The 144,179-nt window shown below is 41.8% G+C and overlaps 2 protein-coding genes across 5 annotated transcripts; both read left to right on the top strand.

Annotated features, from left to right (window-relative positions):
- The first annotated feature begins 30,866 nt into the window (after window positions 1-30,866).
- GPAT3 (glycerol-3-phosphate acyltransferase 3) lies at window positions 30,867-106,016 on the top strand. 4 transcript variants are annotated; one of them, XM_033214200.1, is made up of 13 exons: window positions 30,867-31,093; window positions 31,390-31,649; window positions 39,752-39,818; window positions 81,879-82,149; window positions 87,790-87,864; window positions 88,729-88,818; window positions 90,759-90,852; window positions 95,682-95,797; window positions 97,327-97,382; window positions 97,903-97,988; window positions 98,539-98,667; window positions 99,123-99,202; window positions 104,745-105,301. In XM_033214200.1, the coding sequence occupies exons 2-13, from the start codon at window positions 31,509-31,511 to the stop codon at window positions 104,842-104,844; spliced, it is 1,305 nt and encodes a 434-aa protein (XP_033070091.1). In that variant the 5' UTR covers window positions 30,867-31,093; window positions 31,390-31,508; the 3' UTR covers window positions 104,845-105,301. The 4 variants fall into 4 exon arrangements, with proteins under 4 accessions (XP_033070091.1, XP_033070092.1, XP_033070093.1 ...); XM_033214201.1 differs by lacking the exon at window positions 30,867-31,093 and adding an exon at window positions 31,112-31,241; XM_033214202.1 differs by lacking the exons at window positions 30,867-31,093; window positions 98,539-98,667 and having other exon boundaries at window positions 104,745-106,016.
- A 3,839-nt stretch (window positions 106,017-109,855) lies between these two features.
- On the top strand, window positions 109,856-110,439 carry LOC117084893 (40S ribosomal protein S6-like). Its single transcript, XM_033213315.1, has one exon. It carries the CDS (start codon window positions 109,909-109,911, stop codon window positions 110,437-110,439), a length of 531 nt encoding a protein of 176 aa, XP_033069206.1. The 5' UTR covers window positions 109,856-109,908.
- The last annotated feature ends 33,740 nt before the right edge of the window (window positions 110,440-144,179 follow it).

Here is a 144,179-nt window from a genome sequence, read left to right as displayed (position 1 = left end):
GAAGTCTACTTGCCAATCTTGCCCGGGTACCTGGCCCTGGGCTTGGTGGGTAGGAAAAGACCGTGGCAGGAGGGAGCCCTGGGGTGACACTGAGTGGCAGATAGAGCAGGACTGGGTAATTTCTTGAACACGGATGGAAAGGTGAGGACAAGTGAGAATAGGGCAGAGAAGTTGCAGGAGAGGTTTGTAATCAACATGGAAAGAGTTGTGGAGGCTTTGGAGGTGAGGAAGGCTTTGGAAGTGAGGAAGAATGAAGCACTGTTCCTTGACATACCATGGCCCTTGCTTTTTGAAGGTTTTGGGCTCAGAAGTCCTCGTTTCTTCTGAGGAGTAAAGAGGAGAGAACAAGGATAGGGACAGAGCGTGGCCGGGTTTAGACGGGAGCTGGTTAGCATGGTGATGTGGGGAGTTTCAATGAATAGAGCATACAGTTGGAGGAGCCGTGGGGCAGGGAATAGACTTAGTACACTGTGGTGAGCTAGCATGTCTTTGATGTTATGGGTTGAATAAACTGTTAGGATGGCGTGGACAGATGGTTTTAGGCTTTCAAGACTGAGGACAACAGCTGCCACCAATGCTTGGAGACCAGCAGGCCATCTGAGAACCATGGCTTTAAGCTGTTTCGAGAGGTGGCAACAACCTGGAGGGTGGGTCCCTTAGACTGGGTGAGAACATCTAGTGCAACTCCATGCTGTTCGTCAGTACAGAGGGAGAAAGGTTTGGTGAGGTCTGGGAGAGTGAGGACGGGGCTGAGATGAGAGCCTTTTGGAGTAGACAGAAAGGTTGGGTAATAGGCTGTGCAGGGTTTGAAGGCTCATGGAGAGGGCCTTTAGTGGTTTGGCATAACAGTTTGGCAAGTAGAGCGAAGGAGGGAACCCAGAGCTTAAAATATCCTGCTAGTCCCAGAAAAGAGAGAATTTCTTAGTTTGTGGAGGCGGGAGGGACTGGAGGAGGGATATGCGGTCAGTTGTTAGCCCTCGGGTTAGCGGGGTAAGGACTAGGCCTAGATAGGTGAATGAGGGGGTGCATATTTGTGCTTTCTTAGGGGAGACCTGATACCCCTGTTCTGCGAAGAAGTTTAAAAGAGTATGGGTGTTGCAGTCTCTTTGAGAGGGGTGACACAGGAGTAGATCATTAACACATTGAAGGAGAGTGGATGGTTTCAGGGATAAGGTACAGATGTCACAAGCAAGGGCCTGTCTGAAAAGGTGGGGGCTGTCGCTGAAACCCTGAGGTAGTACGCACCAGGTGAGCTGACGTGAAATGTGGGTGTCGGGGTTTTCCCACGTAAAGGCAAAGAGGTTTTGGGAATCAGAGTGTAAAGGAATTGTGGGGGAAAAAAGCATCCTTTAGGTTTAGGACAGAAGAATGGGCGGTATTAGAGGGAATTGTGGAAAGTGAAGTATATGGGTTAGGGGCTACTGGACATACTGGGAGTACATCTTGGTTAATGAGCCTGAGGTCCTGGACTAAGTGATTAAGTTCCATCTGACTTTTTAACAGGTAGAACTGGTGTGTTAAAAGGGGGGTTTGCTGGGTGGAGTAGATGACCGGCGAGGTGGCGAGAAATGACAGGCTTTAGGTCTATGAGAGCTGCTTGGGGATAGGATACTGCTTCTGTGATAGGAACTGGGTGGGTTGTTTAAGGGTAATGTGGATGGGGGCGTGGTGTTCCGTGACTGAGGGTGTGGAAGTATCCCAAAAAGCAGGGTTAACTATGGATAGGGGATAAGAACAGGTTGCATGTTTTAAGGTGGAAGGTTGGAGGAGTAGAAGAAAGTTAGACACCCCGGAGGGGTCTGGGTTGATGTGTTGGGTACAATGGGGAACGTGGAAATGGAGAGTAGTGTGAAGTTTTGAAAGGATATCTCTGCCTAGGAGCAGAGTTGGGCATGAGGGCAGGACTAAGAAAGAGTGAGTGAAGGAAAAGGTGTTCAGGGAGCAGAAAAATGAAGCAGGGGACTCGGGGTTTGGAGACTTCTCCATCAATTCCCACAACAGAGACTTGGGAGGACTGGGTGGGTCCTGAAAAATTAGGTAAAGCAGAGTAGGTTGCCCGGTATTAATTAAAAAAACATACTGGCCGGGCCGGGCACGGTGGCTCAAGCCTGTAATCCCAGCACTTTGGGAGGCCGAGACGGGCGGATCACGAGGTCAGGAGATCGAGACCATCCTGGCTAACACGGTGAAACCCCGTCTCTACTAAAAAGACAAAAAATTAGCCGGGCGAGGTGGCGGGCGCCTGTAGTCCCAGCTACTCGGGAGGCTGAGACAGGAGAATGGCGTAAACCCAGGAGGCTGAGCTTGCAGTGAGCCGAGATCGCGCCACTGCACTCCAGCCTGGGTGACAGAGCAAGACTCCGTCTCAAAAACAAACAAACAAACAAAAAAAACAAAAAAAAACATACTGGCCTACCTGCCACCATCAGAGTTACCCTTGGCTTGGATAAAGCGATGGTAGTTGTCGGGGCGTCTGTTCCAGGGCACCGTCAGTCTTCAGCAGCAAGGCCGATGAGATCCGGGTAGGAGGTTCTGGCTGGCTCAGGAAGGGATGGGGGTGGTCCTCGCGGGAGCTGCTCACAGTCCAACTTCCAGTGGGGTCCTCTGCAGAGGGGGCACGGCTTGGTGGTCTTATTTGGATTTGGGCATTGTCTGGTCAAGTGGCCTTCATTGCCACACTTGAAACAGGTGCCAGGTGGAGGTGGATTGCTAGGAGGCTTCTGTGTGGAGCTGTGGCCCCGTGGGCCTGCACGGTCTCTAATGGCAGAGGCAAGCATTTGGAACTCTGCCTGTTTTTGCCTTTTACTTTCCTCATCACAATTGTTAAAGACTTTGAAGGCTAAATTAAGAAGGTCTTATTGTGGGGTTTGAGGGCCGTCGTCAAGCTTCTGAAGCTTGCACCAAATATCGGGGTGGATTGGGAGATGAGCTGAAGGTTTAAAATACTGGTTCCTTCTGGGTTGGTTGGGTCTAGGTTGGTATATTTTCTCATGGCTTCAGTTAAATGAGAGAGAAAAAGGGCTGGGTTTTCGTCAGGACCTTGGGTGATTTCTGAAAGTTTTTCATAGCTTACCATTTTACGGGCACCCTTTTTGAGTCCTGCAAGGAGACACAATCATGTGGTATTGATGGCAGCATCCAGAGGCCCCCGTCTTGATAATCCCAGTGGGGGTCCTGGTTGGGGACCGCTTTTGCGCCAGTAGGCTGGGCAGGAGCTTGGTGATGAATTGTATCAGCATGGGCCTGAGCTAGGGTCCAGATATGGTCCCAGTCTTCTGGAGTGAGGGTGGAAGAGAGGATAATGTAGAGGTCATGCCAGGTTAGTTCATAAGACTAGTTAAGGTACTGAAACTCCCGAATATAAGAGGTAAGGTCTTCTGAAAATGAACCCAGTCTTTTGTTAATTTGAGAGAGATCAGTGAGGGAGAAGGGAACACGAACTCTAACAATGCCTTCAGTTCCTGCTACTTCCTGAAGGGGGCACTCTAGCACAGGCGCTGAAGTAAGAATGGTGCATGGACCAAAGATGGCGCCTGAGCGAGTATGGGCAGGAGCAAAGGAAGAACCTGGAAGTGGTTCCGGCTGAGGGTTTGAAGGGGGAAGGGGAATTAACAGGCAGTGGAGGATAGACAGGGGTGTAAGGTGGCGGAATGGGTTTACAAGCCCCAGGAGAGGGTGGTGGGGGAAGAGAATGGGTACAGGCAATACTAGAATTGTCCTTATGGACGTGATAGTGTAGGAAAAGAAGTGGATACAGCTGACTGGGAAGATGGGTGGGAAGATGGCAGCTGGGAGGATGGAGGCTGGGAAAATTGAGGCTGGGAGGATGGCGGCTGAGAAGATAATAAGGAGGCTTGGGGGGTTAAAGAAGATGGTTGAGAGGAAGAGTTAGGGGCTGGGAGAGGTGGACAGCAGTCAGCGGGATTGAACAAGGGAAAAAGAGGTAGGGTCGGGAGGAGAAAGGCGATCAGGGCAGCAAGAATGGAGGAGAAGGCTTTGAACAGGTAAGCAATAATTGCAGAGGTCGGGCTGTGATCTGAATGCAAAAAGGCCTGGACATAAGGAATTTCTCCCCATTTCTCCAGGCACTGGCAATAATTGTTTAAGTCAGTTAAAACTGTAAACTTGAATGTTCCATGTGGGCCATTTGGACCCACCATTTAATTCATATTGTGGCCAGACTGAATTGCAAAAAAGACAAGGCGCTTAGGGCGGATATCTTGACTGAGGCTTAAGGTTTGCTGGCGGTGGGGGAGGGGGGGTTTTTGTTTTGTTTTGTTTTGTTTCTAATGAGGCAGCCTAGAGGGTTGTTTTTTGGAACCTAGGACCGGGAGTTTCCCATAACCGAGGGTAGGCTCGGGAGAACAGGGAAAAGTAGACCATCGTGGACTGCCAGTGGGAGACAATAAAAGCAGCAATCGTCACCGCTGCCTTTTTCGTTCTGGAACAGGATCAAATGGCTTAGAGGTGTCCCCCTAAGACCAAATGATCAGCGAGTGCCTGGCACACGCCCAGAGCCTTCTTGGACCAACACTGGATTTTCGGATCGGAGAACCCAAGAGAAGCCATGCAGACTTTCCCCTGTAAACCAAACTGGGCTCCCAGGGAAACTTACCAGTAGGCGAGATCAGTGATGGATGTGCATGCACAGAGAGGCGACTGGAGGCTGAGGAGCTTCCTTTGTCTGGCTACTGTGGCCTGCTTTCTGAGGTGGAGGGGTAGGTCCACGAGGGACGGCAGACTTGAGCCCCTCCCGGGTTTGGGCACCAGATGTAAGGTCATTGTATCGGTTTGAACCCTGAGAGCGTGCCTACAGACAATATGAGGCCGTGTGGAGCAACATGCTGTTTTAGTGAGCACCTGGGTACAGGCAGGCTCAGGCCTAAAATGGCGTTAGCTGGCCAGTTTCAATCTTAAGCACATTGTTGACAAATAGACCGCTTTCCAATTTAGGACAGCACTACTTTCAGCTCTCTACCATATGACCTCTTACTGCAAATAAGGCTTCTGCAGTGATGATCAAAACTTGGGGAAAGGGTTGCCTGAGCTGAAAGAGAAAACTATTAATGTATTTTGGAGTCTCATTTTGAGTCCACTGTGAACCGTTTCTTTGTTGTGGGAAATCATGTGAATGGACCCTTTAATTGCACAAACTTAGAGGAAGCACTTATCCTTCATTTTCAGGAGGAAACTGAAAGAAAAGATTGGAGATGTTTTAGACATAAGTCGGGGGCAGTGCCATCTAAATAATTGTGTATAGTTAAATGATTATTGTGCCCTGGGACTCATTTACTTCTGTGTTGAAAGATGTTTCTTGACTTTATTTACACCTGGTGAGTGTGGTACAGCAAAGGAGACCTTCCCTTGGGAAGATAGGTATGAGCTTACTCAAGAATTGCTTTAGTCTGGACAACATAGTAAGACCGTGTCTCTGCAAATTATTTTTATTTTATTTTATTTTATTTTATTTTTGAGACAGAGTCTCACTCTGTCGCCCAGGCTGCAGTGCAGTGGCGCCATCTCTGCTCACTACACCCTCCTCCTCCCAGGTTCAAGCAATTCTCCTGCCTCAGCCTCCCACGTAGCTGAGATTACAGGTGCCTGCCACCACACCTGGCTAATTTTTGTAGTTTTTAGTAGAGATGAGGTTTCACCATGTTGGCCAGGCTGGTCACAAACTCCTGACCTCAAGTGATCTGCCTGCCTTGGCCTCTGAAAGTGCTGGGATTACAAGCATGAGCCACCATACCCAGCCTATTTTTGTATGTTTAGTAGAGACGGAGTTTCATCATGTTGGCCATCATTGGCCACGGTGTTTTCGAACTCCTGACCTTGGGTGATCTGCCCACATCAGCCTCCCAAAGTGTTGAGATTACAGGAGTGAGCCACCATGCCCAGCTTACAAATTATTTTAAAAATAGCCAGGCATAGTGGCACACACCTGTAGTCCCAGCTATTCAGGAGGCTGAGGCAGGAGGATTGCTTGAGCCCAGGAGGTTGAGGCTGCAGTGAGCCATGATCTTGCTACTGCACTCCAGCCTGTGTGACACAGCGAGACCCAGTTGGAAAAAAAAAAAAAGAATTGCTTGCTGAAGATCAGCGATTTTGTCCTAGAGTCTTTACCCTCGACCAGGAGAGCAGTAAGGAGGGATGAGACTGGGCTTGGCATAACCCAACCTATGCTGGATTGTTGATAACTTACACATGACTATAAGACTGAGTAAATCACAATACACTGATGCTTGCTTTAGAAATGACAGCTCTAACAGCAGAGTGAAAAAGAGTTTGAAAGACGCAGAAATGGATTCGTTCTAGATTACTTTGTATTTATAGGCCTTTCTTCACCAGGCACGGGATCATTTTATTCATTAAACTCCTAAGATTCATCATCACATCTGGGATATATATAATATATTATGCCGTCCACATTTGCCTACGGAATAAATGGACTTTTTCATTAGCAGATTACTAATAAAGTCTTTATATAAAATATGGAGTAAGATATCCCCAGATTGCCAGAATTTGAAAATAAGAATATTCCTTGAGAATGAGAATAATGTATATATTTATTTATTTATTGCCTATCATTTCCCCCCTCAATTACTTATTCTGAATCAAGGGGATGAATGAAACTATGCATAATGTCATTTGTAGCAATAAATCCCATCACAAAAAACTGGTAAATGTGGTCCTGAAGAGATCTGAGGAACACCCATGAAGCTGACTTGAGTAGATTTCCCAGATAAATGACTGAAAATATGACTAATATGAAAGGAATTGGTGATCTCACTGGGTATTGTAATCTGTTTAAGGAAGGAAGACAGGGAGTCCAGGTGAATCAGGAACAAAGGGAGACACCAGAGAGCCCCACCTGGACTGTGTGCAGGTCACCTGGCCAGCAGAGGCACTGCATGTTGGTCACTCATCCTTTAGCCACACAACAGTGGCCTCATTTCAGGCTTTTCCTGGCCAGGATAAAAAAGCCCTCAACAGTATACTGCTCTCTCACTCTCATTTCTTCTGATGATAAGTTTGGACTTCCATCCCTCTGACACAGTGAAGGAGGAGGCATTATATTTCAAAGATGTTCTAGTTACTAGAAAAATACATACAGCACTGTACATGGCATTCTGATTTATAAAGTCTCCTGTGAATTTGATTATTATGAACTGGCCACAAGATTTTTGATGAAATCATGGGTTTGATCTTAAAATTAAGAACCATGGCCGGGCGTGGTGGCTCATGCCTGTAATCCCAGCATTTTGGGAGGCCGAGGCGGGCAGCTCACCTGAGGTCAGGAGTTTGAGACCAACCTGACCAACATGGTGAAACCTGGTCTCTACTAAAAATACAAAAATTAGCCGGGCATGGTGGCAGGTACCTGTAATCCCAGCTACTCAGGAGGCTGAAGCAGCAGAATTGCTTGAACCCGGGAGGCAGAGGTTGCAGTGAGCCGAGATTGCTCCATTGTACTCCAGCCTGGGCGAGAAGAGGAAAATTCTGTCTGAAAAAAAAAAAAAGCAAAAAAGCCACTTCATGTATATCAAAGGGAGATAATCACACTTAAGTAGTGTTGTGCCCCTGTTTTTGATGTTCTGTCTCACTATAGCAACACAGGACTCCTACAGAAGGAACCTGTCTCATCAGGATAGCTCATTACTAGGCAATCTTGCAGGATCTCTACAAGAGATGTATACATTTGCATGGCCTTGGCTGTAGGAATGCTGGGGAGACTGGGTCACAGTATTATCCAGGTCTCTTGGTATTATCTAGGTAGGAGAGGAGCTAGTAAGAAACTGCCACAGCTGGGCACGGTGGCTCACGCATGTAATCCCAGCACTTTGGGAGGCTGAGGCGGGTGGATCACAAGGTCAAAAGATTGAGACCATCCTGGCCAACATGGTGAAACCCTGTTTCTACTAAAAATACAAAAATTAGCTGGGTGTGGTGGCACGAACCTGTAATCCCTGCTACTTGGGAGGCTGAGGCAGGAGAATCACTTGAACCCCGGAGGCAGAGGTTACAGTGAGCCGAGATCACACCACTGCACTCCAGACTGGCAACAGAGCGAGACTGTGTCTCAAAAATAAATAAATAAATAAAAATAAAAAATAAAGAAACTGCCTAGGCTCATGGCTCATGTCTAAAATCCCAGCACTTGGGGAGGCTGAGGCAGGAGGATCACCTGAGGCCGGGAGTTTGAGACCAGCCTGGGCAACATGATGAAACCCTGTCCCTACTGAAAATACAAAATTAGCTGGGCATGGTGGTGCGCACTTGTAGTCCTAGCTACTCAGGTGGCTGAGGCCTGAGAATGACTTGAACCCAGGAGGCGGAGGTTGCAATGAGCCAAGACTGCATCACTGCACTCCAGCCTGGGCAAAAGAGTAAGACTCTGCCTAAAATTAAAAAGAAAAGAAAAGAAAAAAAAAAGGAACTGCCCCTCAGTAGCACTTTTATAAAGTGTGTTAGTGTTCTCCAGAGAGCAGAACCAATACAATATAGACAGAGGGAATTTATTCGAGGACATGGTTCACGTGATTATGGAGGCTGAGAAGTCCCACAACAGGCAGTTGCAAGGAGATCCTGGGATGCTGGTAGTGTGGCTCAGTCCACGTCTGACAGCCTCAGAACCAGGAAAGCTGATGTGTAATTCTCAGTTTGAGGTCAAAGACCTGAACACATGCAGGGTTGCTGGTCTAAGTCTGAAGTTGCAAGGTCAGAGAGTCCGGAGTTCTTATTTCCAAGGGCAGGAGGAGAAAAGTGTCCTTGCTTCAGGAGGAGAAAAAGAAAATCCTGCTTCTCTTCTTTTTTGTGCTATGTGGGCCCCCAGCCAAATGCTCATATTGAGGGTGGATCTTTCCCACTCAGTCCACCAACTCACACGCCCATTCCCTCACAGACATGCCTGGAAGTAATGCTTTACCAATTATCTATTTCTTAATTCAGTCAAGTTGACATCTAAAATTAATCATCAGAAGTCAATCCCCAGCCAGCCACAGTGGCTTACGCCTGTAATCCCAGCACTTTGGGAGGTCGAGGTGGGTGGATTGCTTGAGGTCAGGAGTTCAAGACCAGCCTGGCCAAAATGGTGAAAACCCATCTCTACTAAAAACACAAAATTCTCATGGTGTGGTGGCACATGCCTGTAATCCCAGCTACTCAGAAGACTGAGGCAGGAGAATTGCTTGAACCCTGGAGGCAGAGGTTGCAGTGAGCCGAGATTATGCCATTGCACTCCAGGCTGGGTGACACAGAGAGACTCTGTCTCAAAAAATAAAAAACAAAAAAGTCCACCCCTTGTCAGCTTGGCACCCACATGTATCTCCTTAAAACATACTTAATTTCCAAGTAAAGACAATAACAAGGTAAATAATTCTGATTAACATGATAAAACTGTATTGTATACAATGAAAAGTGCGTTAATCTCTTCCCTAGAAAAGGGAATAAAGTCCCTGGGTGATGTTTACTCTTTTCCTGGTATCCTATAACTTAAATACTATGATGTAAAATTAGCAATACTTAAATACTGACTCAAAGTCAATATATTTTATAAGACGAATAAGGAACAAAAACAGGTCATATGCTTAATATGTGTATATACACAAAAACATATATATATTTTAAGTTTATTTATTTTTTATTTTGAGATAGGATCTCACTTTCTTGCCCAGGCTGCAGTGCAGTGGCAAAATCACAGCTCACTGCAGTCTCGATCTCCCGGGCTTAATCAGTCCTCCCACCTCAGCCTCCTGAGTAGCTGGGATTACCCACATACACCACCACACCCAGCTAATTTTTAAATAATTTGTAGAGATAAAGTCTCACTATGTTGCCCAGGTTAGTCTTGAACTCCTGGACTCAAGCCATCCTCCTGCCTCGGCCTCCTAAAGTGCTGGGATTACAGGCATAAGCCACAATGCCTACAAATATATTTTTAACAAAATAGTGAGGAAATAATCATGACAATTATAGTCCTCAGTTCTATAAGTGGTAATGTGGTTATAGTTGGTATTTATAACCACCTTCTTCCAGTACACATTCTGTATTCCTTTTGTCTTCAACAAGCACCTCACTTGGTTGTGGTTCTTTACCTGGCAGGGTGACCCAAACCTTTATTTCTGAAGGGTCTTGGCCAGTCATAATCCTGCCTGGATTGGGTTGTTGTAATTTCCCACTGACCTTAATCACAGGGCATGGTAATACTAGTAGATGCCCTAAGGGATCTCTAATATTCCAGACACATGCTTCCTTACCACCATTGTAGAATAATAGTCCAATTTTTCTTTAGTAATCTGGATCAGTCATCCCAGTCAACACTGTAACTCCCTTGTTAGCCTATTGACTCAGAAGCACGAAGAAACCAAAGTGACTGGGTGGCAGTCTTAACTTTCAGTTCAGTGAAGTCATTGTTGTGAATCTTGGTAGCAACATTCCTCCCTCTGGAACTGAAACCTCTAGGCCAACAGAGCACAAAGTTGCACAAACAGGAAGCAAGGATTTTGCTAGTTGGTCACTAGGGGTGATGGTGACTGGTGTCACTCCCGTATGCCCCTGGATTCCTGGACTCATAAATCCTGGCAATGGGATTAATAGTACCATATATTGAATGCTGATTCAGAGCACTTACAGCCTTCTGGAGAATCTTGCTCCAGACTTTCAAAGTATTGTCACCTAGCTGGCACCGTGACTGACTTCAAAAGGCCATTCCATCATTCTGTCAAGCCATATGCTTCAGGATGTTGGGGAAGATGGTAAGACCAGTGAATTCCATGAACATGAGCCCGTTGATGCGCTTCTTTGGCTGTGGAGTGAGTTCCTTGGTCAGAAGCATTGCTGTGTGGAATACTATGATGGTGGATAAGGAATTCTGTATTTTTGTTTTTGTTTTTGAGATGGAGTTTCACTCTTGTCACCCAGGCTGGAGTGCAGTAGTGCAATCTTGGCTCACTGCAACCTCTGCTACCTGGGTTCAAGCAATTCTCCTGCTTCAGCCTCCCAAGTCGCTGGGATTACAGGTGCACACCACCACTCTTGGCTAATTTTTGTATTTTTAGTAGAGATGAGTTTCATCATGTTGGCCAGGCTGGTCTCAAACTCTTAACCTCAAGTGATCTGCCCACCTTGGCCTCCGGTGTGAGCCACTGTGCCTGGCCTGATAATGCATTCTGTAAGTACATGGATAGTAGTTTTGGCAGAAGCACTGTGCGCAGAGAAGGCACATGCATATCCAGAGTGTCTATTCCAGTAAAGATAAAATGCTGCCCCTTCCATGATGGAAGTGTTCCAGGTAACTGGTTGACTACCCTGGGAAATGATGCCATATCAGGGGCTCAGTGCTGGTCTCTGCTGCTGGCATATTGGACACTCAGCAGTGGCTGTAGCCAGGTCCATCTTAGTGGGTGAAAGTCCATGATGCTGAGCCCAATCCATATTGTTCATCCCTTCCACCATGGCCACTTTGTTCGTGAGCCCATTGGCCATTGACAGGGGTGACTGGGGTAAGAAGCCAGTTGGTATCCACAGAACAGGTCATCCTACCCACTTGATTACCAAAGTTTTCCTGTGCTGAAGTGACCCTTTGGTGAGCATTCACATGGAACACAAATATCTTCACGTCTTTTGCCCATTCAGAGAGGTCTAGCCAGTAACTCCTTCCCAAACTGCTTTGTCACCAGTTCTCTAATCGTGTTCCTTTCATGTCCCTGACCATCCAGCCAAACCACTGGCTATAGCCCATGAATTGGTATACAATTGCACATCTAGAAACATCCTCACAGATACATTCAGATGTAATGCTTTATCAGTTCTGTAGGTATTCTTTAATCCAGTCAACTTGACACCTATCATCACAAAAAGGCAGATCAACAGGAAAATTTAAGAGGCTGAGACTTCAGTCCATAGTAAGAAAAGAGGTATTTTCCTTGATTCATTCAACACATTTAGGTAAGTTAATCACCTGCTTTTTAAGGTCTTTTATAATAATCTCATAAACTGGGCTTTTCCTGGTTTCAAAAAACACTTCCTCTAGCTTCAAGTTATCAGATTCAGAACGATATCACCATTCTCCCAGGATGCTCAAACAAGAGAATTCTCAGATCCCAGAGACATTGTTTATATACTCTAACTTAATAAATATCAGGCTAGGCACAGTGGCTCATGCATGTGATTAATCTCAGTGCTTTGGGAGGCAGAGATGGGAGGATCACTTAAGCCCAGGGGTTCAAGGCTGCGGTGAGTTATGATCACACCATTCACTCAACAGAGTGAGACACTGTCTCTAAAATTGTTTTTTTTTTTTTTTTTTTTTAAGATGATCTTCACTCTTTTGCCCAGGATGGAGTGCAGTGGGCAATCTTGGCTCACTGCAACCTCTGCCTCCCAAGTTCAGGCGATTGTCCTGCCTCAGTCTTCCGAGCAGCTGAGATTACAGGCATGCGCCACCATGCCCGGCTAATTTTTGTATTTTTATTAGAGACGGGGTTTTACCATGTTGGCCAGGCTATAAAATATTGGATTTAAAGAATAGGTGTCAGCCATGTTGTAAGTGCAAATTTTGCAATATACAACTCTAAATAGTTACTCATGAGGCATGTGCTAATTGTAGGTCATCCTATTAATGAAAGCCCAAACAAAAATTTTTCACAGGTGGTTTACAGGCCTTTGAGAGTGTGTCTGTGCCCCTCACAAGTTCCAGGGACCCCATTTTGAGAACCAATGAGAATTCTTTTCATAGGATTATTTACTCATGCATTGCATTTATATTGATATCTTGCCTCAAATGTTGTCAGTCTTCTACGGAAAACAGTATCTGATAGATTTAAATGTAAGTAAAACAAAAAAGTTTTTGTTAAAATAACAATAAGAATAGTGGAAATAAGTGAAGCCTAGGAATCATGCTAGGAAATTAGGGTCCTTGACACCATTATCTGTTTCAAACTCCGGTTTGATGGGAAGTGTTTTTCCTTCAGAACTCTAGGAAGAAGATACCAGGAGGGGGTAAATAAGAGTAACAGTGGCCAGGCGTGGTGGCTCACACCTGTAATCCTAGCACTTTGGGAAGCCAAGGCAGGTGGATCATGAGGCCAGGAGTTCAAGACCAGCCTGGCCAACATGGTGAAACCCTGTCTCTACTAAAAATACAAAAATTAGCTGAGTGTGGTGGCACGTGCCTGTAATCCCAGCTACTTGGGAGGTTAAGGCAGAACTGCTTGAACCAGGGAGGCGGAGGCTGCAGTGAACTGAGATCGAGCCACTGCACTCTAGCCTGGGCAATAGAGCAAGACTCTGTCTCAGAAAAAAAAAAAAAAAAGAAGAATGGTTGAGGGATTATGAATAATAGAAATGTGTAGTAACAGCCATCACCGTAGTTGAAGAGATTTTATTTTTAACAGAGGCCAGGGTACACTGAAGCTACTAATTAGTCAGCCAATTATTTTCGTTTTAATTGTTGCCATCAACTAGTTGCTCTCTGCTCAAAGTGCAGAAATAAACTTTAGCACTATATATTATAGGGTGGTGACAGCAGTCCATTAATTAAAGACAACTCTCTTGATTTGAACAGATTTTTAGCTTATGAACTTGTAGAATAAAAGAGTTCAAGACTAATTCTGGGAAAAATTTGACTGTTTATCAATCTACTTATTTTTATCCTGTTTTAGTAAAGGGAGGGTATGCCTCTTAATAACATTTAAAATATCAACTTCTAGTTTGGGCCACCTGTCTAAATAGTTAATTCACAGCTGCATTTTGTTTTTTTAAAATCTAATTTTTAAGTTTTTGGGCCAGGCATGGTGGCTCACGCCTGTAATCCCAGCACTTTGGGAGTACTGCTTGAGTTCAGGAGTTGAGATCAGTGTGGGCAACATAGTGAAACCCCATCTCTACAAAAACTTTTAAAAAATTAGCCAGGTATGGTGGCACGTGCCTGTAGTCCCAGCTACTTGGGAGGCTGATATGGGAGGATTGCTTGAGCCTGGGAGGTTGAGGCTGCCATGAGCCGTAATCGCACCACTGCACTCCAACCTGGGCAATGGGGCGAGACCTTGTCTTAAAAAAAAAAAAAAAAAAAAAAAAGTAAAAGATTTAACCCTGAACTGTTAATACTTTAAGGACCGAAGGCAGAAAAGTCAATCTCTATGACTTTTCTAATCGCGAATGTCTCTTGGTGGTGTGTGATTATACCATTAGAGATTTATAAATCATGCTTGATGTCACCAAATCATCAGGACATGATGTATATACCTATGTGTATGTGTGCACGTGTGTGTAGATGTGGTTACAAAACTCTCTCTAAAGAGGTGAGGGCCTTACTCAGGTAGGGTCAGAAGGCTAGATATTGTATCAGCATCTAGACAAAATGTTGTTATCATCCAGAAAATTCTAATATAAAGCTGAATTTTAAAAGCCTGTTAAAGGTTTTCATGGTTATTATAATAATAATAATTCTAAAATCAGATAAATATTCTGGGTAGATATTACTGGGGATAATGTAGCTAAAACTTTCTGAGGAATAAGCCCCTCCCTGAGTGAGTGTTTTTTTTTGGGGGGGGAAACTTTTAACAACATTTTTATCATCTTTCCGTTTTATTCTCCTTCATCACCTTTCTTCACTGCCCAGAGGTGTCAAAGTCTACAGTGGAATTTTTGGTCCTAGTATTATCCTGGCAACACAGGGGACTTGGCCCTCAAATTCATTCTATAATCTTTCTTTAAAAGAAAGAAGAAAATAAAAGGAAGAAAGGAAAGAAAAGGAAAAAACTTCTACATGAGAATCAGCTACTGGGGCTCAGAACATGATACCCCAAAGTAAGGGCATGCTGAGTAATGGTTTTTTGTTGTTGTTTTGAGACAGAGTCTCGCTCTGTTGCCCCAACTGGAGTACAATGGCATGATCTTGGCTCACTGCCACCTCCGCCTCGTGGGTTCAAATGATTCTCCTGCCTCGACCTCCCAAAGAGCTGGGATTACAGGTGCCCACCACTATGCCCAGATAATTTTTGTATTTCTAGTAGAGACAGGGTTTCACCATGTTGGCCAGGCTGGTCTCAAACTCCTGACCTCGCGTGATCCAACCACTTCGGCCTCCCAAATTGCTGGGATTACAGACACGAACCACTGCGCCTGGCCAGTGTGCTGAGTAATGGTTTCGTTTTTGTCTTTCTGTCTTTTTCTTTCTTTCCCTCCCTCCCTCCCTCCATCCCTTTCTTTCTTTTTCTTTTTCTCTCTCTCTTTCTCTTCTCTCCCACACATACAACCCTCCCTCCCTTCCTTCCTCCCTCCCTCCCTCCCTCCCTTCCTTCCTTCCTTCCTTCCTCTCTCTCTCTCCCTTCCTTCCCTTCTTCCTTTCTTCCTTCCTTTCTCTCTTTCTCTCTCTTTCTCTCTTTCTTTCTTTCTTTCCTTCTCACTCTATTGCCCAGGTTGGAGTGCAGTGGCATGCTCCCAGCTCATTGCAACCTCTACATCTTGGGTTCAAGCGATTCTCCTGCCTCAACCTCCTGAAGACTGGGATTACAGTTGCCCACCACCATGCCCAGATTTTTTTTTATTTTTAGTAGATACGGGGTTTCACCATGTTGGCCAGGCTGGTCTCAAACTCCTGACCTCAGATGATCCACACACTTTGGACTCCCAAACTGCTGGGATTACAGATGAACCACTGTGCCTGGCCAGCATGCTGAGTAATGGTTTTTTAAAAATGCTTAATCCTTCCTTAAAATCAATCCTCCCTTCCTTCCTCCCTTCCTTCCCTCCTTCCTTCCTTCCTTCCTTCCTTCCTTCCTTCCTTCCTGCCTCCCTCCCTCCCTCCCTCTCTCCCTCCCTCCCTTTTTTCTCTCTCTTTCCTCTATCACACACACACCTCCCTCTCTCCCTCTTCCTCCTCCTCCCTCCCTCCCTCCTTCCTCCCTCCCTCCCTCCTTCCCTCCCTCCCTCCCTCTCTTTTCTCTCTCTCTTTCTTTCTTTCTTTCTTTCTTTCTTTCTTTCTTTCTTTCTTTCTTTCTTTCTTTCTCTTTTTTTTTTTCTTTGACTGAGTCTTGCTCTATTGCCCAGGCTGGAGTGCAGTGGCATGCTTCTGGCTCATTGCAACCTCTGTCTCCCAGGTTCAAGCAATTATCGTGCCTCAGCCTCCCGAGTAGCTGGGACTACAGGTGCTCTCCACCACACCCAGTTAATTTTTGTATTTTTAGTAGAGATGGGGTTTCACCATGTTGGCCAGGTTGGTCTCAAACTCCTAGTCTCAAGTGATCCACCTGCTTCGGCCTTCCAAAGTGCTGGAAAGTGCTGGGATTATAGGCATGAGCCACCTCGCCTGGCCCTCTTTCTTTTTTAGAGATAGGGTCTCTATCTGTTGCCCAGGCTGGAATGTGGTGGTGCAATAATGGCTGACTGCAGCCTTGAACTCTTGGGCCCAAGGGATCCTCCCATCCCAGACATCTGAGTAGCTGGCACTATAGGCATGCGCTACCAAGCCCAGCTACTTTTTAAATTTTTGTAGAGATGGGGTCTCACTAGTCCCAGGCTAGTCCGGAACTCCTGGCCTCAAGCAGTCCTTCCACCTTGGCCTCCTAAAGTGTTGAGATTACAGGCGTGAGCCACTGTACCTGGCTTTGGCATTTTGAGTACATTGAACTAAAGGATATTGGAAGGCCTCAGAAGCAAGGACTTTTTTTTTTTTTTTTTTTTTTTTTGAGATGGAGTTTTGCTCTCGTCGCCCATGCTAGAGTGCAGTGGCGCAATCTCCGCTCACTGCAACCTCTGCTTCCTGGGTTCAGGTGATTCTCCAGCCTCAGTCTCTCGAGTAGCTGGGATTACAGGGGCCTGCCACCACACTCGGCTAATTTTTGTGTTTTTAGTAGAGACAGGCTTTCTCCATGTTGGGCTCATCTTGAACTCCCAACCTCAAGTGATCAGCCTGCCTTGGCCTCCCAAAGTGCTGGGATTACAGGTGTGAGCCACCATGCCCAGCCAGAAGCAAAGTCTTTCTAACTTTCCCCAATTCTCCTGTCTCCCCACCCTGCCTGTCTTTCTGCCCTGAAGCAATTCCTCTTTTCCAAGGTGGGTCATAGACACTAGAACCTCTCTGCCCCAAAGTAAGCCGTAAAACTAGAACATTCACTCTCTATTCCTTTGCCTTTCTCCCTTGAACACCCTTATTCCAGAGGGATTCTGTGAGAGGCGTTTGAACCAGAGCAACTCCATCTTGAATAGGGGCTAGGTAAAATGAGGCTGAGACTTACTGGACTGCATTCCCAGATGGTTAGGCATTCTAAGTCACGGGATGAGATAGGAGGTCAGCACAAGGTCGTGAAGACCTTGCTGATAAAACAGGTTGCAGTAAAGAAGCCAGCTAAAACATACCAAAACCAGGATGGCAACAATAGTGAGCTCTGGTCGTCCTCACTGCTACACTCCCACCAGAATCGCGACAATTTACAAATGACATGGCAACGTCAGGAAGTTACCCTATATGGTCTGAAAAGGGGAGGCATGAATAATCCACCCCTTGTTTAGCATATCATCAAGAAATAACCATAAAAATGGGCAACCAGAAGCTCTCAGGGTTGCTCTGTCTATGGAGTAGCCATTTTTTATTCCTTTACTTTCCTAATAACTTGCTTTCACTTTACGGACTCATCCTGAATTCTTTCTTGCGTGAGATCCAGGAACCCTCTCTTAGGGTCTGGATCTGGACCCCTTTTCTGTAACAGTCCTGCCTTACCTGGGAGGAAAGAATGCTCCACAGAGAGAGGCCAAGAAGAATCTGAATGTACAGGCTTTGCTGGGTGTCTGCCCCCAGTCTATTACCATTAGGCCATAGCCTTTTGTCCAGTCACAGTTCCACACACCTGTCCATTCTTCATCAAAGTGAAGTATAAAAATAGACAGTTTTTCTTGGGGCTTGGGGTCTTCATTTCTGAAAACTCCTATGTCACGTTAAACTTTGATTAAATAAATTTGTCATTCTTTTCTCTTGTTAACTTGTCTTTTGTTATAGGGCTGTTGGCTGTGACCTTGGTGATGACTGAGGAAAGGTATCACACCTTTCCTTAGGAACACTGAAAATCTAAAGCTTTGTAGTGATGAGGGTATTAGAAGTCCCAGGGGAGGCCGGGCACGGTGGCTCAAGCCTGTAATCCCAGCACTTTGGGAGGCCGAGACGGGCGGATCACGAGGTCAGCAGATCGAGACCATCCTGGCTAACACGGTGAAACCCCGTCTCTACTAAAAAATACAAAAAGCTAGCCAGGTGAGGTGGCGGGCGCCTGTAGTCCCAGCTGCTCGGGAGTCTGAGGCAGGAGAATGGCGTGAACCCGGGAGGCGGAGCTTGCAGTGAGCTGAGATCCGGCCACTGCACTCCAGCCTGGGTGACAGAGCGAGACTCTGTCTCAAAAAAAAAAAAAAAAAAAAAAAAGAAGTCCCAGGGGAAGAGGTTCTGATTAACTGGCACTAACTGAAGTTTATCAAATGTTAAATTCAAATGCCTACTGAAAGAGGCTGGACAGGTGATGAAAAGGAGAAAGTAAGCTGGGGTTAAGACACATTTTGATAAGTACTTAGGTACAAAGTACATTTCCTCTTCCTCTTCCTCTTCTTCTTTTGAGACAGCGTCTCACTCTATCACCCAGGTTGGAGTGCAGTGCTGTGATCTCAGCTCACTGCAACCTCTGCCTCCCGGGTTCAAGCAATTCTCTTGCCTCAGCCTCCTTAGTAGCTGGGGTTACAGGTGCCTGCCACCATGTCTGGCTGATTTTTCTATTTTTAATAGACACGGGGTTTCATCGTGTTGTCCAGGCTGGTCTTGAACTCCTAGCCTCAGGTGATCCACCCACCTTGGTCTCCCAAAGTGCTGGGATTACAAGTGTGAGCCACTGCTTGATATAAGAGATATATCAATGCCAGGGTGGTGACAAAAGACCATGGGAGAGATGGAGAGAGGACACACTGAAGAAATTACGTTCTGCAGACATGTGAGCTCAGGGTTGCCTGTGTTGGGGCTCAGGACTCACCACCCCAAAATATGACTATAGGAGACCAGACTATGACACCTCAAAATATACTTCTTTGGCATATTTCCAGCTGGTTATTCTAAGGAACTGCAGACACAGGAGTAGCTCTGAAAAGCTCTTGTTTTATAAAAGAAATTTATATCTGTGAACGAAATCTATATTAGTAAAAGTATCTGTATCAGGGAGCTCTGAAAAAAATTTTGTTTTATAAAAGAAATTTAGATCTAGAAAGGAAGTCTACATTAGTAAAAGTATCTGTATCAGGAAGCTCTGAAAAACTCTTGTTTTATAAAAGAAATTTAGATCTATAAAGGAAATCTACATTAGTAAAAGTATCTATCAGGAAGAGGGCTATTTCAGATTACTTTTATTACCTGAGAGACTTCTTCTGCATAACAAGATAGCTTTTGGCCGAATGTGTTCGCTCATGCTTGTAATCACAGCATTTTGGAAGGCTGAGGCAGGCGGATCACCTGATGTCAGGAGTTCGAGACTAGCCTGGCCAACACAGTGAAACTCCTTCTCTACTAAAAATACAAAAATTAGCCAGGCGTGGTGGCATATGCCTATAGTCCCAGTTACTTGGAAGGCTGAAGGGGGAGGATTGCTTGAACCCAGAAGGCAGAGGTTGCAGTGAGCCGAGATCGTGCCACTGCACTCCAGCCTGGGCGACAAAGCAAGACTCTGTCTCAATAAAAACAAAACCAAAACCAAACAAACAAACAAACAAAACCCCCCAAAACAAGACAGCTTTTATCTACCATGCATTTCCTCCCCTCACCTTCTCATAACTTGTCTTTACCATACCCCAGAAGCTCCAAGCCCGTATTCCTTTCAGTAGCTCAGAGTGTTATAAAAGCTTCAATCACCTAGCCCCTTTTCAAGTTCCATGTTTTGTGGGACTCTTGTACATATACATGTAATTCAGTATGTTTTTTCTCATGTTAATCTGCTTTATGTCAATTTAATTTATAGCCCAGCCAAAAGAGATAAAAGAGAAACGAGAAGGGTAGAGGGAAGTCATATTTTCCCTCTCCAACACCTGATTTTAGAATAATATAGGCATTTTAATTTTAGTGTCAATATTTTAATATGTGGGCAATCAATTCAAATTTTTAAAATTTATTTATTTACTTTTTTGAGACAAAGTCTCACTCTGTCGCCTAAGCTGGAGGGCAGTGGTATGATCTCAGCTTGCTGCAGCCTCTGCCTTCTGGGTTCAAGTAATTCTCCTGCCTCAGCCTCCCAAGTAGTTGGCATTACAGGCACCTGCCACCACGCCTGGCTAATTTTTGTATTTTTAGTAGAGATGGGGTTTCACCATGTTGGCCAGTCTGGTCTCGAACTCCTGACCTCAAGTGATCCACCCTCCTTGGCTTCCCAAAGTGCTGGGATTATAGGCATGAGCCACTGAGCCTGGCCATTTATTTATTGAAACAGCCCAGGCTGGGGTGCGGTGACATGATCATGACTTACTGTGTAATCACCTGACAGGTTCTTGCTGTGGGCTGCACAGACAAAATCAATTCACTGAGACCATGACATTGTAGTGAGGAACGAGTTTAATTGACATAAGGCTGGCCACACCACATAGGGAGATGGAGTTATTACTGAAATCAATCTTCCTGACAATTCAGAGGCTAGGGTCTTTCAGGGATAGTTTGGTGCACAGTGGGCTAGGAGAATGGGTGCTGCTGATTGGTTGGAGATGCAATCATGGGGCTGTGGACAATGGTCCTTGTGCACTCAGTCTGCTTCTGGGTAGGGGGCCACAGGACCAGTTGAACCAAGAGTTGAGGGTCTGGGTGGAGCCATGTAGTTGTCAGAAATGCAAAAGTCTAAAGAGATGTCCCAAAAGGCCAGTCTTAGGTTCTAAAATAGTGAACTGGAGTAGTTGCAAGTCTTGTGACCTCAAGAATAATGGCTGGTAGTTGTTTAAGCCTACATTTTAGCAGAATTCAGGCCCCAGTCATCCTTCTAACCTGGTGGACTTTCTTTAGTTTTAGAAAGGCAGTTTAGTTTTGGGAAGGGTTACTATCATTTAAACTATAAACTAAATTTCTCCCAAAGTTAGCTTGGCCTGCACCCAGGAATGAGCAAGGATAGCTTGGAGGTTAGAAGCAAGATGGAGTCAACTATGTCAGATTTCTCTTACTGTCGTCATTTTGCAATGGCAATTTTTCAACTGCACCCTCTATCTCCCAGCCTCAAGCAATCCTCTCACCCCAGCCTCCTGAGCAGCGGGGACTACAGGTATATAACACTTGGCCTGGCTAATGTTTAAAATTTAGTTTTTGTAGAGATGGGGTCTCACTGTGGTGCCCGGGCTGTTCCAAACTCCTGGGCTCAAGCAATCTTCCCACCTCAGCCTCTCAAAGTGCTGGGATTGCAGGTGGGAAACACTGTGCCTAGCCAATTCAAAGTTTTTAGAGAACATTTTATGAGACCTTTGTAAAGGGCATCTGGCCTGTGGCTCTCTGGCTTGTGACTGCTGATTTACATACAACCAGTATATAAATGAGCTGGGAAGAGGAGAGCCTGGGCTTTCTCTTCAGAGGTTTCTCTCCCCCTGTGTACACACTCCTTCAAGCTTCATACTTGCCCCTATGAGACCTCCCGTTCAATTCAGCAAGTGTGTAGTGACAACATCATTGTTTGCCCTGGGATGGAAATTCTCATTTCTAGCTCTCACTACTACTTTGAAGACTTGATATAGTAGATTCAGGTATCAGATACTATGACAGCGGTTCCAATAAGACTAGATTAAGGCTCAGCACTTTGGGAGGCCATGGTGGGCGGATCACCTGAGGTCAGGAGTTCAAGACCAGCCTGGCCAACATGGTGAAACCCCATCTCTACTAAAAATATAAAAAATTAGCTGGGCGTGGTGGCAGGTGCCTGTAATCCCAGCTACTCTGGAGGCTGAGGCAGGAGAATCACTTGAACATGGGAGGCGGAAGTTGCAGTGAGCCGAGATTGCACCATTGTACTCCAGCCTGGGCAACAAGAGCAAAACTCCGTCTCAAAAAAAAAAAAAAAAAAGAAAAAAAAGAGACTAGATTAGAATCATCTGTGGCAGGGTCACATCCTAGTATTCAGTTAAGTTTAGCCATGGCCAGGTGTGGTGGCTCGTGCCTGTAATCCTAGCACTTTGGGAGGGTGAGGCAGACGGATCACCTGAGGTCAGGAGCTCTAGACCAGCCTGGCCAACATGGTGAAACCCAGTCTCTACTAAAAATACAAAAATTAGCCAGGTGTGATGGCGCATGCCTGTAATCCCCGGCTACGTGGGAGGCTGAGGCAGAGAGTCGCTTGAACCCTCAAGGCGGAGGTTGCAGTGAGCTGAGACGGTGCCGCTGCACTCAAGCCTGGGCAACAGAGCGAGTTTCTCTTTAAATAAATAAACAAATAAAGTTTCGTCTAAAGCTACCTCCTTACATATTTTAAGTTTGGCCTAAAGGTTTATCTGTACCTAGCAAACTGGATGTGTAACTGGATGTGTAAACAGACTATAACCTACTCTTGTAGCAAGAGCAAGAAGCCAACTCTCAGACAGTCAGAGCAGCCATACTTCAACCATTCACAGGTGGCCAACTATTTAAGCAGGAGAAACACTGAGCTGTAACCAATCCAGATCTTTCTGTACCTCACTTCCATTTTTTGTGTGCCACTCTTTTTTCTGTCTAGAAATCTCTGACCAGGCAGTAGTGCCAGAGTTGCTCTGAATCTGTTTCTGGTTTTGGAAAGTGGACTATCTGATTCGTGAATCATTCTTTGCTCAATTAAACTCTGTTTAATTTGTCTAAAGTTTTTAACAGTAGATCCAAGGATTAGGCTCTAAGCCCACCCATAAAGAAAAAGTTAGATGTATCAATATCATCCTTGAAAAGTTCCCTGGAAATTCTCCATTATGGCGACCATTTCAGACCACCTCTCACCGTGTTAGTTTTCCTTCTGAAACTGCCTTTGCAAAAATTATGACAGTAAAAAGAAATCTGTCATAGAAAAATTATGACAGTGAAAGAAATCTGACCTAACTGATTCCATCTTGCCTTTAACCTCCAAGCTACCCGTGACCATTCCTGGGTGTAGGCCAAGCTAACTACGGGAGGAATTTAGCTTATCATTTAACTTTGAAACAAGGGAAATAGCTGTGGTAACAAAGGTTCAAATGATTCTCCTGCCTCATCCTCCTGAGTAGCTGGAATTACAGGTGCCTGCCACCATGCCCAGCTAACTTTTGTATTTTTAGTAGAGATGGGTTTCACCATGTTGGCCAGGCTGCTCTCAAACTCCTGATCTCAGGTGATCTGCCCACCTTGGCCTTCCAAAGTGCAGGGATTACAGAACTCTTTATTGCAATTCTCTTGTCTTAATAAATGAGCTTTATTTGGGCAGTGGGGAAGAATCTGTTGGGCAGTTACACTTCCATTATTGGAATCGATTCATTGCTTCTTGGGCTGAGCACAGATGAAGTACTTACGTGGATTTTAGGGCTGAGTAGTTTGAAAATATAAACTATAGCTTTAAACACGAGGATTGCGCTCCATAGAGAAAATGTTCACATTTTGAGAGATCCTCCCCCAGGAACTGAGACCTCTAGAAGGAAAAGCACATTTATATTCCCCATTTCAAAAAGCTCTCTGAGTGGAATGACCACGATTTTAATTTTTGTTCTTTACGTTATTTTAGTCATATAGTTTAATTCACATACGTTAAATGGGGCATGGGGTATTAGGCAATTCCACTGTAAATAATGTACCTCCAAGCACTATTATTTTTTGTTGGATACTTACTTTCATGTAATCCAGCATTTTTCCAAGTGTAGCCCAGCTATTCCTGGAAGTCTTCGCCACCTTTCAGGGGGACTGGGCACTGTGGCTCATCCCTGTAATCCCAACACTTTGGGAAGCTGAGGCAGCAGGATTGCTTGAGCTTGGAAGTTCAAGACCAGCCTGGAAATAAAGAGACTCCATTTGTACAGAAAAAATAAAAATTTAGCTGGGCATGGTGGTGTGCATCTGTAGTCCAGTTACCCTAGAGGCTGAAGTGGGAGGATAGCTTGAAACCGGTAGGTTAAGGCTGTAGTGAGCTGTGGTCATGCTACTGTGCTCCAGCCTGGGTGACAAAGTGAGACCCTGTCTGGAAAAAAAAAAAACAAAAAAACCTTTCAGAGGGTCCATGAAGTCAAAACTATCTTTTTTATAATACTGAGATGTTATTTTCCTTTTTTACCCTCATTCTCTCATACATGTGATTTATTATCTTTTTGATGTCGCAACCTGGCCAGGATATAGTCTCCAGTTATTAAGGGGCTATAGTCCTCTAGTTACAATCTAGGTGTTACTGTGAAGTTATTTTATTGATGTGATTAAAGTTGAGTTTAAGTAAAAAGGAGATTATCTTAGATAATCTGGGTGGGTGGATTCAATCAGTCCAAAAGCCTTAAAAGTTGAGCTGAGGTTTCTTTGATGAAATTCCAACTGGACTTTTAGCTTCTTATGCCTTAGAATTTCAGTCAGCTCCATCTGATAGCCTTTCCTGTGAATTTCAGACTTGCCTTGCCTGTCCCCACAATTGCATAAGTGATTCTTTACAGTAAATCTCTTAATACATAATTCCTTCTGTTCTGATTAAGATTTTGACTGATAGAGGCCAGGCGTGGTGGCTCACGCCTGTAATCCCAGCACTTTGAGGGGCCAAGGCAGGTGGATCACTTGAGGTCAGGAGTTTGAGACCAGCTTAGCTGACATGGTGAAACCTCGTCTCTACTAAAAATACAAAAAGTAGCCGGGTGTGGTGGCATGCGCCTGTAATCCTAACTACTCAGGAGGTTGAGGCATGAGAATCATTTCAATCCGGGAGGTAGAGGTTGCAGTGAGTGGACATCATGCCACTGCACACCAGCCTGGGTGACAAAGTGAGATTCCATCTTGGAAAAAAAAAAAAAAAAGATTTTGAAGGATAGAAATTTTGGACAGAATCGTCAGAATGAGTTTTTGGAGTTGGTTTTCTAATCTGATTAAATTTGAAGGCACCGATGCCTCTATTTTCAGAGGTAAAGAGGGCACTGGTAGTCCATGTTATGATATGGTAAGAGATACGCAAGGCATGGCCCCTGGATACTTCTGATAAAATATCTACAGGAGGCAAGGTTCTGGGTGGCGAAGTATTTACTTTGAGTCAAACTACGGAGTATAATGAGATGGGCTGATTGTTCCTAACTTCACTGAGTAGTAGGAAAACAAAAGGATGAGCTCAAGCCTTCAAATTCTCAGGTCATGGCCGGGCGCGGTGGCTCAAGCCTGTAATCCCAGCACTTTGGGAGGCCGAGACGGGTGGATCACAAGGTCAGGAGATCGAGACCATCCTGGCTAATACGGTGAAACCCCGTCTCTACTAAAGAATACAAAAAACTAGCCGGGCGACGAGGCGGGCGCCTGTAGTCCCAGCTACTTGGGAGGCGGAGGCAGGAGAATGGCGTGAACCCGGGAGGCGGAGCTTGCAGTGAGCTGAGATCCGGCCACTGCACTCCAGCCTGGGCGAGAGAGCCAGACTCCGTCTCAAAAAAAAAAAAAAAAAAAAAAAAAAAAAAAAAAATTCTCAGGTCATACTCCACATAAAAAACCTGAAAGCTTCTATGTCTGCCCTGAAATAAACCCTCATCTCCTGTAGCCACAGGGCAAAGATTTCTGAAAACCAACCCCCGAGTCTCCCTCTGCCAACGGCTGAATTAAACACAAAAGTGAGTCCTTGATTGAGAAGGAACATGATCCTGCAATTTGGTATGGGAACAAGGCAGATCTTGATGAAGCTGAGGCTACAGAATCCCTAAGTTCTGATGCATCTCCTTTGCCAGTTGGAGGGGCTTTCCACCACTGCCTGAAGAAGTTAGCCCTCCTATGCCTGAAGAATGTGTCATGGCCTCCCCTGAGGCACTTGCGTTGCTCATTCTCCTCCGGACCTGCCTCCATCACTCCTGTCTGGTTCTAGACTAGAACTAGACTCCAGTCCTAGCACGTCACGAAAGGTGAGGTATACTATACTCCAAAGTATGTCCTAGGAGAAGGTATACTGTACTCCAAAATAACTGCTTTTTTTTTTTTTTTGGAGAGTTTCTCGCTCTGTCGCCCAGGCTGGAGTTCTGTGGTGTGATCTTGGCTCATTGCAACCTCTGCCTTCTGGGTTTAAGAGATTCTCTGCCTCAGCCTCCCAAGTAGCTGGGACAACAGGCATGTGCCACCACGCCCAGCTAATTTTTGTATTTTTAGTAGAGACAGTGTTTCACCTGTTGGTCAGGCTGGTCTCAAACTCCTGACCTCAGGTGATCCACCCGCCTTAGCCTCCCAAAGTGCTGGGATTACAGGGGCAAGCCACTGTACCCAGCCAAAGAACTGCATATTTTTTGCAACGTATGCTGAAAGAAACCTGGAGAATATGTGTGGGAATGACGTGAAGGAAGTGGGAGCATGTTATCCTGGTTCACAAGTAAAACTAGGAGCTTATGTAGGGCAGGTGATCAATGGAGTTTTATCTCAGGTCCATCTTATATTGGGCCCAATGAGTCTTTGAACCCATCCTGTGGTTACTTCCCCAGTCCTGGAATGCAAAATTGGGACAGACATGCTCAGCAACTGGTAGAATCTCCATGGTGGATCCCTGACCTGTGAAGTGAGGGATGTGGATAAGAACAGGAGACAGGTGTGTGTGTATGGGCATTGGGGGAAGCACTGAGATGTGACCAAAGACCCAGAGAAGAAGAAACCCTGCATAAACCAGAAGGCGGGAAAGATTATTTTTTGGCATGTGATGAAATCTGGGTTGGACACAGACTGTGGAATGCTTCCAGATCTAACCTAAAATGTTCAATATTTCATCTTTAACTTCTGGCTATTAGGGAGCATTAAAGTAACTAAATATGGTCTGAGAAGGACTCTGTACTTCTATATTTGAGTTCTCGTGGATGAACTGCAACCTAACTTAATAGGCAGACAAGATTGAAAAATCTAACTTAAGAGTATGTGCCTGGCCGATGCAGTGGCTCATGCCTGTAATCCCAGCACTTTGGGAGGCTGAGGCAGGCAGATCACCTGAGGTCAGGAGTTTGAGACCAGCCTGACCAACATGGTGAAACCCCGTCTCTATCAAAAATACAAAACTTAGCTGGATGTGGTGGCGCCTGCCTGTAATCCCAGCTACCTGGGAGACTGAGGCAGGAGAATCATTGGAACCTGGGAGATGGAGGCTACAGTGAGCCAAGATCATACCACTGCACTCCACCCTGGGCAACAGAGCAAGACACTGTCTCTAAATTCTAACCTAAATTCTGTTCACATTGGCCACAATTTCTGTCAAAGCAGAGGCTTGAAGAAGACTTGAATAACACAATGAGTTAACAGGTAAGGGCAGCTGTTTGGAATCAATTATTTTTGCTTTGATATCCAGACACTTAGCTGGACCTCAATGGTTTTTTTTTTTTCTTTTTAGACAGGGTATTGTTCTGTTGCCCAGGCTGGAGTGCAGTGGGGTACATGTTGTTAGGACCTCCTGAGCTGTCATGAAAAAAAAAAAAAAAAAAAATATATATATATATACACACACACACACACACACAGCCTATAATCCTAGCACTTTGGGAGGCCGAGGCAGGCACTCTCCCCGCTATGGATGTGACCTACGGATATGACCTTATTTGGAAAAATGGTCTTTGCAGACTAATGCAAGAAAAAGATGGAGGGTTTTTGCCCTTGCACCAGGCTGCCTGCTGATCTCTGCATAGAGCTTTGCATATATACAGTATGCTGTATATATGTTTTCTATATAAGTGTGTGTATATAATATATATACACATGTGTGTATATATATGTGTATATATAATGTATATATAATACACCTGTATGTGTGTGCATATATATGTATATACACACCTGTATATACATATACATACACACCTGAATATACATATATGTAGATATCAGCTGTATATATATATATATAATATATACACACACGCAGGTGTGTAAGTGTACCTATACACAGGTGTGTATATATATTCATAGTTACGGGTGTTAGGACTTGGACATATCTTTTGGGTAGGCGTGTATATATATACATGCCTAGATTAATAGGTAAAAAATAGGAGTATGGATAACTTCATTATTGAGCATTGACTATTAGCTACCATTTAATACGTACCCTTCATTTAATACATAGCCAATAACAACCTCTCCAGGTAGATGTTATTATCCTCATTTTACAGAGATGGTAATTATAATGGGTTGAATTGCAGCCTCCCCAAAAGATATGTCCAAGTCCTAACACCCCTAACTATGGATATGATCTTATTTGGAAAAAGGGTCTTTGCAGATTAGGTTTAATTCAGGGAAGAATCTCAAGATTAGATCATCCTGGATGAGGGTGGGCCCTAAATCCAGAATAATGTGTCTTTGTAAAAGAAAAGAAGGGAAGAAGAGACACAGGAAGGCCATGTGAAGACTGAGGTAGAGATGAGTGTGCTGCCACAAACCAAAGAATGCTGGGATCCACCAGAACCTGGAAGATTCTCCTCTACAGTTTTGGAGGGAATGTGGCCTTACAGACCAACACTTTGATTTCACACTTCTGGTCTCCAGAACTGAGAGAATCAATTTCTGTTGTGTTAAGTCCTTAAATTTGTGGTGATTTGTTAAGGCATCCCTAGGAAACAAATACAGTAAGTACAGGGGGTCCTGACTTCAGGGACGGAGTAGGTAGGTTCCTACCTAGGTTTAAGTCTCAAGGAATGGAGGAGGGAGGAGAGGTGAGGTGAGTGAAAGAGAGACAAGGAGAGCGGCAAGTTGGGACCACCCTTCCCTGACTTGAGACAGGGTCAGGATCACCCTACATTTCTTCTCTTCCCTCACCCTCCTCCAGCACTGCAAAGATGAGCCTTTGTTACCCTGGGGAGCCTGTGTTGGCTCTCCTGCGTTTTAGGCAAGAAAAAGATGGAGAGTTTTTGCCCTTGCACCAGGCTGCCTGCTGATCTCTGCATAAAGCTTTGTCATTTACCATGCAGTTTCATGCTCTCAATAACTTTCAACCCTGAAAAAGAACCCATCTTACTGATGAGAAAGGTGAAGCACAGAAGCACTTGCTCAAATTTACATGTGACAAGCTGGTGTCAATCGAAGACTCCAAATTCCATTTTATTACCATTGCACCATACAGCTGTGGAAGAATAATTCTTCCATAACAGTTAAAACAAAACCAAAACCATTTTGTGGAGTTTGTTCATGAGCACCAAAAATCATTGGAGAGTGTGTGCACTCAGCACACGCAACGTTGTGTGTATTATCTCCCTTGTGGGGTAAACTTTGGTACAAGGATTTAGCCTTCCTTAGTCATCTTGGCTTGAGGAATAAAAGGAGAATAAGAGTTTTGCCTGAACATATGGTGTTAAATATGCCAATATAATCTTTGGAGTTTTGCACTAAATATGTATAGTTTTTGGAAGCAAGGACTTTGCGCAGCTTTCGGTAGTTGTGTTTTCCGTGTTTTTCTAAACTAGCCAACCCATACAGAGGTTTAATTTTGAGAAATCAAGCTCCTAACACGTCTTCATTCATAATCTGTTTTTTTTTGTTTGTTTCGTTTTCGTTTTTTGAGACGGAGTCTCGCTCTGTCTCCCAGGCTGGAGTGCAGTGGCACGATTTCGGCTCACTGCAACCTCCGCCTCCCGGGTTCAAGTGATTCTCCTGCTTCAGACTCTTGAGTAGCTGGGACTACAGGCGTGCGACACCACGCGGGGCTAATTTTTTTTGTATTTTTAGTAGAGATGGGGGTTTCGCCATGTTGGCCAGGCTGGTCTTGAACTCCTGACCTCAGGTGATCTGCCCGCCTCACCTCCCAGAGTGCTGGGATTACAGGCGTGATCCACCGCGCCCGGTCCATAACCTGGTTTTAATCATCAAGTTATAATTTTTTCCATTCTTAGTGCGGGAGGGGGCTTGTGACAGCTACCTGGCAGTAAGTACATAAGGCAGATATCTACATTATGTACAGAGGGGCTTCTCACTTTCTTGGTTCCCCACTTCCTCCACACCCTGGGCAGGGACCATTTTCTCTGCAATATTTGCTATCAACGCTGTTTCAATTCAATTTGCTGGCCCTCCCAGTTTTTCCAGCTTGAAACAACACCTGAAAAGTACCTGTAAGATATTTTGGTCGAATTCAGCGGCAATCTGGAAAATCCCTTCTCAAAATCCCTTCTGCTCATTCTTAAAAATAGTTCAGGTCTCTAAGAGAACTGCAATGTAGTAAATAACATACAGGGTTTTTGCCCTTCGTTGCTCTGATAAGGGCTAGCGCGGTAGAAGCGCGGAGCCTGAACACCCAGGAGACACGTGTCAGCTTGGTGAATGAAGGCTTGCGCCGGCCTGGCATTTCTGCTACCTCTAAGCGCGGAGAATATTGGCTGAAAGGTAGGGGAAGGTGTGGTTGGAATCTTCCCCCAGGAAAGGAGTGACAGATAGGTTTCTGTGCTAGGGAGATGGCGGCTCAATGGGTTAGGCGACGCGTCGAGAGAGCTTCCTACTCTCGGGATAAGCAAGATTGGGCCCCACAGCTGTAGGCCATGCGGGGAAGGAGGTGTGGGAGCCTGAAGCGGCGTACACGGCTGCCTGGTGCGCTCTGCATTTTCCTGTCCTTGGAAGCCCTTCCCAAGAGTTCGTTTTACACCCACACAAACAAGACTTAAAGCGTCCCAGAAACGTCAGCAGTTCATTCTGCGGGTGAAGAAAATATTAACATTTTTCAGATGAAAACTCTCCTCCTGAAAGGACCTTTGCTGAGGAGCTGGGGGAGGCGGGGCGCGGGGAAGAACTGAGACCGCCCAGGAGGCTGCGGCGCTCCTGGGCTAAGTCCTGCCAGGGAGCTCCCCCGTTGGGTGACGGAGGAGGTGGGACGAGCGCAGCGCGCAGAAATAGGGCTCCGGACGCCCGAGCGCAGCCAGCCTCCAGCACAGCCTGCGGCCCGGTGCGAGCTCCGCCGGCGACCAGTGTGCCAAAGTGCGGTGCTCCCGCAGGGAACCTGGCTCGGGGAGGGCCTCTGTGAGTCATCTGCTGAGTTGTCGCAATCACCACCCAGAGGAAATCAGGCACCGGGCGGGGCGCGTTCCCGGCTGCGCTCGCGCGCTCTGCCGCGCGGCGGTGTCCCCCAGCTTACCCGCAGCTCCGACCACTGCCTCGCGCTACCCAGGTCTGCGCACGCCACGGTGACTTCAGCCCAGACCTGGGCCGCCTGGGGAGAAGGAGTTAACTGAAAGGGGCGAGGAGGAGCCCGGGGAGGAAGGAAGGATATTGCCGTAATTCTGAAAGTTTTTTTCCTTCCTCTCTTCCCCTCGCAGAGGTGAGTGCCGGGCTCGGCGCTCTGCTCCTGGAGCTCCCGCGGGACTGCCTGGGGACAGGGACTGTTGTGGCGCTCGGCCCTCCACTGCGGACCTCTCCTGAGTGGGTGCGCCGAGTCATGGAGGGCGCAGAGCTGGCCGGGAAGATCCTTTCCACCTGGCTGACGCTGGTTCTCGGCTTCATCCTTCTGCCTTCGGTCTTCGGAGTGTCTCTGGGCATCTCCGAGATCTACATGAAGATCCTGGTGAAAACTTTAGAGGTGAGTGCCTGGAGGGATGCAGCCAGCCCCACGCCGCTGCGGGCTCAGAACCCTGGGGTCCAGCTCTCAAGGTCAGTGGTCGGGGGTCAGGGGTGTGTGTGCGCGCGTGTGCATGCGTGCGTACATTTCTGTTCCTTGCCCGCGACAGTGCGAAAGTCAGCATCTTGGCTTCTTTCGCGGACCTGGAGGGATCTGGGCTGAAACCGCTGGACCACTCTGTTGTTCCTCTGGTCGAAAGCAAAAAATCACTCCATTCCCTGAGCATCGTTATTATTTTACTGATTATAATAACAATGCGACCAACTTTTTGTATCAGAGGATTTGCTTATATCCAGTATGCAGTGCAGTTTCCGCTTCACCCGCTTGTTTTTACAGCCCCAGGTTTCAGAGGTCCTTTTGTGTACTCAGGCATCCTGTTCAGAAAGGCATCATGTTCTTCTTTATGCCCAAGATAAGAGACAAATTGCTGGATGGCAGAAAGAAATCGTATTTTATTTTAGTGGAGTCATGGAAATTTTATCTAACTAACAGCACTTGAAATGCCATTGAAAAGGTATATATTCTTTGACCTCAGGTCTCCCTACCCTTCTGTTTCCAAATTCTGCAAAGAAAAATGTTAGATGGAAGTGGGCCTGGAAGAGAACAACTGCAGCTTACTCTTAGGGTTTTATTAAGTGTCAAAAGGCTAGGTAGGGTAGGGAGGGCAAGTGCTATCCCCCTTTTACAGAGAGGGAAACTGAGAGTCAGAGATCAGTAGTTTGTTTGAATTAACTGTTAGAAGCAGGAGTCTTTTTTTAAAAAAAATTGTATGTATATAATTTATATCTACTTGTTTCAAATATATATATATTTATATGTTGTATATACTTTTTTTTTACATAAGAGACAGCGTCTTGCTATCTTGGCCAGGCTGGTCTTGATCTCCTGGCCTCAAGCAATCTTCCTGCCTTTGCCTCCCAAAGTGCTGGGATTACAGGTGTGAGCCCCACACCTGGCCAGAAACAGGAGTCTTAACTGAGAAGAGTCCCTACAGCCTAGTGGTTAGGAGTAGAGATCCTGGATACAGGTTTGCTTAGGTTTGGTACCAAAATTGTAGCTCTGTTTCTCAAAATGTGACCTTAAGGAGGTCATCTACTCTTGTGCCTCATTTTCTTTATCTATAAAATAGGAATAACAATAACTCCTATTTCCACAGGGTTGTTCAAATAAGTTAAAATGTATCAAGCACCTTAGAAGGCTGCCTGCATCTACTATATGAATGTTTGTTGCTATTAAAAGAATAATATGATTACTGAGATTCTAGCATTCCACAGTGCCTTCTTATAAGTTTGGTTCCCATTTTTGTGACCTTATTTTCTGTCTGCCCTCAGGACGTGGCTTTATCTGCTCTTCTTGCTCAGCTAATTGGGTGGCTCCCAGGTATACATCTCTAACCCACTGGACACTGTCTTGTACCTGCTAGCCTCCTGTATTGCCCTATACTCTTGTTTGTGGCTATTTCTTTGCCTAGTCTTTGAAGTTGTATGTGATTCTTCATTCTCAGTTCTCATGCTTTTAAAGTTCTGTTGTTTCTACTTGAGAGCTATTTCTCGGTTTTGAACTCTTATTGACTTTACATTCTGAGCTTGGTCACATTATGCTGTGAATTTCTTTTTTTTTTTTTTTTTTTTTTGAGGCGGAGTCTTGCTCTGTCGCCCAGGCTGGAGTGCAGTGGCCAGATCTCAGCTCACTGCAAGCTCCGCCTCCCGGGTTCCCGCCATTCTCCTGCCTCAGCCTCCCAAGCAACCGGGACTACAGGCGCTCGCCACTCGCCCGGCTAGTTTTTTGTATCTTTAGTAGAGACGGGGTTTCACTGTGTTCGCCAGGATGGTCTCGATCTTATGCTGTGAATTTCTTAGCTGCCTCCTACTGTTAGACCTTCTTCAGAATCCTCTCCCATAGCAGAGGATCCTCTTCAGCTGGTGTTCCGCCTTTCTCTGAACTCTGAAATGATTGAACCGTTCTCCCATACAGCAATGTCTTTTGGAATTTATACCCTGTTTAAGAATGGTTTAAGGTAAATCACACCCACTGGCTTCCAGGGGCTCACTCCTGTTTTTCTTTAGTGACTCAAGGTACAGCTAAGGGCGGAGGCCAGCTAGTTGCTGTCAACCTGGCAAATTATTGCACCTGATAGAATGATCTCCAGTCCAGGATCTGACTTTCAGTTTGACAGGGCCACAGATTTTAATTTTTGTCCTTCTGCGCAACTCCAGAGCTGAACTCCTTGTCAATCAGTCAAGAATGCCAGTTTTCTAATTCTGGTGGGAGAAACTAGATAGCTTGGAAACTAGGTAGGTGACACATAAGGAACCCACCCTGTCTGCTGAGACTAAGTTATTAGGTCAAAGAGATGCTTCATGTATGTGGAATTTGAATACAGATTCATTGTGAGAGCCAGCTCTGATTTGTTGGCTGTGACTGCCTGGAATTCCTATGGGAGCATCTGAGCTCATCAGGAAGGAGAACTGTGATCCCATAGTGATTTCTGCTTTAGGTGCAGGAGAACAGTAACCCAGGATCTTCTATCCTTCAACTAGAACAGTGTTAGATGTTTCAAAGACATTTCTGTTAGACTGGGGTTAATATGGTGGACTGCTTTTCTCAACTATAGGAATAATTCCTTAAGGGATTATGTTGGTGTTTAGCATGAGAAAATCTTCAGTGCTGGACAAATACACTGCCTTTCTGTAGATTGCATTCAAGACCCAGCCCTTGTATCACTCCTTGGTAAATTCTTAATTGATTTAGTTGTTTCTTTCTTTACATTTCATTCCCAAGAATATTCTTTGGGCTCTGATCATAATTGGATGTTTCTCAAGTTTCTTTGCTTATAATTTATGTACCATTTAAAAAGATCATTTAGTTTTGTTTATTATATGTTTACTTTGACAAGTTTTACTGTCAATGGGTATCTTTCTCATGACCATAAACTCAAATTCTAGAAGTTGAAATGTGTGTAGGGTACCTTCTAAATTGCTGATTTTGGTAATTGTTACTTGTTAACTCACTGAGCTTTATGCTCTTCTCTGACCCCTTCTTAACCCACTGATTCAAGTAATAATCATTTATTGAGCACCTACTTCTACTTTCTTCTGCATTGCTGGGTATCTCTAGATGTATGCATAAGTCACTGATATGACAAGATACTTGAGGATAAGCCTTGAATACTTAGAATAAGTTTAGTGATTCTCCAAGCCAGTGATTTTCAAGGGATATATGATAATTTGTTGGATATGTATGCTAATATTACAGCTTTATATTCGAGAAAATTGTTTTAGGAATACAAATTATGAAAAGTAAAACTTGGCCAGGTGTGGTGGCTCACGTCTGTAATCCCAGCACTTTGGGAAGCCGAGGCGGGCGGATCACTTGAGATCAGGAATTTGAGACCAGCCTGGCCAACATGGTGAAACCCCATCTCTACTAAAAATACAAAAATTAGCCAAGCATGGTGGTGTGCACCTGTAATCCCAGCTGCTCAGGAGGCTGAGGCAGGAGAATCACTTGAATCTGGGAGGCACAGACTATAGTGAGCCACGATTGTGCCACTGCACTCCAACCTGGGTGACAGAGCAACACTCCATCTTAAAAAAAAAAAAAAATCAGACTTAAAGCCACTTCTCTTGGTGAATTTTGGACGGCTACCTTTTTCCCTCCCAGAGGATTTGGAAATTAGGTGGAAAGATAACTTCATTGATAAGTATCTTTCAACTTTCCTGGGGAGGCAGAAAGTGTGGGTTGTTCGAAGCCACTTTTGTACTTTAGGACCGTTTTGCTGACAGAGCTGCCTCTTTTGTGATGCCTTAAGGCAGATATGTTCTGATAGACCCCTGTAAGAGATTCAGAACGTCTGGAAGAGATATTCTGTCTTTGTATTTGGGTTGATCTGATTGGCTAGAGAAGCTGGCATGGTACAAGAGAAATAACTATTTATGGGGAGAAGCACTGGACAGTCTGGAAAAAACTGGCCATTTCAGAGGCCTAAAATGTGGAATATAGGGAGGAGGAGGCTACTTTGTGGCCTGTTGTGTGGTAGGCAGGAGCTACATTATCTCCTTTAGCCTTTACAGCCACCCTTGGTATTGCCCCTGTTTTATTTTTATTTTGTTTATTTTTGTGAGACAGAGCCTTGCTCTGTCACCCAGGCTGGATGGAGTGCAGCGGGCTCACTGCAACCTCCCCCTCCCGGATTCAAGCGATTCTCCTGCCTCAGCCTCCTAAGTGGTTGGGATTACAGGCGTGAACCAGCATGCCCGGCTAATTTTTGTGTTTTCAGTAGAGAGAGGGTTTCACTATGTTGGCCAGGCTGGTCTCCAACTCTTGTCCTCGAGTGATCTGCCCGCCTTGGCCTCCCAAAGTGCTGGGATTACAGGCATGAGCCACCCCACCTGGCCTTGTCCCTGTTTTAGAGATGATGAAATGGATGCCCCAAGACGTTAAAATCTCTTGTCTGAGATGATTACAGCCAGGAAGTGGCAGAACTGCAATTCAAATGTATATCTATCTAGCTGCAAGGCACAGGCATGTTTTTACTTTCACTGGAGGGTCATCCTACAGAGGAAAAGGGTTTTCTAGTACAGATTCCCTTAGGCACTAAATGTCTGCTTCTTCAACCTTAACATTTGCATATCTTTTTTTTTTTTTTTTTTTTTTTTTTTAGGTAGGTTCTCCCTGTCACCCAGCCTGGAGTGCAGTGGCATGATCACAGCTCACTGTAGCCTCGACCTCCTCAAGCAGTCCTCCTGAGTGGTTGGGACTATAGACGTGTACCACCATGCCCAAGTAATTTAAAAAATTTTTTTTTTTTTTGGAGAGACAAATTTTCACCCTGATGCCCAGATTGGTTTGAACTCCTGGACTCAAGCGATTTTCCTGCCTTGGTCTCCCAAAGTATTGTGATTATAGGCATGAACCACAGTGTCTGGCCTAAAATGTGCTTATCTTAACACAGTAATTGTGTTATGCAGGGTAGACCTTTAGAGCTATCATTTCAGGAGACGGAATGCATTCTGAAACTTGTCTGGTGCCAGAACATGGAGTGCTTTTGAGCAGATCATGCTTTTTGAGGAATGTCACTGTATTAGTTTGCTAGAGCTGCCATAACAAAGTACCACAGACTGGTGGCCTAAACAACAGAAATTTATTTTCTCAGTTTTGGAAGCTAGAGGTTCAAGATCGAGGTGTCAACAGGTTTAGCCTCATTCTGAGGCCTCTCTCCTAGGCTTGCATGTGACTGCCTTCTAGCAAGAAGGTGTGGTATCCTCACATGGCCCTTTCTCTCTGTGCTCACATCCTTGTGTCTATTTGTGTGTCCAAGTTTTCTCCTCTTACAAGAACATCAGTCAGATTGGATCAGGGCCCACCCTGAGGGCTTCCTTTTAACGTAGTCACCCTTTGAAGACCCTATCTGTAAATATAAGTCACATTCTGAGGTACTGGGGGTTAGAGCTTCAACATATGAATTTTAGAGGGACATAATTCAGCCCATTAACAGGCACAGAATACCAGCATTTTCCATCATATGAGCCTGGAATAATAGTTCTAGTCTAAGGTAACTACTGTTTGTATAAAATATAAAATCACTTGCCCACAATGAAGAAAAATGAGTCTGAAATGAACAATGATTGACTGTTTACAACATTTTATTTTAGTTATATCTTTGGTTTACTTACAAATGATAATAGGCCCTGAAGCTTTAAGTAAAAAACTATGGAAATAGTTACTTCAGTTGAGAAAAGCTGAGTGGTATTAGTCCAGAGTTTGAGAACTCGTGCACTAAATCCGCAAAAGATAACAGGATGCAATCAGATTAAGACTGAGTCTTATGATTTAGTCACTTGTCACTGGAAGCCGGGAAGACTGGCCTCTATTTATAGGCTGTTTTCTAAGTGCAAATGGCATGTTCTTGTTTGGCTCTGTGGGTTGTTTTGAAGGGGTCCTGACGTAGTCAGATATCATGCGTTACTCCCTGATCTTGATGTACGTTTTAGGTTATTTATTCTCTATCAGTTACGTTCTTATTTGAAAAAATTTTTAACCTCTCTAGTCAACAGACTCTTTTGAGCCTAGCAATAACTGAGGTTTTTGACTTGGCCTATTAATAAATCTGTCTCTGGGCTGGGTGCAGTTGCTCACACCTGTAATCCCAGCACTTTGGGAGGCTGAGGCATTTGGATCACCTGAGGTCAGGAGTTTGAGACCACACTGGCCAACTTAGTGAAACCCCATCTTTACTGAAAATACAAAAATTAGCTGGGCTTGGTGGTGGGTGCCTGTAGTCCCAGCTACTTGGGAGGCCGAGGTAGGAGAATCGCTTGAACCCGGGAGGCGGAGATTGCAGTGAACCGAGATCATGCCATTGGACTCCAGCCTGGGCAACAAGAGCGAAACTCCTTCTCAAAAAATAAAATAAAATAAAATACGATATAAAATGGTAGCTCACGCCTGTAATCCCAGCACTTTGGGAGGCTGAGGCCAGTAGATTGCTTGAGCTCAGGAGTTCAAGTACAGTCTGGTTGACAAGGTGAAACCTGGTTTTTACAAAAAATCTAAAAATTAGCTGGGAGTGGTGATGTGGGCCTGTGGTTCCAGCTACTCAGGAGGCTGAGGTGGGAAGATTGCTTGACTCCAGGAGGTCAAGGCTACAGCAAGCCCCTGTCTCAAAAAAAAAAAAAAAAAAATTGTCTCTGCCCCTTCAAGGGTGCTTATGTTCAATTTTAATTATTACAATACTTTTTAGTGTAAGAGCCCTGGGGATTCTCTAGAATGAGAGACTTGAAAAGTTCACTAGCAGTTTTTGAACTATGATGTTAATAGTGAATAATTTGGGAAGTGTGTAACATATGTATAAAGAAAAAAATAAAAAAAATCACATCCGGGTACATTTTTTTATATTCCTAGGTACCTTCAAAACAACACGAGAGTTGTTTTCCAGTTCTTAAATTCTGTAGATCTTCATAATTATAACATTTTCCTATGCATCTTCATAAGTAACCATGTGGACAGATGATTTTCTGTAGTTAATGATTTCTTTTTCTTTTTTTTTTTTGAGAGAGTCTCACTCTTGCCTAGGCTGGAGTGCAGGGGCCTGATCTCTGCTCACTGCAGCCTCTTCCTCCCTGGTTCAAGCAATTCTGCTTCAGCCTCCAGAGTAGCTAGGATTACAGGCATGCGTCACCATGCCTGGCTAATTTTTGTATTTTTAGTAGAGATGGGGTTTCGCCATGTTGGCCAGGGTAGTCTTGAACTCCTGACCTCAAATGATCCACCCTCCTCGGCTTCCCAAAGTGCTGAGATTACAGGCGTGAGCCAATCGTGCCTTAGTTAATGATTTCATCGAGTCCTTTCCAGCTTTCCAAGTCTGTGCTGCCTCTTTCTGCAAGCTTACTGAATGTCCAATTTGTTGTGAAAATAATTGTTATACTTTATGCCCTACGTTTTAGGCCCTTATATGTGTCATCTTGTTTAATGTGACAGCAACCCTATGGGACAGGATCTATTATCCTTTGGGAGGCTGAGGCATTTGGATCACCTGAGGTCAGGAGTTTGAGACCACACTGGCCAACTTAGTGAAACCCCATCTTTACTGAAAATACAAAAATTAGCTGGGCTTGGTGGTGGGTGCCTGTAGTCCCAGCTACTTGGGAGGCCGAGGTAGGAGAATCGCTTGAACCCGGGAGGCGTTCAATGAGGAAACAGAGGCCTATAGGGAGTAAATAATTTTAAACCCAGACATTCTTGATGCCGTGACCTGTACTCATGCCCCCCATGCTTCACAGCCTTGTCAATGAGTAATTTATCAGGACACCCACGCATGTGAGGTGGTTGCGAAAGGGTAAATATTGTCCTTTCCACATTTTATTAGGGCACTATCAGTAACTGATATAAAAGTATCCTTGGGACTTGAAATACTGCTACATCAGAGATTCACTGGGGTTATCTCTTTAGTTCAGATACTGTCAGAGCTTGATGTGTAATTTCACTTCTGTATCATAATGGTTGAAGTATTTTATGTTGTGTCTGTGGGACAGTTTAAATTAGTATTTCTTGTTTTTGAACAGTGGGCCACAATACGAATTGAAAAAGGAACCCCAAAGGAGTCGATTCTTAAAAACTCTGCTTCTGTTGGTAAGTTTTCCTTTTCATTATGATTGTTACCATATTCAAATTGCGTAGATGTAAACCTACCCAATTTGAACTTGAAATATGCAGACAGCAGTATGTTCTATACGCTTTGGATCTTTCATAATTCTGTCAGTGTAAAATAGCAGCTGCCTGAGTTTTCATGGACTTTTTATTGTAAAGGTGGTAATATGTGTTAGCTCATCTATGTGTTCTTATAGGTATTGTTTTCCTTTCTAAGGGCATGTATTTGAAGATGGCTGTCCATGGTTTTAAAGATGTAGTCAATGGCCAAAAGAAAAAAGAAAAAGAAAAAGAAAAAGGCTAATGGGATTTCCTGCGAGTTAAAACCTATTATTGAGGTTTCATTAACCAACTTGTGATTCTCAAAGTATGTTCCTCAAAATACTCTTTTCTGCTGAAGGCTGATTGGTAATACATGAAATAAAAAATAATTTTCTTGTGAAATAAGCTTAGGAATCATCACATACTATACTTTCCTTTTGGAGAGTACTATTGCATACTAATAAAGGCTCAGAAAAGTCCTGCAATAAAGAAACATGCTTGACCAGGTGCAGTGGCTCACGCCTGTAATCCCAGCACTGTAGGAGGCTGAGGTGGGCAGAGTGCTTGGGCTCAGGAGTTCAAGACCAGCCTGGGCACATGGTGAAACCCCGTCTCAACAAAATATACAAAAATTAGCTGAGCGTGGTGGTGCGCACCTGTAGTCCCAGCTACTAGGAGTGGGGCTGAGGTGGGAGGATTGCTTGAACCGTGGAAGTTGAGGCTGTAGTGAGCCGTGATCACACCACTGCACTCTGGCCTGGGCAATACAGGGAGACCTCATTTGGAAAAAAAAAAAAAACTATCAAATACTTTATTGGAAGGAATTTATCTTCTGGAAGCTTTTCTAAAAGGAATTGTAGAAATTGTATTCTATAACGAGTTTTGGAAATAACAAAATATTTGACTGAAAACATTGGAGTATTTTTGTATAATCGGATTATGATTTTCAAATGATTGAAGCAACTAATAGAGCTTCATTGTGTATACTTAAACACCAAAATATTATCACCAATAACATTTTTTCCAAGTCTGGATATTTCTGGCTATATTTTATCCTTTTTTTATTGACAGATACCTTCTCTGAGATATAGCAGATCTATAATTTTAAAAAATTATTCTGACTTCATTTAAAAATGTATGTCCTTATGATTTAAGGAAAGAACAAACTTTCTTGCTGGTTTTCTGTTGTGCTTGGTGAGACTGACCTGTTGATCTTGAGTGAAAATCAGTGAGCCTTGGCCGGGCGCGATGGCTCACGCCTGTAATCCCAGCACTTTGGGAGGCTGAGGCGGGCGGATCACAAGGTCAGGAGATCGAGACCATGGTCAAACCTCATCTCTACTAAAAATACAAAAAAAAAAATTAGCCGGGCGCGGTGGCGGGCGCCTGTAGTCCCAGCTACTCAGGAGGCTGAGGCAGGAGAATGGCATGATCCTGGGAGGCGGAGCTTGCAGTGAGCGGAGATTGTGCCACTGCACTCCAGCCTGGGGGACAGAGCGAGACTCTGTCTCAAAAAAAAAAAGAAAATGAGTGAGCCTTAATAGATTGAGGTGATTGCGGTACATGTTTTGGGCCATGAATTTTAATTTAATTTAATTTTCTTATTTACATCAAATTAATTAAATTTTCTGCTTTTGAGACAAAGTCTCACCCTGTCCCCGAGGCTGGAGTGCGGTGGCGAGATCTTGGCTCACTGTTCAAGCTATTTTCCTGCCTCAGCCTCCTGAGTAGCTGGGACTACAGGCGTGCGCCACCATGCCTGGCTAATTTTTGTATTTTTAGTAGAGATAGGGTTTTACCATGTTGGCCAGGCTGGTCTCAAACTCCTGACCTCAAGCGATCCTCCCACCTCGGCCTCTCAAAGTGCTGGGATTACAGGGCATCAGCCATTGCACCCAGCCAGGCCATGAGTTTTAAAGGACACAAAGTATTTCAATTTGGCAGGTGATGGGATTAAAAAATCAGTAGATGAGAGGGTCCAGTAGCATGGATTTAGTTTTTAGTTTTTTTTTTTTTTTTTGCCTATGCAGAAATGAGAACTTTTTGAATATTTACACTTATTGGATTACTATTTTTATTACAATCTTTGTCAAACATCTGCTTTTTCTGTTTTCGATCTTTGTCTTTTCCATGGTATCTCCAGGAAAGAATGGAAGTGAACAGGAGGAGAAAATAGAAATCATAATATTTTAGAGTAATGCTGATGCCCGCAAAATTTGTCGTATTTCATTCAGAGTGTCTACCCTTCCTTGTAGCCTGTGAAATTGGAAATTGACTCTCATAGTTATTGAACAACTGCAACATGTAGGGTTGACAAAGGATCCAAAGTTGATTAAGACATGGTCCCTGTGGGGAGATAGGCATTTCACCGACCACTGTGATAAATACTGAAATAGGTGCATAAACAAAGGACAGTGTGAGATCTAATTTCGGCTCTGATATGTACTGCTTTCGTCTCTGCTAATCCCACAACTGTGCATGGTATGCAACTCTGCTCCCCTCCTGACTTCGTGCTTGGGTATCCAGGGGTACTTAGTACCAGGGGTATTAAGTAAGGGATGTGTGCCCTGTTGATACATACTAGTGTTTGGAGTCATCTGAGAAGTAGTGTCACAATCCTAGACAGACTGATAGAGGGTGATGATGAAACATTGAGTACTTGTGTGCTTGGCTGGCGCAGTTTTTGGCCTTGAGAGCACCACGTCTCTGTATCAAAGTTTAGGCAAGGGTCACAGGCAGGCCAAGGACCCCAGGAGTGTGGGTACAATTTTGAGATGTGTCTGAATGCTATAGTCCTGAAAATAGATTTTGAGGAGCTGAGAGGGAGAGTTATGCTTATTTTCTGCACTGAAAAACTTCCCTCTGCTGCTCTTTCATTTAGTGGAACACACTTTTTTTTTTTTTGAAATGCATTTCAAGTCTCCCTTCCCAGTTAGATCCTTTTGCATTGTATTTCTTCTGTGCTTTTATTGAATAAACGAATTGAAAGGTGAGCCTAGGCAAATTATTAACTGTGGTTAAATAATTCTCTTCTGTCTTTGGTCATATTCTGCTGTGTCTTTTATTTAAAAGCTATTTAATTTGTTGAGCTGCAGATATGATTATGGGTAAATCTTGTTAAGAAGTTCTGTTATTGCACTTTCACCTTCCTCTTCTTCTTCTTCCTTTTTTTTTTTTGAGATGGGGTCTAGCTGTATTGTGCCAAATTCCTGGCCTCAAGCAGTCCTCCTGCCTCAGCCTCCCAAAGTGCTGGGATTACAGCCATGAGCCATAGTGCCAGGCCATACCTTACTCTTCTAAGCTTAAGGACTTTTCCTCATTGTTAACACAAAGAAAAGGGTAAATCTTTTTCCCCACTTCAAGTAACTCTTTTATTCTGAGCATTAAACTTCAGTAGAGAATATAGTTACCCTTCTACCCTAGTTTTGTCCCCTGAAAGCAGAAGTACTAGAGCCACAGCGTAGAAGGCTAGGACAAGAAAATACAAGAATAATGGCTTGTTTGCTCCTTTGTATCAGCTGTGCTTTTGTTGCTCCAGCCACAGGACAAATGCATCTCCTCGGACCCTGGGACTTGGTCTGACTGAGATCTTAGCAACTTTTATTTTAGTCTGTTTTAAATATACAAAGGATCGTTTGACTTTTAAGAGGCACTGGCCTTACTCTTTGGGCATCTGATTTTCAGGGATTATGATGCTGTTAGGTTTGAGTTTGAATTTGGTTCATAGCTTTGATAGTAATTGTGATTAATATTAGTAATTATGTAATTTTAGTGACTCAAGATGAATTCTACTCTAATTGCATTATGACACTAGGACATTTTGAATGATTACCATGAAAAGTCACCAAGCATGAATAAAGGCCTGCATTTACTGGGAGTGAGTCATAAACGCCACAAATACATAGAGGTGGTAGCTTGTCCTTTGGCATTGTTCCCTTAGAGGGTGATGCTGGTGTGATTCAGCATTGTTGGCCACAAAGTGCACACAATCACTGCAAGTCCTACACCATCCCCTGCTCCAGCAGCACTGCACACGAAGACTGTGGTCGCATGGCCTGCTGTTGATTTAGCCCCTGTGCTGAATTTCTCTCTGCATTGTATCTCATGCCCCCAAGTCTCTTTTGCCCACCTAAACACTCAAAAAGGAGAAGATACTAAGGTGAAACTTCTGTTGTTATACCTCTTCAGAGAGAATTCAGGTTGCCTAACATGGCCCTCTAATTTTACTTTGAGAATTTTTTTCTGTGAGGCAATTGACTTAACTACTTGAAATCCTGTATACATTGGTTATATGAACATTAATAAAATCTTATACATTCATAGAAAAATATGGGATCATATTTTGTGACAGAAGTTTGAGAAATATGAAGTCAGGTGGGGTCATGCATGCCTATAGTCCCAGACACTTGGGAGGCTGAAGGGGGAGGATCTGGAGTGCGAGGGTAGCCAGGGCAAAATGGTGAGACCTATCTAAAAAAAAAAAAAGAAAAAGAAAGAAATTTGAGGAATATTTTTATACACTTATTTTGTTTTGGGCAGGCCGTTTTTGATAGTCTAAATTAGCTAACTTAATTAATGGTGTACACTCTGTGAATACAAACCAGTATGTGTTGCCCTCAAGAATATGAAGTATAATGCATCTAATGGGGTTATCTTATTGATAAAATACAGGAAGTTGTCATATATATATATATATGAAACATGTATTAGTATGTGAAATATATAAACTTGTCATATATATATGAAACATGTATTAGTATGTGAAATATATATTATTAATACATAATATATATTATTATTATTATTATTTTATTTTATTTTTTTTTTTTGAGGCGGAGTCTCGCTCTGTCTCCCGGACTGGAGTGCAGTGGCCGGATCTCAGCTCACTGCAAGCTCCGCCTCCCGGGTTTACGCCATTCTCCTGCCTCAGCCTCCCGAGTAGCTGGGACTACAGGCGCCCGCCACCTCGCCCAGCTAGTTTTTGTATTTTTAGTAGAGACGGGGTTTCACCGTGTTAGCCAGGATGGTCTCGATCTCCTGACCTCGTGATCCACCCGTCTCGGCCTCCCAAAGTGCTGGGATTACAGGCTTGAGCCACCGCGCCCGGCCTATTATTATTATTTTTAAGACAGTGTCTCACTCTATCGCCCAGGCTGGAGAGCAGTGGTGCAATCTTGGCTCACTGCATGCAACCTCTGCCTCCCAGGTTCCAGCAATTCTCCTGCCTCAGCCTCCTGAGTAGCTGGAATTACGGGGGTGCGCCACCACACCTGGCTAATTTTTGTATATATTTATTATTATTATTATTATTATTATTATTATTTTTGAGATGGAGCCTGGCTCTGTTGCCCAGGCTGGAGTGCAATGGTATGATTTCGGCTCACTGCAACCTCTGCCTCCCGGGTTTGAGAGATTCCCCCACCTCAGTCTCCTAAGTATCTGGGATTACAGGCATGCACCACCATACCTGGCTAATTTTTACATTTTTAGTAGAGATGAGGTTTCACCATGTTGGCCAAGATGGTTTCAATCTCCTGATTTCATGATCCGCCCACCTAGGCCTCCCAAAGTGCTGGCATTACAGGCGTGAGCCACTGCGCCCTGAATTGTTAAACTCATTTTGGGGGGTTAAATTTATATTGTAAACATAAAAAATAGAAAACCCCAACCAAATAAAACATTAGTAATCATTCAGCTAATGTTTATTCTGACAAATAGAACTAGTTATATATGAATGGAAGATAGGTACCTTCTTGAGGTGTGATTTGATGGTTATCTGCTCCAGAACAGCTCCATTCAGCCTGACCAGTGCCTGGAATTTAAACTTAAACCTATGGAACAAAGGAGTTTTTAATAAAAATACATTACCTCTTAGAGCTGGTTTTCTCAACCTCAACACTACTGATACTTTGGATTGGGTAATTATTTGTTGTGGGGAACAGTCCTGTACAATGTGAGATGTTCAGCAGTATCTCTGGCCTCTACCCAGTAGATGACAGACAGTAGCACACTCCCGTTTGTGACAACCAAAATGTGTGCAGACATTGCCAGGGCACTTCTCTCTCCTTCCCTCACCCCACCCTGCTCATTTGTGAATCACTGCTCCTAGAGAAGAATGCATTAGTGTATTGGTACCCACTATCATTAGCATGATTTTAGTTTTCTAATAAGTAGGCCCTTGAAGGAGCAGAATTTGATTTCTACAGTTTTTGGTGGTTGATTTGGGGAAGAATGGAACGACAAAGTAAGACTTAGGTGGGGTTGGTTAGATGAGCAGCAGGGTTAGCAGATGGTAGAAGAGGAGGCAGGTTCCTTAAGGAAAGATAGAAGCAGACAAAGAAATCTTCCTTCAGACTTTGCCTCATAGTCTTTTTTTTTTTTTTTTTTTGAGATGGAGTCTCGCTCTGTTGCCCAGGCTGGAGTGTAGTGGCCGGATCTCAGCTCACTGCAAGCTCTGCCTCCCGGGTTTATGCCATTCTCCTGCCTCAGCCTCCCAAGTAAGCTGGGACTACAGGCGCCTGCCACCTCGCCCGGCTAGTTTTTTGTATTTTTTAGTAGAGACGGGGTTTCACCATGTTAGCCAGGATGGTCTCGATCTCCTGACCTCGTGATCCGCCCGTCTCGGCCTCCCAAAGTGCTGGGATTACAGGCTTGAGCCACCGCGCCCGGCCCTGCCTCATAATCTGATGAGAACATACTCATCTATTTTGGAGGGAGCTTTACTTTAAAGTGGATTAGAGACTGGCATATAACTGTGCTTTATGGACTGAATGTTTATGTCCCCCCTACCTAAATTGATATGTTGATATCCTAACACCCAAAGCGATGGTATTAGGAGGTGGGGCCTTTGGGAGGTAATTAAGTCATGAAGGTAGAACCATAATGAGTGGGATTCATGCCCTTATAAATAGGGGCCCCAGGGAATTGTCTAGCGCCTTCCACCATGTGAGGACACAGTGAGAAGATAGCCATCTGGAAATCGGAAAGAGAGCCCTCACCAGAACCTGACCCCACTGGCCCCCTGATCTTAGACTTCCAGGCTCCAGACCTGTGGGAAAATAAATTTCTGTTTTTTGTAAGCTACCCAGGCTATGGTACTTTGTTATAGCAGCCTGAAGTGACTAAGGCAGTGCTCTAAACCTCTGAAACTAAATGACTTAGCATTTAACTTTGACCACTGATGAATGAGCAGGATGAAGTGGTTCTGGCAGGAAATGAGAAGGTAAAAGGTCAGATCAGAGCTATGGTCTTGTAACTGCATTGCGAAGTGATGGGTGTGAAGAGAGGGAAATAAGCCTTGAATCACAGAAAGGAAGGCTCCCATCTAAGGAAACTAGCTAGGACATTCATAAAATGTCTTGAATTATTTTTTAGATTGTTTTTCTTTTCGAATAGTGGTAACAACATGGATAATATTCCTGTGCCTTACCTCTATTTTGAGTGAAATTAGTTTTAAAATTTTCTGTCTCTAGCACTAACTGCTGAAGTTCTGGTTGGTGATTTAGCTGCATTAGTCCAAAACCCCTCAGCAGCTTGGAAGAGAGTACCTGCATCTCAGAGTTGTGGAGGTTTGAAAAGGTTGAGTGAGAACTGAGATTCAAAGATTATTTGAGGCCCGGCGCAGTGGCTCACACCTGTAATCCCAGCACTTTGGGAGGCCAAGGCAGGTCGATTGCTTGAGCCCAGGGGTTCAAGACCAGCCTGGGCATCATGGTGAAACCCCGTCTCTACAAAAACTACGAAAAATAGTCAGGCATGGTGACTCAGGACTCTGAGGTGAGAAGGTCTCTTGAACCCGAGAGGTCAAGGGTGCAGAGAGCTGAGATCGCACCACTGCACTCCAGCCTGGGCGACAGAGTGAGAGCCTGTGTCAAAATGAATAGAATAGAATAGAATAGAATAGAATAGAATAATCGAATAGAATAATAGAATAGAATAGAATATTTGAGAGTGAGAAGATAATAGGGTCAGACAATAGTCACTTATGGTCAACTCAAAAATACATAGCCTTTTATTTATTTATTTAGGGAGACAGAGTCTCCCTCTGTTGCCTAGGCTAGAGTGCAGTAGTAAGGACCACTATTTACTGTAACCTTGACCTCCCAGACTCAAGCTGTCCTCCCACCTCATCCTCCTAAATAGCTGGGAGACCACAGGTATGCACTACCAAGCCTGGCTAATTTTTTCCTTTTTGCAGAGGCGGGGTCTCATCTTGTTGTCCAGCCTGGTTTGTAACTCCTGGGCTCAGGCTCTCACCTTGGCCTCCCAAAGTGCTCGGATTAAAGGCTGCCTGCCTTATTTATTTAGGGAAGTTCTCTTCACTGTTGATAGGGGCAGACCTCTTAGCCAGTATCTACCGCACTGAAAATCCAGCTTGTCATTTTAGAAGTATTTCCCAAACCAGGCTCCCCACCCTCTGTATATCTCCTGGTCTCTTTATCTCCCAGAGAAAAACCCCAATTAAAACTCCAAAGCTTCTTTATTTTGTTTTTTTCTTTTAGGCAAGAACCTGTCAATAATAGTAATCATAGTCACCACCATTTGTTAAACATTGGCCCCGCTCTTCCAAATTATTTATTATACATGAGGGGGTCTTGTTAATCATCATTTTACTTGCTCTACATTGCATGACTGGTCAAAGGCAGCTTGAAAAAAATCCCAGTTTGTCTGTTCTACTCAAAAGCCCCTGTTACCACTTCCTGCTACTCTCTTACTATGCCTTCCTTACTAGCTCCTATGGGCCATACTTTCTGATTCTCCTTTTGATGTTTAAGGTGACTCTTCTACACATGGAATGGAAGCTCCCTCTTCTTTTCTTTTCTTTCTTTTTTTTTTTTTTTTGAGATGGAGTCTTGCTCTGTCACCTAGGCTGGAGTGCCGTAGCGTAATCTCGGATCACTGTAACCTCTGCCTCCCGAGTTCAAGTGATTCCCCTGCCTCAGCCTCCTGAGTAGCCAGGACTATAGGCGCACGCCACCATGCCTGGCTAATTTTTGTATTTTTAGTAGAGACTGGGTTATGCCATGTGGCCAAGCTGGTCTTGAACTCCTTATCTCAGGTGATCCACCTGCCTTAGCCTCCCAAAGTGCTGATATTACAGGTGTGAGCCACCATGCCTGGCCTCCTCTTCTGAGAATTGGCTTTGTCACTGTGATATAATAAGAAATACGTGTTGGACTTCTGCTCCCTCTCCCTTTCCTGCCACATAGGTCCTAAAACCTTTGGCATCTCTGCAGTGATAAGTGATAGTATCTTTGTATATGCTGTTGAGATGACTAGTGGCTGGGAGCACCTGGATAGCCTCAGGATGGCTAGTGGCTGATTGCCAGGGGGGCCAAATTTGTGATTAGAGGGTTGGAACTTTCATCTCCCCTCCATATTGCTCCCCAAAGGGCAATGATTTAATTGATCATGCTGATGTCCTGAAGCCTCCATAAAAACTCAGAAAGACAGGGTTTAGAGAACTTCCAGATTGTTGAACACATCCAGGTGCCTGGTGGGAGGTGCACCCCAGCTTCATGGGAACAGAGGCTTCTGTGCTGGGACCCTTCTGAAGCTTGTCGTCTGTGCAGTCTTCATCTGGCTGTTCATTTGCATGCTTTAAAATATCCTTTGTAATAAATCAGCACTAGTAAATAAAGTGTTTCCCTGAGTTCTGTGAGCCATTCTAGCAAATGACTGAATCTGAAGAAGGGGCTATGGGAACCCTCAATTTATAGCTGGTAGATCAGAAGTACCAAAGGCTTGAACTTGCAATTGACACCTGAAGTGGAAGTGGTCTTGTAGAACTGAGCCCTTCATTTGTGGGATTTGACTCTAACTCCAGGTAGATAGTGTCAACATTTAATTGATTTATGGGACATCTAGCTGGTGTTGAAAAATTGTTTGGTGTGGGAGAAAAACCCACACATCTGGGGTGACAGGAGTGTTCTGTGTTGTGGTGAGAGTATAGTAGAAGAAAAGTCAGTTTGTTTTTTTCTTATTATGTAGTCACTTACCAGGAAGCTCGTAACAGTTTGTCCTCGTCATCAATGACATTTTTGAAGAAACAAATCGATTAAGAATGTTTAGCATTACAATCAAAGATACTATACATACATGCCAAACCACAAGGCTGACATTTTAAGTGAACTGATGGTTCATTTGACAGTGGAGTTTTATGAATGCTTCTGTGTTGTGGGATTTCTTGTTTAATCAAATTAGCTGTGTCCAAATCAACAGAGTTAATGTGGGCTGCCAGCCAAGATGTGGGTCAACTGTGTGTTGAGTAGGTTGTTAAAATGTTAGTCATTAAAATGGAACTCTGTTGAGACCATTCTGGCCAACATGGTGAAACCCTGTCTTGACTAAAATACAAAAAAATAGCCGGATATGGTGGTGCGCAGCTGTAATCCCAGCTACTTGGGAGGTTTAGGCATGAGAATCGCTCCAACCCAGGAGGCGGAGGTTGCAGTGAGTCGAGATTGCACCACTGCACTCCAGGCTGGGTGATACAGTGAGACTTAGTCTCAAGAAAAAAAAAGAAAAAGAAAAAGAAAAAAAAAAAAAAAAGAGGAACTCTGCCTGTTGTTCTCAACACTGTTTTTTTTTTTTTTTTCAGTGCTAACTGACAACTGATTAGTGTCCACAGCTCCACCCCCAGCCCCATTTATGCATCAAAATTCACAGTTAATTATGTGGCTAATACTTATATTTTGGGGTTAAAATTTTCCTATTTTATAATCAGCATTGATTATTTTGTAAGTTTTTGGAGAACTACTGGAATATGTAATGATGAAAAAAGAAATAGATTTTCTCATCTACCTTTCTCAAAAAAAAAAAAAAGTAAATTTATTGCTTCTAGCTTGGTTTTTTTCTTAGTCCACTCAGGCTGCTATAACAAAATACCATAGAGTGGGTGGCTTATAAATAACAAACATTGATTTTTCACAGTTCCGGAGGCTGGAATGCCCAAGATCAAGGCCCAGCTTCCTATTTGTACAGGTTTGTACAGAGCTGTCCTTTTGCTGTAACCTCACATGATGGGGGGAGTAAGGGATCTTTTTAGGACCTTTCTTTTTTTTTTTTGAGACTATTCTCACTCTGTCGCCCAGGCTGGAGTGCAGTGGCTCAATCTTGGCTCACTGCAAGCTCCGCCTCTCAGTTTCATGCCATTCTCCTGCCTCAGCTCCCAAGTAGGTGGGGACTACAGGCACCCGCCACCACACCAGGCTAATTTTTTGTATTTTTAGTAGACATGGGGTTTCATCGTGTTAGCCAGGATGGTCTCGATCTCCTGACCTTGTGATGCACCCACCTTGGCCTTCCAAAGTGCTGGGATTTCAGGCGTGAGCCAACACGCCTGGCCTAGGACCTTTCTTATAAGGGCAATAGTCCCATTTACGAAGCTCCACCCTCATAATCTAATTACCTCTCAGAGGTCCCACCTCCAAATACTCTGACATTGGAGATTAGGTCTCAACACATTAGTCTTAGCAGATGCAAACATTTAGTCTATGGCGGTACTTTTAACTTGATTTTAATAACTGAGAGATGCTAGCAGAAAATAACTCAGTTATAAAAAAAGGGGAGGGGTACAGATTGTTCTATTACAAATATACAAACCATGTAGAAATGGGAGCATTGAAGTTACCTTTATTTTAGTAAAACTTTTGATTCTATTGTAATCCCAAATAACAGGGTTAGCAAATCCATTCTGCCTGTTCCCTTGCCATCATCCTGGCAGACATCACTAGTTGATGAAATCTGACTCTAACTCAGGGATATCCAGTCTTTTGGCTTCCCTGGGCCACATTGGAAGAAGCAGTATTGTCTTGGGCCACACATAAAATACACTAACACTAACAATAGCTGGTGAGCTTAAAAAAATTGCAAAAAAATTTCATAATGTTTTAAGGAAGTTTATAAATTTGTGTCGGGCCACATTCAAAGTGGCCTGACACAAATTTATATGCAGCCCACAGGCCATGGGTTGGACAAGATGCCCTAAACTGTGATATGGCCTCAGAACTCTTTCATGCAACCCAGCAGAGAGCTACTCATGTCTCACTGTTTTGGAGCTGGCCTTTGCACCACCTCTCATCTGGAGGGTAGACAGGGGTTCTCACGCTGTGTACCAGAGAGGGTCACTAACTGAGAGTTGGGGAACCTGTTGAGTAACTGGGTTTTGGCATGCATTTGATTTTATTGTTTGAGGTAGTATTGATGAATTTGACATAATGTAAAAGGCAATGTAGTTGATTGGAGACTCTTAAGAGTTTTAAACAATGTAGGAAACCAGATTTTAAAGTCATCTTGCCTGGGTGTGGTGGCTCATGCCTGAGATACCAGCACTTTGGGAGGCCGAGGCGGGTGGATCACCTGAGGTCAGGAGTTCAAGACCAGCCTGGCCCACGTGGTGAAATCGCATCTCTACTAAAAATTTAAAAAATTAGCTGGGCATGGTGGTGCATTCCTGTAATCCCAGCTACTAGGGAGACTGAGGCAGGAGAATCACTTGAACTGAGGAGGCGGAGGTTGCAGTGAGCCAATATCATACCACTGCACTCCAGCCTAGGCGACAGAGCAATACTCTGTCTCAAAAAAAAAAAAAGTCATCTTGATAGTTTTGATGAATGAGCTATCAGAGAGCGGAGCTACTTTCAAGATTGTTTACCCATAGATGATGCTCTAAAATGGGATTAAAAAAACTGGGCTGGGTTATGTGATAAAGGCGTGCCACATAATGACAGAGGCAGAGGTTTAGACAACCAGACAGTGAAAAACAAGGCAAAACATAGAACCTAAAAAGATGCTGCAATGCATAACAGAACCAGCACGTTCAACTACACAGCCATGACTGAACCACTCACCCTGGTTTCTGCATGCAGTGTGAAAGGAGATCATTTTGGATGGGGGACACTGGAAAATGTTTTTTGGTGGATATGTTGGTGTTGAAGTGGCCATGTGGAGATGGATTGGGATTAAATAAAGTGAGAAGACTGTCTAAACTGGAGGGATGAGGGAATAGCTTAATTAGCAATGGGAGTGTATTTAGTTTAAAGAAGGGACAAAACATAGAAATAAAGTTGTAGGTAGGCAAGATTGGGTTCTGGAGGCCCTAAAAACAAAGCAGTTTGGCTTTGATGTAAAAGCATAGATAAACCCAGGTTTACTGTTCATATTAAGGGTGGTAAAGAGGAAATTCTGAAGCCTAAAAAATGGTTAAGAGATCTGTGAATCTGTTAAATGAGATCTGTGAAGGCTGATTACTGAATTTAGAGAAAAACCAAGGGATGACTCATATTAAGTTGGTTAACTAAGATGGAAAGAGGAAGCAAACCCACGGTTTCTCAAATTCTTAAGAGGTGGAACAAAATGATTGGCTTAAATGGAAATAAAAGAATTATATTGTATATAAGAAAAAACTTCTTATTAGCAAAAAATGATTAGAAAACTGGACCAGATTAGCAGGTAGATTATATGAGATCTTTTACAAGTAGGATACATAGTTTAGAATTTTGGGAGAGGTATAAGTTATATAACAAAGCTCTTCATTTTCTTAACAGTGCCTTGTCATCTTGGTTGTAAAAACCTCTCTATAAAAATTTTAAATGTCTGTTTATTTTTAAATCCTTCTTTAGGCAGTGTTTGTAATTGTGGGACTATCTCATATGGATTACTTAGTATATAGCAGATAAAGCAGGATTTTTTTTTTTTTTTTGGGAATGGAGTCTTGCTCTGTCACCCAGGCTAGAGTGCAGTGGCCCAGTCTCTGTTCACTGCAACCTCCGCCTGCCGGGTTCACTTGATTCTCCTGCCTCAGCCTCCCAAGTGGCTGGAATTACAGGCGCATGCTGCCATGCCCGGCTAATTTTAGTAGAGATGGGGTTTCACTGTGTTGCCGAGGCTGGTCTCGAACTCCTGAGCTCAGGCAATCCACTCGCCTCGGCCTCCCAAAGTGCTGGGATTACAAGTGTGAGCCACTGCGCCCGGAGAAAGCAGGAAAGTTCTTCATCAGTTCTTTTAATCTGCCAGCGAGTATCAACAATCCTTCCATTCTCCTTTGCCTTTTCTTCTTTCTCTAAAAAGTTTTGGTAATGGAATTTCCCATTTTTCTCTGTCCTCTCACTGAAGCTCCTGGGACCCATGCATTCTCATATGAACAAAAAGGTGAGGGGGGCAGGTGGCAAGGCATGCTTTGTACACAGAAGGCTGGGGAGATGGAAGTAGATAACAGTGCTTCTGTTCATTGAGAGCAGGCTTTTGGGCTCAGAGAAAGGAAACAGCCAATTGGACTTGTGATTAGACAGAATCCTTTCTTTGGGTTGCAGTAAGAAAAAGCCAGTGATGTCTGGATGCCCAGGGAGCAGGCAAAACCTTTAGGCAGGAGCTTTGGTCTTTGCGAGGCAGCCTCAGAATAGTATAGTGGAAGCTCCACCGTGGACCCCCTTCACTGACTTTTCTAGACCGGGTGCCTGGTGTTCCTGCTCTCTTCCTCAAAGCTCTGTGTTTTTCTCCCCCCAAAGACTGGGCTGGTGAAAGAAGAGCTTTGATTGCCTGCAGGCCCATGAAGTTTCCAGAAGGTCCCTCAGGGAGCAAACCAGTAGACCTTTACATCTTCTGTAATTTCTGAGGAACAGCTGGTGAACAAGAGCAAGAGGAAAGTGTGGTGTGGCCTGTTTTTCACCAGTTTAAGCCTCAGTATTTCTCCCCGGGGTGGGTGGGCCTGGCCTCTGAGCTTCTCTGGTGTGGTGCCCAGGCAGCCCATACCTGCTCATTTCTTCTTTATTTTTGTTTAATTTTTTTTTTTTTAATTTAAGTGACATCACAGTCATACGTACCTGCTCATTTCACCTGAGAAATAGGAGTGGACCCTGAAGCATGAGGATGCAGAGGATACTGAGGACAGATTTTTGTGGGTGGGATACTTTGGCCCCTTTACCTTTAAGTATATGGGGAAAAGCACTCTATGCAGAGGACTGCAACTTGGAGGAATACTGGTGATACAGTTTGGATGTGTCCCCGCCCAAATCTCATGTTGAAATATAATCCCTGGTGTTGGAGGTGGAGCCTGAAGGGAGGTGATTAGATCACAGGAGTGGGTTCTTATGAATGGTTCAGCACCATCCCCGTAGTACTGTCCTCATGACAGTGAATGAGTTCTCGCAAGATGTAGTTATTTGAGTGTGTGGTACCTCCCCTCCTTCTCTCTCTTGCTCCTGCTCTGGCCATGTGATGTGCCTGTCCCCTCTTTTGCCTTCTGCCATGATTGTAAGTTTCCCGAGGCCTCCCCAGAAGCAGATGCTGCCATGCTTCCTGTACAACCTGCAGACCCGTGAGCCAATTAAACCTCTTTTCTTATAAATTACCCAACCTCAGGTATTTCTTTATAACAATGTGAGAACAGACTAATACAACTGGCATCAGGCCTTTATAAGAAGTTAATGTATTTTGGAGACAGTGTATACACATAGCAAATGACACCCTTCTTCAAGTTATTAGAGAAAACAGCACAGTGAGGGGTGATTTCTAGTATCCTTTTGCAACCAGCAGTATTCTGTTGGTTTAAGTGGAGAGAAACTGATAATGAATTCCAGAGGCTATCATTTTAATATAACAAAACAGAATTTTTTGAAAAAAGGAGATTAATGCCAGAAAGAGATTACAGGCTTTGGCTATGTGTAATTAGTAACATGCATGGTAGAATATGTAAAGTACTTAAAGTCTTTGCAAGGTGTAAGTGCATGTTCCTTTTTTTTTCAAGATTGGTAAGCTTTTTATTTGTTAATTTGATATCTGTCAGTGTATCATTCATATCCCTTCTTCTTCTTGCCTCTGCAATGACGTTGGCACAAATGTGCTAAAATAAAATAACATCCTCGTTTTCACTGACTCATTGTCCAAATCAGTGAGTTTACTTGCCAGTGTGTAGGCTGACCCACATGACCTCCCACAAATGATATCAAGTGTATGATGTGAGCAGGGATTGCAAAATTAGAGCATGTGCTGGTATTCAGCATCTGATGTTCCACTGGCGTCCTGCACAAGAAGTATAAGCCCAACAGTGCTAATCAATAAAGAAGCATGTGTATCAGGGTTTGTGTGAAGGAGAGTAAAAAACAGGCATTTTGTAATTGAGAAAGATAACGTAACTAATGTCCTTTTTCTTCCCTTTTTGGGTTAAAAAAAAAGAGAGAGCATTGCCTTGCCCTTCCATCCTTATCTCCATAGGACAAGGCATCTATCATGTTCTTTAATACAAGCCTGATTTAATTTTAGAAATTTGGAAATATTTCCTAAGTTTGATATAAATTGGTCATTTTTTGGTCTTTGCTTATAATCATTTAAGACAACCCCTTATGTAATGAATGGAGTCATGAGCTCAAGGAAAATAAGAAACAAGACAATAGAGTTCTACTGATGTGAAAACTGAGAATGATTTCAGGGAAAGGGGCATCTGGTAGAAGAAATTGTAAGCAAAGGCAGGAGGTTAGGAGAGCCTAGGAGATATTAGACACCCAATAACTGATTTCTAGTTATTTCTAGTTATTACTCCTGTCCCCTCAGGGCACATTCTCTTTCTCAGGGATGTTCCTTGCTGAGAAAAAGAATTCAGTGATATTTCTCCTATTTGCTTTTCAAAGAGGAGAAATATGGCTCTGTTCCAGCCAGCTCACCGGCAGCTGGAAGTCTTATCTCTGATGTTCCCTGAACATTACTGTTATTCTCTTCTTTTTTCAAGATGCCCAGATTTCGTATTGTTCAAGCACACACACTCTACAAACAATTTGTGCAGTTTACACAATCACAGGGTCCTGAGGCGACATTCATCCTCCTCAGCTTACAAAGAAGATGACGGGATTAAGAGATTAAAGACAGGCATAGGAAATCCCAAGGGGATTGGGGAAGTGATAAGTGTCCATGAAATCTTCACAATTTATGTTCAGAAATTGCAGTAAATACAGGCATAAGAAATTATAAAAGTATTAATCTGGGAAACTAATAAATGTCCATGACATCTTCACAATTTTTGTTCTTCTGCCGTGGCTTCAGCCGGTCCCTCTGTTTGGGGTCCCTGACCTCCTGCAACACTAGTTATGTGGAAGGCACCATAATCCAGTTTTACTTTGTTTGATCTTTACAATTCTGAGGACATGCTGAGCCATCAGACTGATGTTATTCTGGGAGGGCTAGTGCTAGTGGACAAACACACAAAGGATATATGTATGCAAGTTATTGTGTAAACACTTTAAATTTGGGTTTCACTCATTTTGAAAACGTTTTAATTTTTTGCGTAAGTAATAAACTCACATTGGTCAGAAATTGTAGCAATTTAAAAACATATGCTTTAATAAATGTAGCTTCCACTCCTATTACTGACTACCTCTATCCCAAGTTAGTTTCTTATGTATCTTTCTATTGTTTCTTTATTCTATTACATCACAAACATGTTATTCTAATGCAAGTATTTATTCTTTTCTTTTCTTTTCTTTTTTTGAGATGGAGTCTCACTCTGTCTCCAGGCTGGAATGCAATGGCACAATCTCAGCTAACTGCAGCCTCCGCCTCCCAGGTCCAAGCGATTCTCCTGCTTTAGCCTCCTGAATAGTTTGGATTATAGGTGTGCACCACCACAGCCAACTAATTTTTGTGTTTTTAGTAGAGACGGGGTTTTACCATGTTGGCCAGGCTGGTCTCGAACTCCTGACCTCAGGTGATCCACCCGCCTTGGCCTCCCAAAGTATTGAGATTACAGGCATGAGCCACTGTGCCCAGCCAAGTATTTATTATTTTCTTGACTTGCTAACACCAAACATGATGTCCTATAAACAATATTCTGAGCCTTGTGTTCTTCACTTATTATATACCCCATAAACCTTTCTATATTATTACTTAGAAAGTTTCTTCTTTTTTAAGAGTTGTAAGAAATTTCATTATATGAATGCAAATAGTTCAGTTTACCAGTAGTCCCCAACCTTTGCTGCTTAAAAAATGATGCTGAAATAAATATATCTGTAACATGAATTCTTAGCAATAGGATTGCTCTGTCAGAGAACATGCGTGATTTGGATTGATAGTGTCAAACTGCCCTCCATAATGACCTCTATTATGGAGGCTAGTGGGGCTATGAGTTCCCGCTAGGAGTGTATGCAAGTGCCTGTCTCCCCACAGCTTCACCAATGTTGTAAATGTATGTCTAACTTTTGGATTTGTGCCAATCCAATAGACAAGAAATGGAAACGCAGTTGGGTTCTGATTAGCATTTCTCTGATAAAGAGTGTGTGTTTGAACATGTTTTCATGTTTAAGGGTCAGTTGCATTAATTTTTCTGGGAACTATCTACTCCTGTTTTTTGACCTTTGTTCTATCAGGCTGTTCTGTTTCTTTGTTTTCTAGGACCTTTTCATATATTAAAATGATTAGTGGTGGGTGTGGTAGTTCAGGCCCATAATCCTAGCAGTTTTGGAGGCTAAGGTGGGAGGATAGTTAGAGCCTAGGAGTTCAAGACCAGCCTGGACAACATAGCAAGACCTTGTCTCTACAAAGACTCAAAAAATTAGCCAGATGTGGTGCTGCATACCTGCAGTCCCAGCTCCTTGGCAGGCTGAGGTGGGAGGATCACATGAGCTTAGGTGGTCGTGGCTACAGTGAGCTGCGATCATACCACTGAACTCTAGCCTGGGCAACAGAGCAAGACTCTGTCACAAAAAAAGAAAAAAAAAGGATTAGCTTTTGTCTGTAGTGAGAGACAAATATTTGTTTCAGTTTGCAATTTGTATTTTTACCTCTGCTTATCATACTTCTTACTGTGCAGATATTTTTTATTTTTATATAGTCTAATGTATCAATATTTTCTTTTTCTAACTTCTGGATTTTGAGCTTTTAGTAGAAAGATTTTTTTTTCCTCTGCTAAGTTTTAAGGGAATTCTCCAAAGTTTTCTTTGATTACTTTCATGGTTTTATTTTTATGTTAAAATCTTTGATTCATTTATTCTTGTGTGTTTTTCCAGATGTCTATCTAGTTGTCTCAACACTCTGTAAAAAAATCCTTTAACCAACTGATTTGAGATGCATCTTCAATAATTTCCAGAATTCCATTATACATTTTATTTATTTATTCATTTATTTATTTATTTTTGAGATGGACTCTTGCTGTGTTGCTCAGGCTGGAGCACAGTGGCGCAATCTCAGCTCACTGCAAACTCCGCCTCCCGGGTTCAAGTGATTCTCCTGCCTCAGCCTCCCAAGTAGCTGGTGTTGGGGTCCCTGTGTTTCCTAAACAAAGGAATGAACACACAAGACAACACAAGACAAGACAAACATGGCGGCCGCCCTGAATGGCGCGCTCTGCTTTATTTTATACAGTTATTTGTGGAATGTTGCCAAGTCACAAGACACATTGTTGTTTTTCTGACCTTTCACTGACTTTCTGGATTTTCAAGATGTTTACACATAAACAAGCCACCAAGGTCTGCCGTTTGCAGCTGGCTCCTTTGTCCTCCCTGCAAACAGGGAAGGAACACCCTGCTTCGTTTGCAAGAGCAGGACTTATCAGGAACGTCTGGTTTGCGAGCACATAGTCCTCTACATTTCCCCTTTCTTTATTTACAAGTTTGAATTTCTTTCAAAACCATCATTACATGTTGGGCTCGCTGGGATTCAGTGTTTGCCCTTTCACACCGTCTCCAGCAGACTGTGAAAATGACAAAAGCAAGAACAACAATCAATACATTGCTAGAAATAGAGGTCAGCAAAGTTTTTACAGGGCTCATAGGGTTCAGAGACGTCAAACTTTGTGCAATATCAGTCATCAAATCTGCACCAGTCAGCAATGGTAACTGATTGCGAAATGTTTCAGAAATGTTCTGTGTTAATTCTTGTATTTCTAGGGAAAGATTATTATGACCAATTAGAAGTCTCTTTATCTCAGTCCAATTATGTACAGTGCTGTTAAAAGGAACAGGAGTAATACAAAATTGGGTAGTGTTCCAACAACATTTTAACAAAGCTCGGGTATTTAACACTGTTAGCTGATCTTCCAACCAAGAAACCACTTGCTCCAGATTATCCACTCGTTCAGTCAAATGAGCATCTATGTCTCGCTGTTGCTGCCACAACAAATGTGATTGTTCATGCCATTGTTGCACAAATTCATACTCTGGTGTAGAGCTAATCCAGCAACAGCGGCAGTGGAAGCAATTGCTACAAGTCGTATCACCGCGGTCGCAACGATTCCAACCATCCTCCGACTGTGGTGGACAAGATCTTGCATAACCTTGTAAATTGGAGTAACCCCAGTAGATTCACTCCAAGTACGTGTAAGTTTACAGGTAGCCAGGTTTCTTTTCTGGCTCTTAGTATATATAAATCGGAATGAGACTCATTCCAATTATTATTCCACCAAGTAGTATTTATTTATACAACTTAAGAATGTACAATTGTTTGTACAGTTAACTACCCCTGTATTATTATCCCATTTAAAAATTCCTGTCAACAACAAGTAAGGCTTTCTTACACATGCAATAACATATCTAGAACATAAGGACATGTTTCCCGTGAAAGTGAACATTGGTTTACCAGCAGCTAGCAACTTCCAAATATGACTTTGTATTTGTGAAGTATTAGCCAAATGTGGCATAGGGGGTGATGGACCACCATCATGCCAAATAATAGTTTCGTTGCCATCCGCAGCAATGCTGTGATTACCTTTATGCCAACGTAGGTTGACATGACTAAATTTAGTTTGAAAATCTCCATGTACACTCCAATCTGTGATAAGATAATTATGACTTTTTCCTTTTGCTTCTTTTTTTTTTTTTTTTTTTGAGACGGAGTCTTGCGCTGTCACCCAGGTTGGAGTGCTGTGGCCGGATCTCAGCTCACTGCAAGCTCCACCTCCCAGGTTCTCGCCATTCTCCTGCCTCAGCCTCCCGGGTAGCTGGGATTACAGGCGCCACCACCTCGCCCGGCTAGTTTTTTTGTAGTTTTTAGTAGAGACGGGGTTTCACCGTGTTAGCCAGGATGGTCTCGATCTCCTGACCTCGTGATCCGCCCGTCTCGGCCTCCCAAAGTGCTGGGATTACAGGCTTGAGCCACCGCGCCCGGCCCTCCTTTTGCTTCTAATAATAATCACGGCCCACTACCTCTACACCTAGTCCACTCTAATTGGGAAACACCTCTGGACACATCAGGGATAGGGCATAAAGATAATGTAGTTGGTAGAGTTTCATTAAGTACTGCAGTATGATTATACTTAAAACTTTGAGCCACAATAATCATAGTAAAGGCAGAGATATGACTATGGTTATAGCAAACAAACCAAGCCTCATGAGAAAGATGCAGACAATGTGGACTACTCCCAAGACATATGGGTAACCCTTCAACCCCAAATTGATATGAACCATTTACTGTGCCAGTGTCTAATTCAGGATCCTGGTTTAAAAAAGGCGATGGCATCCAAGCAGTATCATTAGTAAATACTGAGACTTCTCTGTCTCCCCAGGCCACACCTTGATATAAGGGTGGAAAAGGAATATAAGCCCAGTATGTAAATTCTCCAGCCGTTACCTGACAATTTACTACAGCCAGCACAGCCAGGAATAAAGTCAGTGGGGTTTTGGGCTGCCCAGCTTGTTGAACAACCCCTTCAGCTTCCTGAGTAAGCTTTTTCAGTTGACCTCATGTCGGGGGCTCCGCACGTCGAGTTCCGAAGGTAATGTTCTCTGAGCACTCAGATTCAGCTCCTGAAATTTCTTGGGGAACTCTTTGGATTGGCTTCTCTTCGCCATGGCACTGTTTCAACCGTCGAGATGGAAACCACTCGTCTCCGGCACCTGTACAGACAAGAGCATAGCCTCGGCCCCATTGTAAAACTTTTCCTTTTAAATATTTCCCTTGTAATGGAGGATAATACACCCACAGATTACTGTTTTGCGGCTTTTCTAAAGGCTGTTGAAAATGTTTCACCGCTGCAGACTGCTGTAATTGGCGCCAATGGTTGAGAAAATTTAAAGTAAAAAGGGCTTTCAGAATTTGATGTTTGGGGGAATCTCGCCCATCTCCCCCTTTTTGTTTTAAAAGTTGTAATTTTAGGGTAGCATTGGCTCTTTTAATAATTGCTTGACCTTAACTGTTAAATGGAATACCAGTGGAATTGATGAATATGGTATAAAGAGAGGAAGGCAGCCAATTTGTGAGAGCAATAAGTAGGGGCATTATCAGTTTTTAATTTAGCAGGGACTCCCATAACTGCAAAGCAAGTAAGTAAATGAGTCATAACAGAGTCAGCCTTTTCAGAGGGTAATGGCGTAGCCCACTGGAAATGTGACCACGTATCAGTAGTATGATGAGCATATTTTAAACCACCAAAGGAAGGAACATAAGTTGCATCCATTTGCCAAATGTGATTTTGTTGAATGCCTCGAGGATTAATACCTGGACTTAAAAAAGGTGCAATAATAGGAGCACAAGATGGGCAGGCTCTGGCAATAGCTCGGGCTTGACGGCGTGTTATAGAAAATCGCCGTTGTAATCCTAAACTGTTAGTATGATGTAGTTGCTGCTCATCCTGAGCCTGTTGGAAGTAAGAGTTACAAATAATAAAGAAAATAATTTTTGTAAAGGAGTTTGAGGAAATAATGGTAAAGAAGTCTGAGAAATATATTTAGTTACATATACAGCATATTGGGTATCACTAACTATGTTACAAGGGGTTTGAGGCCAGTCTTGTAGAACCATAAGAATGGCAAAAAGTTCTCCTTGTTGTACTGATTCAAATGGATAGTGAGAAATTTTTGAATTGTCTGAAGTCCAGTATCCAGCCTTTCCGTTGCTTGAAGCATCAGTAAAAAAGGTGAGACCTTTAACTGGAGTGTAAGAGATAGGATTATATGGCAGTAAAGCGGAAAAGCAAATAATTTATTACTAGGATAATGCTGAGAAAAAGAACCAGTATACTCAGCGCAAGCCACTTGCCAACCTTCATGAGTTTTCAATAGAGGTGAATTTTTTTAATGGCTTTATTAGCCAAAAACAGCCACTCTAGAATATTATTATCTTGGTGTAAAACGGCTGTTGGCAAATGGGGAGTATGAAAAAGACACAACGAAAGTGGAAGATTGGGTGCAATATAATCAAGGTGAGCTTTACTAATTCTATTTTCTACAAATGACTATATATATATATTTTTGCTACGGGGATCATTGACAAGAACTATTTAAATCTGAATCTCTTTCTAAGGTAGCAAATAGATGTCGCAATTTGTAAGTAGGGATGCCTAAGATGGGGCGAAGCCAATTTATATCTCCTAACAGTTTTTGAAAATCATTAAGGGTTAAAAGTTGATCTCTTTGAATTTAAACTTTTTGTGGCCGAATATGCTTTTTTGCTAAAAGGTATCCCAAATATTGAATGGGAAATTGAGTCTGTATTTTCTCAGAAGAAATATGTAAATTATATTGAGTTAATTGTTGTTATAAGACCTGAAAAACTTGACCTTGTAGGACTTCGTCAGGAGTTGCTAATAGAATATCATCCATATAATGGTATATTAACACAGTAGGGAATTGACATCTAACAGGATGTAAGGCTCTATGAACAAACTTTTGACATAAGGTAGGACTATTAAGCATACCTTGAGGAAGAACTTTCTATTGATATCTTTGAATAGGCTGTCCATTATTATATTCGGGAACAGTAAAGGCAAATTTTTCACAATCTTGGGGTTGTAACGGGATAGTAAAAAAACAATCTTTAAGATCTATAACCATTAATTTCCAATGTTGTGGGATAAGAGTTGGATTAGGAAGCCCAGGCTGTAAAGTCCTCATAGGTTGAATACAAGCATTTACAGCTCTAAGATCAGTTAATAAGTGCCATTTTCCTTTTTTTTTTTTTTTTTTTTTGACAAGACAAACACAGGGGAATTCCATGCAGAAGTACTTGGTTCAATATGCCCCTCGGCCAATTGTTCCTTAACTAAATTCTTTAAAGCCTTAAGTTTTTCTTTATATAATGGCCACTGTTCCACCCAAACAGAAGTTGTAGTTTTCCACTTCAATTGTAAAGTTTGAGGCTTGTGGACAGTGGCTAAGAGTTTAAAGGATTGTAGCCCATTTTGAACATCATATTTTTGGCAGCTGAAGAAATATGAGGAATGCTTAAAAAGGCACCAAATTATTGTCAAAGATGACGGCCCCAAAAGTGAATATTAATGAGAACAATATAAAAGAACACTTTTCCTTGTTGTCCTTCAGGTCCTACACAGCTCAGGGGCTCGACACTTTGGTAGACTATAGAAGCAGTATCTAGGCCGGATAGAGTAACCGATACTTGTTTCTTTTTCTAATGATCAGGCCATTGAGCCAAGCATATAATAGATACATCCGCGCCTGTGTCGACTAATCCCTCAAAAAGTATCCCATTAATTTGCAATGAACATAAAGGTTTTTGATCAGAAACTAAAGTTTCCCAGAAAGCAGTTTTCCCAGTACTACCAAAACCTCCTTGACGAGACACATACTCAAGGTCATTCCTTGATGTTGTAAGCCACTGGGTACTGGGGTAGGCCAGCATTGTAGTTGTTGGGGCCCCAAGCCTGCGGGCCCCGGCTCCCATTTCCCGAGAGGGGTGACAATACATTCCCACTTTTATCAGTTTTTGAGCGGCATTCATTGGTCCAATGTCGACCCTTGCCACATCGTTTACACATATCAGATGGTAACCTTTTTTCTTTTAGAGCAGAAGAGCCTAATTTTTTCCGGCATTCCTTTTTAAAATGACCGGGTTTCCCACATTGATAGCATATACCTTGTTTAGAATTGCCTTTTAAAGCCTTAGAAAGTGCCCCAGCAAACAATTGAGCATTGTAAATAGCTCCTCCAACACCTGCACAAGCCTGAATGTATTCATCTAAATCAGCTCCACTAGCTTTGAGAGGACGCAGCAATTTTTGGCACTCGGGATTAGCACTCTCAAAAGCCAGAGTATCCAAAAGAATTTTAGCAGCAAGGCCTGAACCTACAGTCTTTAATACAGCATCTTGAAGATGGGCTACAAAATCTGGATACGGCTCAGTGGCTCCTTGTAGGATCTTTACAAAAGATAAAGAAGTTTTACCCGCTATTTCAACCTTAGTCCACGCTTTTATAAACAAGGCTTTAATCTGAGTGAGAGCAATATCATCTAGGCCTGCCTGAGCATTAAGAGTGGCATATTGTTCTGAACCCGTAAGCTGCTCTTCAGTAGGTCCTGGGGGATTTTGGGTAGCATTTTTTCTAGCTTGTACTCTTGCTTCCTCCCACCACCAACTTTTTAATTGAAGCCATTACAATCAAGGACAGCCTGTCCCAACGTTTCCCAGTCAATAGGAATCATCATATGTTCTGAAGAGAAGGAACCGAGAAGGCCAAGAACAAACGGTGACTGAGGTCCATAATTAGAAATTGCAGCTTTCATTTCTTTCAAAAATTTAAATCGTAGGGCTGTAAAAGTCACATTCTGGCCACTGTTTGGGAACTGAGCATTGGGGCCGAAAGCAGCCCATGTTATTGGGAATAGATCTAATTCCTCAAGATAGGTGGAGGCAAAGGGAAATCTTTTTAACAGGGAAGGCTCGTGGCGGAGAGATAGGAGAAGCAGGAGCAGTGGCACCTAGCAATTTTAACAACTGTTGTAACATCTCTAAAATACGCTGCAAATCAGAATTTCCTTCAGATGAAGGAGGCATTAGCTCCTCTTCCAATTCCTTGTCCTCAGCAACCGGGGTGTAAATATGTTTCTCTCTAGGATCATTCCTCTCTAAAGCTTCAGATGCCTCACCTCCTGTGGCAGTATTGCCACGCTCTGAGTCAGTTTCAAATAACTCTAATGCCTGAGTAATTGAACTACACAAAGTCCACAAAGTCAGAGGCACCATTTGCCATCGCTGATGAGCTCCACGCAGGACTTTAAGCACTTGTAACCATTCCTTTCGATTTAATTGCACTTTGGTTTGATATTGAAACCAATAACAATGTTGTCCAACATGGGCAAACAATTGCTTCAAAGTCTTATGTTCCTTAACTAACTTCCACTCCTATAGACATCAACAGTCCCTGGAGTAACCGCAAATATTCAGAGGCCAGAGAGGTGGAATTCCCCATAATTTTCCCGTGGGTCCCCCTTCTTATTTATTTACCTGCCCGTGGTCTCCCCGTGCCTGCCTGGGGTGTTCCCCCTCCAGTTCCTTGCTCTCGTGGAGCCACGGATCCGCCAGATGTTGGGGTCCGCGTGTTTCCTAAACAAAGGAATGAACACACAAGACAACACAAGACAAGACAAACATGGTGGCCACCCCGAATGGTGCGCTCTGCTTTATTTTATACAGTCGTTTGTGGAATGTTGCCAAGTCACAAGACACACTGTTGTTTTTCTGACCTTTCCCTGACTTTCTGGATTTTCAAGATGTTTACACATAAACAAGCCCCCAGGGTCTGCCGTTTGCAGCTGGCTCCTTTATCCTCCCTGCAAACAGGGAAGGAACACCCTGCTTCGTTTGCAAGAGCAGGACTTATCGGGAACATCTCGTTTGTGAGCACGTAGTCCTCTACAGCTGGGATTACAGGTGCCCACCACTATGCCTGGCTAATTTTTGTATTTTTAGTAGAGACAAGGTTTCACCATGTTGACCAGGCTGGTCTCGAACTCCTGACCTCATATGATCCTCCTGTCTCGGCCTACCAAATTGCTGGGATTACAGGTGTGAGCCACCATGCCCGGCCTCCAGTTTATACATTTGGATTTGTTTCTGAGCCATTTTATTTCATTTGTGTACTTGTCTTCTCATGCACTGTTATCATATTATCTTAATTATTGATTTTTTTTTTTTTTTTTTTTTTGAGACAGAATCTCGCTCAGTCGCCCAGGGTGGAGTGCAGTGGTGCACTCTCTGCTCACCACAACCTCCGCCTCTAGGGCTCAAGCGATTCTCCTGCCTCAGCCTCCCTAGTAGCCAGGATTACAGGCACCTGCCATCCTGCCTGGCTAATTTTTGGGTTGGGGAAACCAGCCCCACACCACTCGATGTGTACCCTGAGTCCAGCAGAGACAAAGGAATTAGAAAGAGACAGAATAAGAGTTTAAAAGTCGGGTCCGGGGGACAGGAGCATTGGAGGCTTGCTCACAGCCCCAAGCTCTTCGTCTCCACCCAATTTATTGGTTTACAAGCTCTTTGTTCTTAAGGCAAATGGGAGGGGTAGGAAGGAATGAAGAAAAGGATTCATCAGTGGAGGAGAACTCTGTGAATTTCCTTGAGCAAAGGCATGCGTCTAAAGTACTTAAGATCTTTAACTTATCGGGACTGATGTCAGTAGGAGTGGGTTTCAGGAGAAACCAAGATGATTATACTCCACTGCTTAAAGGGGGTGTTATTTCCCTGAGCAACCTGTGGAATGCTGGAGCTGTTATGCTCTCGGGGCATAAAGACATGAAGGCAATTAGGAGACTTTTCTCCTCAGAGGCCGCCCATGGCTCCCCATGGCTGTCTCACACAGGGAAGACCAACTCATCTGGCATCCAAGAAACTCTCTTTCTCACATTTTCGTATTTTTGTAGAGACGGGATTTCACCATGTTGGCCAGGCTGGTCTCGAACTCCTGATCTCAGGTGACCCACCTGCCTCGGCCTCACAAAATGATGGTATTATAGGCATGAGCCACCAAGCCCAGCCAATAGTTGTTTTAGTGTCTGGTAGGAATAGTTGTTCTTATTGCTTTTCCTATTTATTCTTTTTTTTAAAAAAATTAATTTTTTTGTTATTATTATTATTATTATTAATAGAGACAGGGTTTCACCAGGTTGGCCAGGCTGATCTGGAAGTCCTGACCTGAAGTGATCCACCCGCCTCAGCCTCCCAAAGTGCTGGGATTACGGATGTGAGCCACCATGCCCGACCTCCTATTTATTCTTGTTCTCTTATTTTTCCATATGATCTTGAGATTCAGCTTTCTGTGATACAAGGAAATACAACAACCCATTTTTATTGGAGTTGTATTAAATTTGTAAATTTATTGAGGAAGGTTTGACATTACCTATGTTGGGTTTTACTTTCTGAGGACATTATATCTTTCCATTCGTTTAGGTTTTCTTTTTATTCCCCCCATTTGTTAGGTTTCCTTTTGTATCCTTAAGAGATGTTTTAAAATTTTCCTCAGATAGGTGTTGCACATTTCCTCTTAGTTTTATATTTTAGTTGCTATTATAAATAGGGTGTGTTCTTCCATTATATTTTCTAAATAATTGTTGTTCATGCATAAGACTTACTACCTTACTTTCGTAGGGTAGAAGAATATAAAATTAAGAATTCTCATACTGTATATGGTTTTTCAGGAATTTCCTTTTGTTCAGATATGTAATTATTTTATCTTCAGATATTGATAGGCTTGCCATTTCTTATTCAATTTTGGTTTGCGTTTTGTTTCTTTCCCAGTTCGTACTTCGTTTTTTTTCTCTTGTCTGGTTGTGCTGGCTGATACTCCCTGCAGTGCTGAACAGTAGTGGTGCTAGTTGGCATTCCTGTGTGGATGGTCTTCAGTGCCTTTAGGGTCTTCCCAAGAAGGATCATGTCAGCTTTGATCTGTTTTTCCATCTCATGTTAAATAGTTGTTGATTCTTGTTTTGTTACTTTAAATTAAGAATGAATGTTGAATTTTTCATGCTTTTAAAGCGTGTCTGATGGTGAAGATAGATTCTCCCCCTTAGACCCATGGTAATGAATTTTATTAATAACTTAAAACATGTTTGAATTAACTTTGCATTTATGGAATAAACATTACCTGGTCATAATATAATGCTGGAAGTTGTCTGCCAAAATTGAAGTTAGGATTTTTACAGTTGATTCTTATACTTGTGATTAGTGTATTACTTACCTATCTTCCTTCATTTCTCCCTCCCTTGTCAGTTTAAATGTGTGGTAGAATTCCTTAAAAAAAGGTCTGGGCCAGGAGTGGTGGCTTACCTGTAATCCTAGCACTTTGGGAGGCTGAGGCTGGTGGATCATTGAGCTCGGGAGTTCAAGACCAGCCTAGGCAACATGGCAAAATACTGTCTCTATTTTAAAAAAACAACAATAAAAAAAGCCTGGGTCTGGTGCTTATTGGTTGGTTAGGGGTGCATATATAAGTATTTTTTTGCTCCCTGCAACGTTATTTTATCTGTGCAAATGGTTATTTTTAGCATGTTCATCTCTTGGTGTCAGTAAAGCTTTTGAACAATTCTGTTTTTTAATAGAAAGTTGCTTATTTGCCCAGATTTTTATTAAAGTTATTTGCATAAGACTTTGTGTAGAATTCTTTCTTATGATTTTTATGATTTTCTGTTTTTGCTTTGCACATTTTTATTTTGTATTATATGTGGGCTTTCTCTCCTGCCCTTATTTTATTTTTCTTAATTGGGGTAAGTAGTGGGGTATACAGGTGCTTAAAGTAAACTTTACCCTTTTTCACATAAAAAAAAAAATTGATTGTAACTTGTAACTTTAAATGTGCCAACCCAGGCCACGTTACTAGGGGGAGCGTGAGGAGTTTCATAACTTGAATGCTTTTTTTCAAAATAGGCAGTCGTGATTGAGTCATCATGATTGAGTAGTGCTTAGGAAAACCAAGAGAGATGCATTTATTTTGAGCACATTTCATGTATATTAAAGGTCATCATAGTTGTGATGACTTCTTCCGCTTTTCATTTTATGGACCTATTGTATGGTGTATCATAATTTATTTCTTCTAAGGCAGGGTTGTTGCTACCAGGAAACCTGTGAAACTTTTATGTAGTGAATTTTTTTCATTTTTCATTTGTATTCACTTTTTTTTTTTTGAAATGGAGTTTCACTCTTGTTGCCCAGGGTGGAGTGCAATGGCATGGTCTTGGCTCACCACAACCTCCACCTCCTTGGTTCAGGTGATTCTCCTGCCTCAGCCTCCCAAGTAGCTGGGATTACAGGAACCCGCCACCACACCTGGCTAATTTTTTGTGTTTTTAGTAGAGATGGGAGGTTTTGCTATGTTCGCCAGGATGGTGTTGAACTCCTGACAGGTGATCCACCGGCCTCAGCCTCCAAAGTGTTGGGATTCCAGGCATGAGCCACCACACCCTGCCTGTCTTCACATTTTCCATTTGTCATCCTCTTCAATTTCCCCACTTCCAATAATTGAGAAACTTAAAACCTTAAAATAACAACAAAAATGCCTAACAAGGAGCAACCCCTCTTACTAGTACATTGCTAATGTAACCATTAAATAGATAAAATACTATTCGTAATAAGTGAAATTAAGTGGAAAGATGTAATGTGTTTCTGTGACCTCCCAGTGTTCTAATACTTATTGGTAATAAGTTGGTTCTCTCATCTTAAGTATTTCTCCTAAATCAGCTTCATTTGTAAGGTGAATTATAACATAGATCTGTTGTTTGTGTCAATAAAATGATAATGTTATTCAGAGGCAGGGGCAAGTCCAGGTCTTGTGGGGGCTTAAAGCTTATGCAATTTGGAGGCCTTCTTTAATGAGGAATCCAAAGTGACCCAGGCAAAAGTAAGTACAGGACCTTGGAAGGGGCCTATGCAAATTTGGACCCTGAATTTAACCTCATTGCCTTCATGGTTAATCTGTCTTTTGCTCAAAGACCTTGAACTCAAACCTGGAGTGATGACTGAGGATATAGCAGGGCTGCTTGGCTCTTCGAAACAAAAAAGAGAGACCATTTTCTACAAACCTTGCCTGGCTGACAGTCCAGGTTATTAAAGATGTAAAAATGGTAGAACGTGTGAGAATATATGTAACAACAATAACACCAACAACAAATCAAGGGTGATTATCCTTTCTAAACCTTGACTAATCTGTAAGATGTGTAGGGAAGCCGCTTCTGCCGTGTGGAGGCCTTGAAGAGTAAGGATACTGCCAGGATGCCTGTGCACTGATGTTACAGAGTCTTAAGAGAGGGCAGAACGGTCTCCTTGGACACCGTGGTCCTGGCTGAACTACAGCACTGGGGGACCACTGGGTGCATCACAGCCCAGAGGATGGTTTTGTTTGTTTGTTTGGCTTATTGTAGGATGGTCCAGATATTCTAAATGAGAGGAATTTAAGTGGGTTCCAAGCTATAAAAGATTCCTGCCTCAGTTAAAAAAAAAAAGGGGTAAATTGAGTCACAACTTTCTGGGAAGAATGATCAAGTGTAAGTGAATTATAAGTGCATCTCTAGATTAATGTTAGATAGGGGCCATATATAGATTTTCTTGTATCAATTAAAGTTCTCTTTCTTCCCTCAAAGGTAGGAGAAATGCTAGGAAGAGCTGCTACTCAGGGCTTTCTGTTTGGCAAGGAAGAACTGGGGGTGGTGTGGTATTGACGGGAAATAGCTTACATATTTGGGATTCATCACTGGGCAGGTATTGGACAGAGTGATGTGAAACTTGAGGGAATAACATATGAGGAAGCACTTGGTTTTGGAGTCACCGACTTGGTTCCAAATCCTAGCTCAGTTCCTTCTTCTCCCTGGCCTCAGGCAAGTTACTCAACCCCTCTGAACTTTAATTTCCTCATGTATAAGTTGGAGATAATAAAGAATACCTCAAAGGATTGTGAAGACTACAAAAGTGTAGGTGTCAAGGGTTTTATATACAGCCTGGCATCAGGAAACACTCAGTCAATGTCAGCTGCCTTCTAGTTTAGGAAGGAAGATTTTAAAATATACATGGGAAGATAGATAGGATTGGCTAGAGCCTTTAATTGAAATTATAGCTAGAAATTTGGGAGAACTCTTTTTTTTTTTTGAGACAGAGTCTTGCTCAGTCACTCAGGCTAGAGTACAGCGGCATGTTCTCGGCTCACTGTAACCTCCGCCTCCTAAGTTCAAGCGATTCTCCTGCCTCAGTCTCCTGAGTAGCCAGCACTACAGACGTGCACCAACCACACCTGACTAATTTTTGTATTTTTAGTAGAGACAGGTTTTTACTATGTTGGCCAGGGTGGTCTCGAACTCCTGACCTCAGGTGAGCCACCCGCCTTGGCCTCCCAAAGTTTTGGTATTACACGCGTGAGCCACTGTGCCCGGCTTGGGAGAACCCTTAAAGGTAACCTTTTTTCTCTGATTAAAAAAAAATTGAGGTATAATTTACATCTGTTAAAATGCACATATTAAATGTACAGATACATGATTTTTTACATATTTGTAGGCTCATGTGATTACCCTAATCGAGCTAAAGAACACATTTATGATCTCAAAGTTCTCTTAAGCCCCTGCTCGGTATCTGCCCTTCATCTCTCAGTTCCGGTGGTACTCTCTCTTCTGATTTCTGTCAGCATCTGTTTTTCACATTTACATAAATGGAATCATACATTACATATTCTTTGTGTTTGTTTTTGTTCCCACTCTGTATAATATTTGTGAGATTTCTCCATGTTGCATGAATCAGTGGATTTTTAAAAATAATTGCCATGGAGTATTCCTTTATATAATACCAATAGTTTGTTTATTATAATGTTGATTGATAATTGGGTTAGTTCCAGTTTTTAGCCATTAGGAATAAAGCTGCTATAAACATTGTACAGACATTCTTATGACTGTCTGTGCCACAGGGTAAGCAAGTATTTGTTGAACTTTATTAGAAACTGCCACATGGTATTCTAAAATGTTTTTACACTCAGCAGCAACGTTTGAGAGTTCCAGTTGGTCCCTAGCATCTCCAGCACTTGGTATTTTTGGCCTTTTAAAATTTTAGCCATTTTTGTGGGTGTGTAGTAATATCTTATTATAGTTTTAAAAATAACATCTGAAGTATTTTTCTCAATGTAAATTAATATATATACTTTATTGAAAAATCAGACGTTGCAGAAGTATAAATAAGAAAGTTAAAAATCAGCCATATGAAATACTTATTAATCAGAAGAAGCCTAATATTTTTATGTATTTCCTTATAGTTTTTCCACCGTTCATATATATATAGTTTTGTTGTTGTTGTTGTTGTTGGAGATAGAGTCTCCCTCTTTTATCCAGGCTGGAGTACAGTGGTGCCATCTCAGCTCACTGCAATCTCTGCCTCCCGTGTTCAAGCAATTCTCCTGTGTCAGCCTCCCAAGTAGCTGTGAGTACAGGTGCTTGCCACCACACCAACTAGTTTTTGTGTTTTTTGTAGAGACGGGGTTTCACTATGTTGGCCAGGCTGGTCTCAGACTCCTGACCTCAGGTAACCCACCGCCCTTGGCCTCCCAAAGTGCTGGGGTTACAGACGTGAGCCACTGCACCTGGCTTCATATATATATTTGAAAATGTAACTGACATTTTATTTTAATATATCTGGGGGTGGGCCCTGGTGTCTGTTTTTAAAAAGATTCCACAGAGAATTATGGAATGCAGCCATGCTTGAGAACCACTGAGTTAGCTCAACCCTTGTTTCTCCCTTTCCCTTATAACTTAGTATCTTGTCTGGTGCCTGTCACTCTTTATATATTGACTAACTGAATGAATGAGTGAATGATTTTTTAAAATTTAGATGAGGAAATTGATCCTCAGCTAAGCTGATATCTCCAACAAATTTCTTAAGTGCATTTTTAAGCATAGTATTAATTTTTTAAAAGTAGAAAGAATAGTACAATTAGTCACCTTATACTCATCACCCAAATTCAACAGTTATCAAGAATTTGCTACATGTATCATTTTATTTCAGATTTTCCTTTGTGTAAGTATTTTTCAATTTAAAAAATTAATTATGAGCAATGTAGAAAGGTAGAGAACACCAGTAAGTAATTAGAAATACCATAGTCTCATCTTCATGTATATCCTTTTATGAAAGTATTTTAAAGTTAATTGCAGATATCATATCCTTTTATATACTTCAGTATACATCTCAAAAAATGGACTTTTTGAAAAATATAACCCTAGTGCCATTATTACGCTTAACTAAATTAATAACAATTAAAAAATTTAAAAATGTTTGGCAAGGGAAGCAGTGATAATCAGGATCACAAAGGAGTCGCTGTGAAATGAGCTTAGCCAAGTGGCCTAATTTATGTCCTGGAAATCCTGGCTTGACTAATGGCTCAGGGAATGGTTTGGATTTGGTATATCTACAGTTTAGCCTTGCAGTGTTACATCTAAATTATTGTGAGAAAAGGTGGCAAAAAGTGGACTGGAAATCTGTGCAGTTAGGTTACTACATTGTTGATGCAGTAATTAACATATTAACATATCTAGTGATTAATGAACTGTAGAAGAACGAGACGGAGATCAGTTGTACGTTCCTGGGATCTGTCCTTGGTACTAGCTTGTTAAGATGGTATAATGATCTTTTTATTTTTATTTTTATTTAATTTAATATATTTTTTTTGAGATGGAGTTTCACTCTGTCGCCCAGGCTAGAGTGGAGTGTCATGATCTTGGTTTGGTTCACTGCAACCTCCTCTTCCTGGGTTCAAGCAATTCTCTACCCCAGCCTCCTGAGTAGCTGGGACTGCAAGTGCATGCCACCATGCCTGGCTAATTTTTGTATTTTTAGTAGAGATGGGGTTTCACTACATTGGCCAGGCTGAGTCCAAGTGCCTGACCTCAGGTGATCCGCCCACCTCAGCTTCCCAAAGTGCTAGGATTACAGGCATGAGCCACTGCACCTGGCCATAATGATCATTTGAGTCTTTACATCTAGGTGATTGCTTGAGTGTAGGCCAGGCCTCTTCCTTGACATTGAATATTTCTGCTCTTTAATCCCAGTAGCACTGGTCCATCTCATTCCCCAATGTATACATACAGTTGGTCATTATACTACCTTATCGTGGTCTCTTCTTTAATCACACTAATCACATTTATGGGTCAGGGAGGAGGTTGGGAATGGTAGGGAAGGATCTAGACCTGGCTTCTTTGCCAAGGATCTGAGCCCCTCAGAGGAGCTTCTTATGCCAGGAAAAGTACACCATCATCAATAATTGGTGCTGAAACAGGTAAACTCCTCCCTGCCCAATTTTAAAATAATAACATACATAGACAGGAGTGTGAAATAATAAGTGTACAACTTCATGCATTTTCCAAAATGAACTTGCTCATATACCTCTCATCGAGGTCGATAAATTGAACATTGCCAGTACCCCAGAACATTCCCCCAGAGCCCCCTTCCAGCCTCTGTGGGATTTAGGAGTATATTTTTATCAATTCCAAACTAGATTTAATTTAAAATTTTCCTATAGAAACAGTGTTAAGAGAGACTTTCTATTTCATGCTATTACTGCTCTGTGATCACCTGTTTTTGAGTGAGTTAAGCTTATGACTGGATAGGGTTCTTGCTCACACAGACCACTTCAAACAAGGCTTCCATGAGAAAGTGTTTTTCATGCTGAGGGTTTTGCTGCTGTGTTTGGAACACAGGCCATTGGTAGATTAAGGGTCTACTTCTGTATATAAGGTACTATATCTTCTTTAGTCTGCAGTAGACCCTGATTTTCTTAACTGCTTGCTTAGGAAGTTTGCTTTACAACTGGAGGACAGAAAAACTAATGTGATTTATAAATGCACTGTTATTCTAAGAGTTCACTCAGCTAATTTAGAGTTAATTATGTTTGAGATGGTTTCAACTTCTGCCTTCATTTCCACAGGCCTTTCATGTCTGGTATTATTTATGTACAAGTGACTTACTAAAGGCACAGGGGCACAGGGCAGCTTGTGCAATTAATCGCTTGCGTGAGATAGCGGGACAGTTGTAATTTTATCTTCATCCAAGCATGGACTGTGTTGGCTTGGTGAAAGCATTTGGTGTAAGAACAAAGTTCAAACGTTTATGGCTTTACCCTTTTAAAGCTGACTTGTAAAGTAAAAGGAATTTTTTTTTTTTTTAGAATTAGAGATTTACCAATTTAAGAACTGTGGACTGCTTTGAAGGATCAGGATTAACTTATTAAAAATAATGAGATTGCTTTAATGATAACAAAACTAATATAAGAATTGAATCTGTGTTAGCTAATCTGATATGTGTTCATTTCTCTGTATTTTGAAGACTTTTGGTCTACTCACGTACATTTCTTGGTGCCAAAACAAATATTTCCTCTCTTCCTTTCTAATCTGTAATTTGAGGTCTGACGCATAGTGAGTGTTCCTTGTATGTTGATTGAATTGAATATTTTTTCCTGTCAGAGCTTATATTTAGGTAAATTGGATCTGTAACTCAGACCCTCAATAATCAACATATCTCAGGAGAAAGTAACATTATGTTTTCAGTCGTGCTCCTTTTGACACCTTATTTTATTTTATTTTATTTTATTCTATTTTATTTTATTTATTTATTTTGAGATGGAGTTTCACTCTGTTGCCCAGGCTGGAGTGCAGTGGAGCGATCTCGGCTCACTGCAAGCTCCGCCTCCCGGGTTCACACCATTCTCCTGCCTCAGCCTCCCCAGCAGCTGGGACTACAGGTGCCCACCACCACGCCCAGCTAATTTTTTTGTATTTTTAGTGGAGACAGGGTTTCACCATGTTAGCCAGGATGGCTTCGATCTCCTGACCTCGTGATCCACCTGCCTCGACCTCCCAAAGTGCTGGGATTACAGACGAGAGCCACCATGCCCGGCTGACACTTAATTTTATAATAGTACCCATTTTCAGATATTGTGTGCCTAATATTAGAACACTCATAGTCTGGTACCTGCTCTTTTACAATACAGATTTTCATCTTAGGGACAACTGTCAGTTCCGTGTAGCACTTTATTTTTTGGTTATATCACATATGTACTTGCTACCTCATTTAATAAATACAACATTACAGAAACAATGGAATTCTCCTAGGTATCCTTTCCTGATCCCTTACCCTGCTACTCCTTGGAACTACCACTCTGACTTTCTTTCATGCTTATCTTGATGCATATTTTCTTTCTTTTCTTTCTTTCTTTTTTTTTTTTTTTTTTTTGAGACGGAGTCTGGCTCTGTCGCCAAGGCTGGAGTGTAGTGGTGTGATCTTGGCTCATTGTAACCTCTGCTTTCTCGGTTCAAGTGATTCTCATGCCTCAGCCTCCCAAGTAGCTGGGATTACAGGTGTGTGGCACCATGCCTAGCTAATTTTTTTTGTATTTTTAATAGAGATGGGATTTCACATGTTGGCCAGGCTGGTCTCGAACTCCTGACCTCAAGTGATCCGCCCACCTCTGCCTCCCAAAGTACTGGGATTACAGGTGTGAACCACTATACCCAACAGAGTGAGAAAATATCATTTTAAAAGACACATAGTACTTACTCATTAAGGCCAGAATCATCAATAGATGGTAATACCATGGGTGAAAGTTTGAATATACAAAGTTTGATATCCTAAATATCCATGGGGAGCAGGTTATTTACATAGTCTCAAAGTATCTCCCCTGTATAGATGCTTGTACATAATAAGTACTTAATCATAAGGAGAAAAAATGCTAATGTTACATGGAGAAACCTGGAAGTACCACTTTAAGCCAAGTGATCAAAGTCACACATCACCAGTCATGACACACTGTCTCCTGATGAGATGCACTGAGAGCACCACATTCCTTACATTGTATTACTTCCAAAAGTATCAGTCTGCACCTAATCATGAAGAAACGTTAGGCAAATCCAAATTAAGAGCTACTCTACAAAATAAATGGCTCATACTTTTAAGAAATGTCAGTATCTTGAAAGACAAAGGAAGGCTGAGGAACCTTTTCACATTTAAGGAAACTAAAAAGACTTGACGTGTAAATGTAAGGTGCAATCCTGAACCAGGAAAAAAGAAATTACTGTAAAGGATATTAGTGAGACAATTGTCAAAATTTGAATAAAGTCTGTAGATTAGATGCTCATATTGCATTAATGTCAAGCTCCTTGATTTTGATAATTATGATTTGGTTAAATAAGTGAATCTCTGTGTCCTAAGGAAACATATGCTGAAGTATTTGGGGGTAATGGGTATGATGTTTACTACGTATTCTAAGTGGCTCAGGAAAATTTTTTTATACATATAAAGATAGAACAATAAAGCAAATGTGGCAAGATGTTGGCAATTAGTGAATCTGGGTGAAGTGACCTATTGTTGCAACTTCTCTGTACGTTTGAAATTATTTTTTAAAAAGATCTTCCTAAATTATACCTGGGAGTGAAATTGCTAGGTCATTGGCTCTGAATGTCTTTGAATTTACTGGCTAGTGCCACATGGTTTTCCAGGATGGTTGTACTAATTACATTCCGTTGTTCCACATCTTTACCAGTACTTCACATTATCAGATTAAACATCTTTATCAGGCTTATGGGTATGAAGGAGTATCTCATTGTGGCTTTTTTTTTTTTTTTTTTTTGAGACAGTCTCATTCTGTCACCCAGGCTGGAGTAGTGCAGTGGCGCAATCTCAGCTCACTGCAACCCCTGCCTTCTGGGTTCAAGTGATTCTGCTGCCTCAACCTCCCCAGTAGCCAGGATTACAGGCGTGTGCCACCACGCCTGGCTAATTTTTTGTATTTTTAGTAGAAATGGATTTTCACTGTGTTGGCCAGGCTGGTCTCAAACTCCTGACCTCAAGGGATCTTCCCACCTCAGCCTCCCAAAGTGCTGGAATTACAGGTGCGAGCCACCATGCCTGGTCTCACTGTGGTCTTGGTTTGCATTTCTTTGATTATAGTGAGGCCGAACATATTTTCAAATGTTTCATCAGTAAGGCTACTCTTTTATGAATTGCTTGCTATATTCTTAGCCATTTTTAAAACAGAGTTCTTTGACACTTTTAAATTAATTTATTTTATGTATTAATATATTCTGGAAATTAATCCTTTGTCTACTAGATACATTGCAGTTACCTACATACTTTTGAAAGATGCTTAACTAAAATATAAAATTGAGTTATATTTTATTTAAGTTACACAGAATAAACTAGGTAAGAAGACAGAGAAAACATTGCACAACAAGTGTGTAGGGGCTGGAGGGCTGGCATGGTTTGCAGATCTCTTCTGTCTTGGCTCAGTCTAATAATATGGGGCAACTTGAACTTGCATTCTTATCTCTGGCCCCTCTGAAAAAGGTTATTTTTAGGAAGGCTGTCTGTTGTCCCCAGTGTATTTCATTCAGAAATTTGCTGAAGAGTGTATTCTTCCCTCTTGCTGTAACAAGACTCTTGCACTGCTAAATACTGGCCAGTACTTGGATTGAGTAACGGGCTTTGAGTGGTATTGCAGTGCCTGTAGAGCAAGAGGGTAATTCAGTAGGCACACTATCGTGGTTCATCCTCTAATACTAATTAAACCTCTTTTGGAGATGGTGAAAAAAGATTAAACCACTTAGACTTGACTTCTGAAAAAGAGAACCTAGTAATCATTCAAGAACTTACTTTTTTCCTTCCTTCCCTTCCTTCTTTCCCTCCCTTTCCTCCCTCCTCTCCTTCCTTCCTTCCTTCCTTCCTTCCTTCCTTCCTCTCTCTTTCTTTCTTGTCTTTTCTTTCTTTCCTCTTTCTTTCTTTTCTTTCTTTCTTTCTTTCTTTCTTTCTTTCTCTTTCTTTCTTTCTTTTCCTTCCTTCCTTCCCTCCTTCCTTCCTTCCTTCCTCTCTCTTTCTTTCTCTTTCTTTCTTTCTCTTTTCTTTCTTTCTCTCTCTCTCTTTCTTTCTTTCTTTCTCTCTCTCTCTCTCCCTCCCTCCCTTCCTCTCTTTTCTCTCTTTCTTTCTTTATTTCTCTCTCTCTCTCCTCCCTCCCTCCCTCTTTTCTCCCTTTCTCTTTCCTTCCTTTCCCTTCCCTTCCCTTCCCTTCCTTTCCCTTCCCTCCCCTCCCCTCCCCTTCCCTTTCCATCTCATTTTGTCACCTAGGCTGGAGTACAGTGGCATGATCACGGCTCACTGCAGCCTCCATCTCCCGGGCTCAGGTGATCCCCCTGCCTCAGCCTCCCAAGTAGCTGGGAGTACAGGCACATTGCCACCATGCCCAGCTAATATTCGTATTTTTTGTGAAGAAAAGTTTCACCACGTTGCCCAGGTTGGTCTCAAACTCCTGGGCTCAAGTGATCCACTCACCTTGACCTCCCAAAGTGTTGGGATTACAGGCATGAGCCCCCATGCCCAGCCCCTATTGCTCTAATTCTTAAGGTGACTAGGTATAAACTTTGCATGTGGGACAAAAACAAACTCCAAAATACCCGTATATCCCAAACCTAAAATCATAAAACATTAGCCCTGTAAGAAAACTAAAATTGTTTCCATTCTCTCAGTTTATAAAAGACATCAGTCATGGAGCTGGTGGTTGTCCTAAACAGGAGTTGGCTTTTGACTCCAGGTCCTCTTTCCTTTCTCCTCTAGTATTAGTCCCTCCAAAAACTGGACTATTACAGCTCTTTCTATGATACACATACAACTCTTCCTGGGGATAGGTAGTACAACACTGTCCATTTTCCTCATTGATTTCCTAGTAAACTGGAAAATGAGGTGATCAAAAAAGATCTTCTTTCAGGGAATTTAACATCTTAATCACTATCTCAAAAGAAAATATTTTTCTTTGTAGTCTAATGTCAGAAGTAACCTTTTGTGATACACTCCAAAGGAAGCAATGAATGATCATATGATTGTGTATGTAGTTACTCTTTATCCTTTGAAGACTTTCTCATTTTTTGTACTTAGTAGTTAGAATTGAATGACAGTGGTCATTTTTCAATTCATAAAAATTTATGCTGCTTTAAAAATCATTGGATTATTTTCTTGATGGAAAATACAATAACAGCATAGAGAGGAAAATCTAATCCTATTTTCTAGAAATAACTACTTAATGTTTTCATTTTGACATTTTTTCTATGTATAGTAGTTCATATAGTGAAGCTATAGTTTTAGATTCTGTCTTTTCTTGATTAACATTATAGTATTTAGTAATGGATGCATTTTATATCATTGTGTGGATTAATTATAATGAAGAATGCTACAGTGAACACCCTTGCCTACATTTGCCTACATTTCTAGTTATTTTCTGATGACAGATTCCTAAAATTTGAGTTATTGATCATCAGCAAAACTATCTTCAGTCTTTTCATGCCAAACCAACTTTGACCAAGTTGCTACTACTTCCATACTTGTACAAGTTGAATATGAGAGTATCTGTGTCTTTCAAGTCATGGATTTTATCATTGAATAAAATGCTGCTGATTTGCTACTGTAAATAGGCCTTTGTCTAATTCACATTTCTTTTTTCACTAGTGAAAAGTTCTGTGATATTAACTATTAATGTTTATGTTGTTTCTGTGAACTTTGCTTATTTTTATTCAGGAGGCTGTGTTTTTCTTATCAAATACTTTTCATATATTAAAAAATTGCCTGGGTGCGGTGGCTCACTGTAATCCCAGCACTTTGGGAGACCGAGGCAGGCAGATCATGAGGTCAGGAGATCGAGACCATCTTGGCTGACACAGTGAAACCCTGTCTCTATTAAAAATACAAAAATTAGCCGGGCGCGGTGGCGGACGCCTGTAGTCCGAGCTGCTTGCGCGGTTGAGGCAGGAGAATGGCGTGAACCCTGGAGGTGGAGCTTGCAGTGAGCTGGGATCGTGCCACTGCACTCCAGCCTGGTGACAGAGCGAGACTCCATCTCAAAAAAAAAAAAAAAAAAAAAAATCAACTTTTTGCCATTTACGGTAAATCTTATGCCATTTTGCTTGCTTTTTGATTTTATGGTTTTTGTCAGGGAGAACAGAAGTCTTTGTTTTTACACAACCTAGAGCTATACTTGGGGAGAATTATTTTTGTGTGCGTGAGTTCTTTGGCTAATGGTACACAGGGAAGAAATCCAAGCAAGAGGATTATGGAGGACCAAAACTCCTCTTTATAATTAACAAAGATCATGGGGTAGAGACCATTTCATGTAGACACAGTGATTTCAATCCTCTTTTCCCACTGCAATTGTTTGTCTCTTACTTCTGAAGATGGCTGATGTCACCCATTAAACTTATTTACTTGTTTTGCATATTTAACTTCTACACAGTTAAAGTTGCCCCTTTGGTCAATTCTTCTGTCCTATGGCATTTTCTTATGTCCTGATGCTTTCTTTTAAGGTATTATCCAAAGAGATGAGTCACCCATGGAAAAAGGGCTCTCTGGTCTACGAGGAAGGGACTTTGAGCTGTCTGACGTGTTTTATTTCTCCAAGAAGGGATTTGAAGCCATTGTGGAAGATGAAGTGACCCAGAGGTTTTCCTCAGAGGAGCTAGTGTCATGGAATCTCCTCACAAGAACCAATGTAAATTTCCAGTACATCAGTCTGCGGCTCACTATGGTGTGGGTGCTGGGCGTCATAGTGCGCTATTGTGTCCTACTGCCTCTGAGGTAAGTCACGTGCCTGGTAATTTGATGATACCCTTTACTCAGCTTTCTTTTTGAATCATGTACATAATGGCCACATAAGTGTTCTGTGGTGCTTATTCCACCCATTTCTACATAGGAAATGCCACCAAACATGACCTCTGCAGGAATGTATTAAGTATCCATTTTCCTTTCACAATTTTTCCCCAAATGAAGTTGTATATTCAGAATCCAACGTGTATCTTAGAATCTGGATCCACTTTGCTATTAGAGTCCGAGCTAACTTGAGGATGGAGAGAAATGGGAAGAAGAAGAAAGAAGAAGAAGAAAGAAGAAGAAGGAAGGAGAAGAAGGATAAGAAGAAAGAAGAAGAAGAAGAAGAAAGAAGAAAGAAGAAGAAGAAAGAAGAAGAAAGAAGAAGAAGGAAGGAGAAGAAGGATAAGAAGAAAGAAGAAGAAGAAGAAAGAAGAAAGAAGAAGAAGAAGAAGAAGAAGAAGAAGAAGAGAAGAAGAAGAGATCATTAACAGTTTCATATTCACTAGAGCATCAACCAAACTGTAAGAGCTGACCAGAACCCACTGCCTTTCTTTGCCAGCCCATTGCACTTCATAATTGCATAAGAGAGAAAAAATTCTTGAGTGTGGTTACATGTGGGAGACAGCCATTTAGAAGTGTGAGTTTGTTCCATCTAATTCATTGTGATCTTCCATCTAATTCATTGTGATCACGGACTTCTCTTATTAAAGGGTCCCCACCTGGGTCCCCTTCTGCTTCTGAGCTTGAGTGCCACCTGCGGAGAAGGCAGTGTCAAGCCTAGTTTATGGAAAGCACGATGTGGAATGTGAGTAGAAGGCACTGCGTGGTGGGATGAAGCTGTAAGTGGCTGAGATGTGATTGGCATGGTGATAGCAGTAGTAGGCATGTATACCAGCCACAACATTATTGTTGATCATCTTGCTTCATTTCCCTGGACATGGGCTTGGCATCCTCTCAGCAGAGCTTTCCAGGCAGTGGCTACCTGCCAATTAAACTTGGCACATGAGTTGAAATCTTTTTACCACCCCCAGGGTGGCCTATGCTTGCCTCATTCAGATTTATTACCAGGGAAAGTATTGCTTAACTACAGGCAAATGTAGATTTCTAAGAAATTATTTCTTTTTTTTGCCCATATTGCTAGTTCAGACATTGGGGCATAGTATGTCTTTTGGGAATCATTTCAGCTGTGATAATGAAGCAAAATTCAAGGTTTCACGTATACTTTTGCTTGAACCTTAAACTAGTGCCCCCAAAGTGGGGTTCATGTACTCTGGAAGTGTACAAGACTATCCATTGGCGTGCAGGAAGGAAATATTAGAGCTCTTATTTATTAAAAGCTTCTGTTCTGGCTGGACGCAATGGCTCATGCCTGTAATCCCAGCATTTTGGGAGGCCAAGGCGGGCAGATCACGAGATTAAGAGATCGAGACCATCCTGGCCAACATGGTGAAAGCTCGTCTCTGCGAAAAATACAAAAATTAGCTGGGTGTGGTGGTGTACACCTGTAGTCCCAGCTACTCGGGAGGCTGAGGCAGGAGAATCACTTGAACCTGGGAGGCAGAGGTTGCAGTGAGCTGTGATCGCGCCACCACACTCTATCCTGGCAACAGAGCGAAACTCCGTGTCAAAAAAAAAAAAAAAAAAGGAAAGAAAAGAAAAGAAAAAAGCTTCTGTTCTCTTTATAACTAGTGCTTCCATTTATTCTGTTTTCATTCTTAAAAAGAAAAAGGCCAGGGGCATGGTGGCTCACACCTGTAATCCTAGCACTTTGGGAGGTCAAGGTGGGTGGATCACTTGAGGCCAGGAGTTCGACTGGCCTGGCCAACATGGCAAAACCCCATCTCTACCAAAAATACAAAAATTAGCCAGGTGTGGTGGTACACACCTATAGTCCCAGCTACGTGGGAGGCTGAGGCAGAGAATTCCTTGAACCCAGGAGTCAGAGGTTGCGGTGATCCAAGATCACGTCACTACACTCCAGCCTGGGTGACAGAGCAAGACTCTTGTCTCAAAAAGAAAAAGAAATTTGGCCGGGCATAGTGGCTCATGCCTGTAATCCCAGCCCTTTGGGAGGCCGAGGTGGGTAGATAAGTTGAGCTCAGGAGTTCTGTATCAACCTGGCCAACATGGTGAAACTCCATCTTTACTAAAAATACAAAAGTTAGTCAGGTGTGGTGGCATGTGCCTGTAGTCCCAGCTACTTGGGAGGCTGAGGCAGGAGAAATCACTTGAACGCGCGAGGCGGGGGTTGCAGTGAGATACTGTATTCCAGCCTGGGTGACAGAGTGAGGTGAGGCTCCATTTCAAAAACAAAAACAAAAACAAAAAAATACACGAAGCTTTAGTCAAGTTTAATATATGGATTGGTTCATAGCCAAGGTAACCTGAAGGAAGAATGAGGAATTCTACAGCACAGTACTTGAGATGCCCTTGTTTGTTATTGGTTAGCTTTCACTGTCCTGTGGGAGCCCAGAAAATGCTGTTATGATTCCCTTATCTACTAAACAAATGCTCACAAAATAGATAAGTGATTTAAAATATTTTTGCAAAGAAACTGATTTAAGATAATAAAGCAATGTAAACATTTATCACTTCTTGGCCTTTGGGCTAAGATCGAGTGCAGTGATATAAGCATCTAAGAACAAAAAGAAAATGCAGAGTTAAGACTCCTACTCTTAGTAGATACTTTTCAGTGTGGAAGAATTGCTTTGTAAATGCTTTTTAAAAGAAGCACCTACTACAAAATGAGCTTTTCAAAAACCAGATTGTATTAATATAGATTGTGGTGATGGTTGCACAACTCTGTGAATATGCCAAAAACTATTGAATTGCATACTTTATTTTATTTATTTATTTTTATGATGAGATAGAGTCTCACTCCATCACTCAGGCTGGAGTGCAGCGGCGCAATCTTGGGTCACTGCAACCTCTGGCCCCTGAGTTCAAGCGGTTCTTATGCCTCAGCCTCTTCAGTAGCTGGAATTACAGGCGTGTGCCTCCGGGCCTGGCTAATTTTTGTATTTTTGATAGAGATGGGGTTTCGCCATGTCAGCCAGGCTGATCTCAAACTCCTGAAGTGAAGTAATCCACCTGCCTTGGCCTCCCAAAGTGCTGGGGGATCTCATTACAGGTATGAGCCACAGTGCCTGAACTGAATTGCACATTTTTATGGGGTGAATTGTATGGCATGTGAATTGTATCTCAATAAAGCTCTTAAAGTACAGACTGTGGCTGAAAACTTATGTCATCTGTGAGAACTCTTAACATTGGCTCACTTAAACTGGGATACATAGTGTTCTGGCCTGTTAATCTAGCAAATAAAAAGTTTCAGTAGTTTTGAACCCAATTGTTAAACATGTTAAAATGAAAGTCCTTCTGATTTAATGGACAGGAACAAGTGATTCTCCTTGGGGCAAGATGGCAAAACATTGTTTTAAAAGTTTTGCATAATTGATGATGAGATTAAACAATAATTTAGTTATTGCATCAGTAACTGACAAGAAAAAAGAACCTGACCTTCAAATTGCTATGTCAAATCTTTAACAAGATTTAACACCTTATTTAACAAGGTATTTATAGGAAAGCATATTCAAAAAGCTTTCTTTTCGCTCAGAATAGTAATAGTATTACTTATACTTATTAGCTATAGTAATAGATCATGCTATTAAATTATAATTATACAATTGATAATAACGTTGTCATATACAATTGATAATTATAATAAAATTAATATATATTTATTAATGTATTACTATATTATCCTATTTTGAGTGAGGACAAATTGCAACATTAATATAATTTCAAAATACTGTATTTTTTCATAAAAATATTTATTTTTATATTCTTTATGTTTCCAGATGTTTTATAATGTACATTATATCAGTACAGCATATGCACATTGTTCTTAAACATATTGGGGTACATGTTCAGATATGTTAGTGATGGAGTATTTCTCCAACTGGGTTGAGACTGCTGCCTTTTACACTGTTTCTTTTTTTTTTTTTTTCTTCTCTTTTTTTGAGACAGTCTCGCTTTGTTGCCCAGGCTGAAGTGCGGTGGCACAATCTTGGCTCGCTGCAACCCGTGCCTCCTGGGTTCAAGCGATTCTCGTTACACGGTTGTGCCACTATGCCTGCCTAATTTTTGTACTTTTAATAGAGACAGGGTTCACCATGTTGGCCAGGCTGGTCTCCAACTCCTCACCTCAAGTGATCCGCTCCCCTGGGCCTCCCAAACTGCTGGGATTATAGCCGTGAGACACCGCTTATTTCTTTTGTTTTAAATAATGTTAAACTGCTATGTTAAATAATAATCTCCTGAAAGACAGAATAACATAATGCTTATGAAAATGAATTCTGGAGCCAGACTCCCTGGGTTCAAGTCCTGGCTCTGCTGCTTATTGTCTGTGTAACTTTGGGTAAGTTATTTAGCCTTTCTATGCTCCAATTTTTTCATCTGTAGAATGGGGATAATGATAATATTATTGCCTCATAGAGTCTTGGGGATGATTAAATGTGTTAAACATAAAAGGTACTTAGAATATTGCCTGGCATATAGTGTTAGCTGTTGCTTTATCATCATCTAATGTAAAACCTGGAATTGGTTAAGACAAACAATTTTATGCTCCAACTATCTGATCAGGAGATAAAGCAGTAAACGAGCTTCACCCTGGAGAGGGTTACTGTTCCTGACCCTTGACCTTAGGCCGCCATTGTAGCTTCCCCAAACACACAGGATCCTTCTGATACTGCAGTGGTGGTCCCCTTCAGTCTTCTTACTGAATACCTCACGCATTCAGCAAAATGTGTATGCTCTTCTGGGAACAGGAAGACATAGATGGGCCTCTGGTTTGATTTGAGAGAGCAAGGAGATAATCTAAAGTTTCTGCTTTCTTCATTTGACAAAGATGATTTAAAGAATCTTATTAATAAAATGTGATTAAACTATTGATTTTTCCTCTCTTTTAACTAAATCCTATTTATTTTGAAAGATTTTAAGTCTTAACTTTCCTTTTTGAATAATTCTATTTGCATTTCTAGAAATTACTACTTTCCTTTTGAAGTCATTGGATGTATATTAAAAGCACTTTTCAAAAAGAAGGCAATGTCTCTATGGAGGTTAGAGATACTGTCAGTCACCTTGTTTGCTGACTTCTGAGTTATCTTGAACCATGCAAAAGGACAACAGTTAGATTTGCATTAAAATATGTCTACATGGTGATATATTTTGGTATTCTTATTATTAAAGCACTTTTAATTATATTCCCTTCACTAGCCCTCTTAACCCTTTGATGATTATATAGATTTAACTTGATAGTTTTGTGAAAATTTCCAGGCCTTCTCAATGCATATACAGACTTGTTACACATGTGCTTGTTGTTATTTTGCAGATGGCATCATATTCTGTACTTTATTATGAAACTTACTTTGCTTTTTGTCTCTCAAAATGCATCGTGGAACATTCTTCTGTGTTAGATCTATATAGATTTACCCAGTTATTTTAGTGGCTGCATCAATTTCATCATGTGGATACTCTAAAACTTATTTACAATTTTGTTATTTATGAACTTTTTGGTTACTTCCCTACTATGTGTCAAAGTCTCACATGACCCTTTCTTTTCTTTTTCAGGGTTACCTTGGCTTTCATTGGGATCAGTTTGCTGGTTATAGGAACTACACTGGTTGGGCAGCTGCCAGACAGCAGGTGAAATGTTTCCTTCCATCCAGCCATACATGGGACTGTTTTTACTCTTAGCTGTGTCCACAAAGAGAATATTTGTTTGATTCGTATGTATTGCGTTATTATTATTATTGGTTTTGAGACGGAGTCTCGCATTGTCGCCCAAGCTGGAATGCAGTGCTGCGATCTTGGTTCACTGCAACCTCCGCCTCCCAGGTTCAAGAGATTCTCCTGCCTCAGCCTCCTGAGTAGCTGGGATTACAGTCACCCACCACCATGCCCAGCTAATTTTTTCTATTTTTAGTAGAGACAGGGTTTCACCATGTTGGCCAGGGGGATCTCGAACTCCTGACCTTGTGATTTGCCTGCCTTGGCCTCCCAAAGTGCTGGGATTACAGGTGTGAGCCACTGCCCCCGGCCGTATTGCATTAAATTTATGTTCTCTACTCATTTATTAGAATCCTGCTCACTTACTTCATCTTCATAGTCTTTCTTTGATTTTTTATCATACTTCCATATTAATTGAAAGAAGTTGTTTTTTCAAAGGAGAATAGAAGAAAGAAAATGAACTGAGTTACCTAAGAGAGTCTTATATATTGGCAAGCTCATAAGACCAAGACGAAAGAAGCTTCAGTTCATCTTTTTCGGGAATTTGTCATAATAGCCTAGTGGTTTTGAGCTACTTTTCATCAGAGTTATGTCCAGTTCTTTTGGTAGACTTTTATGATCTAATACTAAATGCACCAATGAGACTATAAGAATTGAACTGTACTGGTTCACCAGAATAGAATGCAGTATGCTGTTGTGAAAAAGCATATTAAAACTTTCATTATACTGTTTCTTAAGAGTGCCCAGAATGGCACAATAAAATGTTTCTATTTCCTTCAGCCTCAAAAACTGGCTGAGTGAACTGGTCCATCTGACTTGCTGCCGGATCTGTGTGCGATCCCTCTCTGGTACCATTCATTATCATAACAAGTGAGTATCTGCTGCCAACGTGCCTGTCTTTTTCTAGGTCAATTCAGCATGAGATTGACAAGGAAGCACTGGAAGTGGGTGGGAAGAAGTGGGTGGAGTCAGAGTGCTTCCAATGTGTTCATCTCTACTTCTCAGGGTGGCACAGGCATAATGCACAAAAACACTAAATAGCAGTGTTTGCAGAAAGAATATAATAATAAACATGTAGTTGTGCTCAATAATTGGGAATTTATGGTGTGCAGGCCAGACCCTATGTTTCTTATAGCTCATCCCTGTGAGATAGGCACTGTTAACTCATTTTAAAGGAGAAGAAATGCAAGCTTTGGGATTTGGATTTGTTGTTTAGGGTCACAATGAATAAGCAATGGAATCAGGTTTTGAACAAGGTCTGTCTGATTTTAAAAACAATGAAGTTGACAGGTCTGTAGTGTGGTGGAAATAGGACTAAATGTGGAGTCTGGAAATGTGGTCTCTAGTCTTAGTCCTGCTACTTCTAAAATTCCATAATTGAGCCTTAAAACAAAATTCTGCTTTTCTCTCCCAGAATTGTAGAGAATGAAGGTAGCAAAGGAAAGTAATTAGCTAAGTGAAAGTGATTTTGATTGCATTTGAACTACTTTTCTGTTATCTCAATTTTTTTAGATTTAGCATAATTGTTTTAAAAGTTCTAGGCCAAGCATCTCTTTTTTACTGGTTTGGTCTTTCTTTCTCATTTGTAGAAGAGAAACGTTTTGCCATTTGGCTTTACCATGTGGTACCAACATAAAAGACCCTTTAAACATTTTAAATTATATGATCTTGCAATTGGTCTATGAGTTTAAAAGTGAAGAGTAAAAGAAAACACTCTGGCAGAGGTGCAGTCAGAAGAAAAACCTATAGAAAAGGCACACTTATTACATAAAGAGGAGTTCCTAACTTCTTATAGAATTGCTTCTAATTTTAAAGAAAGTGTGCTAAATAATTGTGTATTTGGTTCTCTTTCTTCTCTGTATAGGCCCAAACAAAACTACTTTGCTTTATTGGTGTCAAATGCTGGTTTCACTCTAGGGTAGAGATCCACAAACTGAATGGGAAGCCTATAGGCCAAATCTGGCCCACCATCTGTTTTCTGTAAATAACGTTTTATTGGAACACAGCCGTGCTCATTCACAGCCATGGCTGCTTTTGTGTCACAACAGCAGAGTCAAGTAATTGTGACAGGCATTGTCTGGCTTGCAAAGCTTAAAGTATTTACTGTCTGGCCCTTGATAAGAAAAGTTTGCCAACCTCTGTTATAGAAGGATAGGAGGGAGGAAACTATGGTGAATTTTCTGCATGGATTACCATGAAACCACTAAAAGTGATGTATATGAAGATAAAAATAATATGAAAATGCTTCAGATTAAATAAGTGAAAGCTATGTATTATCAATGTTAAAATCATGGGCCCCCTACCACACTCTCATCATACTGCCTAGAGATCACCTTTTAAAGATAGGCCCATGTACCTCCAAACTTAATTTTTAAAAATATACTTAAAAAAGACCAGGCACTGTGCTCATGCCTGTGATTCCAGCACTTTGGCAGGCCGAGTAGGGCAGATCACTTGAGGTCAAGAGCTCGAGACGAGCCTGGCCCACATGGCGAAACCCTATCTCTGCTAAAAATATAAAAATTAGCCAGGCTTGATGGCACATACCCTTAATTCCAACTACTTGGGAGGCTGAGGCAGGAGAATTGCTTGAACCCCTGGAGGCGGAGGTTGTAGTGAGCCAGGATTATACCACTGCACTCCAGCCTGGGCCACAGAGTGAGACTCCATCTCAAAAAAATATATATATACACACACACACACACAAACACACACACACATACACACACACACTTAAAAAAATAAGGTGACTATTTACATGCTGTGGCTATTTTAGAAGACTTTGAATTTTCCATTGTTTGTAATTGCAGGCAGTACAGACCCCAGAAGGGAGGCATTTGTGTTGCCAACCATACTTCCCCAATTGATGTTTTAATCTTGACAACAGATGGATGTTATGCTATGGTAAGAGCAGCTCATTGATATTTCAAGTAGTTGCATGTTTTATGGATTGATCAAAGTTTTTATTTTGGCACAAATTAGCAAGTTGGTTTTATGTTAGAAATGTGGCTGTGTTATACTATTGTAGCTATATAAGTTATTTGTAATATATTTACATGAGGAATATGTGGTGCAAGAAAAGGAAGGAAAATAGCCATTATATGTAAGATGGTAAAAATTTAACTTACCGAAATGCAGACATTCTTGAGCTTGATAGGACCTTGTAAAGTTGATTCCATTTTCCTTGTAAAATCCCTGCCGGTGTTAATAATGTTTGCAACATTAAATTCTTTCTTTTTATAGTTGTACGTATCCCCCAGTCACCCAATTAGTTCTTTCTTCCTTCAGGGATTTATATGCAATTAAAAGAAATCTGGCTTTTTAACGAGGATCTAGCAAGAAAGGCAAATATTTATATCAGGTTGTCTTTCTCAGTCCTTGCCCGTAGCCCCAAAAGAAAAGAAAACGAAACAAAACCCAAGAACAAACTACAAAGCCCACAGTAAAACTGTATACCTCAAAACAGCCTTTCATGGGGATGAATACAGGAATCATATTCTGGCTTTTTTTTTTTTTCAAATTTGTGTTTTCTGTTGCCCTTCCAAATTTGTCAAGATTTCCTGCATCTCCTTTCTGTGTCAGGTAAATTCTGCAGGATAATTGAAGCTGCATGGTGGTTAAATGTGCTTTCAGTTGGTGTTTGCCTGGACAAGGGTCCTAGAGGATCACCTTCTCGTATTTTCATGGTGGTGGGTTGGGCTTCAGGGAGAGTAGATGGATTTTATTTCACTTACCAGTTCCAGGGATTGATAGTCATGGTCTGGTGTGTTTTTCTGAGAAGGCATTTGAAGGGAGCCATTCTTGATTAAATGTCACTGCAAGTAGGAGGGTGGAGAGTATTGGCACATGTGCAGGTATTTGACTCTGCATGGGTTACACAATCATTAAGGGAATTTTGAAGGCCTTTGCAAAAATTTCTACTTATTGCCATGTGTTTAATCTGTCTAAAATACATGGTCAGATATATAACTCTTGGACACTACATTTTAACACATTATTAAATTTCTCTAAATACTGAGCTCTTTCTGAATCCAAGGAAGCATTAGCCACCTTTATGAAAAGACTTATGGGAATTGGTAATTCTTAATCTTTTCTTAGGTTAGGAATTAGTTGATAATTATGTACCTTTTTAAAGAAAAAACTAACATATCTGCATCATACAAACACAATTTTATGTATAATTTCAAGATGTTTATGGGTCTCCCTAAAGACCGTCCAAGGATCCTCATGTTAACAGCCTGGATAGACCCCCCCAGCACAATTCTCAGTGTATATAATAATCCTTGTATTTATGTGGACAAACACTTTCATGCATTATATTTGACCTTCCCTGTAATCCAATCAGGTTAGGTCTGAGATTTTATTATAGATGAGGAAGCAGAGGCTTAGGCAACCAGTCTGACTATCAATGTTGATTTTGTGCTGCTATAACAGAATACCACAGACTGAAACTTATAATGAACAGAAACTTATTGGCTCACAGTTCGGGAGGCTGGGGGAAGTCCAATATCAGGGTGCCAGCATCTGGCCATGGTCTTCTTGCTGAGTCATCACATGGTATAAGGCAGAAGGGCCAAAAGCCCAAGAAAGCAAACCCACTCCCAGAGCCATTTTGTAAGGGCATTAATCCATTTATGAGGAGAGCACCCTCATAGCCTCAGTATCTCCCGTTATGCCCCACCTCCCAGAACTGTTGCAAACCATAACACTCCTTGGTCATGGTTTTGTGTTTTAGAAATCATATTCCTCCTGTATTCTGGTCAACAAAGAGTTGAATATAACCCATTTGTGACCAAGGACCTCAGAACTTTGTTGCCATTTTTCTTACTTTTGGATCGTGTATAACTGCAATTGCAATATATTAGTCAAAATTTAGAAAAGCATAGTAACTGCAAACTGTCCAATGGGTTGAGTGTAGAAAACTAAAGCTGACTGAATTTAAATTGGAGGTGGCGCAAGGCAGATGTGGGATGATATGGTACCATTAGCCTCCAGACATCAAAATTGGCCTCTTTTGACTAAATATAAACTCTGTATCTGAAGAACATCAAAGATCTCTTCTCAGTGACTCTCCTTTTATTAAAAGAAATCTATTGTTTAATTGACAAATAAAAATTATATATATTTATAGTATACAACAAATGTTTTGATAGATGTATACATTGTAGAATGGCTAAATCAAGCTAATTAACATATCCATTACCTCACTCAGTCACTTTTCTATTTCTTTTTTCCTTCTAGACAAAGACCTCTACTTTTTTAAATTTAGAAATATTTTCAGGCTTACAGAAAAGTTGTAATAATAAGAAAATCACAGTAGAGCACCCTTATGCCCGTTATCCACATTTACCTATTGGCAACATTGTGCCTCATTTGCTTTGTCATTTGCTTTCTCAGGTACTGGGAAAAGCTGTCTTGTTCTGTCTCTCCCTATAAAAATGTGGGTAAAATGTTTGTATTTTTAATATATTTATTTTTAAAATTTCTTTTTTTTTTTGAGACAGCACCTCACTCTGTTGCCCAGGCTGGAGTGCAGTGATGTGATCTTGGCTCACTGCGACCTCCGTCTCCCAGGTTCAAGTGATTCTCCTACCTTAGCCTCCCTAGTAGCTGGGATTACAGGTACCCACCACTATACCCAGTTAATTTTTGTATTTTTAGTAGAGACAGGGTTTCACCAGGTGGACCAGGCTGGTCTCAAACTCCTGACTTCAGGTGATCTGCCCACCTTGGCCTCCCAAAGTGCTGGGATTACAGGTGTGAGCCACTGCGCTTTTTTTTTTTTTTTTTTTTTTTTTGAGACATAGTCTTGCTGTGTCATCCAGGCTGGAGTGCAGTGGCGTGATCTCGGCTCACTGCAACCTCTGCCTCCCAGGTTCAAGTGATTCTCCTGCCTCAGCCTCCCAGGTAGCTGGGATTACAGGTGCCCACCACCACATCCGGCTAATTTTTGTAGTTTTTAGTAGAGATGGCGTTTCACCATGTGGGCCAGGCTGGTCTCAAACTCCTGACTTCAGGTGATCTGCCCACCTTGGCCTCCCAAAGTGCTGGGATTACAGGTGTGAACCACTGCGCTTTTTTTTTTGAGACATAGTCTTGCTGTGTCATCCAGGCTAGAGTGCAGTGGCGTGATCTCGGCTCACTGCAACCTCCGCCTCCCAGGTTCAAGTGATTCTCCTGCCTCAGCCTCCCAAGTAGCTGGGATTATAGGCACCCACCACCACATCCGGCTAATTTTTGTAGTTTTTAGTAGAGATGGGGTTTCACCATGATGGCCAAGCTGGCCTTGAACTCCTGACCTCAAGTAATCCACTTACCTCAGCCTCCCAAAGTGCTGGGAATACAGGTGTGAGCCACCACGTCTGGCCTATATTTACTATTTATTTCTAATATTTACATTGGAAATCTGAATACATCCAACTCTTAAGGTTCTTTCTTGCTTTCCTTCAATTCATATTTGTATCTCGCTTTTTCATAGTGAAAATCCTGTTTCCCAAAAATATCAATATGTTTACTAATTTTCTCAATTCTATAATACATCTAAAATTATTTCAAAATTGCTTCACTACTACAAACAAAAATCTAGTAAAAAGAGTTCAGAATGTTTTGCAGTTCTTACAACATCATCCAAGATGGAAGGTATGCGGTCAGACACTGTCTGTGTAAGTTTCTTGGATGTTTCCCCCTTCTTTTAATGCTGTTCTTTTATTCACTTAAAATACAATTGGGTTCATTTGCTTCAGTTTGCTTTAGTTTGTCATTTGTTCCTTACTGATTTACTTTTATTTATTTTTTGAGTATGTAGGGTATCAATATGTTTCCAAATGTCAAAACAAAGCAGAAAAGGTATACTTATTGAAGTGCTGCTACCTTCCATGTTCATTCCATCCCATTCCTTCCTACTCTTGTAGGTTCATTGACTTTGGTATTTCTTTTTGTAGAGATAAACACATGTATGTGTATTATTTCCGCTTTAGTCTTATACAAAAGGTAGCATACTGTATTTGTTCTTTTGTCTTTTTCATTTAACAATATCTCCTGGAAGTTACTCTTTATCAGTCATAGAGATCAACCTTGCTGTGTTCCCAGCTGCATAGTACTCCATTATTTGTATGTACCATTGTCTATTTATCTAATTTCTTATATTTGGACATTTAGGTAGTTTCTAATATTTTGCCATAACAAGTAATGCTGTAGTTAATAGCCTCGTGCATATATATTTTCATTTTGTTGGAAGTTTATCTTCACAATAAATTTCTAGGAGAAGAATTATTGAAATGAAAGATGAATGTATATGCAATTTTGTAGATGTCGCCAAATTTTCTTCCATTTGTATTGTAATCTGCTCCCTTCCCCCAGGCGACGTATGAAAGTTATCCATAGCCTTATGTCAGAATGTATTGTCAAGCTTTTAAATCTTTGTCAGTGTGATGAGTTTGAAATGGTATTTCAGTGTAGTTTTAATTTGCATTTCTCTAATCTTGACCAAGTTGAAAAACCTCTAGTTAGAGGATTGCTAGCACAAGAACAGAACTTAAAATTCAAAGGTGCTACTAAAGAATACCTTTTTGCTTACATTTGACCTTTCAGACTCTTTGATCAGACTAAGAACTTCAGTCCATAGAAGGCCAATCTTTTCTTTGAGTGGAGAATACAAATTTGTTGGTACTTAAAAAACTTTCTTTGGACAACTGTGCCTTTTGCATTTTTCCCCTTTCTTATGGTACTTCTAGGTTGGCCAGGTTCATGGCGGCTTGATGGGAATTATTCAGAGAGCTATGGTCAAGGCTTGTCCTCATGTCTGGTTTGAACGCTCAGAAATGAAGGATCGACATCTGGTTACTAAGAGGTAAGCAGTGAAATTACTCAGAGTTCACTGGAGTAGCATAAAAGCTGATAAATCTTGGCCTTCCTACCAAAGAGGGCCGAGCAGCACTGAGTCTCAAAACTAAAACAGAGCTCTGTTTGCAGTTGAATTTTTCTGGCAAATCACCTGTCTTAGCCACATTTATTATTATTATTATTATTATTATACTTTAAGTTCTAGGATACATGTGCACAACGTGGAGGTTTGTTACATATGTCTATATGTGCCATGTTGGTGTGCTGCCCCTGTTAACTCATCATTTACTTTAGGTATATCTCCTAATGCTATCCCTCCCCTCTCCCCTACTCCACAACAGGCCCTAGTGTGTGATGTTCCCCACCCTGTGTCCAAGTGTTCTCATTGTTCAGTTCCCACCTATGAGTGAGAACATGTGGTGTTTGGTTTTCTGTCCTTGCGATAGTTTGCTCAGAATGATGGTTTCTAGCTTCATCCGTGTCCCTACAAAGGACATGAACTCATCATTTTTTATGGCTGCATAGTATTCTGTGGTGTATATGTGTCACATTTTCTTAATCCAGTCTATCATTGATGGACATTTGGGTTGGTTCCAAGTCTTTGCTATTGTGAATAGTGCCGCAATAAACATACGCGTGCATGTGTCTTTATAGCAGCATGATTTATAATCCTTTGAGTATATACCCAGTAATGGGATGGCTGGAGAGAAGAGCTGGGAATATAGTGTTGGCTGCAGGCAGGACAGGACCTAAGCCTGGAAGAACGTCAGTCTTTCTCAGCTTCATGGTGTGCAAATGGAAAGTTCAACCTGAATCGTTTAAGGATTGTCTTGTACTTAGTGGCCACAATGCAGATAGGTACAGCAACCCAATATTCCCATTTTTCAGATGAGGAAACCTAAGTACATGGAAAAGAGCACAAAGCTCATGACACAGAGTCTCCAGAGTCCATGTCACATGACTGTCTAGTACTCTTTTTTAAGAACAGGCGAAGACACTGAAAATCACTTACTTTGGTCCAGGCATGTTGGCTCATGCCTGTAATCCTAGCACTTGGGGAGGTTGAGGCAGGTGGATTGCTTGAGCTTGGGAGTTCGAGACCAGCCTGGGCAACATGGTGAAATGCCATCTCTACAAAAAGTACAAAAACTTAGCTGGGTGTAGTGATGCACATCTGTGGTCCCAGCTACTTGGGAGGGTGAGGAGGGCGGATTGCTTAAGCTCAAGGGGTGGAGGTTGCAGTGAGCCGAGATCATGCGCCTGCACTCCAGCCTGGATGAAAGAGTGAGACCCCATCTCACAAAAAAAAAAAAAAAAAAATCACTTACTTTGAAATTTGAGAAATTACAATGGTGCAGATCTTCTTATACTTTTTTAGAAAGGAAACAACTTCAAATTTATTTCTTTTACCTATATCTCAATTCTTTTCTCCTTATTGCTTCACAACTGTGCCAGTAAAGTGCAAAGAATATCAAAAAGGACATCCACCTCTCTCTTTAAAAAGGCAAAATTTTGATCCTTTATTTTTTTTCATAGACTAAAAGAGCATATTGCTGATAAGAAGAAATTACCCATATTAATTTTTCCGGAAGGTAAGAATGGGTCTGCCTACTGAGCTATAGTTGATAACAATAAACCACCAAAAATGTGTGAGGAACAGAATTGCCATGGAATTGGCAACCTTAGCCCAGATCTCTGCTCTTAAAGGAATGGGATGTCATTCTCTGAGCTATTAATTCCTTGCTTTCTTTTGAAATTTGATAGAAGTCATGTTACCTTTTTAATTCAAAAGTCATTTCTGGGTAGTGAACCGAGAGCAGAATTGTCCATGATTTTAAGGGTTGCATGTATTGAAATTATCACCTGTTGAGAAGAAGTTGTACCCATAGGCCCATAGAGTGTTCAGTAGAAAAGTAAAAGCTTGTTATTAAACCTGCTTAGTTAGAACTATTGGATTACTGCTTTGGCAGGGTTTGGTTTATGATATGGTAGTACAATGCCTGTAATTTTGATATTTTAAATTATTTTATATCAAAATAATTTCTTTTAAAATGTATTTTTAAAATGACTCCCTTTAAAAATATTCATGCTCCTACCGTCACCCCCTTGTAGGAACTTGCATCAACAATACTTCAGTCATGATGTTTAAAAAGGGGAGCTTTGAAATCGGAGGAACCATACATCCAGTTGCAATTAAGGTAAACCAGATACCATAATAAGAATAATAATTATTATTATAAAGATGTTGTATTGGTAATTTTATTTTGGTAGCATTTTAAACTTAAAATTTGCAGGAACGAAGAACACCAGTTTTTGAATGCACCAGTCGTCTGCACTTTACCTCCTCTGCTTTCTCATGCGCTCACTCTCCATCTGTAGATAGATGTATACTGGGTGACTCTCTGTGCCAGGCGCTGTATTTGCTGGTAGTATTAAGTGAAACAGTTGCTGTTCCTGCTTTCATCAGCCTTCTAGTTAAGTGTGGAGACAGATATTTAATAGTCACATAAATAACTTGTTGCTGCGCTCTGTGGTTCTATTTAGAAAAGTAGTCAGCTCTAGTCAGATGTGTTAGCTGGCCTGGTTTACTTTTTTTTTTTTTTAAATCAATTCTATCAAGTGAAGTAACTTCTCTTTTTCCTAGAGTCTGATAAAGCTGTTTGGCCTACCACATTTAAAACATTGGTCACGGATGAGAAACCACCCTTAGTTCATAACTGGGATGTATTTTATTTTCTTTTTTCTCAGTATAACCCTCAGTTTGGTGATGCATTTTGGAACAGTAGTAAGTACAACATGGTGAGCTACCTGCTTCGAATGATGACTAGCTGGGCCATCGTCTGTGACGTGTGGTACATGCCCCCGATGACCAGAGAGGTATTCCTTAGCTAACACTTTATCTAATCAGGTAGAGGCAAGGAGACCTTCACCTGAAAACCTGGGTGTCTCCCTTCTCCACATCATGCTTTTCTGCTTTCTCAGCAAATGAGTCATTTTTTAAATAATGTATTTAGCTCACTTTAAATCAAACCATTTTATATTTAGAGATTCTTTTCCATGTTGGTTTTACAATTGCTCTTGGTTTATTGAACCTACAGATATTATCTTGGGTAAGACTAATAAAAAGTGTGATAAATATATGCACATGGTAAAAAATTAAACAATACAGCACTGCATTTTCTTGATAGAACAAACGATTGATTAAGAATAGAAAGCATTTGAGCTGAAATATGAATCTTATATTTTAAAACAAATATAAATAATTATGAGACGGTATTAAAAACTCGATAAACTAAGATGTTCTTGTAATTTTTTTTTTTTTTTTAAACCAGGAAGGAGAAGATGCAGTCCAGTTTGCTAACAGGGTTAAGTCTGCTATTGCTATACAAGGAGGTCTGACTGAACTTCCCTGGTAAGAGATCTTTCAGAAGTACTATCTTTTTTTTTTTTTTTTTGAGAGAATGCCTCACTCTTTTACCCAGGCTGAAGTGCAGTGCATGATCATAGTTCACTGTAGCCTCGACTGCCTGGGCTCAAGGGATCCTTCCATCTCAGCCTCCCGAGTAGCTGCGACTACAAGTGCTTGCCACCATGCCCAGCTATTTTAAAATTTTTTGTAGAGATGGGGTGTCCCTGTGTTGCTCAGGCTGGTCTCAAACTCCTGGGCTTGAACTCCTGCCTGAGCCTCCCAAAATGCTGGGATTACAGTCATGAGCTACTGTTTCTGGCCTTTTTTTTTTTTAAACTAAAAAAAGTCACTGGTAATAATGTCATTTATCATTCTAGTTAGTTATAGATTTAGCTGAAAGTAATGGTTTCAGAAAGTGGTTTATACATAACAATGGCTTAAGCAAGATAGAAGTTTATTTCTCACTTAAACATAACCAGTCAAGGCTGGTAACAGCTCAATCTGTATTGCTTTACTCTCCCCAATTTGTGCTTCTCTTATGGTCCAAGATGGCTGTTCCAACTCTACTCAGCACGTGTAGCAAATGGCTATAAGGAAGGAATTTTTGAAAGGATACACCCATCTCTAAGAGCACAAGCTGAGAGTTGTATATCCCACTTGTACTTGTATCCATTGGCTAGTACTCAAGTCATGTGATAACACCTCGCTGCAAAGGAAGCTGGGGAATGTAGTCATTGTTCTGGGTGGTCATGTGCCTATCTCACATTTAGGGTTCTTTTTCTGAAGAAGAAAGGGAGAATGGATTTGTGAGTAGGGCAGACATTGGGAGGCAAGGGGCTACTTACAGGCTCATTCATATTTAACTCTAGCTATAACTATATAATAAGAAAATTGAACAACTTGAAAGAAGGAAAATAAGTGAAATATTTTAGTTATGGATCACTATGGTTTTGTTTGAAGAAGTTTGAACGTAGGTGAATGTATTAGTCTGCTTGGGCTGCCAGACAAAATACAGTAGTCCCCTGGGATAATGGGAGATCTGTTCCAAGAGCCCTAGTAAATTCCTAATACGATAGTACAAATCCTATATAGACTATGTTTTTTTTCTTTATGTACATAGCTAAGATAAAGCTTAATTTATAAATTAGTCATAGTAAAAGATTAACAACAATAACAACTAATAAAATAGAACAATTATAATAATACACTGACTAATAAAAGTTTTGTGAATGTGGTCTCTCTCTTTCTCAAAATATCTTAGTATTTTCCCAGGTTGACTGTGGGTAACTGAAACCATGGAAAGCAAAATCTTGGATAAGGGGGGAGTTACTGTACCACAGACTGGGTGGCTTAAACAACAGAACTTTGTTTTCCCACAGTTCTAAAGGCTGGAAGTTTGAGATTAGGGTGCAGCATGGTCAGTTTTTGATAAGGGCTCTCTTCTTGTGTTTCAGATAGCTGCATTCTCCTGTGTGCTTACATGGTCTCTTCTTTGTGCAGGCGTGAAGAGAGAGAGTGCATGTTCTCTAGTGTTTCTTTTTATAAGGGCACTAAACTCATCTAACCCTAATTACCTCCCAAAGGATCCATCTCCAAATAGCACCACATTGGTAGTTAGGGAATTTTGGGGGGGACAAAAACATTCAGTCTATATCAGTGAAGGTTAACTATACCTACATTATAGTGGGAGGTTGAATTATTATTATTATTATTATTATTATTATTATTATTTGAGATGGAGTCCTCTCTGTCACCCAGGCTGGAGTACAGTGGTGCAATCTGGGCTCACTGCAACTTCTGCCTCCTGGGTTCAAGCAATTCTCCTGCCTCAGCCTCCTGAGTAGCTGGGACTACAGGTGTGCACCACCATGCCCAGCTAATTTTTTTTGTACTCTTAGTAGAGATGGAGTTTCACTATGTTGTCTAGGCTGCTCTCGAACTCCTGACCTCAGGTGATCAGCCTCAGCCTCCCAGAGTGCTAGGATTACAGGCATGAGCTCCCTGTCCTGGCGACTGGATTCTTATTTTACATACAGGGTATTAAAGTAGCAGTCTGTCACAAAACAGTCTATACTTCAAGTTCTATGCAGTTAATAAACTTCCTGCTGTCTTTTTTGGTGTTTGAAAAACACTTTGCATGAAAAGTTTATTTGAGGCAATTGTAGCAATGTTTCTAGGAGGAGGATTTGGCCATCTGAGTTAGGCTGTCAGCCAGGAAACCAAGGACCCTCCTGAACCACCAGAGGATGGTTTAAGGTGTCTGCCTCTAGAAGAAGGGCTAGCTAGATATTATACAGTAAGCATTCACTTCACATCATTGATAGGTTCTTGTAGGCTGTGACTTTAAGCAAAATGACTTTATAGTAGGTTCTTGAATAAATAACATCATTTTCTTCAATGTACTTTCTTTATAATGTTGATGAGAAAAAATATTGGGTTTTGTTATAAATCATTTTGTTTAAAGTTACAGTTTCTAAGAACCTATCAATGGTGTTCAGGGAGGACTTACTGTACTCCGTTATGCAAGGGTGGGGAGTATCACTAAAATATTTATCCATTCACATAGCGTGAATACAACTAATTGTGTCCAGGTAAACCAGTTTCTGATATCCATTATGCAAATTAACAAACCACTAATTTCTACAGTGAAAACTCATTTCTAAAATTTGTTATGCAAGGACCTGGTGCAGTGGCTCATGCCTATAATCCCAGCACTTTGGGAGGCTGAGTTGGGTAGATCACCTGAGTTTAAGAATTTGAGACCAGCCTGGGCAACATGGCGAAACCCTGTCTCTACAAAAAGAATACAAAAATTAGCTGAGCGCTGTGGCGCACACCTGTAGTCCCAGCTACTCGGGAGGCTGAGGCCTGAGAATCCTTGAACCCAAGAGGTTGAGGCTGCAGTGAGCTGAGATCGCGCCACTGCACGGCAGCCTGGGTTACAGAGCGAGACCCTGTCTCAAAAATAAATAAATTAATTAATTAATTAAATTTGTTATGCTAATTAACAAAGCTTGAGAAATCGATGGGCAATAAAGATAAAGATAGCTGAAGCTGTGAGTGGCATCTCTTAAAGGCAGCCTTCTGATTAAATGCTGGCTGAAGTATGAGTTCTTGACTAAAAGGGTATATGACTTCAGTTCCATACACCCTGGAGTATGAAACTAACTAGTCCTAAGGCATAGATTAGGACTAAACATTTCTGTTACACTATCTACATTGGAATATGTTAAACTAAATTACAGAATCGTAGCATCATAAAACTATATAAAACGACCTTGGTCCACAAATGTCCTATAACCCATGGTCATATGTGCAGCTGGGTTCCTTTTCCTTATTCAGTTTTTAAAACTCTTTACACACCCTTTATCTTACCTGACACTCAGCCCTCCTGCTTCTACCCTGAAGTCAGTGTCTGTAGTCTCAGACACAGAGGAAGGGAAGAAAGCCTTGAGAGGCAAGAACCACCTAGGGGAGTCAGCCAAGTACGGACTCTCCATCAGAGTGGCTGAACTAAATCTGTCAAAAATGATCCTTAGAATTGTCCAATTTCCTTTTATCAGGCCATATGCAATTGTACAATAAAATTACTTTTAATTACCTAGCCTCTTAAAGAAAAGAAAGTGGCCTCATTGCCTTTCTAGATATATTTGTCATGTACCTATTGGATATGAATTAACATATCTAGATTTTTTTTCATAGATTGAGTGAAAATATAATTTTATGATCTTAAACTGGCTCTTACATATGGCTGCTCCTTTCCTTAAGAACTAAGACCTGCCGCCATCGCAAAGGGGAATTGGGTAAAATTTTGAAGTCTCTAGGGGTGACAAGTCACAGTTTAAGTGCTTAGGGCAGCATGAGGTTTATTGGGTGCTTGGGAAGGAGAGTTGTACAAAATGATGTCATATTGCTCAAGACTTAAATTTTTGCCTGTTTTGGGCTTGGATCTTGTGAAAGGAGAAAGGCCTTTCTTATTTCTTTAGTTGCCTTAGTTCTCACTGTTCAGAATTCAGGTAAGTGCTGTTAATAGAAGAAGCTCATTTGGATAAAAGAGGCTTATGTGGACAATTCTGTGGACCTAACAACGAATTATCATCTTGTTTCATGAAAACTTCCCACAACTGACCCCCCGGATGATTTGTAGATCACAGTCTGTTTTTAAGTTGAGGACTTATTGCTGCGTCTTAGATTTGATTCTAGAAGCCAGAACACTGCATTGGTCTCAAGCAGGTGTCTCTATGGAGGTCAAGTTCTGTACTCATGGCATTGAGTTCACTGGCTAACCTATGATCATTCATCATCATCAGAAAGCATTTGGTAAACATGCATGCTTAACTAGGTTAAAATTAAACAGTCAGAGTATAAAGTAAGCAAGTTCTCAGCCCATGCTCTCCTAGCAGTTAAAATCTAAAACATTAGATTAGGAGCCAGATAGTGACCTATGGGAGTCCAAACTACTCCCAGTAACTCCTTTGTTTCTTTGTGTGTAATCCAAAGAAGGAAAAACCTGCAGAGTTCTTATACCCAGACAGGCACCCTGGAGAGAGTTCAAAGATTTACAGGTTCTGAATGAAGGAATGCTGCTTACATAGGCACTTCTGGTTGAATGCAACTTGTGATTTTGTTGTTTGTTTTATTCTGAGTCTGTTTTGGAATATAAAAGATTATAAATGCTGGAAATATAGTGCTTTGAATGAAAATACAACTTGTTAAACATAGGGTTATATTTGAACAATGATTTATATTTTCTGAATAATCATTTATCTTTAAGAAATTTACCCACACATATACAGTATACCCTTACCGTTTCTTCTGTGTATATTTTAAATTTTCCTACGGTTTTCCAGTAAGAATAGGTAGATGAAAAACCAGTATTTTGTTTTCCTTAAGGAACAATATAGAGAAATAATCCTAGTTTTAATAATCCTTGTTTCAATCCAATTTTTGTTTTTTTTGTTTTTTTGAGATGAAGTTTCACTCTTGTTGCCCAGGCTGGAGTGCAATGGCATGATCTCGGTTCACCACAACCTCCGCCTCCCAGATTCAAGCGATTCTCCTGCCTCAGCCTCCCAGGTAGCTGGGATTACAGGCATGCGCCACCATGCCCAGCTAATTTTGTATTTTCAGTAGAGACAGGGTTTCACCATGTTGGCCAGACTGGTCTCGAACTCCTGATCTCAGGTGATCCACCCACCTCAGCCTCCCAAAGTGCTGGGATTACAGATGTGAGCCACTGCACCTGGCCAATCCAAATATTTAATACACCACCCCTTAACTTCTAAAGAAACTGAGTTGGAGATATTGTTACTTATTTTAACCAAACATCAGAGAGATTGTTGCTTCCTCAAAGCAATGTATATTTGGCAAGTGATAGGGCAGAGACTGAAATCTGGGTCTTCCTGTTTCCAAATCCAGTGTTCTTTCCCTTATTTCATCCCAGCTGCCTAAGCGTCATGGCATCATGCAGCATGTTATTATTAAGTTAACTCTTTTAAATCACCGCTGTAAAGTATCTTTTATGTATTTGTCTTTCTGTTCGCAGGGATGGAGGACTAAAGAGAGCAAAGGTGAAGGACACCCTCAAGGAAGAGCAGCAGAAAAATTACAGCAAGATGATTGTGGGCAATGGATCTCTCAGCTAAGAGGACAGCTGACAGCCTTTAGATCTAGAACTAGCCCTTAGAAATGGAATGGCTTTGTTTTTTGTTTTGTTTTTATGATTGTTAATCTTTTCTACAGAATGATTGTCTCTACCTCTTTATGCCAGAGGCAGAACCTACAGGTGCCCTTTTTGGCTTTTGTTGTTGTTGTAACATTAGCCCCATGGATTGTAAGGTGGTTTACTGAGTTCAGACAGATTCTGCTTTGATAAAATGATGGCGTCACTGTTGACTGAATGAAATATTTGTATAGAAAAAAGTGCTTATAAAATGTGTTTGGAACTCATCGATAGGGTAATTCTCCAAAAATGCCCAAACTCTCTTTTTATAATTAGCCTTGCCACTTTCTTCAGTCACTTAAATGGTGAGATTACACATCGGTGCAAGATGACCATTATGGTTATGTTCTACTGCAAGGTTGAAAGGAAAAATGGAGGATTGTATTTAGGAAAAGGGACAACTTTGTGGCCACCTGCTCTGAAAGTCAAAAGGAAACATAAATTAGTGTTATTAGTATGTTGGAAGCGAAATACTATTTTTCTTTTGCACAGGAATTCTCTGGCCCTGTGAACTCCACCTTGAGCAATGTCACAGATTACAGTTATTTTGCAGGTGAATTAAGCTTCACCAAAGAAAAGTGAGTCAAAGTTAATGTGTATGTGCATTTATATGTAGGCAGCTCATAGAGCACATTTTAGCCAGCAACTGGTAACAAAGAGCTTAGTTTTCCTTGTTTGAATGCTGTAGATCTATACCTAGTACCCCTCCCATCTACTGATTTGTTTGTTTTTGTAACCAAACACATTTTCAGATAGAAGGAGCCTTAAAAAAAAAAAAATCACATTGAGTAACTTCAGTATGAATGAATGAGAGTGTGTGGAGCTACCCCTCACCTTCCACCCCTTTGTGGTTTATTCCCTAATTTTCCCAGTCTCTTAAACAGAAAAAAATGACTGATATAATTACCTTTTGGAAACTGAGCCTTAATTTTTTTTAGAGGGAGAAATAAGTTTTCCTCAACTCACACAACATAAGCAATGTTTGACAGCAATATAATGCCGTTGTAAACTCCTGAGAGTATTGTATCTGTTCTGGTAACCATGTACAGAATGTGAAACTGTCTTATGAATATAAATAAATTCTATATTTCTAAATGTGTATTGCATTATTCCTCCCTCCCTTTTCTGGTTTTGAGTAAGTTAAATTCTTTTCTATTACAAACAAGAGTTTTTTGTTTTTCATTTCAGTGACATAGTTAGATTTTATTGGACTGGAACAAATGGGAAATAAGAACATGAGTCACTGACTCTCTCCCCCCTCCCCCCGCTTAAATCTTATTTTTTAGTCTGGTTATTTGGACTCTGGCCCTGTGAACTCCACCTTGAGCAATGTCACAGATTACAGTTATTTTGCAGGTGAATTAAGGCAATTATATCTAACTAGGTAGGCCTTGCCTAGCACTATCAGTTTCTACTCTTATCTATCTAGCTAGTTGGATTTCATCCCAAAAGAGAACTTGCAGATAGGTTACTCTCATGGCCATCCACCTCTCTGTTCTCACTCTCCCTATTTTCCCTTTGTTGTTTGGTGAAATTTTGCCCCACAAACTCTATTAGGAGTGATCTTGACTGAAAATTAGCAAATCCAAATATGTATGTTGGGTGACTTTCTGTCTTATTTTTTCTCAGAAAAAGGAGTGCCTTTAAAAAAAAATTCTATGTTAATTATGGCATGAATTAATAAATCTATTTCATCAGCCCAGTTCTCAGAAAAGTGTATCTTTCCAAGAGCACTGTAAAAATAGCGATGCTATCATGTATTCACTAGATAACCTAATAGTGTCTCTATCTGAACTTTTGTCTTGTAGGTCTGATTTACACAACTAGTTTTCGGGTTGCTTGAGGAATTGCCATGTTGTTGAAACTATGTTTTTGGAAAGCTGATATTGCTCAGATGTAGTGTATGCTCCTTAGAACTCCTTTTACATTTGCTTTCCTTAATATTATTCCATACCCACTTTAGAGATACTGTGTCCAGAGTTTAGTATTCCTGAGTCTTCCCTAATTGTAAGGCAATATGAAGGGAAGGCAGGATTTGGTGGAAAAATCTCATCAGATAAGCTGAGCTTTCATTGAGCCCTTGCATACATTCATTAATTGAGCCTCAGGTTGCCCTATTTTTATTTCTATTCTTTGTCCTGGGGTCATATTTATAGACAGCAGGTTCTAGGAATGCCAAGGATTTCTAAAATATGCCACATTCTGGGACTGGATGAGCAGCCGTGTGTGAAACAGTAAATATACTTGGAGCGCAGGGGAAATAGTTTCAGATGCCACTATGGGGCAAAGAACAATCTTGGGAAGTTTCCCTGCGTCAACAGACTTTCCAAGGCATAGTCACCTTTGTCTTGGTGATTTGCATGATCTCGGTGCCTATGTTGCAGTTTGCACATTCTGTTGATATTTTAACGTATATGATAAGGGTTGTTGGTTTCTTGTGCATACAAATAACGTATTGTAGTCATGAGGACTGCCTCTTGGCCAAAGCTGCTCTCAGGTTTTTTTTTTTCCTTCAATATGGCACTATTGACCTAAACTGCTTCATGATAGAAAAGGGTAGGTTATGATAGGAGGATAGGCCGGGGGTGGAGGTGGGGTGGAGGGAAGTGGGGAAGGGTGTTGGGGGTGTTGGGGGCAAGGCTGGGATCTGGGATTGATACTGCTAGGGGCCCTAATAAGTATCTTCACAAGAGCTTTGTGTTTGCTTTTGTTTTTTAACAGCTGTTTCTAGTGGATTGGTACTAGATACGATTTTTTAAAAAAATAATGGTTAAGATAATGGGATTAAAGGGACAGAGAGTCATAAAACAAAACATTTTCTTTATTTTTTCTTTTTTTGTTTTTTGAGATGGACTCTCACTCTGTTGTCCAGGCTGGGGTGCAGTAGTGTAATCTCAGCTCACTGCAACCTCCACCCCCTGGGTTCAAGTGATTCTCCTGCCTCAGCCTCCTGAGTAGCTGGGATTACAGACATGCGCCACCATGCCCGGCTAATTTTTGTATTTTTAGTAGAGACAAGGTTTCACCATGTTGGCCAAGCTGGTCTCAAATCGCTGACCTCAGGTGATCCGTCCACCTTGCCCTCCCAAAGTGCTGGGATTACAGGCGTGAGTCACTGCACCTGGCCAATTCTATTTTTTATTACACATTCCTTTTTTAATGATCAGTACATATTTATTATTATTACTACTGCTGTAAGCAAGCATTGAAGATTGGCGCATAATGTCTTCTACTTGCCATATGTCTTTATTAGCTCAGTTCATATTCATACCCCTTTTTATAGGTGATAGATGGTAACTTCTCAATCCTGTGTCTTTTCGTTCAGAATCAGCATTTGTTCCCAAATAAAATAATTTCAGTCATCCACAACACTGTCTTGCAGGCCTATTTTTCAAAATTGGGCAGTCTAGGGAAAGGGCTTTCCTTTGGTTTTGTTGTTTTCTTTCCTCGTGTATAGTGACTGTGCCCAAAATGTAAGGAAAATCAAGAAATTACAAAATATATCATCAAGCTATTCATATTAAATGTAAAACACTAATATTTAAGTTAATTTGTGGCTTGTAAAAACTTTGAAACCTTATATAATGAACTAATGGCACATAATTTCTGAGAGTTTTAATTAGACTTGGTATTTGCAGCATCAGCCTTAGCATACCTATTTTTAAATTATTAATTGATAGATAATTGTGCATAATTATGAGGGACAGTGTGGTATTTTGATACATGTGTACAACGTGTAGTGATCAAATCAACATAATTAGCAAATCCATCACCTTAAACATTTACCATTTCTTTATATTGGAAACATTCAAAATCCTGTCTTCCAGCGATTTGAAAATGTACAAAAAGTCAGGCATAGTGGCTCATGCCTGTAATCTCAGCACTTTGGGAGGCTGAGGCTGGTGGATCACTGGAGATCAGGAGTTCGAGAGCAGCCTGGCCAACATGAAACGCCATCTGTAGTAAAAAGACAAAATTTAGCTGAGCATGATGCCGTACACCTGTAATTCCAGCTACTTGGGAGGCTGAGACAGGAGAATCACTTGAATCTGGGAGGCGGAGGTTGCAGTGAGCTGAGATCACACCACTGCACTGCTGCCTGGGCAACAGAGTGAGACTGTCTCAAAAAAAAAGAGAAAATACACAATAAATTGTTAACTCTAGCCACCCTACAATGCTATATAGAACACCAGAATTTATTCCACTTATCTGGTTATAAATTTGTATCTGTGAACCAATCTCCCTATACTCCTCTTTCTCCTACCCTTCTCAGCCTTTAGTAATCACTATTCTACTTTCTACTTCCATGAGATCAACTTTTTTAGCATCAACATATGAGTGAGAACATGTGGTATTTATCTTCCTGTGCTTGGCTAATTTCACTAACCATTACTGTCCTCCAGCCTCAGCCATGTTGCTGTGAATGACAGGATTTCATTCTTTACATGGCAGAATAGTATTCCATCGTGTATATACACCACATTTACTTTATCCATCCATCTGTTGATAGACACAGGTTTATTCCATATTTTGGCTACTGTAAATAGTGTAATAAACATGGCAATGCAGATATCTCTTTGACATTCTGATTTTCTTTCCTATGGATAAATACTCAGTACTGGAATTGCTGGGTCATGTGGTGGTTCTATTTTTAGTTTTTGAGGAACATCCATACTGTTTCCTGTAACAGCTGTCCTAATTTACATCTTCATCAACAGTGTATAAGAGTCCCCCTTTCTCTGGACCTTTGCCAGCATTTGTTATTTTTTTGTCTTTTTTATGATACCCACTCTAACTGGGGTGAGATGCTATCTCATTGTGGGTTTGATTTGCATTTCCTTAATGATTAATGATGTTGAACGTTTTTTGTAAACTTGATCATATGCATGTCTTCTTTTGAGAGATGTCTATTCAGATCATTTGACCATTTTAAAATCAGATTATTGCTCTTTTCCGTGGCGCCTCGGAGGCGTTCAGCTGCTTCAAGATGAAGCTGAACATCTCCCTCCCAGCCACTGGCTGCCAGAAACTCATTGAAGTGGACGATGAATGCAAAACTCGTACTTTTTATGAGAAGCGTATGGCCACAGAAGTTGCTGCTGACGCTCTGGGTGAAGAATGGAAGGGTTATGTGGTCCGAATCAGTGGTGGGAATGACAAACAAGGTTTCCCCATGAAGCAGGGTGTCTTGACCCATGGCCGTGTCCGCCTGCTACTGAGTAAGGGGCATTCCTGTTACAGACCAACGAGAACGGGAGAAGGAAAGAGAAAATCAATTTGTGGTTGCATTGTGGATGCCAATCTGAGCGTTCTCAACTTGGTTATTGTAAAAAAAGGAGAGAAGGATATTCCTGGACTGACTGATACTACAGTGCCTCGCCGCCTGGGCCCCAAAAGAGCTAGCAGAATCCGCAAACCTTTCAATCTCTCTAAAGAAGATGACCTCCGCCAGTATGTTGTAAGAAAGCCCTTAAACAAAGAAGGTAAGAAACCTAGGACCTCCTGGCTAACCTGGTGAAACCCCGTCTCTACTAAAAAATACAAAAAAACTAGCCGGGCGAGGTGGCGGGCGCCTGTAGTCCCAGCTACTGGGGAGGCTGAGGCAGGAGAATGGCATAAACCCGGGAGGCGGAGCTTGCAGTGAGCCAAGATCCGATCACTGCACTCCAGTCTGGGCGACAGAGGGAGACTCCGTCTCAAAAAAAAAAAAAAAAGAAACCTAGGACCAAACCACCCACGATTCAGCGTCTTGTTACTCCACGTGTCCTGCAGCACAAACGTATTGCTCTGAAGAAGCAGCGTACTAAGGAAAACAAGAAAGAGGCTGCAGAATATGCTAAACTTTTGGCCAAAAGAATGAAGGAGGCTAAGGAGGAACGCCAGGAACAAATTGCGAAGAGATGCAGACTCTCCTCTCTTCGAGCTTCTACTTCTAAGTCTGAATCCAGTCAGAAATAAGACTTTTTGAGTAACAAATAAATGAGATCAGACTCGGGAAAAAAAAAAAAAAGATAAAATCAGATTATTATTATTATTTTGCTCTTGAGTTTTTTAGTTCCTTGTATGTTCTGGATATTAATCTCTCATCAGTGGCTAGGTGTAGTGGCTCATGCCTGTAATTCCACCATTTTGAGAGGTGAAGGTGAGAGAATAGCTTGAGGCCAGAAATTTGAGATCAGCCTGGGCAACACAGTGAGACACTGTCTCTACAAATTTTTCTTTTTTTAATCAGCTGGGCATGGTGGTGCATGTCTGTAGTTCTAGCTACTTGTAAGGCTGACGCAGAAGGATCACTTGAGCTCAGAAGTTTGAAGCTGCAGTGAGCTATGATCACTGCACTCTAGCCTCACTCACTGTGAGACCCTACTCAAAAAAAAAAAAAAAATTCCCTTGTCAGATGATTAGTCCTCAAAAATCTTTTCCCATTCTGCAGGTTGTCTCTTTAATCCATTTATTGTTTTCTGTGCTGTGCAGAAGCATTTTAGTTATATATGATTCCATTTGTTTATTTTTGCTTTTTTCCCTATGCTTTTAAGGTCTAATTCATAATTTTTTTGCTCAGAACAACGTCCTGAAGCATTTTTCCTGTTTTCTTCCAGTAGTTTCATAGTTTTGGGTTTTTAAAGAAGACAAATGTCCTGAAACACTCTTCCTATTTTCTTCTAGTAGTTTCATTGTTTTGGGTTTTTCACTTAAGTCTTTAATCTGTGTCGAGTTGATTTTTATACTAAGGATTTAGTCTCATTTTTCTGCACATGGATAACTAGTTTTTCCAGTACCATTTATTGAAGATACTGTCCTTCAGGCGGATCAGGAGGTCAGGAGATCGAGACCATCCTGGCGAACACGGTGAAACCCCGTCTCTACTAAAAAATACAAAAATCTTGCCGGAAGAGGTGGCGGGCGCCTGTAGTCCCAGCTACTCGGGAGGCTGAGGCAGGAGAATGGTGTAAACCCGGGAGGCGGAGCTTGCAGTGAGCTGAGATCCAGGCACTGCACTCCAGCCAGGGCGACAGAGGGAGACTCCGTCTCAAAAAAAAAAAAAAAGAAGATACTGTCCTTTTCTCATTGAATGTTTTTGGCAGCTTTGTAAAAAATCAGTTGGCTTTAAGTACATGGATTTATTTCTGCATTGTCTATTCTGTTTCACTGGTCTATTTTTCTTTTTATGCCAGTATCATGCTGTTTTAGTTAATATAGTTTTGTAGCATATTTTGAAAGTCAGGTAGTGTGATGCGTACAGCTTTGTTATTTTTGCTAAAAAATGATATGGTTCTTGTTTTTCATTCTGTTGATGTAATGTATCACATTTATGAATTTACATATATTGAGCCATGTTGGGGTCCGCGTGTTTCCTAAACAAAGGAATGAACACACAAGACAACACAAGACAAGACAAACATGGCGGCAGCCCCGAAAGACACGCTCCGCTTTGTTTTATACAGTCATTTGTGGAATGTTACCAAGTCACAAGACACATTGTTGTTTTTCTGACCTTTCCCTGACTCTCTGGATTTCCAAGATGTTTACATATAAACAAGCCCCCAGGGTCTGCTATTTGCAACTGGCTCCTTTGTCCTCCCTGTTTGCAGGGGAGGAATGCCCTGCTTCTTTTGCAAGAGCAGGACTTATCGGGAACGCCCTGCTTCGTTTACAAGCACATAGTCCTCTACAAGCCATCTTTGCATTCCTGGGATAAATCCAACTTGATCATGTTGTATATTTTTTATGTGCTGTTGAATTTGGTTTGCTAGTATTTTGTTGAGGATTTTTGGATCTTTGTTCATCAGATATTTTGGCTTATACTTTTCTATTTTTTACTGTGACTTTGTCTGGTTTTATTATCAGAGCAATGCTGGCCTCAAACAATGAGTTTGGAAGAATTCTCTCCATTTCAACTTTTTGGAATAGTTTGAGAAGCATTGATATTAGTTATTTTTAAATAATTTTGTAGGATTCAGGAGTGAAGTCATTTGGGCCTGGTCTTTTCTTTATTAGGAGATGTTTTATTACTGGTTCAATCTAATTACTTGTAATTATTCTCTTTAGGCTTTTCATTCTTTCTTGGTTCAGTCTCAGTAGGTGGTATGTGTCCAGAAATTTATCTATTTCTGTTAGGTTTTTTCTAACAGAAATTAGGAAGTAGAGTTGTTCATAATAGTCTCTGATGATCCTTTGTATTTCTGTGCCATCAGTTGTAATGTCTTTTTATTTTCACTTCTGATTTTATATATTTGGGTTTTTTCTCTTTTTTCTTAGTCTAGCTATTCCTTTTCAAATTTTATTATTTTGAAAAAGCAGCTCTTTGTTTCATCTTTTTTTTTTTTTTTGCATTTTTTTGGTCTCAATTTCATTTATATTTGCTCTGATATTATTATTTTTTTTTTCTACTAATTTTGGGTTTGGTTAGTTCTTGCTTTTCTAGTTTGTTGGGGTGCATTGTTATTTGAAATCTTTCTACCTTTTTTGATGTATGTGTTTACTGATGTAAACTTCTCTCTTAATACTGCTTTTGCTGTATCCTATAGGTTTTGGGTGTTGTGTTTCCATTTTTATTTGTTTAAATAAATTTTTAAATTTTCTCCTTAATTTCGTCATTCACTCATTGGTCATTCAGGTGCATGTTGTTTGATTTCCATGTATTTGTACAGCTTCTAAACTTCCTCTTGTTATTGATTTTTAGTTTTATTCCATTGTGGTCAGAAAAGATACTAGATGAGATTTTGGTTTTTAAAAATGTGTTGAGACTTTTTTTGTGGCCTAATGTATGGTCAGTCATAAAAAATGTTCCATGTACTGATGAGAGGAATGTGTATTTTTCAGGTATTGAATGAAATGTCTGTTAAGTCTTTTGGTTGTAGTATATTTAAATCTGATGTTTCTTTGTTGATTTTCTGCCTAGATGATCTCTTCAATGCTGAGAGTGGGGTCTTGAAGTCCCCAACTATTATTTTACTGGAGTCTATCTCTCCTTTTAGATCTAATAATATTTGTTTTATATATCTGAGTACTCTAGTGTTGGGTGCATAAACATTTACAATTGTTATATCCTGTTGCAAAATTTATGCCTTTATCAGTGAATAATAACCTTCTTTGTCTTTTTTTTTAGATGGAGTCTGACTTTGTTGCCAGGCTGGTGTGCAGTGGTGCGCTTGGCTCACTGCAACCTTTGACTCCCAGGTTCAAGCAATTCTCCTGCCTCAGCTTCCTGAGTAGCTGGGATTACAGGCACATGTCACTATGTCCAGCTAATTTTTGTATTTTTAGTAGAGATGGGGTTTCACCATGTTGGCCAGGATGGTCTTGATCTCCTGACCTCATGATCCACCCACCTCAGCCTCCCAAAGTCCTGGAATTACAGGCGTGAGCCTCCATAGCTGGCCCTTTGTCCCTTTAAAAAGAAAAATAGTTTTCTTTACCTAATGCCTATTTTATCAGATATAACTATAGCTACTTCTGTCCACTTTTGGTTTCTGTGTGAAATATCTTTTTCTTTCCCTACGCTTTTGGTTTATGTGTATTTTATAGCTGAAGTGAGTTTCTGGTAGGCAGTATATGGTTGGGTCATTTAAAAAAAATCCATTCAGCCAGTGTATATCTTTTGGTTAGGGGATTTAATCTGTTTAAGTTCAAGATTATTATTGATAGGTGAGGACTTTGTTCCTGTCATCTTGTCAATTGTTTTCTAATTGCTTTGTATAACCCCTGTTCTTTTCTTTCTCTCTTATCATTTATCTTTGAAGTTTGGTGGTTTATGTGGTGATAAGATTTGATTTATTTCTCTTTCTCCTTTGTATATCTGATGTATCCGTGAGTTTTATGCTTTCATGTTCTTTCATGTGTTTTCATGATGGTAGTTATTGTTCTTTTGCTTCCAGATGTATAACTCAAGCATTTACTTTAAGGCAAGCCTAGTGTTGATGAATTCCCTTAGTTTTTGCTTGTCTGGGAAAGGGTTTGTGGACTTCATTTTTCAAGGATAGCTTTCCTGGGTATAGTATTCTTGTTTGGCATTTTTTTTTTCACTGTGTTGCTTCATTCTCTTTGCCTTGTAAGGTTTCTGTTGATAACGATGCTATTAGTCTAGCAGAAATTCCCTTATATGTGACTTGACATTTTTCTCTTGCTGTTTTTAGAATTCTCTTTGTTTTTGACTTTTGACAATTTGACTATATGCACCTTGCAGAGGACCTTTTGGGTTGAATCTATTTGGGAATCTCTGAGTTCCCTGGATCTGGCTGTCTCTATGCCTCCCAAGACCTTGGAAGTTTTCAGCTATTAATTTATGAAATAAGTTTTCTACGTATTTTTGCATCTCTTCTTGCTATAGTTTGGATATTTGTCTTCCCCAAATTTCATGTTGAAATGTGACCCATCCCCACTAATTTGGAGGTGGGGCTTATTGAAAGGTGTCTGGTTAGTGGGGGTAATCCCTCATGAATGGCTTTATCCCCTTTCCATGGTAATGAATGATGGCTTGGTCCCCTTCCGTGGTAATGAATGAGTTCTTTTTTTTTTTTTTTTTTTGAGACGGAGTCTCGCTCTGTCACCCAGGCTGGAGTGCAGTGGCCGGATCTCAGCTCACTGCAAGCTCCACCTCCTGGGTTTATGCCATTCTCCCGCCTCAGCCTCCCGAGTAGCTGGGACTACAGGTGCCCGCCACCTCGCCAGGCTAGTTTTTTGTATTTTTTTAGCAGAGACGGGGTTTCACCGTGTTAGCCGGGATGGTCTCGATTTCCTGACCTCATGATTCACCCGTCTCGGCCTCCCAAAGTGCTGGGATTACAGGCTTGAGCCACCGTGCCTGGCCATGAATGAGTTCTTACTCTATTAGTTCATACAAGAGCTGGTTGCTTAAGGCATGGCACTCCTCCCATTGCTCTCTTGCTGGCTCTCTCACCATGTGACATGCTGGCTCCCCTTGCCTTCCACCATGAGTAAAATCTTCTTGAGGTTGTCACCAGAAGTAGATGCAGGTATCATGCTTCTTGTACAACAATAAACCCCTTTTCTTTATAAATGACCCAGCCTCAGGTATTTCTTTATAGCAATGCAAAATGGACTTATACGCTTCTCCTTTTGAAATTCTCATAATGTGAATTTTTATTTTGCTTTATGACACCCTGTAAATCCTGTAGTCTTTCTTCATTCTGTTTTATTCTTTTGTTTTTGTTGTTGCCTGCCTGAGTCATATCAGAAGACCTGTCTTCAAGTTTAGAAATTCTTCTGCTTGCTGTGGTCTTTCATTGAAGGTCTCAGTTGTATTTTTTATTTCATTCATTGATTTCTTAAGCTCCAAGATTTCTGTTTATTTCTTTTCTTTTATCTATCTCTTTGTTAAATTTCTTATTCAGATCATGAAGTGTTTTCCTGATTTTGTTGAATTGTCTATACATATCCTCTTGCATCTCACCAAGTTTTCTTAAACTCATTATTTTGAATTTCTTTTTTGGCATCTTGTAAATTTTTTGGGGTGGGGGTGCTGGTATTGGAGAATTATTATGTTCTTTTGGAAGTGTCATGTTTCCTTGCATTTTTGTTTTCTTGTATCTGTATGTTGATACCTGTGTATCTGCTGAAACAATTACCTCTTCCAATTTTATGGAGTACCTTTGGTAGGTAGAGTCATTCCTGTAGGTGAGTCATATGGTGTCCATCGGTAAGTTGAGTTGGCCTTGGTTCTGGGTGGACACAGTAGTGTAGTCTGTTAATCTGTTAAGATTCTTTTGCTATAATCCATGTTAATGATCTTTGCGGGTACTTTAGTGGCCTAGGCTGTGAGAATCTATGCTGGCAGTGGTGCATCTTTGTGGGAATGGGACTACTGAGCTTTTTCTCTGGCCAGAGGCATAAGTGTGCAGTGGGTTGGTTGGTTTGGTGACTGGCTTGCTGGGGGTGAATTTTCCATGCAGTTTTGCTGGCCATGGGTGTGGGGACACAGATGCTTGGTGAACCTGGGGGTGGCTCCACCAGGAGTATTTCTGTTGGAGGTGGGTTCACCTTGTTGCTTCTCCAGCTGGGACATGGGTGTGCAGTAGTTTGGTGGCTTCTCTCAGGGGCAGGTTTGTCAGGCTGTTTCTTTGGTGGAGAGTGCCAAGAAGGGGGACTTTCTGGGGGAAGGTCCATTGGACTATTTAGTTCAGCCGGCCAAGGGTTGGCTTTCCCACTGCACAGTGCTGAAGTCATGGCTGTTCCTGGCCCCATGTTCCAAGCAGACAGCATTGTGGTTTTGCAACCATTGTGTGGACTTGGTAAAATAATGGCAGAGACTCAAGGCTGGAGACATGCAGTGACTGCTGGACCCCAGAGCAGAGTGGACTCTAGCAGTGGTTCCAATTTCAAGATGGCACAGTGCTGCAGTGGCTTGGCTCACAGGGGTTGATTAGGGTGGGGAGTGCACACCTTGTGTTCCTACTCTAGAGTAATGCAGCTATGTTAATTCCAAGCAGCTCCCCACACTGGGCTAAGGGCTTTTGAGGACTATGGGTTTCTCCTATAGTAAGTACTACAGGAATCTGCAGTGGCAGTTCAGGCAGGTGGGGGGCCTTCTGCTTACCTTTTCCCCATATGGGGAAGTCCCTCCTGGATCTGAGCCAATCTCAATGGGAGAGATGGGGTGGCCGGGGCAGGGTGCTTAGCTCCCCTCCTTTTGCTGACATCCTGGGCTTCTGTGCTCCATAGGGATTTCCCCAGTCCCTTTCTGCACTCCAGTGCTGTCCCTCAGACACTACAGTTGAATGTTAGTTGTTTATTTGTTGTTTTGGTTATTTTTTGTTGGTAGGGAGGGATATGTGCCAGGTAACTCTAGTCAATCATCTTGTTGATGTCCTTTATTTCCCTTTGTTTTTTTTTTTTTTTTTTTTTTTGAGACTGAGTCTCCATCTGTCACCCAGTGCAGTGGCACAATCTTGGCTCACTGCAACCTCCACCTCCTGGATTCAAGCGATTCTCCTGCCTCAGCCTCCTGAGTAGCTGGGATTACAGGCGCCCACCACCACCTCCAGCTAATTTTTTGTTTGTATTTTTAGTAGAGACAGGGTTTCACCATGTTGGCCAAACTGGTCTCGAACTCCTGACCTCAGGTGATCCGCCTGCCTCAGCCTCCCAAAGTGTAGGGATTACAGGTGTGAGCCACTGCGCTCAGCCTTATTTCTCATTTGTAAGAGTTATAGCTAATTCTTTTTCAAATGTGATTACTCTCATATAGTTTTGAAGTACCTTATGCTTATTGATTTGATGTTTTTCCCAACAACTCCAAAATCTTATATTGTTTGAGGGTCTGGATCTATCTTTTCTGCTGCTTCTTGTTCATAGAGTCTTTGTGTGTTTAGTGAATTTTCATAATTATCATCTATGGAATTTTATCTTCTCTTAGACCTGGAGAGCAGAGCTCAGTAAACCAAAGCTTATAGGCCACATCCTGCCCTCTGTCTGTTTTTGTAAATAAAAGTTTATTGGAAGACAGCATTTGTTTATATATTGCCTATAGCTGCTTTTGCATGACAAAAGCAAAGTTGAGTAGTTGCTATAGTGACCTGCATGGCCCACAAAGCCTAAAATGTTTACTGTTTCTTCACCTGATATGGTTTGCCCACCCCAGCTCTAGGGCACTATCAGTCTGGTACTACTTTAAACTGTATTATTGGCTTGAGGTTATTGGGCTATGGAAATAGTGAGAATTTAGCCTGTAAATCCAAATGTGAGCCATTGCAGTTTTGAATGATCTGCTTTCGAGTTTTAGATAAATCCGTGTTGTGTTTAGAAGTAATTAATTCCTTTTAATTGCCAAGTAGTTCTAAATCTTTGGGGGAAAGTTATTTTTCCCTTTTACTTAGCAGTAAGGTTTGACACAAGCAATTTACCTTACTTATATCTGAGAGTGGGGGATGGATGATTTCTTTCTTTCTTTCTTTTTTGAGATGGAGTTTCGCTTTTGTTCCCCAGGCCAGAGTGCAATGGCACTATCTCGGCTCACTGGAACCTCTGCCTCCTGGGTTCAAGCGATTCTTCTGCCTCAGCTTCCAGAGTAGCTGGGATTACAGGCGTGCACCACCACGTCCGGCTAGTTTTGTATTTTTTTTGGGTAGAGACGGGGTTTCTCCACGTTGGTCGGGCTGGTCTCGAACTCTTGATCTCAGGTGATCTGCCCGCCTCAGCCTCCCAAAGTGCTGGTGTTACAGGCATGAGCCACTGCACCTGGCCCTTTCTACTTTACTCTTACACAGAGGTTATAGTCCTTTGATATCTCACCTTCAAAGGAAGACTCTAGTTAGACTTCCCATCTTGGGCAGGACTTCAATTTTGGTTTTTGTCCCTTAGGCCCTTGAGGCTCTAGAAAGCAATGATCAAGTTTGCCTGGTTCAGCCAATGCCTGAAAAGTAAATGACGACTACTGGGCTCCCTGCTCTGCTTTTTTCTCTGGGAACCAATCTCTTTACTCAAGTCTTTGACTTGAGTAGTCCTAACTTTCTTGCTAGTTACGGAAGCATTCAAAATCATTTTCTTTTATCATATAGGAAGAGAGTGAGTACTTGTTGCTAAAAATAAAAGTTCTAGAAGAAGACAACTTTAAATTTAAAAAGTTTCTCTGAGTGTTTTACTCTAGATTAAAGCCATTATTTAAATATAAAGAGAAAAGCCTCTCCCTTAGAATCATTACTGTTCATTTGCAAATTAAACGTTTTGCTGAAAGTTTTTGTAAAATAAAGTGATTTATAGGAGATCTGGACTAACACAGGGAAAACGGTAAGATTTTGGTGTTGGTGGAGAATACGAAAACCCAACAGCAGGAAGTCAGCTGAAAGAAGCTACCAGGTCAGTGGCGTTCTTGACATTGTGGGTGGGTGGTGAGTTTTCAGGTTGCACATGTTACACCCCAGGCTGAGGATCCCATCAAGGCTTTTGATGGCCCTCCATGCTCACAAATTCCTGTTATGAGCACTCCCTGCTGTTGTGAGACACATATAGTAATTCTGGCTACTTATTGGCCTCTTGCCTCTATGTCTGGAAAAGATGTCTTGGAGAACTCTGAGAATAAAAAATGTATACTCTGTCTTGGTGACCTAAAACATTTCAAATCCCTTTGCCCTCTAAGCTGTGATCAGGGAGTGGATATCTGAAAGAGCAGAACCAGTTCTTCTCCTCTCAAGATGAAATATATGTATTTCTTGTCCAAATAGGTGAATTTAAACTTTTTTGAGAACCTTTGACAATTGTATGTCTTGGCTTGGTTAAGATATATCCTTGCTGATGACACAAATCAGTTAGGGATCACAGGTTAGAGTTGGGCAAGTTTTCAAATCGTTGTTTCTCTAGCTTTAGAAAGGAAAACACCTATATTTGGTGCTTACAATTCCTATACTGTTCTGGGTCTGAGGACACAACAATGACAAAGACAAAAACGTTGGGCTATGGAAATCCACTGAAGCAGGTGGAAAATAAAAACAAAATCAAGAAACATGTTTGGATGAAAACATCATAGGGAATTTAGAGTGGCTTTGAACTTTTTTCCTATAAGTTTGGGATAGTAAATGCCTAAGCATTCTTTTGAAAGAGTTTGCAGAAAAGTATACTTCCTTTATAACTAAAGTATAGTGTCAATGGAATCAAGCTCTGTGACTAGGAGCCGGGAGTGGAGCTGACATCTACGGAATGCACACGTGACAGTGCTCATGTGCTGAGTCACCTGTGGGGTTGGCTTGGTTCAAAGCCTGTTTTCATTGCAACCATTCTTTGATACAGGCGGCCCTGATGTCTGCTGCTAAATCAGGCACAAGTGAACCTGTCAAACTTCCTAACTGGAAGGAATCTTTAGTGCTGGTTGTTTGTAAGGCAGATTCTGAAAATGTTCCTGCAGAACCAGAATTTTTTTTAGGATAGGCAGGGAAATGACTGGAAATCCTGTTCTATCCAGCCAGTTCTCCAGATATTTGGTTAACCAATGGAGTGATGAATGAAATACCATAGCTTCAGCTAGGAAATTCATTGGTCCAATAGCTAGCTCTCTTTGGAAACTGCTTCTGTTTAACAGTTATCCTCTTTAGACATTTACACATATTTTATAAAATACATACTATAATTCAGGCTCTGTTAGTCCTGAGGCTCTTCACTGCCCAAGACAGGAACTTGCCATTTAGGAGCTTAGAAAAATCTGGAAGTGGAGACAAACACCACTAACCACAAGAGGAAGTGGTGAGGCTCTGTTTTCCAGCCCAGGAACAGTGCTGTGGGAGTGTAGAGAAGTGATTAATGTTGGGTGGAAGGGTGTGTAGAAGGGAGGACATGAGTGTTTCTTGGAGAATGACTAAGTGCTCTCCAGTGAAGTCAGGAAACGTGCAGGTGATTCCTTGTTCTGTACATGTACTGTCCTTCCCAATCCCCATACCCTGGAGAAAAACAAAACAAACAAACAAAAAAACAAATAGGAGAGGATTGTTCATAATAGCAGACCTTTTGGACTCTGAAATGCCCCCTGTTCTTACTTTGGAGCCATTTACCACTTCCCCACATCACCACCCTAGCCCAAGCCATCATCATTTCTCACTGAGCTATAGTAACTCTTCTAATGGATCTCCCTGCCTCTTCTCTTGTTCCCCAAATAGTCTATTTGGTAAATAGAAGCTAGTGTGATAATTTCAACTCATAAATTGAATCATGTTGCTCCCACTTTCAGAACTCTTCAGTGGCTTCCCATTCCACAGAGGATAAAGATGAAAATCCTTACCCCAGTATTTGAAGCCTCGATACAATCTGATCACTGATCAGTCTTCTAGCCTGATTTCTATCATGCTTTCCCTGGCTCAACCTCCTGCAGTACTCTGGCATTTTGTTCTTTTTTGAAACCACTATGAATTTTTTTTGCCTCAGGGCCTTGGAACTTGCTACTTCCGCTTGGAATGATCTCCTAGATATTTGCAAAGCTCCTTTTTCTTCATTTGTTTGCCCAAATATCCCCTCCTTGGAGGACTTCCCTGGCCATTCCACCTAAAAGCAGGCCCTGCCACTCCCTATCCCCCATCCTGCTTTTTTCCCATTAGTACTTATTTTTGAACATTATTTGTTAGTTTTACATACCCCCGCCATACTATATGCTTGATCAATATTTGCCAAAGAACAGATAGATTTGTGATCTTTCCTCAATCCTTCCTTGACTTTCATGACCTTAACAATTTGGAGAATCATAGGCCAGGCATTTTTTTTAGCAGTTCCTTTAATGTGGGTGTTTCTGATGTTTTCTCATGGTTAGTTCCAGGTTATGCATCTTTGACAGGAAAAACAAGAAGTGATTGATGCTCGGTGCCCTTTTCATTGCATCCTATCAGGCGGTGCATACTTTTGATTTGCCCCATGACTGAAGCACAGTACTCTGGGTGCTTGATAACGGTGGTGATATGGTTTGGAACTGTGTCCTGCTACCCCAAATCTCATATTCAATTGTAATCCTCAATGTTGGAGGTGGGGCCTGGTGGGAGGTGATTGGATTGGTAGTGAGTAAGCCTCATGAGATCTTATGGTTTTAAAAAGAATTTTCCCTTTCACTTCGTCTTCTCGCTGTGTACTCATACGGTTGTCCCCTGGTCTGTGTGTTTTCTGTGTCCTAATCTCCTTTTTTTATAAGAACACCAGTCATATTGGATTAGGGTCCATGCATATGACCTCATTCTGCCTTAATCACCATGTTAAAGGCCCTATCTCCAAACAGTGATAGTTTGAGGTACTGGGACTTAGGACCTCAACATACAAATTTTGGGGGCTATACAATCCAGCACATAATAGGTGGTGTCTGCCTGGATTTTCCATGGTAAACTTACTCTTTCTTCCTTCATTAGTGAATGGGTCATTTGGAGGGAGATACTTTGAAACTACACAGGTATCTGATATGGTTTGGCTGTGTCCCCGCCCAAATCTCATCTTGAATTGTAGCTCCCATAATTTCCACGTGTTGTGGGAGGGACCTGGTGGGAGACAATTTAATCATGGGAGTGATTTCCCCTATACTGTCCATTTCCAATCTAATATTACAGGTTCATTTTAATTTTCTCCCTCTTTATAGTTGTAAGTCCCCTCTCAAACACTGAGGAGCCTGGTTCCCTATCTTTGATATATTTACATTTTTGAAACTAGTCTCATTGGCTTTGCACTCTCCCCATATAGATGCCTTCCTCACCTCACTTAGTGTCTACTTTATGGAGGACCACTTCCTTCCATGAATGCCTTTCTTACCCTGCACAGGAGGGGCCACTCCCTCATGATCCTCCCATTACCGCTCTAGGCTTGACTCCCCACACCAGGCTGTCCCCTCCCAAGGAAGATATCCTCCTCACTTAATGCAGGCTCTGTCACCTCACCTGTTTAGGTTCCAATGTCCTGCATTGGGCAGCCTTCTTCTGAGGATGTTCTCACTATGCACAGGCTCCACCATGCACAGACCCTGCTCTGTACCACCAGTGCTTCTCATCACCAGTGTGGAGGCTCACCTTGCTCTGCCCACCGATGGCTTTAGGACTGAAGTATTCGAGGAAGGGGAAAAAGAGATCATGCCACTGGCTGTTGCCCAGGCTGGAGTGGGCACTGGCATTATCTTGGCTCACTTGCAGCCTTAACTTCTTGGGCTCAGGTAATCCTCCTGCCTCAGCCTCCTGAGTAATTGGGACCACAGGCATGTGCTGCCATGCTTGGCTAATTTTTGTGTTTTTTGTAGAGATGTGGTCTCACTATGTTGCCCAGGCTGGTCTTGAACTCCTGGGCTCAAGTGATCTGCCTGCCTCAGCCCCACAAAGTGCTGAGATTGCAGGTGGGAGCCACCATGCATGGCCTTTATTTTTGTTTTTGATTTGTGGTTGCAGAGTATATCTTTTATTCAACCTTCACTTTCAATTGTACGTTTCTTTAAATTGCACAAAGAAGTGTGCATATTTAAGACATAGTCTCTTTTAATAACCAGGTTACTTTTCTGAATGATATAGGTTGGCTGTGTCCCTACCCAAATCTCATCTTGAACTATAATGCCCATGTGTTGTGGGAGAGACCCAGTGGGAGGTAATTGAATCATGGGGGCAGTTACCTCCATGATGTTCTTTTGCTAGTGAGTGAGTTCTCATGAGATCTGATAATTTTATAAGGGGCTTTTCCCACCGCCCTTTATTCTGCACTTCTCCTTGCTGCTGCCATGTGAAGAAGAACATGTTTGCTTCCCCTTTTGCCATGATTGTAAGTTTCCTGAAGCCTCCCAAGCCCTGTAATTGACTGTAAGTCAATTAAACATTTTTCCTTTGTAAATTACCCAGTCTTGGGTATTTCTTCATAGCAGCATGAGAATGGAACTAATACAGTAACTTGGTACCAGGGGTGGGGTGCTGCTATAAAGATACCTGAAAATGTAAAAGCAAATTTGGAACTGGGTGACAGGCAGAGGCTGGAACAGTTTGTAGGGCTCAGAAGAAGACAGGAAAATGTGGGAAAGTCTGAAACTTCCTAGAGACTTGGAGGGCTCAGAAAACAGGAAGATGTGGGAAACTTTGGAACTTCCTAGAAACTCGTTGAATGGCTTTAACCAAAATGCTGATAGTGATATGGACAATAAAGTCTGGGCTGAGGCGGTCTCAGATGGACATGAGGAAATTGTTGGGAACTGGAGCAAAGGTGACTCTGGTAATACTTTAGCAAAGAGACTGGCAGACTGGCGTGTTTTGCCCCTGCCTTAGAGATCTGTGGAACTTTGAACTTGAGGGAGATGGTTTAGTGTATCTCGTGGAAGAAATTGCTGAGCAGCAAAGCATTCAAGAGGAAGCAGAACATAAAAGTTTGGAAAGTTTGCAGCCTGACAATACAATAGAAAAAAACCAAAACATTTTCTGGGGATAAATTCAAGCCTACTGCAGAAATATGCATAAGTAACAAGGAGCTCAATGTTAATCACCAAGACAATGGGCAAAATGTCTCCAGGTCATGTCAGAAACCTTCACGGCAGCCCCTCCCATCACAGGCCCCGAGGCCTAGGAGGAGAAAATGGTTTCATGGGCTGGGCCCAGGTCTCCTCTGCTGTGTGCAACCTAGGGACTTGGTGCCTTGTGTCCAGCCATTCCAGCTGTGGCTAAAAGGGGTCCAGGTAGATCTCAGACTGTGGCTTCAGAGGGTGCAAGTTCCAGTCCTTGGCAGCTTCCATGTGGTATTGGGCCTGTGGGTACACAGAAGTCAAGAGTTGAGGTTTGAAAACCTCTGTCTCGATTTCAGAGGATGTATGGAAATGCCTGGATGTCCAGGCAGCAGTTTGCTGCAGGGGTGGAGCCCTCATGGAGAACCTGTGCTAGGGCAGTGTGGAAGGGAAATGTTAGTTTGGAGCCCTCATACAAAGTCCTCACTGCGGCACTGCCTTGTGGAGCTGTGAGAAGAGGGCCACCATCCTCTAGAAGCCAGAATGGTAGATCCACTGATAGCTTGCACCATGCACCTGGAAAAGGCACAGGTGCTCAAAAACAGCCTGTGAAAGTAGCCAGGATGGGGGCTGTACCCTACAAAGCCACAGGGGCAGAGCTGCCCAAGGCTGTGGGAACCCATCTCTTTCATCAGCATGACCTGGATGTGAGACATGGAGCCAAAGGAGATTATTTTAAAGCTTTAAGATTTAACTACTGCCTTATTGGATTTCAGACTTGCATAGAGTCTGTAGTCCCTTTGTTTTGGCCAACTTCTCCCATTTGGAATGGGTGTATTTACCCAATGCCTGTATCCCCACTGTATCTAGGAAGTAACTAACTTGCTTTTAATTTTACAGGCTCATAGGTGGAAGGGACTTGCCTTGTCTCAGATGAGACTTTGGACTAAGACTCTTAAGTTAAAGATGGAATGAGTTGAAACTTTCAGGGACTGTTGGAAAGGTATGATTGTGTTTTGAAATGTGAGGACATAAGATTTGGGAGGGCCAGGTATAGAATATTATGGTCTGGCTGTGTCCCCACCCAAATCTCATCTTGAATTTGTAGTTCCTACAATCCCCATGTGACATGGGAAGGACGCAGTGGGAGGTAATTGAATCATGGGGATGGTTACCCCTATGCTGTTCTTGTGATTAGTGAGTTCTTATGAGATCTGATGGTTTTATTTATTTGTTTTTAATTTTATTATCTTTTTTTTGAGACAGAGTTTTGCTCTTGTTGCACAGGCTGGAGTGCAATGGTGTGATCTCATCTCACTGCAACCTCTGCCTCTTGGGCTCAAGCGATTCTCCTGCCTCAGCCTCCCAAGTAGCTGGGATTACAGGTGTGTGCCACCACACCCAGCTAATTTTGTGTTTTTAGTAGAGACAGCGCTTCACTATTTTGGCCTGGCTGGTCTCCAACTCTGACCTCAGTCTCCCAAAGTGCTTGGATTACAGGCATGAGCCACCATGCCCGGCTGAGATCTAATGGTTTTATTAGGGCATCCCCCCTACTTTGCTCTGTACTTCTCCTTGTTGCCACCCTGTGAAGCTGCTACCATGCTTCCCCTTACACCATGATTGTAAGTTTCCTGAAGCTTCCCCAGCCCTGCAGAACTGTAAGTCAATTAAAGCCCTTTCCTTTATAAATTACCCAGTCTTGGGTATTTCTTCATAGCAGTGTGAGAGCAAAACTAATACACTGAGTGAATTTCAATTTGGTTTTAATAAACAAAGAAAGTTAGCATATTTTGGGCTATGCCGTCAAATTTCATTTTGAAAATGGAGGTCTGATATTACCATGAAACAAAGTTGTCCTACTTTATTTCAGTGACGTAAGGGGTGTTACCGTTTATCTTCCATGTATTCTTTTCTCTTGTTGATGTGTTATATTATTGGGCAAGCATCTTCTCCTTCCACAGAGGTCGGCACATGCCCCGACACTGGCTGGTTAGAGACCTTCTTTTGGCTCAAGGGTGGACACATTATCTAAGAGTGTCAAGCAGAGTCCTTCTGAAAGAGCAATAAGGACACAGAGAGATAGGTTCTTAGATTGCAAATAGTAAGAACTATGCAGATCCAGAGAACATGGGAGTTATCTATGTTGCCACAAGGAAAATATCTTCTGAGAATGAAGCCAGCACAGAGGAAAGTGGAGAAAAAAGAGAGAGACCCATTCTGATGATATAGCTTGATACCCTTCATTCATCAGTGCTTGGAGCCAGAAAACCCTTTGGCTTTCCAGATACAATAGTTAATACAATCTTTTCCATATACTTCAGCTAGAGTGAATTGGGTTTGCAATTAGTTAATTGAATTTACAGCTATAGTGAGTTGCAAATGAAATAGCCCTAAAACAAATAGTTTTATAAACATATATTTATAGTAGATATATGTGCATATCTATACATACATATGTGTGTATGTCTGCATGTGTGCACACACACACACACACATACATTTTCTTTTTTTATCTATAGAAATTTTTCCCCAATGAAATCTTACATAATACTTTGATTGAATCAGTGATGAGGTTCCAAAGACTCAGAGCTCCTTTGACTTGGTTTCCTTCTGCTTCTTTTTATTATCTTTTTTTTGAGATGGAGTCTTGGTGTGTTAACCAGGCTGGAGTGCAGTGGCGTGATCTCAGCTCATTGCAACCTCCCAGGTTTAAGCGATTCTCCTGCCTCAGTCTCCCAAGTAGCTGGGATTACAGTGCCCACCACCATACCTGGCTAATTTTGTATTTTTAGTAAAGATGGGATTTCACTATGTTGGCCAGGCTGGTCTCGCACTCCTGACCTCATCCTTCTGCTTCTATTGATAGTCTCTAATGCACCTTATTAAACCCCGAGGCTCTGCGAAGCAGACATTAAAACACAGCCTTAGAGCAAGAAATACGTTACTTTAAGAGATTCTTCTGCTCTCTATTGTAGGACCTAATTTTAATGATTTAAATATAAGATAGTCACAGCAGACTTTGTTGAATGTTTATTGAGTCTAATGTCTATTAAGCTAAATTAAATATTAACTTAATTAAACTGGACACTAGCTGAGATAGGCAATTGTGTGCAGAAGGCTTTGGAAGTTTCCCATCTGCTGCTACACTCATGTCTGAGGCAGGGAAGCCACTGTTGGGTGTTGCCCAGACAATAGAGGCCTCAGAAGTGCATGGCTTCTTCCAGGAGCTGTACAGTACATATTCTTTGGTCAGTGCCAGGAAAGACAGACAGGGGGAGTATTGCAAACTTATAGGAACTGGAGGAAGACTTTCCAGAAGGAGTAAGATAGAGAAAAACAGAGCATTTGAGGCTGTGAATATCTCTTATTGCTAATTTACACCTGATTCTACTCCCTGTAGCCCAAAAGAAATCCCCATATTCAGCGCTAAACACACACATTTGTTTAATGTTACAGAGTGGTTAATTTTGGCATAGAACACACCACTCTCAAATCTGAACATAAAAGGGAAAATTAACCCTAACAGAATTATGAAGGGATTTATAAATACTGGTAGTTAGAGGTTTCGCAATGCTGCATTCCCTCTTTTAGGGAGAGGCGAGCAGGTGAAAATTCCAGCAGTGCATTTCTTCCGTGAACATACACCGCTGTTTGGAGGCGATACTGCTTCACAGAAACACTACTCTTAGAATTCAGGAGCTTGCGCAAATCATGTCAGCCTTCAATAAAACAATGTAGGATGTAACCCATTTTCTCATTGTCTCTGGGAAAGAGAATCAGTCCATACTAAAAAAGCATTTTGGTTGTTTCTTTGACCTTGTTTTCTCTGGATCCTCTTTCCTTCTATTTATAGTGTGGCTCTAGCACATGTCTGGCTCGGGTTACCTACACTCAGTTCATCTATGTTTGCTATTTTTAAACACTGTGTGGAGGTAGTTTGGGATCAAAGTCATGTATCTGGGCAGCACAAGTCACTCAACTAACAAAGGCATAATCATCACTGAGGTGACATCCAAATTAGACTTTTTTTTTTTTTTTTTTTAAGTGTGGCATTTCCAAGTAGATTTGTGAATTCTTATCAGATTTACTTTGGAGTAAGAAGCATTTTCTTTTCTAGTACTGATATTATTTCCTTCTAAAGTGGTCTCATCATGTAATTGGTTACATCATTAAGGGAAAATTCAGTTTTCTAAACATAAACCTAAGTCTTAGGCCAGAAGTTCAAATTCTACTAACAAAGTGAACAATGTCCTCTTAGCAGATTTTCTCTGTAATGGGAAATTGCAAAGTATTGCTACATGGTTACACGTTTAAATTACTTTCTCTACACTTTCTGATAAATTCCAATTCTGAGGATCTTGTTCTGCTATTGTCACATTATATTTATGGATGAAATTAAGAGAGTGGATCTGCTGGCAGCAGTTCAAAATATTTCACTGATGAATCTGTTCTGTAGCCCATCTTTCTTAATGAAAGCTTGAGGGATATTCATTCATTCATTTAATCAGTGCTCATTGAAGCAGAGCCTTTCCCAACAACCTGCTATCTGGGCAGGAATGAATGTTGTTTTTTCACATTGGGTGCCTCGCCTATCTGTATGGTGGCCTGTCTTGGGCAACCTCAGATTGTCTGCCGGCGTGGTCTTGGGGCAGGATCTGTTATCTGCAGACCTTTCTCTAGTCTTGGGCTAGCTGTCCCTAGCCTCTTGAGGTAGGAGCCCAGGCCAGGGGCATAACTGGTGAGTTAGGCTGGCTCCTGAGGCTGGCTACTGGTGTTCCTCAAGAGGAATGGTGGGTAGGTGGGATGCAGCCCCAGCCTGGTACATGCATGTGTCTCTGATTGGCAGATGGCTGGTAAAGGTGGATGGCATTTTGAGAATACTGAGTTCAAATAAGGAAATTTTTGTTACTTTTTGCTTATCCCCCATAATTGGGCTTTCTATTATATTAAAGTTAGTAGATTCATGTTATTTTCTGGAAGAGAAAGGAACTTCATCTACCTGCTGCTTTAACAGGTGGATGTGTCTAGGCCACACAGCTGGGCATACCGTCAAGTGCCAGGTATGCCTCTATTCCCCCTTCTAGTTGCAAAATTAGGTGTCATGGCCATTGTTTATTCTGTGTACCAGGAACTCCCATCTTGCAAAGTAGGGATCATTATCCCCATTTTCAAATGAGGAGAACTGAGCTCCACAGAGCTGAGTGTCTTGCCCAGCCAAGGCTTGCCTAAGTTGTAGGAGATGGTGCCACTTAAATTATTTCTCTTATAAATATTTCACTGCTATGGCTTTCAAATTTGCTGCCAGGCCTCATCATTTGCCTTCCTTAACTCTAGCAGTCAGCCACAGAGTTCTCCTTGCTCCTCCTGTTCTATTGACATGGTACCGCCTTAGGTTTTCCTGTCTCATTTTCTCTCCACCCCCTCGGCTTCTTTGTCCTGTCTCCTGCCCTCTCTACATAATTGGATTTTTTTCTTTAAAATATCTCTCTAATTTTATTCTTCCATCATCCCTATTCAGGTAACATTCAGATCTTTTCATCTCTTGCTAGATCATAACAGTCTTAGAACTAATATTCCTAAGTCTGAAGCCACAGTTACATTCAGCATCCTAATTCACCCCTTTCATCATATCACTGTTCCTTATTAGATACCAAGTGAAATCTAATTCCTTAGCTTGTGATTCTAGGCTCTCTACAAATCTATTTCCAGATTATTGATATTTCTATTTATCCCCTTTCCTCTGGGTAGATGTGTATACTTGATATTTCTAAAACATCTTATGAGACCTGGTGTAGTGGCTCATGCCTGTAATCCTAGCACTTTGGGAGGCTGAGGCAGGTGGATCACGTGAGACCAGCCTGGCAAACGTGGTAAAACTGCGACTCTACCAGAAATACAAAAACTAGCTGGGCATGGTGGTGTGCACCTGTAGTTCCAGCTACTTGAGAGGCTGAGGCAGGAGAATGACTTGAACCTGGGAGGCAGAGGTTGCAGTGAGCCGAGATTGCACCATTGTACTCCAGCCTGGGCGATAGAGCAAGACTCTGTCTCAAAAATAAATAAATAAATAAATAAACAAACAAAAAACATCTTATGGCTGAGACTATTTACTCTCTCCAAATTAATTGTCTTCCTCTGCTTAGTAACAGAACCCTACATTTACTCAAGATATTAGCATACCCAACTAGAAACTGTATTTTCCAGGCTCTTTTGCAACCAGGTATAGGAATGGGATTTAGTTCTGGTCAAAAGGACTTGAATCCAAGTCTTAAGGAGGACTTTTGAGAAGTATCTATAAAAAGTATTTTTTCTTTCTAGCTGTCTGGTTTGGGAATGTGATGGTTGGAACTCTAGTAGCCATCTTGGGCCTTGAGAATAGAGAACATACTCCAGGTTAGAGATCTGGAAGATGTCTTGCTCCTCAGTGATTTTGTGGATATTTGTATTATCAGCTCTGGCTTCAAAATTATTTGAGTCATCATTTGAACCTCATCCCAACTGATACACATACTTCATAGAGGAGGTAGCATTGAGATGGTCCTTGAGGGAAGAACAGGATTTAGATGGTCATAAAGAGTAGGGAAACATCATAGGCAAGAGGATAAAATAAAAATAAAAAACCATTAAATTTACAGAGTACTTTACAGCTTGTAGAGTGCATTCACATCCGCTATTTTATTCATTCCTTGTAATAACTGGGTATGATATATGCAAATATTATCTTCACTTTACAGATTAGAACTGTGGAGTCCAAACATGGACAAATGATTAAATGGAAAGGACATTGGGTTTGTAGTCAGAAAGTCTGGGTTTGAGTGTTTTATTGTGATGGACAAACTTTAAGGTGGCCCCCATGGTTCCTCTCCTGGTGTTTATGTTTTTATATAATCCTCTTCTCTTGCAGGTAGGCAGACCTGTGAATTACTTCTAATCAGTAGACTATAGCAAAGGTGAGGAGATGCTGCCCTTAAAATTTCATTATATTATATATCACTCCAGAACCTTCTGCTCCCTCAGCCCCTCCACCATCTCCATTGTTGATTTTGAAGAAGAAAACTGTCATGAATCTTATAGCTGCAAGGAACTTAATGTTGCCAAGAACCATTTGAGTGGGAAAACGAATTCTTCTCTAGGTCAAGCCTTTAGATGAAACCTTAGCCCAGGCCAACACCTTGACTACAGCCTTGTGAGACTCTGAAGCAGAGAACCCAGCTAAACCATGTCCAGACTCCTGGCTCAGACTGTGTGTTATTTTAAGTTACTCAGTCCACGGTAATTTGCTATGCAGAAATAGCTAGCTAATAGACTATCTACTAGTTGTGTGGCCTTGAGTTAATAGCATAACTGCTTTGTCATGGCAGAGGTGATTAACTCTTCACCATAAAGTTATGCTTCCTCTTCCACAGAACAGCATTATCACTGGGAAGCAGCCACCCAGCGAGAGCCTATATTTTGCAATACTCTTTGCATCTGGGTGGAGGCATTGACTGTTCTCACCAATGAGACGTAAATGAAAGTCATTTGGGTCACTTCCAGCATGAGATTGTTAAAAAGTAGGTGTGCTTTCTCCAACCTCTCTGCCTGTCTGCCAGCTTGAGGCAGGAGACTCCAAGGCTGTGGGGTCTGGTGGGGCCACAAGACAGAAGGAGCCAGGGCTCAATTACCTCATGAAGGAAAACTGCGCATCAACCAGGAACACCCTCAGTACACAGTTACATGAGCAGGAAATACCCCTATTGTGTTAAGCGCTGACTGTTTTGTTTATTGTAGCAATTACTGTTTCTCTAATGTAGCATTAATTTTCTTATCTACAAAATGGGGATAAAGTTGTTGTGACATGAATGGAACAATCTGTTTAAAACACTTATCAAATTGTAAACTATTATGCTTATATGAGGTATTCATAGTGTCTTCACAAAACCCATGTGATGTAAGTAGAGAAGGAATTATTCCTTCATTTTATAGGTGCTAAAACTACATGAAATGGCTATGTGGCTGGTTTGAGGTCTCTGAATGAGTAACAGGGGTAGGACTATCTCTCTTGATTCCCTACTTAATATTCTTCCACACTTCCATGACATCACACAAGAGTTCAGGGGAGTGGAAGGTGTGCAGAGGCAGGGGGAGTTGCAGGAAGACACATTTCTTTAAACATGTGCAGATGAATACAGTGATTTTTTTTTTTTTTGAGACGGAGTCTCGCTCTGTCGCCCAGGCTGGAGTGCTGTGGCCGGATCTCAGCTCACTGCAAGCTCCGCCTCCTGGGTTCATGCCATTCTCCTGCCTCAGCCTCCTGAGTAGCTGGGACTACAGGCGCCCGCCACCTCGCCCGGCTAATTTTTTATATTTTTTAGTAGAGACGGGGTTTCACCGTGTTAGCCAGGATGGTCTCGATCTCCTGACCTCGTGATCCGCCCGTCTCGGCCTCCCAAAGTGCTGGGATTACAGGCTTGAGCCACCGCGCCCGGCCGAATACAGTGATTTCAAAGGTGTCCTTGTGGAGCTGAACCAAATGCCTCTCTCTGCAGAGGTTGTATGTTTAGTTGTCAGTACATGGAAGAGAAACATAGTTTCACCTTACATATGTTTTAGTTAAATTAGAAGATTAATGTATATTTACTCTGAGGTGATGGTTGAAATACCTTCCTTGCGTGTAATGGAATTTTCTTCTTTCAGCGATGCCAAAGACAGTTCATTTAGCTACATATGTTGTCAGTGAAATTTCCCACATGCTTCCATGAAACATTTGTCTTCTCCAGATGGCCTGCGTAAAGCCCAGTTGTTCTTCCAAATAAATTTATAGTTACGACAAATGTGTTATCTCTAGACTAGCTGAGATATCTTTTTTGGAAAAAGAAATAAATGGTTTCCTACAATTCAAAGACGGATAGATTTTTCAGTGTAAAGTGGGCATGAAACTCTGTTCTAAGACTGAAATTTGGTAGGATCTGAGTTTTAAAAATTAATAGGTAGATGTGTTGCTTTCATCCCCCTCCACCCATAAAGTCTGTGTGGTTTTAAGTTTCCTTCATACAAGAATCCCAAACACAAGAATTCCCCTGCAGATTGTTTCCACATTTCTAACCTCTTGCTTTGCAGCTTTTTTCCCCCAATAAAGCCTTACTTTTAAAATTAAAAATCCAAACACTTTATTATTCAATATTTAATATATGAAAAAGAATCCTTATAACACAGATATAAGTTAAGAAGCATACTAATAAATCAGACACCTGTGGAACCCCTGATCAACTCAAGAGCCAGAACAATAACAATGGCATTGTATTCATCTGCTCAGATCCTTGCTTCTCCTGTCATTCCCCTCCCACTAGGAACCACTACTGCCCTTTACTTCTAAAAATTATTATGAACTGATTATAACTATTTATAAAAAGGTTTGAAAACCTTAGTGGGAGAATATGCAACGTGACTTCAGATTGGTATTAACAACAATCCTCAACCTTATATTGAAGGCTTTCAAGTCTGTTTTTTTTTTTTTTTGAGAAAGGGTCTTACTGTCACCCAGGCTGGAGTGCAGTGGTGCAATCGTGGCTCACTGCAGATTCAACTTCCCTCACTCAAATGATCCTCCTACCTCAGCCTCCCGAGTAGCTGAGACTACAGGCATGTGCCATCATGCCCAGCTAATTTTTGTATTTTTTTGTAGAAATGCAAAAGGGATTACAGGTGTGAGCCACTGAGCCTGGGCCTTATGTTTTCAAGTCTGTGAAATTCACAAATCCCTGTGAGCTTCTCAGTGCACACATTTTATTCTTTTTCAGATTGGAAATGGAGGCCCACACTGAACTGATTACTAATAGGTAGCAGAGGAGGCTAGAACCAGAAGCTTTAGACCATAAGTCCTGTGATCTTTGCAGTAAATGACATTGCTGATGAGTGAGTAGTTATCAAGGAGATTTCAAAGGAAAAATCATTGTTCCTCACCTCACAGAACTATCACTGCATGCAGCAGCAGCATAAAAATAGTACTTTGTATCATTAGCAGACCCAGCAATGCAGGACCAGTTATTATATCTTAGTTTTCCTTATATTCCCAGTCCGTGGCATGGTGTCTGACACATAGTAGGTCCATGTTAGGAGCTTGGGCTCTGGCCTTAAACACCATTAGGCTGAAAACTGGCTTTCCATTTAGTAGCTACATGACATTGGGCCAGTAAACTGGCCTCTATAAGCCGCACTTACTCATTTATGAAATGAGCATACACATGGCAGAAGGACAAGAGCCCTTCTACCCTAGCCCACTTGCTAATATGGTGCAGCTGAAAAAGGGCATAAGTGATAGTGTGGCAGGTGTAGCCAGCGTGTCCCCCTGCCCACCCATCCCCCCTGCACATGAAGCTGCACAGAAGAGTTCCCTACAGGGGCATAAAATTGACCGGGACCCTGACTGGAGAACTTGGGGTGGGGTTGCCTTGCAGTCACAATGAGGAGGGCCCAGGCTATCTTGCTAGGGCTTGGTGACCCAAACAAAAGGGGACAGGGATAAGATACATCTGCATGCAATGGCGACTGAGTCTTGGTAATCAAAGAAAGAGGGGATGAATTGTGTTAGCAACAAAACCAGCATGAGAGGAGATGGATCAAGGAGGGCTGGCTGACTATTCCTACAGACCCCAGGACAGTAGAAGCAACAGCTTAGCTGGGAGACAGATACTCAGAATGACAAGGGATACGGTGTGTTGTGTATTATTCTGGTGTTTTGTGTATTATTCTGGATTACGTTCAAGCTACTGTGGCTATGGGAATATGACAGAGGGAGTAAGCAGCTCCAAAGAGAGGATGACGTGTGCTGGGTTTGATAGAAGCTCATGCTGTGGGAAAGAGGGAGGTAGTCATTCAGAGCAGAGGGAACATGTTCAGAGTCCCAGAGAGGTCAAGAGCATGAAACATATGGCAGACAGTGAGAAGCCCGGATATCCAGAAGGTCAGATACAAGTAAGAGAAAGACAGGACAAGAGACAGGACAGGGATGTGGAGGCCAGCTGCAGAGAGCCTTGTACGACATGTTAATTTCCCCCAACTCTAGATCTTTCTATGAAGGTTTCCAGAGTTCTTTTTATGAAAGACAAATATGATCATGTCATTTAGCTAAAAATCTTGTATTGACTTCCCTTAGAACAGGGATTGTTGGCCGAGTGCAGTGGCTCAGGCTCAGAAAAAATATTTTTCAACGCATAACATAAAATAAATAAGATCACAAAGGAAACCAAATATATTGAAATACATTGGGAGGCCAAGATGCATAGATCGCTAGAGCTAAGGAGTTCCAGACCAGCCTGGGCAACATAGGGAGACCTCGTCTCTACAAAATAAAAAATTACCAGCCTGGGAAACATGGTGAAACCTTGTCTCTACAAAAACAAAACCAAAAACACCCAAAAACCAGAAAGTAACCAGGAGTGGCGGCAGGTGCTTGTAGTCCCAGCTACTTTGGAGGCTGAGTTGGGAGAATCCCTTGGGCTTGGAAGATAGAGGCTACAGTGAGCCTGAGCCGCGACAGTGGCCACTGCACTCCAGTAAGGGCAACAGAATGAGGGCTTGTCTCAAAAAAAAAAACAAAAGCAGAAATTCTTCTTTTTTTTTTTTTAAATAGTTAATAACAATGTATCTTATTCCTTAAAGGGTTTTTAATATTTTCAACTTTTATTTTAGATACGGGGGTACATGAGCAGGTTTGTTGCATGGATATGTTGTGGGATGCCGAGGTTTGGGGCACAAATGATCCCGTCATGCATACAGGTAGTGAGCACAGTCCCCAATACGTAGTTCTTTAAACCCATCCCCTCCTCCCTACTTCCCGCCTCTTCCCCTGCCCAGTAGTCCCTGGTGTCTATTGTTCTCATCTTTATGTCCATGAGTGCCCCCACGTTTAGCTCCCACTTATAAGTGAGAACATGCGGTGTGTGTGTGTGTGTGTGTGTGTGTGTATGTGCGTGGTTTTCTGAGACGGAGTCTTACTCTGCCACCCAGGCTGGAGTGCAGTGGTGCAATCATGGCTCACTGCAGCCTTGACCTCCCGGGTTCAAGCGATCCTCCCACCTCAGCCTCCTGAGTAGCTAGGACTATAAGCACACAACAACCACGCCTGGCTAATTTTTTGGGTTTTTTTTTTTTTTTTTGTAGAGACAGGATTTTGTCATGGTGCCCAGGCTGATCCTGAACTCCCAGCCTCAAACAATCTGCCCACTTCAGTCTCTTAAACTGCTGGGATTACAGGTGTGAGCCACCACTCTCTGCCGGTATTTGGTTTTCTGCTCTTGTGTTAACTCACTTAGGATAATGGCTCCAGCTGCATCTGTGTTGCTGCAAAGTATTCCATGGTGTCTACGTACCACATTTTCTTTATCCAGTCCATCATTGATTGACACCTAGGTTGATTCCATGTCTCTGCTAATGTGAGTAGTGCTGTGATAAACATATGAGTCCCTGTGTCTTTTTTTGGTTGAATGATTTCTTTTTGGGGGGTGCACATACCCAGTAATGGGATTGCTGGGTTGAATGGTAGTTCTAAATTATTTGAAAATCTCCAAACTGCTTTCCACAGTGGTTGAACTAATTTATACTCTCACCAACAGAGTATGAGCGTTCTTCATTCTTTGCAGCCTTGCCAGCATCTGTTATTATTTGACTTTTTAATAATAGCCATACTGACTGGTGTGAGAAAGTATCTCATTGTGGTTTAGTGAGATGGTGATTAGTGATGATGAGAATTTTTTTTTTTTCATACGATTGTTGGCTTCATGAATGTCTTCTTTTGAGAAGTGCCTGTTCATGTCCGTTGCCGCTTTTTTAGGGGGTTATTTGTGGAACAGGGATTGAAATACGTTGGGAGGCCAAGGTGGGTGGAGCACTTGAGCCCAGGTGTTCCAGACTAGCCTGGGCAATGTAGGGAGATCTTGCCTCTACACAATAAAAAATTAGCAGCCTGGGCAACATGGTGAAACCTTTGTTGTGCCACGTGTTCGTAGACTAGTTCCGCAAAGCTCAGAGAAATATTTTTCAATGTGTAACATAAAAAAAATAGAATCACTAAAGAAACCAATTATATTGAAATACTTTTAAATATTTTAAAAGAGAAAATTTGTAACACGTGTGCTTCTCAGTAACATGTTAACGTCTATAGGTAGGTCTAAGAACTACTGTAATTTGAAAATAATGATGAGTGTATACTTTTTATGATATCTTCTGTAACTATAAAGTATTACCAAAAAAACGATGATATTGTTTGGTTGAGTAAGCCACAGGTTCTGGCCAATACTATAATACTTAGTTAATTACCTAAATTCTTTGTTTTGGTTTTGTCTTGTAAAGGCTAGTTGGCTGGGCGTGGTGGCTCATGCCTGTAATCCCAGCACTTTGCGGGGCTGAAGTGGGCAGATCGTTTGAGGTCAGGAGTTTGAGACCAACCTGGCCAACATGCTGAAACCCTGTCTCTACTAAAAATACAAAAAATTAGCTGGGTGTGGTAGCTCATACCCATAATCCTAGCTACTTGGGGCAGGAGAACTGCTTGAACCTGGGAGGTGGAGGTTGCAGTGAGCCAAGATTGCCTGGGTGAGAGAGCGAGACTGCCTAAAAAAGCAGATAAAGAAATAAAGGCTAGTCAAGGGAAGCAGTGGGAGTGGAGAAGAAACAAATCTGTAACTAGTTGTATTCAATTAGTTGTAAACACTCCTTCCTGGATGTTGCCTAAATTCCTTTTTTTTTGAGATGGAGTTTTGCTCTTGTCACCTAAGCTGGAGTGCAGTGGCGTGATCTCAGCTCACCACAACCTCCACCTCCCAGGTTCAAGCTATTCTCCTGCCTTAGCCTCCCGAGTAGTTGGGATTACAGGCACCTGCCACCACGCCCAGCTAATTTTTTTGTATTTTTTGTAGAGACAAGGTTTCACCATGCTGGCCAGGCTGATCTTGAACTCCTGATCTCAGGTGATCCGCCACCGCCTCGGCCTCTCAAAGTGCTGGGATTACAGGCATGAGACACTGCGCCCGGTGTAAATTCTTAATTGAAACAAATTTTAAATTTCAGAGGTTAGTGAAAATAAAGATGTAACTTTTTCCCCCCATCTAAGTTCACGGATGTCAGGCCTCTGAGCCCAAACTAAGCCATCTTATCCCCTGTGACCTGCACGTACACATCCAGATGGCCTGAAGCAACTGAAGAGCCACAAAACAAGTGAAAATAGCCTGAACTGATGACATTCCACCATTGTGATTTGTTTCTGCCCCACCCTAACTGATCGATGTACTTTGTAATCTCCCCCACCCTTAAGGTTCTTTGTAATTTCCCCACCCTTGAGAATGTACTTTGTGAGATCCACCCCCTGCCTGCAAAACATTGCTCCTAACTCCGCCTATCCCAAAACCTATAAGAACTAATGATAATCCCACCACCATTTGCTGACTCTTTTCGGACTCAGCCCGCCTGCACCCAGGTGAAATAAACAGCCTTGTTGCTCACACAAAGCCTGTTTGCTGGTCTCTTCACATGGAGCGCCTGACAATGGATCCTTTAAATTCTATGGTCCTTAGGCCCTAGAGAATGAATGAAGTAGGTATTATTCAATACCTATGGCTGATTAGGCAGAAATTATTACTAATTAGAGAAGAATGCCTCTTTTCCTCTCCTGACTTCCATGAGGAGGGATTACTTTCCCCTCAACACAGCTGGCTTCTATACTTGCTTGTGTTCTAACCGTAAGTAAGGTTCAGATGGGTGCATCTGTTAGGATTCGTCTGCAAGGGGCAGAGACCTAAAATCACAGTGGATTAAACAAGGTAAAATTTATGCCCTGCTCACCTAATGTGAAGATAGACAGAAGAGGGTTGGATAGCAATTCTGCCTCATGACGTCGTTCTATCTGCACTGTACAGGATGCCTGTCAATCTAGGTGCCCCACCTCCGGTCAAGGGTTGGTCCAATGATCTACTCTAGGCCAATCAGATACTCTCCCTGAAACTGGCATCTGGAGTGAAGTGTCCATAAAGACTGAACATGGACTGAACTCATTGCCTTTGTGGAAGGCATTTTGAAGAGATAACCTGTTCATTATTTCCTGCTACCCAGATCCTCAAAGCGGCCGTTTCTATCCTCCCTGAAGCCTGATTCTATACCCTTTTTTTCCTTTCCTTTCCTTTCTTCTTCCTTCCTTCCCTCCCTCCCTTCTTTCCCTCCTAGCCTCCCTCCCTCCCTCCTACCTTCCTTCCTTCCTTCCTTCCTTTTTTCCTCTCTTTCTTTTCTCCTTCCTTCCTTCTTTCTTTTCTTTCCTCCCTTCCTTCCTTCTGTCAGGCCTCTGAGCCCAAGCCAAGCCATCACATCCCCTGTGACTTGCACGTATATACACCCAGATGACCTGAAGTAACTGAAGAATCACAAAAGAAGTGCAAATGCCCTGCCCTGCCTTAACTGATGACATTCCACCACAAAAGAAGTGAAAATGGCCGGTCCTTGCCTTAAGTGATGACATTATCTTGTGAAAGTCCTTTTCCTGGCTCATCCTGGCTCAAAAACTCCTCCACTGAGCACCTTGTGGCCCCCATGCCTGCCCACCAGAGAACAACCCCCCTTTGACTGAAATTTTCCTTTACCTACCCAAATCCTATAAAACGGCCCCACCCTTATCTCCCTTCGTTGACTCTTTTCGGACTCAGCCCACCTGCACCCAGGTGATTAAAAAGCTTTATTGCTCACACAAAGCCTGTTTGGTGGTCTCTTCACATTGATGTGCATGACACCCACCCTTCCTTCCTTCCTTCCTTCCTTCCTTCCTTCCTTCCTTCCTTCCTTCCTTCTTTCCTTCCTTCTTTCATTCGTTCTTTCTTTTCTTTCTGAAACAGGGTCTCTCTCTGTCACCCAGGCTGGAGTGCAGTGGTGCGATCTCCACTCACTGCACACCAGACCTCCTGGGCTCAAGCCATCATCCCGCCTCAGTCTCCCGAGTAGCTGGGACCACAGGTGTGCACCACCATGCCCAGCTAATTTTTTGTTTTTATTTTTGTATAGATAGGCTCTTGCTATGTTACTCAAGCTGGTTTTGAACTCCTGAGCTCAAGCAATTCACACACTTACGCCTCCATAAGTGCTGGGATTACAGGTGTGAGCCACCGCTTTTAGCTTTTTTTAAAATTTTGATTCTATGAATTACTTCTGTTACTTTCTAGTTTAAATCAGCCAGAGTTAATTTTTGTTCCTTAAAGTTAAATAACCCTAACAGGTACAGAGGCAGTAAAGCATTGTTCAGTATCCCCTTTGTTGTGGGCAGTTTTCATCTTCTATGCAGATATTTCTGCACATATACTAATTTGTGGGGAAAAAGGACTTTTTAGAAGACAAGCTGGAATTTGGCTGAACAGTTAATAAAAATAGGAAAATCTGACAGAGATGACCAGGAAGCAGTGAATAGAACAAGGAGAGAAAAAGACAGATGAGAGGGTGGCTAGAAATACATAGACTGGACAAGAACCCTGTTTAGGGTTGGAGACTAGGGTAGGTTTCATCCATGTATGGCCAAGAGAGTTTAGGAAGAACTCTGGTGGGGACAGAAATAGATCCAGAAGTTCGTAGTCAGCCTCTGTATTAGTTAGAGGAGAGGATATGCTGGAGATGAGTTGGATACCAGTGATCCTGGGCTGTCTGACCAATATGATTTGGATCTGTGTCCCTGCCCAAATCTCATGTTGAATTGTAATCCCCAGTGTTGGAGGTGGGGCCTGGTGGGAGGTGAGTGAAACACGGGGATGTATTTCTCCTGGGTGCTGCTCTCATGATAGGGAATGAGTTCTTATGAGATCTGGTTGTTGAAAAGTGTGTAGCACCTCTCAGTGTCTTCCTCCTCGTCTGGCCATGTAAGACGTTCCTGCTTCCCCTCTGCCTTTCCCCATGATTGTAAGTTTCTTGAGACCTCCCCAGTCTTGCTTGCTATACAGCCTGCAGAGCCATAAGCCAGTGAAACCTTTTTATTTTATTTATTTATTTATTTTTGTTTTTGTTTTTGAGACAGAGTCTCGCTGTCGCCCAGGCTGGAGTGCAGTGGCCGGATCTCAGCTCACTGCAAGCTCCGCCTCCCGGGTTTACGCCATTCTCCTGCCTCAGCCTCCCAAGTAGCTGGGACTACAGGCACCAGCCACCTCGCCCGGCTAGCTTTTTGTATTTTTTTCGTAGAGACGGGGTTTCACCGTGTTAGCCAGGATGGTCTCGAACTCCTGACCTCGTGATCTGCCCGTCTTGGCCTCCCAAAGTGCTGGGATTACAGGCTTGAGCCACCGCGCCCGACCGAAACCTTTTTATAAATTACCCACTCTCAGGTATTTCTTTACAGCAATGCAAGAACAGACTAATATACCAAGGCTTTTCTACCAACCAAAGAGGGTTGGCATGTGACACTGTTTTCTGTACCTTCCATTATTATCATGACATGGATTGTATCTTGACAAATAGTTACACTTGTTTTATGGTAATTCTCTGTATTGACATACTTTCGACACTCTCATTTGTTTATTCATTCAATAACTTTATTGGGTGCCTACATAAATATTTACTGAGTGCTGGTCATTGTTGTTGGTGCTAAGTATATAGTAGTACAAAATATAGTTCCTCCCTCATGGAGATAGATAACTATGGAGTAGGAGAGAAAAATAAACAATTAAATAGAAATATAAAATTACAAAATGTGTGCCAAGTGCTCAAAAGGAAAATTGCTGGCTTTGAATAGAATGTAACATGTGATGGTGTTTTACTACCAAAGGAGAGACAAGAGGGAAGAACTCTTCTTCATAAAGAACGTTCACAAAACTTACTATGGTAGTAGGAGCCTTGTACTTTACCCAAGAGGTCTTTTCCTTCCATTTTTGTGAGCTCACCTTAAAACGTAATTCAAAGAATCTGTAAGATGTAGTGTATTTTGGTTTTGACTTTATGTGTTGTAGGTCTGGAAACTGAAGGCAAGCTTTGAGGAGACTTCTTGGGCCAGTTGATGGACATTAAACCTGGTTGAGAGACAGGGACATGAACTTGTGACCTTAAGTTGTCAATAGGGAAAACAACTTAAAAATAATGTAAAGTTCTGTTTGCCTTGAAGACAGGGAAGATAATCAGGTTAATTTAATGAATGCATAAGAGGGGTTTGCTGATCTCAGCTGTCGTAGAGCATTTTAATTTGACTAAATTTCCTGAACATGTTGCTGGTTGATTTGTTATCCTGTAAGAAATGACCAGATATCATCTTTTCACATTTGTTTAGTGTTTTGGTGATTTGACCATTCACTGAAGACCATTATGTGCATGATACTCTGAAGGCTACATTGTAACTACCAGAGTGCTTATGGAATAATCTAGAATGGAAGGATTTAGCAACCTAATAGAATCTAGGATTCTTTTCATAGGGCATGAGTGGCCTTTGAAAAATGCCTTAGGCGCCATCTTGTGGTCAGCATTATGAATGCATTGAATTCAACTCATCCTCAACTTGCTGGAGACTGTTTACAAAGTTTGTGAGGGCTTTCAGGCTGTTGAGACTTGAATACATTTCTCCATAGAACCAATGTTACAAAGGGAGGTTACATTATCCTACTATGGCAAAGACCTGGTATATTAGTCAGGTCTTTTTCAGCTTCAGGTGACAGAAACCTATTTCAAACTGGCTTCGGCAAGAAGAGGGGTTTGCTCACAGAAGAAGGAATTGCTGTAGGAACCAGGGCCTTTGGTTTTATTCCATCATCCTTCAAGGAAGGTTGTTATCAGAAATCCAGATTTTGAATAATTTTCCACATTATGACTCAGCTAGCTACAAACAGAAGAATCTCAAGGACGGACCCTGGCCTGATTGGGTCTCCTGCGAAGCCCTGTACCTACCAATCATGTGTTCCGGGGAGTGGGACTCCATGAACAGCCAGCTTGAGTTGGGTGATCATCCTCAGTGGTTGGGGGATGGAGAAGAAGGGACAGAATATGTTACCTTAGGAAGGGAGTGGGAAGGCTTGCTGGGCAAATGAGCAAACTAAAAAGAGCAACCACAACCTACTACAGTCTGCTACTGAGACACCAGAACACATCCATACCCTTCTCCCCATGCGTGCAATTCCCAAAGTATCTAAATGCTGTAACTTTCCTGAGTGGACACAGTACAAACTCATCTTCTCCACAAGAGGAATTAAAGATACACTGAGTTGATATGTTCAACACCATATCTAGGATTCCTGGATGATGTGTGTTCCTCTTAGGTTCAGATGTAGTGTCTACTCCAGGTCCAATAATCTATTTCCATTAAGAAAAAACTTGACCACAAAGCCAGTTCTTTAATCTATTTCGGATTCACCTAACATACCTTTTAAGATTTACAAAAGAGACAAATCCTGTAAGTGTCTTAT

The sequence above is a fragment of the Trachypithecus francoisi genome, unplaced genomic scaffold, assembly GCF_009764315.1.
Source record: "Trachypithecus francoisi isolate TF-2019V2 unplaced genomic scaffold, Tfra_2.0 Lachesis_group1, whole genome shotgun sequence".
NCBI lineage: Eukaryota > Metazoa > Chordata > Mammalia > Primates > Cercopithecidae > Trachypithecus > Trachypithecus francoisi.
This window is presented reverse-complemented; position numbering and strand designations above follow the sequence as displayed.

Excerpts from the sequence above, each read along its gene's own strand:
- LOC117084893 (XM_033213315.1), top strand. The coding sequence starts at position 109,909 with ATGAAGCTGAACATCTCCCTCCCAGCCACTGGCTGCCAGAAACTCATT.
- GPAT3 (XM_033214200.1), top strand. The coding sequence starts at position 31,509 with ATGGAGGGCGCAGAGCTGGCCGGGAAGATCCTTTCCACCTGGCTGACG. Across the intron at positions 39,819-81,878 it reads TAAAAACTCTGCTTCTGTTG|GTATTATCCAAAGAGATGAG; the intron begins GTAAGTTTTCCT and ends CTTTCTTTTAAG. Across the intron at positions 99,203-104,744 it reads GGTCTGACTGAACTTCCCTG|GGATGGAGGACTAAAGAGAG; the intron begins GTAAGAGATCTT and ends TTCTGTTCGCAG.